Source organism: Rana temporaria, chromosome 4 (assembly GCF_905171775.1).
Source record: "Rana temporaria chromosome 4, aRanTem1.1, whole genome shotgun sequence".
Lineage (NCBI taxonomy): Eukaryota > Metazoa > Chordata > Amphibia > Anura > Ranidae > Rana > Rana temporaria.
This window is the reverse complement of record NC_053492.1, coordinates 477236927-477381105: the sequence shown is the minus strand read 5'-3', so window position 1 is coordinate 477381105 and position 144179 is coordinate 477236927.

Here is a 144179-nt window from a genome sequence, read left to right as displayed (position 1 = left end):
TGAATCTGGCCCCTAGAATTTACGCGGCGTATCAATAGATACGCCGACGTAAATTCTTTCTGAATCCGGGCCAGAATGTCTACCAATGAACGTTCGCCGGACTCACCATAACTCGTAATGCAGCTGAATACAGAAATACATTCTCTCCCATCCCCCTCAGCTGCTGGTAAATCACTTAATTCAATACATGTATTACTGCAAAAAAAAAAAATCCATTGAAATGTTCATGATGACAATAGTAGAGATCCCCTCCAGGTCCTAAGCAGTCGGCGTGAATGGCGCGGCGTGTTACATTGCGTCCGTTATCGTATGTGGCTGTAAGTGACACGACTGCAGTTATTATGAGTGAAAGTTTCCCCCCCCCTCCCCCGAGCTCCAGGGAAATAAATAAAACACAGAGAAATGTAAATATGACGATCGCTCTGTCATTTATTTAGATTAATATCTCCGCTCGGCGGCGAGAGCGCCGCGTCTCTTTGAACGCCGTTATCACTGACTGGCAATATGTTTTTCTTTTCAGCTCATTTTGTTCTGCGCTTTGATGTGACCTTTCTAGAGATTGGCTTATCACATCTCACTTACTGTACACATTATACCCGCCGATCGTTCTTCTGCGTGCTCTGATAATATATATATACAATATCTCACAAAAGTAAGTACACCCCGCACATTTCTGTAAATATTTTCATGTGACAACACTGAAGGAATGACACTTTGGGGCAGATTCACGTACAGAGGCGCATATTACCGCCGGGCGTAGCGTATCTAAGATACACTACGCCGCCGTAACTTACTGTTTTTTTTTCTAATCCTCAAAGAATTTGCGCCGTAAGTTACGGCGGCGTAGTGTATCTTTGGCGGCGTAAGGGCGCGGAATTCAAATGGATGCGATTGGGGCGTGTTTTATGTAAATACGTTGTGACCCGACGTAAACAACGTTTTTTTTTAACTGCGCATGCGCCGTCCGTGGGGGTATCCCAGTGCGCATGCTCGAAAATTAACCTGGAACAAGCCAATGGTTAAGACGGTGACGTCATTCTACGCAAATCCCTATTCGCGAACGACTTACGCAAACAACGTAAAAAATTCAAAATGCGAGGCGGGAACGACGGCCATACTTAACATTGAGTACGCCTCATAATAGCAGCTTTAACTATACGCCGGAAAAAGCCGAGCGCAAACGACGTAAAAAAAATGCGTTGGCCGGACGTACGTTTCGTGGATCGCCGTAAATAGCTAATTTGCATACTCGACGCGGAAATCGACTGAAACGCCACCTAGCGGCCGCCGAAAAATTGCATCTAAGATCCGACGGCGTACGAAGACGTACTCCTGTCGGATCTAGCCGAGATGCCGTTGTATCTTGTTTTGTAGATACAAAACAAAGATACGACACGCAAAATTCGAGATTTTCCTAGCTTGTGACGGAAAATATTAATTATATGAAGACAGGAGGCGAGTATCTTATGCATTATCTTTCTTTAATAATGCCCATAGCAGAAATACAGTAAACATTTATTGTAACTTGAAAAATTCAAAGAACTACCCTTCCCAGCAGTCCCTGGGCCAGTGTAGCCCCTCCCAGACCGTAGCCTATATAAGGGACTGTCTGAGGTAACCTATTCCTCTTTCTTCATGCGAATTAGTGTAAACAGGAACCGAAAGTCCAATTAGACATCTCCGCGGCTGCCAGGAACCTTCCGACCGGAACACAACATCCGAATCTGGAGGAAACGAAAGGACAAGGCCAACACGGACCAACTTCATCCGGACCAGCTTCATCCCAACGGGGACTATAGGAAACCCAAACCATTCGGAGCCGACCGGTCAGTTGTCCTCAGGAACATGGACCAACGGATTCAGTCAACGGCATCCCGACTCAGGATCTGGAACGCAGTAGGAACCTTCATCTGCGGTGAACTAAACCCATGGATCGAAACGGACAGCAATCCCAACGGGGATAGTGAAAACGAACTCCCGGGGCGTACCAGCCTCCGACTTGCAGGGTGCGTGGTTCATCAGTCTAGAACGAGAGAGAGACAACCTCGTGACAGGGTTGGGTTGGGAGGGAAGATACTTGCCTCCTGTCTTCATATAATTAATATTTTCCGTCACAAGCTAGGAAAATCTCGAATTATACATCAGACAGGAGGCTCATATCTTATGCAAGTTCAAAGCTATAACAATGCATATGACCAATAACAATCAAAATAATCCACAACACTGACATAGATATGTGTACCTCCTGTTCAAAGTGGGATTGGCGGAAAAGCGGTCGCTGACAACAGTCCGCCGCTATAGTAAGTCACAGAGGAAACCCGGAAGAGAGGATTAACGTAGGAAACGAGGAGTTGAAAGACTTGCGAAGATCGCAGCGAGGCTGTCAAGGACATATAAGTCTGTAGACAGCGGACCACATACAGTTGTGGATGTGCGGGGAAGAACAGGTAGAAAACCGATCGAAGTACCGTCTGGTCCAACGCACGACGGAAAAAGACTTGAGTCTCTGAGGCGAGGAATGATGCCTGGATATGTCCAAAGCCTTGACGTCTGACCCACGATGATGGAAATCAGACACAAGAAGACAGTAAGCTCGAAAGACAGTAACCTCAAAACAGAGTGTCAACGTCCCCTAGCCCGAGAACATGATCATGACCTTGGAAAAATCCCAAGTGTGCTGGTACATTGGGCGATTTAAACTTAACGCCTTCAAAATTGACACACCAACGGATCCAAAGAGTCCGCCCGATAATTGGCTATTACAGACCCTGGCGCTTGAACGGGGTCGACCCGTCGTTGATCACACCAAGTAACCCAGAGTCCCCAGGTAGATCGAGATGCCGATCTAGTCCCGGGGCCCAGTCCAAGGCAGGGAATCCCTAGCTGTTCCCGAAAGGTCGTAGTCTGCGACCGGAACCCCGATACTTACCATGTGAGGAGAGGTAGGATGTGCTTCGTGAGTAGAGGGTGCAGATCCCCGTTCGGACCAGCGAGGAGGTGGGGGGAATGAGGAAACAACCTGGGGAGTTCCACCGTCATCCTCAGAAGGAGGGGAAACCATGGCTGCGTCGGCCACCACGGAGTGAACCGCACGACTGATGCCCTCCGGCTCGCTAAGTGAAGGAGGACCCTGAGGGTCACCGGGAACAGGGGAACGCGTAATGTGTCCCCTGTGACCACGTTTGGTGGAGGGCGTCCACATGGTGCGCCTCCGGATCCGGCCTCCGGTTGTAAGAGCGCGGAAACTGGTGGTTGATACGGGGAACGAACAGGTCCATAGAGAAGGATCCGCGAAGTGAGCGAGGATCAGGGACCCTGACCGGTGCAGTCGCCAATCGTTGGAATCGGTCAGGTAACGAGAATCCAATCTGCCACCCTATAGGGATAGTCTGTGGCATATCCCGCAATCGGGACGATGTTGCATTCCAGGCAGAAGTGCCCGAAGTCTTACTAGATCCGCTAGGATTCTGGATCAGGGGCCCACCAAGCGATCGACGTACCGGACTGCGGGTACGTTGTCCAAACGCAATAGCACACAGCAGATGGACGTGCGTGGCAACAGACTTCCGATGGCAAAAAAGGCCCTCAGGGGTGTACGTGTTGATGTGCAGCCGAGGGTTCTCTGCGGACCACGTCCTACCGGAGGACGAGGGACTGCACCGAGCACCCCAGCCGAGGCGGCTGGTATCCGACCCTATGATGAAATCCGGTGAGGAGTTGAAAATGTCTCGCCGTTCCGTTTGACAGCATGACGTAACCACTACCGTAGGTCCACCATGGCTTCACTTAGTTTGTATAGCGAAGCCCCTAGCGAAGATGTAGAGTCTCGAGTCTCTGGAGGGTTCGACAGTGAAGAGGGGTTGGAGAGTGGCCTGGATTGACACCGGGAACAGGCCGACTAAGCGAGTCAGTCCGCGTAAGGACACCCGCTGCTGCCCAGCATGATACTGATGTCTTTGCGGCTGGCGGCTAATTGGGTATGGGTAGCCGAAGGATCGCTCGGTTGGTGTCCACCAAGAACCCCAAAAACTCTATCTCCTGAAATGGGGAGATAATAGGTGTTCGTGATCTATGAGGAGTCCCAGATCGCGAAGCGATCCGACCATCCAGGAGGCGTGTTCGCTCGCTAGGCGAGGGGAACCAGCCATTAGAAGTAGGTCGTTCAAGTAGATGTTCAACCTCACCCTTGTTCCACAGGGCAGTAAGTTGGTGAGATTTCTTAAGCTCCCACCGGACGAAAAACCGCCTTTCTTCTTCCTGATCGGGAAGATGTTGTTGAGGAAGTTCAAAGAGAGCGGGTCCATCTCTACTATCGGCTGTTTGGTCCAAGGTCTAGCAACCTGTTGTCCATTAGGACGGTGTTTAGGTTTGAAAAACCGAATGGGATGGTGAACCAGGTATACGCCTGGTAATATAACTCCATTTGTCCTACCGTCTTAAAGATATCATCAATTAGCGTGATCCCATTGTGCTAGGTCAACCGGCTTACAGAGGCGGTAGCCTGCTCACTAAGGCATAGGGTTAGGTGATAGGTCCAGAGATCTAAGACCCAGTACTGTGAGGTCCCAAAGGCCCTCTCTATTCCCTTCCTGGAATACTGAATGATTATGGGATCCACCTCTGGAGTGAGCACCACCGTATTTGGTAATGGAAGGGTGAGTATTCCACCCTCAACTTGTCCGGTTAGTGTACCGATCGATCTCCGGGTCTAGCATTCGATCTATTGGATCACCTCAGGTAGAGGTGCCCAGTCACCGGAGTGTGGGTGGCCAATCACCTCCTGATCGAAAAATGGTACTCCACAAGAGTCCAATAAGGTTTTACCCTGGGACCTAGGGTTGGCGTCGTCATGGAGCGCCATGTGCCCACTGCTCACATAATCATCATCATTATCATCATCATTTTCATCCTCAGACTCAAAGGTGTTAGCCGCCTCGTACTCCGCGGACGACTCTGGAAGAGTCCACGAGGAGTCTGGCTCAGTCCGTCTAGCGGATCGCTGCCTCTGCATGTGCATCTCCCCGAGGCTCGGGGGTCGATTGGAGTCTGGGAAGGCAGTGGGTCGGCAGGCCCGGGAGGGTACTGCCTGGGGCATGTTATTTACTTCCCCTGCCGGGGAGTCCGTGGGTCGGCAGTCCTGGGAAGGTACTGCCTGGGGCATGTTATGTACTTCCCCTGCCGGGGAGTCAGAGGGTCGGCAGTCCTGGGAGGGTACTGCCTGGGGTATGTTATTTACTTCCCCTGTCGGGGAGTCAATGGGTCGGCAGTCCTGGGAGGGTACTGCCTGGGGCATGTTAATTACTTCCCCTGCCGGGGAGACGGAGGCCACATTAATGTGACGGCGCATACGGGACGCCATGCCCTACTCAGGGGCGTTATATCCTTGCCGGGAAATCCGGACATAGGGGTGCATGTGGGTTGGAACAACCGATGCCCTGGTAGTCTGGACGGACCTACCGACCAGCTCAGGAACCAGTGCAGCACTGAGGTAGGTAGGGCCTTCCAGGGCTGCGTCCACCACTTCAGTGGCACCAGTAGGGAGTAAAGGATCTGTCGCCAGCCACAGGAGAAGAGTCAGCTGTCTACCGGACAGCACGGCCGTGCAGCACAGGAAGATACGGAAGTTATGTACTATAACTTGTATAGTCATTTTTATAATTCAATAATTGTTATAATTTGTTTATTTATTTATATATATATATATATATATATATATATATATATATATATATATATATATATATATATATATATATATATGTATTTATTTATTCAATTATATATAAAGTATAGTTTAGTTTATATTTAAAAATTTGTTTATTATATATATTTATATATTTATTTATTTATTTATTCAATCATATAGATTGTATAAATTATTTATTTATAGACATTTATGTTCATTGATTTATTTATATTTATTTAATAAGTCAATAATGTATTCATTCGTATAATTATTTAAATTTATTATTTATTTACATGTATTAATATATTCATTATATGTAGAATAGACTACAGGGGAATAAATTCCCAGAACAAGAACTGATGTTTAATGTAACTGAAGGTGAAGGAGTGACAGAAGCAGGGGAGGGGAGGAATTCCCCACCAGCTAGGTGTGAGTGACAGAAGTTAGATGAGGGGAGATATTCCCCACCACAAGGGGAGCTAGACGTGAGGCTCGGGGCCGTAGTCTCGCGAGACTACGGCCTAACGTGATTCGCATAGATCAGTGAGATCTACACAGAGTTCCAACCATACAGCTGCCCGCACCCTGGCGTGGCGGCGATGAGGAGAGACGGTCTAGCACACGGAGGATGGGGTCCCCAGGACAGGTCCGCAGCAATGGCGCCGTCGATTCGCGACAATAGCGCGATTGGTGCAGGGAGATCCTCACCGCCACGCCCCCCTCAGAGATGAGACGCTCTGAGGAGAAGAAGGGAGGTAGGAAAAAAGGCGCCGAGATGTTAAAATGGCGCCGTCCTACCTCCAGTCAGAAAACGAGCAGTGTGCAGAGCGCACCGGGGGGAAACAAAAGAAGCAAAGCAGCGGTATATTGTAAAATAACAAATAAAGAAGCCCCATGACTGTAAGATGTACACATCAGAGGAAACCGCGTTCTCTACAAAACGGGTGGCACAGATAGCAAAGTGGGAAAAGCATACAGCAAAAACTAAACGTTTATCATTTTTTGAAATATCAGTTGTGCTTCATAAGACAGAAGGTTGATAGAACAACACACAGATGAAGGTCTGAGGGGATCAGAGGGTATATACAGATACAGGTGGAAGTTGAAGGGAATAGCGGAGGAGGGAAAAACCTCCGTAGCTGTAATAAAAGCCGGGGTGGGAGGGGGGGGATCCCCAGCACCCTGTGGAAAGACGATGTGACATTAGGATCTACACAAATTAAAAAGGCTGCTGATAACCAAATAACAAGCAAGCCTACATAAAAATTATAAACATAGAGTAATGTACTTATCTGAGTTCTGGCTATGAGCAGAAAGAAAGAGGAATACAGTAGGTGAACCCGATTTTGTGTCAATCTCGCTCTCTTTCTCAGCGAGATTGAGCACCTACGAGCCCCATCGCGGGAGCCAGCGCCGAGCTGGCTTGCCGCGATGGATACAGAGCCGTCATAGAAGCGACGGGAGATCCGACTTGGATTCCCGCCAATTCTACACGTGTGCGGCGTTTGTTATGAATCCTGAGGGGGAAGTCCCCGCCGGATTTTAAATAAAAATCCGGCATGGGTCCCCCCTCAGGAGCATACCGGGCCCTTAGGTCTGTTATGGGTTGTAAGGAGAGCCCCCCTACGCCGAAAAAAACGGCGTAGGGGGTCCCCCTACAATCCATACCAGGCCCGTATCCAAAGCACGCTACCCGGCCAGCCAGGAAGGGAGTGGGGACGAGCGAGCGCCCCCCCCCCCCTCCTGAGCCGTACCAGGCTGCATGCCCTCAACATGGGGGGGTTGGGTGCTCTGGGGCAGGGGGGCGCACTGCGGCCCCCCCCACCTCAGAGCACCCTGTCCCCATGTTGATGAGGACAGGGCCCCTTCCCGACAACCCTGGCCGTTGGTTGTCGGGGTATGCGGGCGGGAGGCTTATCGGAATCTGGGAGCCCCCTTTAATAAGGGGGCCCCCAGATACCGGCCCCCCACCCTAAGTGAATGAGTATGGGGTACATCGTACCCCTACCCATTCACCTGCAAGAAAAGTGGTAAAAACACAAATAAACCACACAGTGTATTAAAATATTTTATTTTTCTGCTCCGGAGGCCGCCCCCTGTCTTCTTTATTAGCTCTTTTACCAGGGGGAGCTTCTTCTTTGACGTCTTCGGGTGGGTGGGGGCCGCCGTCTGGTTCTCTTCCACCGCCGGGGGGGGGGGGGTGGCTTTTAAAAAAGCCCCCACCCCCCCGGCGGGTTTCCTCCGGCGTCTTCGGCGGGGCTCTTCTTCTTCCGCTATCCCGACGGGTCTTCTCAACTCTCCGGGGTTCTCCTTCTGTCTTCGCCGCTCTCCGTTGTTGACTCGGCGCACCCCGGTTCTTCGTCTCGCTGTCCGGTGTCTTCTTCCGTGATGTACGTCTTCTCCTTCCGTGCTGTGATGAGTTCTTCTTCCGTGCTGTGACGTCATGTTCTTCACTTCTCTCCTTCTCCCGATGTTGCCACGCCGGTCCTCCTCGCTGAAATGACGGATGCGCGCCTTGCATCGGACCTATATAGGCCTCACAGTCCCATCATGCTCTGTACCTACCCATGTGATACCTACCCAAGTGGGTAGGTATCACATGGGTAGGTACAGAGCATGATGGGACTGTGAGGCCTATATAGGTCCGATGCAAGGCGCGCATCCGTCATTTCAGCGAGGAGGACCGGCGTGGCAACATCGGGAGAAGGAGAGAAGTGAAGAACATGACGTCACAGCACGGAAGAAGAACTCATCACAGCACGGAAGGAGAAGACGTACATCACGGAAGAAGACACCGGACAGCGAGACGAAGAACCGGGGTGCGCCGAGTCAACAACGGAGAGCGGCGAAGACAGAAGGAGAACCCCGGAGAGTTGAGAAGACCCGTCGGGATAGCGGAAGAAGAAGAGCCCCGCCGAAGACGCCGGAGGAAACCCGCCGGGGGGGTGGGGGCTTTTTTAAAAGCCACCCCCCCCCGGCGGTGGAAGAGAACCAGACGGCGGCCCCCACCCACCCGAAGACGTCAAAGAAGAAGCTCCCCCTGGTAAAAGAGCTAATAAAGAAGACAGGGGGGGCCTCCGGAGCAGAAAAATAAAATATTTTAATACACTGTGTGGTTTATTTGTGTTTTTACCACTTTTCTTGCAGGTGAATGGGTAGGGGTACGATGTACCCCATACTCATTCACTTAGGGTGGGGGGGCGGTATCTGGGGGCCCCCTTATTAAAGGGGGCTCCCAGATTCCGATAAGCCTCCCGCCCACATACCCCGACAACCAACGGCCAGGGTTGTCGGGAAGGGGCCCTGTCCTCATCAACATGGGGACAGGGTGCTCTGAGGTGGGGGGGGCCGCAGTGCGCCCCCCTGCCCCAGAGCACCCAACCCCCCCATGTTGAGGGCATGCAGCCTGGTACGGCTCAGGAGGGGGGGGGGGCGCTCGCTCGTCCCCACTCCCTTCCTGGCTGGCCGGGTAGCGTGCTTTGGATACGGGTCTGGTATGGATTGTAGGGGGACCCCCTACGCCGTTTTTTTCGGCGTAGGGGGGCTCTCCTTACAACCCATAACAGACCTAAGGGCCCGGTATGCTCCTGAGGGGGGACCCATGCCGGATTTTTATTTAAAATCCGGCGGGGACTTCCCCCTCAGGATTCATAACAAACGCCGCACACGTGTAGAATTGGCGGGAATCCAAGTCGGATCTCCCGTCGCTTCTATGACGCGCTTGCTGGGATGTGCTGTCACTATTCCAGTGAGTGTGAGATGTCGGCGCGATCTCGGCACCCTGTCGCCGAGTATCAGCGCGACGCTGTCGTGCTAAAAGCACAATATCACAAACACCTACTGTAGGTTACCTCAGACAGTCCCTTATATAGGCTACGGTCTGGGAGGGGCTACACTGGCCCAGGGACTGCTGGGAAGGGTAGTTCTTTGAATTTTTTAAGTTACAATAAATGTTTACTGTATTTCTGCTATGGGCATTATTAAAGAAAGATAATGCATAAGATATGAGCCTCCTGTCTGATGTATAATTTGAAATTACGCGGCGTATCAAGAGATACGCCGGCGTAATCCTTTCGTGGATCTGGCCCTTTGTATCTACAATGTTGTGTAGTGAGTGTACAGCTTGTATAAGGGTGTACATTTACCGTCCCCTCAAAATAACTCAACACACAGCCATTAACCACTTCACCCCCGGACCATTATGCAGGTAAAGGACCTTGCCCCTTTTTTGCGATTCGGCACTGCGTCGCTTTGACTGACAATTGCGCGGTCGTGCGACGTGGCTCTCAAACAAAATTGGCGTCCTTTTTTTCCCCACAAATAGAGCTTTCTTTTGGTGGTATTTGATCACTTCTGCGGTTTTAATTTTTTTGCTATAAACATAAATAGAGCGACAATTTTGAAAAAAAAACAAACTATGGGCCAGATTCACAAAGAATTGCCCTGGTGCAGCGTATCAGAGATACGCTACGCCGCCTTATCTTACCTGGCGGAATTTCAAATTGGGCAGGTAGGGCGCGTGATTCATTTAAATGAATTTCCCGCCGTGCTTTGCGCGAAATGACGTCGCACCGACGTCATTTTTTGAACGTTGACGTGAGTTACGTCCTTTCCTATTCACGGACGACTTCCGCAAAAAAAAAAAGAATTTGACGCGGAAACGACGGCCATACTTTAACATGGCAGGTCTATCTATACGCCACGAAATAGCAGCTTTAACTATACGCTGGGAAAAGCCGGCTAGCGACGACGTAAGAGAATGCGACGGCTGCGCGTACCTTTGTGGATCGCCGGAAAAAGCTAATTAGCATACCCGAAGCGGAAAACGACGCAAACTCCACCCAGCGGGTGCCGAAGTATTGCATCTACGATCCGAAGGCGTACAAAGCCACACGCCTGTCGGATCGAAGTCAGAAGCCGTCGTATCTTGGTTTGAGGATTCAAACTAAAGATACGAGGCGGCAAATTTGAAAGTACGCCGGAGTATCAGTAGATACGCCAGCGTACTTGCTCTGAGAATCTGGCCCTATATTTTTTACTTTTTGCTATAATAAATATCCCCCAAAAATATATAAAAAAACATTTTTTCCCTCAGTTTAGGCCGATACGTATTCTTCTACATATTTTTGGTAAAAAAAATTGCAATAAGCCTTTAACGTTTGGTTTGCGCAAAATTTATAGCGTTTACAAAATAGGGGATAGTTTTATGGCATTTTTATTAATAATTTTTTTTTTTTTACTACTAATGGCGGCGATCAGCGATTTTTTTCGTGACTGCGACATTTATGGCGGACACATCGGACACTTTTGACATATTTTTGGGACAATTGTAATTTTCACAGCGAAAAGTGCTATAAAAATGCATTGATTACTGTGAACATGACAATTGCAGTTTGGGAGTTAACCACTAGGGGGCGCTGTAGGAGTTAAGTGTGACCTCATATGTGTTTCTAACTGTAGGGGGGCAGGACGGGGCTGGACGTGTGACGTCATTGATCGTCTTTCCCTATATCAGGGAACACACGATCAATGACAGCGCCACAGTGAAGAACGGGGAAGGTGTGTTTACACTCACCTCTTCCCGTTCTTCAGCTTCGGTGACTGATCGCGGGACACCCGGGACGATCCACGGGTCCCGCAGGCGCGGTCACGGAGCTTCGGATTGGGCGCCGGCGCGCTCGCGACCCCATGGCTGGGCCTTAAAGAGACATGTTTAGGTACGTGATTGTGCCCAGCCGTGCAATTCTGCCGACGTATATCGGCGTGAAGGGGTCCTTAAGTGGTTAATGTCTAAACCACTGGCAACAAAAGTCAGTACACCCGTGATGGGATTCCTGACAAGCTTGCCATGCATACAGACGGTCATTCAAAAGAACTGCCGTTCTTTTGAATTGCAAGAATGCGACTACGAGGAGCCGGCACTCGCCACATTCGTTGGCGTCGCCGCCATCTTGCTACACCCCACGCTAAACTTGTATGCTACCGTCAAACTTTTATCGAGCATGCGCGGGTTTACCTGGGTCAGGTAAGCATACAGACGACCGGTTTTCTCGGCAGGAAACGCTCTGCCGGGAAACCCGACGAGAAAATAGAGAGCAGGGTTCTTGCTCCGTAAATTGCGGCGGCGTAGTGTAATTCTGCCGGCGTAAGCGCGCCAAATTCAAATTCTGAAGAGGTGGGCGTGTTTTATGTAAATAAAACATGACCCCACGTAAATGACGTCTTTAAAGAATCCCAGTGCGCATGCTTGAAATTCCGCCGCAAATCGTCAATGCTTTCCACGTGGACGTAATTTACGCAAAGCCCTATTCGTGAATGACTTACGCAAACGACGTAAACGACGCAAAATTCGACGCTGGCCCGACGTCTATACTTAACATTGGTTGCTCCTCATATAGCAGGAGCAACGTTACGCCGGAAAAAGCCTTAAGCAAACGACGTAAAAAATTCCGCCGGGCGCACGTACGTTTCTGAATCGCGTATCCAGCTCATTTGCATATTCTACGCTGAAATCGACAGAAGCGCCACCTAGTGGCCAGCGTAAATATGCAACTAAGATACGACGGCGTAAGAGACTTACGCCAGTCGGATCTTAGGCAAATTTCGGTGTATCTTGCTTTCTGAATACAGAAAGAAGATACGCCGGTGCAGATTTGAATTTACGCGGCGTATCAATAGATACGCCGGCGTAGATTCTCTCTGAATCTAGCCCTATATGTACATATACTAGTCTAAAATTGAACATGAAAAAAGAAAAAATATCCACTGTGAGCCGCACTAAAGCGAGGAGCCGGCACTCGCCACATTCGATGGCGTCGCCGCCATCTTGCTACACCCCACGCTAAACTTGTATGCTACCGTCAAACTTTTATCGAGCATGCGCGGGTTTACCTGGGTCAGGTAAGCATACAGACGACCGGTTTTCTCAGCAGAAAACGCTCTGCCGGGAAACCCGACGAGAAAATAGAGAGCGGGGTTCTCTTTTTTCCCGTCGGGATTCTCGGCTGTTTTCCTGACGGGAGCAATACACACGTCCGGGATTCCCAGCCAAATGCTCTCCTTGCAGTTTTCCTGCCGAAAAAAAAACGGTAGTGTGTACGAGGCTACACTCCTAAACCTTGTGGACGGCCTTCCCAGAAGAGGTGAAGCTGTTACAGCTGCAAAGGGGCGGGGCCAACTCAATATGGAACCCTCCGGACTAAGACTGGGAGACGCGAGTGAGGAAGAGCCGATCAACGGCTCTTCCTGTTTACATCGTAATTGGACACGGCTGATCATGTGGTAAAGAGCCTCTGCCAGAGGCTCTTTACCAAAATCGGAGATGCAGGGTGTCAGACTGACCCCCCGCATCACCGATCGCCGCGCTGTGCGCCCCCACGGGCGCGCGCCGGCATGAAATCCTGCAGGACGTCAATAGACGTCCAGTCAGGATTTCACAACCACTTCCCGGACGTCAATTGACTATTGACCGGGCGGGAAGTGGTTAACCATAAGAAAAATTTAAAACAGGTTCTATTTTTTTTCACCGATGGGAAAAGAACCGATGGGGCCCACAGACGAACCGATCGTGTGTACAGGGCATTATTGAAATACCCACTGGGGACCTATGCTGAATGATGCAACACTGTATTATAAGTTTGTATACTTTTGTATATGTATTTCCTACAAATAAATATTTATAGATTTTTATATTGATTACGTGTCCATTTCTTCTAGTCTAGATTAGTTTCCATTTTCAGGGGGAGTGGTGTCTCCCCCCCAATTCTCTTTTAATCATGTTTTCTATTTAATACATTGTTATATTTTATCATATTCTCGCCTAAATCCTTGGGTACCGAGATAGTCCAATTTTCTCCAGCTCTACAAGGGGAATGTTTGGGGGCAGCCCCCGGTATTTCCTTCCTCCCTACAAATATTATGGGCTAGATTCAGGTATCCCTGCGTAATGTTGTGCGGGCGTAGCGTATGGTATTTACGCTACGCCGCCGCAATTTAGAGAGGCAAGTGCAGTATTCACAATGCACTTGCTCCGTAAGTTGCGGCGGCGGCGTAGCGTAATTCTGCCGGCGTAAGCGCGCCGAATTCAAATTCTGAAGAGGTGGGCGTGTTTTATGTAAATAAAACATGACCCCACGTCAATGACGTCTTTAAAGAATCCCAGTGCGCATGCTTGAAATTCCGCCGCAAATCGTCAATGCTTTCCACGTGGACGTAATTTACGCAAAGCCCTATTCGCGAATGACTTACGCAAACGACGCAAAATTCGACGCTGGCCCGACGTCCATACTTAACATTGGTTGCTCCTCATATAGCAGGAGCAACGTTACGCCGGAAAAAGCCTTACGCAAACGACGAAAAAAAATCCGCCGGGCGCACGTACGTTTCTGAATCGGCGTATGCAGCTCATTTGCATATTCTACGCTGAAATCGACGGAAGCGCCACCTAGCGGCCAGCGTAAATATGCAACTAAGATACGACGGCGTAAGAGACTTACGCCAGTCGGATTTTGGCGTATCTTGCTTTCTGAATACAGAAAGAAGATACGCCGGCGCAGATTTGAATTTACGCGGCGTATCGAAAGATACGCCGGCGTAGATTCTCTCTGAATCTAGCCCTATATGTACATATACCAGTCTAAAATTGAACGTGAAAAAAGAAAAAATATCCACCGTGAGCCGCACTAAAGCCTGAAGTCAATGCACGGCGCTCAATGGCGACTAGATTGAATATTCAGAGACTGTAATTTCCAGTTTTCAGAAGGACTGAAATAGAAGGAGTGAGAATGTCTCCCTCCTGATAAAGTGGATTTGCATTCAGTAGAATAAAAAATGATGTATAGGTATTATAAAAGATTGTTGGATATCGCCTGCGGATAATTGATAAAATCTCCATATTCCACAGCTGTGCTCACATCCATTGTGGATCCTTCCAAGTAATAAAGATAGACAGGGAGCAATTTTTAGATCTGGGAAACCACATGGCCCCCTGTAATGTACATCCAGGTAGGAATATTTCAGCTCCAACCACATCCAAACAATACGGGCACCGCGCATTAAGAGTGCAACCTGCACTATAGGTTTTGGATCCCGGGCCATTCCATTGCCTCGCCTATTGACAGAAATAATGGTATATCCCAATAAATTAATTGTGCTATTCACAAGTGATTAAATGCATCTTCATTGTGTGCCTGGTTGGGTACATTTCCTTTTTTTTTGTATCCTATCCCACTGAGGGGAGCACACAGGAAGTGACAACAAGTCTCCACAACAAATCCATAAAAACCTCTTTGTCCAGGGTGTCACCTGGAACAGAGGAGCGCATGCGCCAATACACAAGCTAGAAACTTCCGTCAGGATCCTGTGTTTCATCGGATATGGCGACCCGTCAGAATTAGTAACGGAAGCGTCGCCCCGTCGCCGCCATCTTGCTACACCCTGCACAGGGCCATCAGGGGGTACAGGCAGTACACCTGTAAGGGGCCTGGAGGTCCCCAGGGGCCCGGATGGCAACCTCTTTTTTTTTTTTTTTGCTTTTTTTTTTTTGTAAGGGGCCCGAAGGTCCCCAGGGCCCCGGATTTTTTTATTAACCACTTGCCTACTGTGCACATACACCCCCTTCCTGCCCAGACGAAATTTTAGCTTCCGGCACTGCGTCGCTTTAACTGACAATTGCGCGGTCGTGCGACGTGGCGCCCAAACAAAATTGGCGTCCTTTTTTCCCCACAAATAGAGCTTTCTTTTGGTGGTATTTGATCACCTCTACGGTTTTTATTTTTTGGGCTATAAACAAAAAAAACTGCGTAAATTTTGAAAAAAGAAACACAAATTTTTTACTTATTGCTATAATAAATATCCTATTTTTAAAAACAAAAAAAAAAAATTATCTCAGTTTAGGCCGATACGTATTCTTCGACATATTTTTGGTAAAAAAAAAAAAAATCGCAATAACCGTATAGTGACTGGTTTGCGCAAAAGTTATATTGCCTACAAAATAGGGGACATAATTATGATTTATTTTTTATTTATTTTTTACTAGCAATGGCGGCGATCTGCGATTTTTTTCGGGACTGCGACATTATAGCGGACACATCGGACACTTTTGACACATTTTTGGGACCATTCACATTTATACAGCGAACAGTGCTATAAATATGCATTGAATACTGTATACATGTGACTGGCAGGGAAGGGGGTTAACCACTAGGGGGCGGGGAAGGAGTTAAATGTGTAGCCTAGTGAGTGTTCTAACTGTAGCGGGCGGGGGGTGACTGGGGGAGGTGACCGATCTGTGTCCCTATGTACAAGGGACACAGCATCGGTCTCCTCTCCCTGACAGGACGTAATTCTCTGTGTAGATCCACGGTCCTGCACAGTTACTGGGCAATCATGGGTGCCCGGTGGCCATTGCGGCTGCCGGGCACGTGCATTGTGTTCCCATTGTGTTCCCAGTAACGGGACGGGTGCGCGTGCGCGCCCCCTATCGGCTTTAAATGACAGGATGTCATATGACGTCCTGTCAGAACAATGGAGCCTTTCGCCTGCCGTCGCCTGCCGTCATTTGACGGCGTGCGGTTGACAAGTGGTTAAAGGGCCCAGAGGTCCCCAGGGCCCCAGATGGCAACCCTCCTTTTTTTATTTCTTTTTTTTTATTTTTATTAAGGGGCCCAGAGGTACCCAGGGCCCCGGATGGCTACTCCCCTTTTTTTTTATATATTTGTATTTCTTTTTGTAAGGGGCCCGTAGGTCCCCAGGGCAACCCCCCTTTTTTTTCGTCAACACCCAAAGCCCCCCGACCTCAATTTGCACCCTCCTGCTTCTCAATACGTGGCACCCCCCCGCTTCTCAATTCACGCCCCCCCCCCCTCCCGGTTCTCTGCTCAAGCTGTGTAAGGGACCCCATAATTCCTGATGGCGGCCCTGATCCCGCACTCCTCCATAGTAAGGATACTCTGAGAAGGGGAAAGTGGACATCTTGTTACACCCATTGGACTTTTCCATTTTACACTTATATTTTAGGCCGGGTACACACGAACAAACATGTATGGTGAAAGCGGTCCGTCGGACCGTTTTCACCATACATGTCTGCCAGAGGGCTTCTGTACGATGGTTGTACACACCATCGTACAGAAGTCCGCGCGTAAACAATACGCGGGGCGTGTCCGCGGTGTCGCCGCGTCGATGACGCGGTGTCGCCGCGACAATGACGCAGCGACGTGGACGGCCCGCCTTTAAAATGCTTCCACGCATGCGTCGAAGTCATTCGACGCATGCGAGGGACGGCGGGCGCCTGGACATGTACGGTAGGTCTGTACTGACGACCGTACATGTCCGAGCGGGCAGGATTCCAGCGGACTGTTTTAAAACAAGTCCAGGAATATTTGTCTGCTGGGAAAAGGCCCGGCGGGCAAATGTTTGCTGGAATTCGGCCCGCTCGCGCCCACACACGACCGAACATGTCTGCTGAAACTGGCCTGCGGACCAGTTTCAGCAGACATGTTTGGTCGTGAGTACGGGGCCTAACAGTAAAGTGAGTTTATATTCTGTAATCCAGTACTTAGTAACTCCGTCTGACTGTTATGATGTTGAATTTTAAAAGCAGCGGCGAGCCCGCTCATCTCAGAGGTTTGCTAATCTGACAGAAGTTCGCTGCTTTTAAAATTCAATATCTAACCAGTCAGACGGACTTCTAAGCACTGGATTTCACTGTATAAACTCACTTTTCTGTTAAAAATAATCCGGTGGGTGTAACAAGATGTCTGCGTTCCCCCTTCTCGGAGTATCCTTACTATGGAGGAGTGCGGGGTGTAGCAAGATGGCGGCAACTAAACGTCACTTCTGCTACCAATTCTGACAGGTCGCCAAATCTGACGAAACACCTGCCAGGGTATGCTCCTTTGCACGAAAATGTTCAAAGGCACCTTGCATTGACATCTCCACCTGAAGTCGCATGGTCGTCAGGGCCGATCCTAGGGTCACAGGCGCCTGGGTGCAAATCACCCTGTGCACCCTGCCTAGGATCGGCCCTGATGGTCATGCACATCCAATTCCAGAATTGGTGCCAAATGCTCTATTTAAAGGAAGGAGTAGCGGCAGATGATTGCTGGATGATCTTCAGCTAGTCCTTGAAACCCGCTCCTGTGTATCTTGTTTTTCTGCTTATTCTGGTTTCCTATTACCAACTTGACCTTCTTTTGGATTCTTCTCTGGATGACTCCTTGTTGAGACCTTGGCTCTTTTCCCGTCGCAAAGTTAGTCGGTTTTTTTGGTGCCTTAACTTTACGCAGCAATCATATTGCTGTATAAAGTATGGCCGTCGTTCCCGCGTCGAAATTTAAAAAATAACGTCGTTTGCGTAAGCCATCCGGGAATACGGAATTACGCTACGCGCGTCGCCATTCAAAAAAATGACGTCACGGCGCGCAAAGCACGACGGGAATTACGAAATGGAGCATGCGCAGTAGGCGCCTAATTTAAATGGCACACGCCCATTTGAATTGGCCCGCCTTGCGCCCGGAGGCCGCCAGCGTAGGTTTTCATCGCAAGTGCTTGGTGAATCAGGCACTTGCGATGAAAACTTGCGGCGGTGTAACGTATCTATGATACGTTACGCCGCCGCGCCCCTACGTGAATCTGGCCCAAAGTGTAATTTCTTCAGTGTTGTTACATGACACCGGGGGAGGGGAAAATGGCTAATTGGGCCCAATTTGGACATTTTCACTTAGGGGTGTCCTCACTTTTGTTGCCAGCGGTTTAGACATGAATGGCTGTGTGTTGAGTTATTTTGAGGGGACGGCAAATTTACACCGTTATGCAAGCTGTACACTCACTACACAACATTGTAGATACAAAGGCCCGGATTCTCAGTGGAGATACGAAGGCGTATCTCCAGATACGCCTTCGTATCTCTGCGTTGTGCCGTCGTATCAATGCGACTGATTCTTAGAATCAGTTACGCATAGATATCTATTAGATCCGACAGGCGTAAGTCTCTTACGCCGTCGGATCGTAACTGCATATTTACTCTGGCCGCTAGGGGCGTGTACGCTGATTTACGCGTCAAAATATGTAAATCGCGAATTCCCAAACGTACGCCCGGCCGACGCAGTAAAGTTACGCCGTTTACGTTAGGCTTTTCCTTGCGTATAGTTACCCCTGCTATATGGTGGCGTAAGTGCGGCGTACCAATGTTAAGTATGGCCGTCGTTCCCGCGACGAAATTTGAAAATGTTACGTCGTTTGCGTAACTTGTCCGTGAATGGGGCTGGATGTAATTTACGTTCTCGTCAAAACCAATACGTCCTTGCGGCGTATTAGGAGCAATGCACACTGGGAGATTTCCACGGACGGCGCATGTGCCGTTCGTGAAAAACGTCAATCACGTCGGGTCACAGAACATTTACATAAAACACGCCCCCCCTGTTCCAAATTTGAATTAGGCGGGCTTACACCGGCCGATTTATGCTACGCCGCCGCAACTTATGGAGCAAGTGCTTTGAGAATACAGGACTTGCCTGTCTAAGTTGCAGAGGCGTAACGTAAATCGGATACGTTAAGCCGCCGCAAGGATACGCCGCTGGACGAGAATCTGGCCCAAAGTGTCATTTCTTCAGTGTTGTCACATGAAAAGATACAAGAAAAGATGTGCAAAAATGTGAGTGAGGGGTGTACTTACTTTTGTGAGATGCTGTATAGGTCTGGAGAAGGCCATTAGGTAGTCGCTATTTTAATGAAACGTATCGGCGAGTTCTTATTGGATACGCCGGCTGCTGCCGGAGCTGATTCCCCCGTCTTGGTTTCTTGTGGGCAAAGCCTTTTACTGGCCGTCATTTTACAGGTAATTAAACCCGTCTTCTTCATTTCATCCACACAATTAGGCGATAATTACAAGAATAAAGTCATACAAAAATGTACGGTATGTTCTAACGACCCCGGTGCAAATCAGTCTTCTCGTCTTGCGTTGGGAATTTTTTTTTTTCCTCCCTAATTACTGTCTACTAATTATCTCAAATGCAAAAAAAAAAAAAAAATGGCATGGAATTAATTTATAACGATCATATAGTCAGCCGTGATCCATTTAATTAAAGATGAACTCCGGGCAGATAGAAAAGTCACACATTATTGCGGCGCGGTAAACATTTTCACATCATTAAATGGAAGCACGCAGCGTGAGCACCTTCTATCGGCTTCTTGCAATCGAATGCGCAGCAGAGCTCAGCTTGGGAGATGGAGAAGTAGGGTAAAGAGTAGCGGCGGTGCGTCCATAGAGGGCGCAGGAGCGCCGCCCCCTCTCTCTCCTGCACCGCCACTGAAAATAATACATAAATTCATGCGTTGCATGAATCTATGTATTGTCGCCGCCCACTATTCAGATGGCCGGCCCCCTGGCGAGCGCCGGCCATCTGAATAACGGCAGCTGGTTGGCTTTGGAAGTGTCTATCGGGGCCAACGGCTCTGATAGGCTTTCCGATTACAGCCTGAGGGCTCTAATCGGCTTCCAAATAACCAGGGGACGCACGGGGGGTGCGTTCCTTGGTTAACACTGACACGCATCTCAGCCAATCAGATTCACCGGATCTGGTTACTGGTAACCCGATTGGCTGAAGCGACATCGAGGGCGGGAGAAGACAGTGAGGGATCGTGGAGGAGGATGGCTGACCGAGAAAGGTAAGTCCCGGGCGGGGCACTTTACTGGGCAAACTGGCGGCAATTGATGGGCACAGTGGCGACAATTGCATGGCACAGTGGCTGCGTTTGGCATGGCACAGTGGCGACAATGGCATGGCACAGTGGTGACATTGGCATGGCACAGTGGCTGTGTTTGGCATGGCACAGTGGCGACAATTGATGGGCACAGTGGCGACAGTTTCGTGGCACAGTGGCTGCGTTTGGCATGGCACAGTGGCGACAATTGATGGGCACAGTGGCGACAATGGCGTGGCACAGTGGCTGCGTTTGGCATGGGACAGTGGCGACAATTGATGGGTACAGTGGCGACAATGGCATGGCACAGTGGTGACAATTGATGGCACAGTGGTGACAATTGATGGCACAGTGGCAACAATGGCATGGCACAGTGGCTGCGTTTGGCATGGCACAGTGGCGACAATTGATGGGCACAGTGGCGACAATGGCATGGCACAGTGGTGACAATTGATGGGCACAGTGGCGACAATGGCATTGCACAGTAGCTGCATTTGGCATGGCACAGTGGCGACAATTGATGGGCACAGTGGCAACAATGGCATGGCACAGTGGTGACAATTGATGACACAGTGGCAACAATGGCATGGCACAGTGGCTGCGTTTGGCATGGCACAGTGGCGACAATTGATGGGCACAGTGGCGACAATGGCATGGCACAGTGGCGACAATTGATGGGCACAGTGGCGACAATGGCATTGCACAGTAGCTGCATTTGGCATGGCACAGTGGCTGCGTTTGGCATGGCACAGTGGCGACAATTGATGGGCACAGTGGCGACAATGGCATGGCACAGTGGTGACAATTGATGGCACAGTGGTGACAATTGATGGGCACAGTGGCGACAATGGCATGGCACAGTGACGACGATTGATGGCACAGTGGCGACAATTGATGGGCATAGTGGCAACAATTGATGGCACAGTGGCTGCGTTTGGCATGGCACAGTGGCACACAATTGCATGGCACAGTGGCGACAATTGATGGCACAGTGGCGACAATTGATGGGCACAGTGGCGACAATGGCATGGCACAGTGACGACGATTGATGGCACAGTGGCGACAATTGATGGGCATAGTGGCAACAATTGATGGCACAGTGGCTGCGTTTGGCATGGCACAGTGGCACACAATTGCATGGCACAGTGGCGACAATTGATGGCACAGTGGCGACAATTGATGGGCATAGTGGCAACAATTGATGGCACAGTGGCTGTGTTTGGCATGGCACAGTGGAGAAAATTGATGGGAACAGTGGCAACAATGGCATGGCACAGTGGCTGGGTTTGATGGCATGGCACAGTGGCTGGGTTTGATGGCATGGCACAGTGGTGCCAATATTATGGCACAGTGGCGCCAATATTATGGCACAGTGTCTGCGTTTGAAGGGCACAGTGAGGCTGCAATTGATGTTTTTTTTTTTTTGTTTCTTTGCGCCCCCCCAAAAATGTTGAGCACCAGCCGCCACTGGTAAATAGCCAATTAGGTGTGCTGCTGTGTAAAGGAACATGGTGAGGAGGGCAGAGTCTCAGAGATATGAGTTTAACGAAAGAAGAAGACCCTATAAAATGAAAGTGAAAAACTGCAGCAGAGAAGGATCAGGTTCCCTCCCCCTTTCCAGACAGGGTTGTGCTTTGTGGCAAGGCAGTGTAAATCTCAGGACTGGATGGACAAATCCGGGGGGAAATCAGCTCCTATATTTGTATTTTTTTTCGGCGGTTTGCCTGGAGTTCAGCTTTCAGTGGGGTAGATTCAGTAAGCAATTGCGTCTGCGTAACCATAGTTACGCAGCGCAATTGCTTAGTTGCGCCGGCGTAACGACTTCTCCTGATTCAGAAAGATCGATACGCCGACTGCAGCCTAAGATATGACTGGCATAAGGCTCTTATGCCATCGTATCTTAGGCTGCATTCTTACGCAGGCCGCTAGGTGGCGTTCCCGTAGTGGTCAGCGTAGAGTATGCAAATTGCATACTAACGCCGATTCACAACCGTACGCGCGCCCTGCGTACGCAGTTTACGTCGTTTGCGTTCGTCGTGTTCCGCGTAAGGCTGCCCATGCTATTAGCAGGCGCGGCCAATGCTAAGTATACCTGTCGTTCCCGCGTCGCGAAATTTGAAAAATACGTTGTTTGCGTAAGTGAATCGTGAATGGCGCTGGACGCCATTCACGTTCACTTTGAAGCAAATGACGTCCTTGCGACGTCATTTACCGCAATTCACGTCGGGAAAGTTTCCCGACGGAGCATGCGCACTACGTTTGGCGCCGGGAACGCGCCTAATTTAAATGATCCACGCCCCCTATGGGATCATTTAAATTACGCACGCTTACGCCGGGCATTTTTCAGTAGCGCCCACGCAAATTACGGAGCTTCTGCTCCGTGAATCAAGCGTAGCGCAGGAAATTTACGGAGGCGCAGTGTTAAAACGGTACACTGCGCCTCCGTAAGAAATGGGCAAGTCGTACCTGAATCTACCCCAGTGACTCTGGGACTTTGCGCTGACATCGTCGATGTATCTGATATTATCATTGTATGTCATTGGCAGCCGACACATGTAAGCGCTCATTCCTTATTTACCTTCCGTAAAGGATCTGTCATTCCAGAACGCGCTCCACTATATTAGCGCCATTTCCCGCTATGTATTTTTGTGTCATTATACTCGTAGAAAAGACGGGATGTTTGTCATTATATTCATTTTGATTGGCGTCCTAATCTTCTTTACAATTCTCCATATAGGACTTTACCGGCAACACTTGGCGATGACTCTTCCGTGTGATACGAGAAGATATCTGTGCGCAGAATAATATATCCCCCCCCCCCCTCCCCGCCCACACACAAACGATGCACTATGGTGAAATATGTAAAAGTACACATTTACATTTAGGGACACTATGGGCCAGATTCACATAGAGATACGACGGTGTATCTCCTGATACGCCGTCGTATCTCAGAGTTGCGTCAGTCGTATCTATGCGCCTGATTCATAGAATCAGTTATGCATAGATATGCCTAAGATCCGACAGGTGTAATTGTGTTACACCGTCGGATCTTAGCTGCAATTTTAAAATGGCCGCTGGGGGCGTTCTCGCTGATTTACGGCGAGAATATGTAAATCAGCGAGATACGCCAATTCACGAACGTACGTGGGCCCGACGCAGTCACTTTACGTAAGGGTTTTCCTGGCGTATAGTTACCCCTGCTTTTATGAGGCGCAGCCAATCTTAAGTATGGCCGTCGTTCCCGCGACGAAATTTTAATTTTTTACGTCGTTTTCCTAAGTCGTTCGCGAATAGGGATTTGCGGAAATGGCGCTCACGTCGGCTTCATTGACGTTTTCCCGACGTGAGTTGGAGCATGCGCACTGGGCTATTTTTTCGGCCAACGCATGCGCAGTTCGATCGGCGCGGGGGCGCGCTTAATTTAAATACAAGCCGCCCCCTTTGAATTACGCGACCTTACGCCGGGCCATTTACACTATGCCGCCGCAAATTACGGAGCAAGTGCTTTGCGAATACGGCACTTGCTCCAGTAAGTTGCGGCGGCGTAGTGTAAATGGCTTACGCTACGCCGCCACGGATTTTATGTGAATCTGGCCCTATATTACCAAAAGTATTGGGACGTCTGCCTTTACACACACATAGGGCCAGATTCACGTAGATCTGTGGCGGCGTAACTTATCGCATTTACATTATGCTGCCGCAAGTTTTACGGGCAAGTGCTTGATTCACAAAGCACTTGCCTGTAAAGTTGCGGCGGCGTATCGTAAATCCCCCGACGCAAGCCCGCGTAATTCAAATCAGCCGGGTAGGGGGCGTAGAACATTTAAATTAGGCGCGTTCCCGCGCCGAACCTAATGCGCATGCGCCGTCCCTAAAATTTCCCGACGTGCATTGCGCCAAATGACGTTGCAAGGACGTCATTGGTTTCGACCTAAACGTAATTGACGTCCAGCCCTATTCACGGATGAGTTACGCAAACGACGTAAAATGTTAAAATTTCGACGCGGGAACGATGGCCATACTAAACATTGGCTACGCCACCTAGGGGGCAGCTTTATCTTTACGCCGGCATACCTCTTACGGAAACGGCGTATCTTTACTGCGACGGGCAAACGTACGTTCGTGAATCAGCATATCTACTCATTTGCATATTCCACCTAGCGGCCAGCGTAAATATTGCGCCCTAAGATACGACGGTGCAGGCCGTCGTATCTTAGGCAGGTTTAAGTGTATCTCAGTTTGAGAATACACTTAAACTTACGATGGGCTTAGATTCCGAATTACGTCGGCGTAACTCTTTGTGAATCCGGCCCATAAACTTTAAGAGCATCCCAGAACTTCTCCCCCACAAAGTCTTCATTACCCCGGGATCCTTACATGATCTCTTAACAATGAACACAGTACAGGAAGAGAAGCAGAGAACTTTATTGGGACCTGGAGGGGGGGGGGGCACTCTGATGGACACAGAGAGAGCTTCTGTTAGAAAGACCCCCAGACATACTACAGACATGATACAGGAGACGGTCAGAGACTGAAGACATAGTACAGGAAATGGTCAGAGACTGCAGACATAGTACAGGATATGATCAGAGACTCCAGACATAATACAGGAGAGGGTCAGAGACTGAAGACATAGTACAGGAGACGGTCAGAGACTGAAGACATAGTACAGGAAATGGTCAAAGACTGCAGACATAGTACAGGATATGATCAGAGACTCCAGACATAATACAGGAGAGGGTCAGAGACTGAAGACATAGTACAGGAAATGGTCAGAGACTGCAGACACAGTACAGGAGATGGTCAAAGACTGCAGACATAGTACAGGAAATGGTCAGAGACTGCAGACATAGTACAGGATATGATCAGAGACTCCAGACATAATACAGGAGAGGGTCAGAGACTGAAGACATAGTACAGGAAATGGTCAGAGACTGCAGACACAGTACAGGAGATGGTCAAAGACTGCAGACATAGTACAGGAGATGGTCAGAGACTGCAGACATAGTACAGGAAATGGTCAGAGACTGCAGACACAGTACAGGAGATGGTCAAAGACTGCAGACATAGTACAGGAGATGGTCAGAGACTGAAGACATAGTACAGGAAATGGTCAGATACTGCAGACATAGTACAGGAGATGGTCAGAGACTCCAGACATAATACAGGAGATGGTCAAAGACTGCAGACATAGTACAGGAGATGGTCAGAGACTGAAGACATAGTACAGGAAATGGTCAGAGACTGCAGACATAGTACAGGATATGGTCAGAGACTGAAGACATAGTACAGGAAATGGTCAGAGACTGCAGACATAGTACAGGAGATGGTCAAAGACTGCAGACATAGTACAGGAGATGGTCAGAGACTGAAGACATAGTACAGGAAATGGTCAGAGACTGCAGACATAGTACAGGAGATGGTCAGAGACTGAAGACATAGTACAGGAAATGGTCAGAGACTGCAGACATAGTACAGGAGATGGTCAGAGACTGAAGACATAGTACAGGAAATGGTCAGAGACTGCAGACATAGTACAGGATATGGTCAGAGACTGAAGACATAGTACAGGAAATGGTCAGAGACTGCAGACATAGTACAGGAGATGGTCAGAGACTGAAGACATAGTACAGGAAATGGTCAGAGACTGAAGACATAGTACATGAGACGGTCAGAGACTGCAGACATGGTACAGGAGATCATCACAGACTGCAGACATGATATAAGAGATGGTCAGAGACTGTGTTTCTTCCAATGGCTACAAATGCAAGATGCATTTTTCCCACTGACCACCAATGTAAAGGGCATTTCTCCCACTGACCAATGAATTGGTTTCATCAGGGATACCCCAAGACCTGAAGATGATTTCAAGGGTTCATCTAGGGTAAAAAGATCCAGAAATGCTGACCTTGGTTGAGTTTAAATGAGCAATTTAGCTTCAAAGTTTTCTTTCCTGGAAGCTTAGTCAATAGGAACTCCTTTTTTTTCTTAAAGCGCGGGAGTTCACCCTAAAAAAAAAATTTAAGATTAGACTGAGGCTCATTTTGTGAAGGGGAATCGGGTAGTTTTTTTTAAAAAACTAAGCAGTACTTACCGTTTTAGAGATAGATCTTCTCCGCCGCTTCCGGGTATGGTCCCCGGGACTGGGCGTTCCTATTTGATTGACAGGCTTCCGACGGTCGCATCTATCGCGTCACGAGTAGCCGAAAGAAGCCGAACGTCGGTGCGGCTCTATACGGCGCCTGCGCACCGACGTTCGGCTACTTTCGGAAAATCGTGACGCGATATATGCGACCGTCGGAAGCCTGTCAATCAAGAAGGAACGCCCAGTCCCGCAGCCCATACCCGGAAGCGGCGGAGAAGATCGCTCTCTAAAACGGTAAGTACAGCTTCGATTTAAAAAAAAACTACCCGATTCCCCTTCACAAAATGAGCCTCAATCTCAGGGTTTGACAAATTTGCTTGGAATCTAGGAGCCAGCTAAAAAAGTTAGGAGCCAGAAAACGCACCCCGCCCTGACGAGCTCGCGCGCAGAAGCGCATATGTAGACGGTGTTCAAACCACACATGTGAGGTATCGCCGCGATTGGTAGAGCGAGAGCAATAATTCTAGCCCCTCTGTAACTCAAAACATGCAACCTGTAGATTTTTTTAAACGTCGCCTATGGAGATTTTAAAGGGTAAAAGTTTGTCGGCATTCCACGAGCGGACGCAATTTTGACGCGTGACATGTTGGGTATGAATTTACTCGGCGTAACATTATCTTTCATAATATTAAAAAAAAATGGGGATAACTTTACTGTTGTCTTATTTTTTAATTAAAAAAGGTGCAATTTTTTCCCAAAAAAGTGTGCTTGTAAGACCGCTGCGCAAATACGGCGTGACAGAAAGTATTGCAACGATCGCCATTTTATTCTTTAGGGTGTTAGGATAAAAAATATATATAATGTTTGGGGGTTCTAATTAGAGGGAAAAAGATGGCAGTGAAAATAGTGAAAAATGACATTAGAATTGCTGTTTTACTTGTAATTATTATTATTATTATTATATTATTATACAGGATTCATATAGCACCAACAGTTTGCGCAGCGCTTTACAACATCAGGGAAGACAGTACAGTCACAATACAATTCAATACAGGAGGGATCAAAGGGCCCTGCTCGTTAGAGCTTACAATCTAGAGGGAGGGTCAAGTGGAACAAAGGGTAGTAGATGTGGGGGGTGATCAACGGCCACCACCAGATGGCGCCAGCTCACACATCTGGTGTTAATAACTTGTAATACCAACGGCTCACCACCAGATGGCGCCCACCTTCCAAGCCAAGTCGCCAGGACACCATTTCTAGTCGCCTTTTCGACCTGGCGCCCGGGATTTGTCGAGCCCTGCTCAATCTAATCTTAAAAATTGTAATTTCCGTGTGAACCTCCACTTTAAATAATGACAAAATATTAAAGAAAAACAAAAAAAAACAGAAAGACGCAACCCTAAATTACCATGTGTAGGCGCTTTGCAGCCAGAATACAACATTTCAAGCTAGTTCCAATGGCAAATTGAATCCGGCTTCCCATTTTTCATCCGGGGACGGTGATATCGAGACTTTGAAGAGAGTTGGTTCGGTGTCGGAAGGTCCCCTTTGGCTGAAGCTAACCATATCAGACACAAAACAATATTTTCCCTGTCACGGACTCCCCTTTTTTTTTTGTCTAGTAAATGGCCGTCAACACGTGAAAGATGGATGGACCTGTCCAGGAACTCAACGCTTTGTCTACTGGCTGAGCTTCCCACGACAGCTGGGGGAAAAGCTATCAACTTTCACAATCCTATTCATCCCTTTGGCTCCTTCGTCTGCGCAGACCGCGTCCAATAGCGCGTTTTACAAAGTCCCCGTAAATCATCATTTTTTTTTTTGTTGCAAATGGCTTTACGAATGATTTCTGAACGCTGTTTTGATTCTTGCGGGGAAAACGCAGAAGTCATTTTTATTCATAGAGCTGCAAAAGCGATGAGATGGCGAGGCCCTCCGGAATGGCGAGCTTGACGGATTCCATCCGAGGGAAGATCAGGCTGATACACGGGAAGAATCGTCAATGAAAAGCCCCAACGCTCGTGATATTTATTTGTATTTTTTGTTCCTGGGTTGATGGATTGTATATTAGGCCGGGATGACTCCGTCCCTTTAACCACTTCCATACCGCGCCTATTCTGCCACTCCTCTCCTTCATGTAAAAATTACTCAGAACCCCCAAATATTATATATGGGGCAGATTCTCGTAGATCGCCGCATCTCTGCGGCGGCGTAACGTATCTCATTTACGTTACGCCGCCGCAAGTTTTACGGGCAAGTGCTTGATTCACAAAGCACTTGCCTGTAAAGTTGCGGCGGCGTAGCGTAAATCCCCCGGCGCAAGCGCGCCTAATTCAAATTAGGCGGGTATGGGCGTATATCATTTAAATTAGGCGCGTTCCCGCGCCGAACCTAATTCGCATGCGCCGTCCCTAAAATTTCCCTAAATGACATCGCAAGGACGTCATTGGTTTCGACGTGAACGTAAATGGCGTCAAGCCCTATTCACGGACGACTTACGCAAACAACGTACATTTTTAAATTTCAACGCGGGAACGACGGCCATACTTAACATTGGTTGCCCCTCATATAGCAGGAGCAACTTTACGTGTCGCAAATCTAATGTAAACGTCGTAACTTCACTGCGTCGACCGCGCGTACGTTCGGGAATTCGCGTATTTTGCTAATTTGCATACCCGACGGGGAAAACGACGGAGGCGACACCTGGCAGCGAAAAAAAATTTGCATTTAAGATCTGACAGCGTAAGAGCCTTACGCCTGTCGGATCTAATGGATATCTATGCGTAACTGATTCTAAGAATCAGTCTCATAAATACGACGGCCCAGATTAGGACTTACGACGGCGCACATTGCGTTGCGCCGTCGTAAGCCCTTTGAGAATCTGGGCCTATGTTTTTTTTTTAAGCAGACACCCTCGGGAATAATTGAAAAATAACAAAACAGTAAAGTTACCCCAATTTTTTTTTGTATAATGTGAAAGAGGATGTTACGCCAAGTAAACAGATACCTAACATGTCACGCTTTAAAATTGCGCGCACTCATGGAATGGCGCCAAACGTCACTACTTAAAGAATCTCCATAGGCGACGCTTTAATTTTTATTACAGGTTACCAGTTTAGAGTTACAGAGGAGGTCTAGCGCTAGAATTGTTGCTCTCGCTCTAACGCACGTGGTGATACCTCACATGTGTGGTTTGAACAGCGTTTACATATGTGGGCGGGACTTACGTGCGTGTTCGCTTCTGAGCGTGAGCTACCGGGGACAGGGGAGTTTTAATTTTTTTATTATAATTTTTTTATTATAATTTTTTTACACTTTTTTTGATTTTTTTTTATCACTTTTATTCCTATTACAAGGAATGTAAACATCCCTTGTAATAGGAATGGTATGTGACAGGTCCTCTTTATGGAAAGAGGCGGGGTCAATAAGACCTCACATCTCTCCTCCAGGTTGGAAAGCATGAGATCGGGAAAAAAAACTCACTGATCTAATGCTGACAACCGCGATTGGCTTTGTTTACTTCCGGGTACCCGGGCGTGACGTCATAATGTCACGCCCGGGCATCCGACGGTCATAGAGATGACTGGTGACCATGTGGTCACCGGAAACCTCTATTATCGCCATCCGGCGCCGTACGATTCTTTCTCCGGGCCCCCCGATGGCACGGGAGAGCCCAGAGAAGCACCGGATGGCGGCGGGGAGGGGGGGGGTTGTCCCCTCCAGCTGCCTATAAGAACGATCAAGCGGCGGAACTGCCGCTATGATCGTTCTTATGGTGTAGGGAATTGCCAGAAGAAAAGAAGGATATCTGAATGATGCCTGTATGGTTGCACCCATCCAGGGCCGCCATCAGGAATTATGGGGCTCCTTGCAGAGCTTCAGGCATGGGCCCTCCTGGAGCAGAGAACCGGGGGGGCTGCAGCGAAGCGGGGGGGGGGGCCCTTAACAAAAAAAAGATGAAATAAAGAAAAATATAAAAAAAGGGGGGTAGCCATCTGGGGCCCTGGGGACCTCTGGGCCCTTTAACCACTTCCCGCCCGGCCTATGGCCGATTTACGTCCGGGAAGTGGTTATGAAATCCTGACAGGACGTTCTAGAACGTCCTGCAGGATTTCATGCCGCGCGCGCCCGTGGGGGCGCGCATCGCGGCGATCGGTGATGCGGGGTGTCAGTCTGACACCCTGCATCTCCGATCTCGGTAAAGAGCCTCCAGCGGAGACTCTTTACCACATGATCAGCCGTGTCCAACCACGGCTGATCACGATGTAAACAGGAAGAGCCGTCGATGGCTCTTCCTCACTCGCGTCTGACAGACGCGAGTAGAGGATAGCCGATCGGCGGCTCTCCTGACAGGGGGGGTTAGCGCTGATTGTTTATCAGCGCAGCCCCCCCTCGGATCGCCACACTGGACCACCAGGGATGCCCACCCTGGAGCACCAGGGTGGGCAAAAAAAAAAAAAATGACAGAAAAAAAAAAAAAAAAAAAAGTCTAAAAAATAAATAAAAAAAAAGCATAAAGAAAAAAAAAAAGATGCCAGTCAGTGCCCACAAATGGGCACTGACTGGCAACCTGGCAAAAATCAGTGCTGCCACCCCAGTGTCCATCAGTGCCACCCCAGTGTCCATCAGCGCCACCCCAGTGTCCATCAGTGCCACCCCAGTGTCCATCAGTGCTTCACAGTGCCCATCCATGCCCAGTGCCCACCTATCAGTGCCCATCTGTGCCACCCATAAGTATCCATCAGTGCCGCCCATGAGTGCCCATCTGTGCCGCCTATGAGTGCCCAGTGCCGCCCATGAGTGCCCATCAGTGCCGCCTATGTGTGCCCATCAGTGCCGCCTATGTGTGCCCATCAGTGCCGCCTATGTGTGCCTATCAGTGCCGCCTATGTGTGCCCATCAGTGCCGCCTATGTGTCGCATACCAGTGCCGCCAATCAGTGCCACCTCATCTGTGCCCGTCAGTACTACCTCATCGATGTCCATCAGTGCCATCTCATCGGTGCCCATTAGTGCCGCCATATCAGTGCCCGTAATTGAAAGAGAAAACTTATTTACAAAAAAATTAACAGAAAAAAATAAAAACGTAATTTTTTTTCCAAATTTTCAGCCTTTTTTTAGTTGTTGCGCAAAAAAAAAAAAAATCGCAGAGGTGATCGAATACCACCAAAAGAAAGCTCTATTTGTGGGGAAAAAAGGACGCCAATTTTGTTTGGGTACAGTGTAGCATGACCGCGCAATTGCCATTCAAAGTGCGACAGTGCTGAAAGCTGAAAATTGGCTTGGGCGGGAAGCTGCGTAAGTACCTGGTATGGAAGTGGTTAATAATAATAATAAAAAAAAAAAAAATATATATATATATATATATATATATATATATATATATATATATATATATATATATATATATATATATACACAAATATTTTTTTTTATTTTTTTTTATAAAAAAAAATACAAAAAAAGGGGGGTTGCCATCCGGGACCTCTGGGCCCTTTAATTAAAAAAAAAGAAACCTCTGGACCCTTTAATAAAAAATAAATAAAAAAATTAAATAAACATGTATACAAAAAAAAAGGGGGGGTTGCCATCCATGCCATTTAATAAAAAATAAATAAAAAATAAATATATTAAGAAAAATAAAAAAATAAACATTTATAAAAAAATTAAAAAAGGGGGTTTGCCACATGGGGCCCTGGGGACCTCTGAGCCCTTTAATAATAATAATAATAATAATAATAATAATAATAATAATAATAATAATTATATATAAAAAATAAAAGAAATAAAAAAATATATAAAAAAAGTTTTTTTTTTATAAAAAAAGGAGGGTTGTCATCCGGGGTCCTGGGGACCTCCGGACCACTAAAAAAAAATTGACCCTTTAATAAAAAATAAAATAAAAAAATATATTAAAAAATATATATATTTTTTTATAAAAAATAAATAAAAAAAAAGGGGGGTTGCCATCTGGGGCCCTGTGGGCCTCCGGGCCCTTGGGAACCTCCGGACCCCTTACAGGTGTACTGCCTGTACCCCCCTGATGGCGGCCCTGCACCCATCATTCAGATTTCCCCACACAAAGTCAAAGGGAGGGCCGGACTTACCATTGGGCTTGACTGGGCTCAAGACCCCTGGGCCCAATCGCAGCTCATGGCAATCCCCTCCAGCAATTTCGCAGCAACGCCCTCCCACAATTTCCGGCTGCCCCCAGCCCCCACCTCTCAACAACTTTGATGCGTCACTGCAGCTGTGTAAGGGGCCCCAAAAATAATGAAGGCGGCCCCGGGAAGAGGTAAGAAGTCCATCCAGCGGCTTCCCCTCCCCCCGCTCAACAAGTATGATCGGTTGGCGCACTGCCCCCCCTCAACAACTTCGATATGTCGGTCGGCGGTATCCGTCCCCCCCTCAACAACTATGATCGGTCGGCGGTAACAACCCCCACACTTCTCTGCTCCAGGGGGCCCCTTTGATTATTAAGCCCAGGGGCCCTCACCACCCTAAGTCCTGCCCTGAACGACGTCATATGACGGCGTGCGGTAGGGAAGTGGTTAATAAACTCCAAACTCCGAACATGTGACACGCCAAGAATACGTTTTTTTTTTTCGTTTTTTTGCATAAACGTCTTCAGAAGTACCAATACACAGCAGACAAAGACGAATGCAATTGCACAGTCTGCTGCCGACACGTTCTTTTTGCTGCTTAGGAATAAAATTTATAAGCTCTCCCCGGCCGGTGAGAGGAGAATTTTACAACCGCTAAGAAATCAAACCTGGAAAGCGCTCGTCGCACTCCGAGTTTTTGCAGTATTTAATATTGACTTCATAAACAGGAGGATGCTGAGGATTGCCGTGATTTAATAATACCTGCGGCTGGCATCCGATAAAACTGGATATTTTTGGACAGGGTGATGCTTTGCTGCAACCAGATCTACGGCAACATTGTTCAGCTTCTAAAACGGAGAAAATAAAAATAATAATAATAATAATAATAATAAATTCCACGTTTGGAACCATCTTTACTGCGTTGACTTTGTTCTAGACATCTGCCGCTGTAAGTGGGAACCCAGAGCCATATCAAGGGCCGTATCAAGGGCAATATCAAGGGCTATATCAAGGGCCATATCAAGGGGCATATCAAGGGCCGTATCAAGGGCCATATCAAAGGCCATATCAAGGGCTATATCAAGGGCCATATCAAGGGGCATATCAAGGGCCGTATCAAGGGCCATATCAAAGGCCATATCAAGGGCTATATCAAGGGCCGTATCAAGGGCCATATCAAGGGCCGTATCAAGGGCTATATCAAGGGCCATATCAAGGGCCGTATCAAGAGCCATATCAAGAGCCATATCAAGGGCCGTATCAAGGGCCGTATCAAGGGCCGTATCAAGGGCCGTATCAAGGGCCATATCAAGGGCTATATCAAGGGCTATATCAAGGGCCGTATCAAGGGCCATATCAAGGGCCGTATCAAGGGCTATATCAAGGGCCATATCAAGGGCCGTATCAAGGGCCGTATCAAGAGCCATATCAAGAGCCATATCAAGGGCCGTATCAAGGGCCGTATCAAGGGCCGTATCAAGGGCCATATCAAGGGCCATATCAAGGGCTATATCAAGGGCCGTATCAAGAGCCATATCAAGGGCCATATCAAAGGCCGTATCAAGGGCCATATCAAGGGCCGTATCAAGGGCCATATCAAGGGCTATATTAAGGGCCATATCAAGGGCTATATCAAGGGACATATCAATGGCCATATCAAGGGCTATATCAAGGGCCGTATCAAGGGCCAATGTCTCAATGTCTCATGAGACTTGTAGTTTTTAAAACAGGTGGAGGGCCGAGGTTGCCTACCCCTGCTTAACGGGTAACTCCACTTCAGTGAAAACAACTAAAAATAATAATAACAATATGACTTATACAGTGCAATATACCGTATTTATCGGCGTATATCGCGCACTTTTTTGCCCTGAAAATCAGGGCAAAATCGTGGGTGCGCGATATACACCGATACCCGCTTTCCCGCGCCGAGTTTTGAATACTGCGCCGACATATACCAAACGCAGTACACTCGGGTATAGTCGGCCAGTCTCAGCTTCTTCCGCGGTCACGTCCTGGACGTACAGGGAGTGAGCGCGACAGTTGCCGAGCCTGCCCGAGTGTACTGCGCTCGGTATATGCTGGCGCAGTATTCAAAAGTCGGCGTGGGAAACGAGCGGGGAGGACGCGAGGACGCCGCAGAAGGACGCCGGACCCGCCGAAGAGGACACCGGACCCACCGAAGAGGACACCGGACCCACCGAAGAGGACACCGGACCCGCCGAAGAGGACACCCGAAGCCGCAGAAGGACGCCGAACCCGACAAGGCCGCCGATGGACCGATGGACGCCGCGCAAGACACCAAAACTGTAAGTACAAAAATAACTTTTTTTCCACAGGATTGGGGGTCACTTTAGGGGTGCGCGGTATACGCGGGAGCGTGTTATACCGCGATAAATACGGTACTGTATATATGACCGCAGGTGGAGAAAAGGTCCGATCGCCAAGAACGCGGTCCTGTACAACACGTACGACGGCACTATAAAAGGGAAGTTCAATACCAAGTGCGCCACCCTTTGGGCTCCTTCTGCTAACTTTGTGTTAGTAGAAGTTTGGTGAGAGACGATTTGCGCTTATCTGTCATCTGCTGCTGTTTCCGATCTCTCAGAGTCCTGGACTAGATTGCGCTCCCTATTATATGGACTCCTCAGGCTACCAATTTTGCCTGTCAAATAGTTGATGTGGTGCTCTGCGGTATAAAGGCTTCGCCATTTTCACCAGTTTATCCAGCGTTGCCTTCCTCTTTATTTTATTATGACCCCTAATAAATGTCTATATTTTTTTTCACAAATACTTGCCTATGTGTTTTTCTTCAAAAATGACAGTTTGCTTGTGAATAGGCAGGTGCATTTCAAAAATACAATGGGGCAGATTCAGGTACCTGCGCGCCTAGTTACGGCGGCGCAGCGTATTGTATTTACGCTACGCCGCCGCAACTTACAGGAGCAAGTGCAGTATTCACAAAGCACTTGCTCCGTAACTTGCGGCGGCTTGGCGTAAATGGGGCCGGCGTAAGCCCGCGTAATTCAAATGTGGAAGGGGGGGCGTGTTTTATGCTAATATGTGATGACCTGACATGATTGACGTGATTTACGAACGGCGCATGCGCCGTCCGTGTACATATCCCAGTGTGCATTGCTTCAAATGACGTTGCAAGGACGTCATTGGTTTGGACGTGAACGTAAATTACATCCGGCCCTATTCGCGAACGACGCAAACAATTCAAATTTCGAAGCGGGAACGACGTCCATACTTAACATTGGCTGCGCCACCTAATAGCAGGAGCAACGTTACACCAAAAACGACTTACGCAAACGACGTAAAAAACTACCGCCGGCGCACGGACGTTTGTGAATCGGCGTAACTAGGTAATTTGTATAATCTACGCCGAAAACGACGGGAGCGCCACCTAGCGGCCAGCGTGAGAATGCACCCTAAGATACGACGGCGTAAGAGACTTATGCCAGTCGTATCTTAGGCTAATGTCGGCGTATCTAGCTTTCTGAATACAGAAAGAAGATACGCCGGCGCAGATTTGAATTTACACGGCGTATCTATAGATACGCCGGCGTAAATTCTCTCTGAATCTACCCCAGTGTCAAATTAACAAGGGACACCAACCAACCTCCTTGAGGTGAAAAAATACAAGATAATAATAATAGTGCAAAACGAAAAGAAAAAAAAATATTATGGAGATCACTAAAATAATAATAAAAAAAAAACAGGAGATCTTGATTAACCACTTAAGACCCAGACCATTCTGCAGGTTAAGGACCTTGCCCCTTTTTGCAATTCGGCACTGCGTCGCTTTAACTGACAATTGCGCAGTCGTGCGACGTGGCTCCCAAACAAAATTGGCGTCCTTTTTTCCCCACAAATAGAGCTTTCTTTTGGTGGTATTTGATCACCTCTGCGGTTTTTATTTTTTGCGCTATAAACAAAAATAGAGCGACAATTTTGAAAAAAATTCAATATTTTTTACTTTTTGCTATAATAAATATCCCCTAAAAACATATATAACATTATTTTTTTTCCTCAGTTTAGGGCGATACGTATTCTTCTACCTATTTTTGGTAAAAAAAAATCGCAATAAGCGTTTATCGATTGGTTTGCGCAAAATTTACAGCGTTTACAAAATAGGGGATAGTTATCTTTTTTTTTTTACTACTAATGGCGGCGATCAGCGATTTTTTTCGTGACTGCGACATTATGGCGGACACTTCGGACAATTTTGACACATTTTTGGGACCATTGTCATTTTCACAGCAAAAAATGCATTTAAATTGCATTGTTTATTGTGAAAATGACAGTTGCAGTTTGGGAGTTAACCACAGGGGGCGCTGTAGGAGTTAGGGTTCACCTAGTGTGTGTTTACAACTGTAGGGGGGTGTGGCTGTAGGTCTGACGTCAGCGGTCGAGTCTCCCTATAAAAGGGATCACTCGATCGATGCAGCCGCCACAGTGAAGCACAGGGAAGCCGTGTTTACATACGGCTCTCCCCGTTCTCCAGCTCCGGGGAGCGATCGCGAGGGGGCGGCTATAAACGATTAGCCACGCCCTCGTCCCGGATCGCCCCCTGCGGGTTTCCAACTGCCGCATGTAGCGGGGGGGGGGTCCCGATCGGACCCCCGACCCGTGGAAAGGCGGGGACGTACCTCTACGCCCATATGCCTGTACGTGCCATTCTGTGGACGTACATATACATGCGGCGGTCGTTAAGCGGTTAAGTGGTTAAAAGAAAAAAAGATCACTATAAAAATAAATTATAAGCATTATTATGGAGATCTGGCTTAAAAAAATAAAAAGATTATTCAGGAGATCACGAGAAATAATAAAGAAATCAGTTTGGCCGAGTGCAGCCGATTCGGCCGAGTGCGGCTGGGGCCGAGTTTGGTCGAGTGCCATAGGTCCCGCCTTCTGGAGCCTGCAGCGCCAATCCAGGAGGACCATGGGACGTGTGACGTGGTGGTGCGTCGCCGTCCATCATAGCCTGCAGAGTCTCCAGAAGGCGGGAATATCAAAATGCAGCCGCCGAAGTTACAATATCCCTGCTGGGGCGGGCGGCTCTCCTCCCTCTGCTCCTCGGCTCGGCAGCTCCTCTCCTCCTCCTCGGCATGGCAGCTCCTCTGCTCCTCCTCGGCATGGCAGCTCCTCTCCTCCTCCTCGGCATGGCAGCTCCTCTGCTCCTCATGGCAGCTCCTCTCCTCCTCATGGCAGCTCCTCTCCTCCTCCTCGGCTCGGCAGCTCCTCTCCTCCTCCTCGGCATGGCAGCTCCTCTGCTCCTCATGGCAGCTCCTCTCCTCCTCAAGTGAGGCACGGAGCCCAACTGCAAGTCAGCGTAGGGCCGGCCATGACAGGGTTAACAGAACCCTGGTAGCTGGGGGGGAAGGAGGAGCAGGAGCTGTGGGAGGGGAGTTTACACATATCTCTCACCAGCCAGTTTCCCGGGCAGACAGGCGTGGGGGAGCAAAGTTGCAAGGTCTGTACAGCCTGCAGCTGGGATTTTTTCTGCACAGCAAGCGTTGGGACACAGGTAGGGGCGGCGAGATGGCAGGGATTGAAGCCCTGTTTGCACAGCTTAGGGCTGAGGCGGCGGTGCGGGGGGAGGACTGGCTGCAGCGTCAGCTGGGGACACTTCTCCCTCAGAACGGGGCAGCAAGCGGCGCGGCGCCGTCGGGGCCTAACCACACGGGCCGGGACATTATTCAGAGCGGTGGGGAAGCAGCGCTATCGGGGCCCAGTCACACCGGCCGGGGGACCGCGCGGTCGCGCTCGTCGCGCCCCCCCCGCAGATATTCACCCAGCCCATCCCCTGGTCAGCAGCGGTCGGAAGGCGGCAGGAACAGGGCCCCATCGGGCCCCCCCGCAAAGCGTGCGGCGGCGCCGGCTACGGGGGTCATTGAGGGCCCGGCAGGGGGGACCAGGAGCACCCAAGGACAGAGGGGGGGACGGCCGGGGGGCTCAGGTACGGCGGCCGTGCCCGCCCGACGTGTGGAGCAGGTGGAGACGGGCCCGGTCAGCAGGCCTCGGCGAGAGGGATCCCAGATTACGGTGGCTAGCCCCTCAGCTGCTACGGCTGGCCACTTGCAGGAAGACCGCAGCAGAGTTACGCCTGGCAGGAAAGCGCCGGCAAAATCCGCTCACGGGTCCAGGGCCCGCAGGGAGAGCGAATCCGGCCCTGGGCCTTCGGCCGCCGGGACCGAGCTGCCCGGGGGGTCATCATCGGGGGAAGAGGGGCTGTGCGAGGACCAGTCGGATGGGGAGCTGTCCGGTTCGGAGGAGGAGGTCGTGCCCAGGACGGTGCCTACAGCGAGGGATTCCAGACGATCGGCTGATGGGATTGCTTCCACGCAGCCCGGTAAGTCCTTTTCCACATATGTTTCAAATTTACGTTGTGATGATGTGGTTGTGGGGGGCCGGGTGGGGGGGGCCCGGGATAGGTTGGTGGTGCCCGCGGTGGCTGGGGGCAGTGCGACATCTTCCCAGGTTACGGACGCACAGGTGGGGAATCCTGGGGTGGATGCGGGGTTGCAGAGATTTTTGTCGGGGCTAGAGGCGTTGGTTAGCCAGCTTAAAGGGGGGGACAGACCCCCCGCGGGCCCGACCGCGGCTTGGGGGCCGGGAGGGGGGGCTGCGGCGGCTGCGGCAGCTGCCCCAACGGCGGTAGTGGTGACTGAGAAGGAGGCGAATGGGGGTGGCTTGGGGTCAGGACCGGCGGCACAGACGGCAGGGACTGCCGAGCCGGCAGGGGCCGCAGGCAAGAAGCGGGATTTGGTGCGGTTAGCGGATGAAGCAAAGGGGCAAGTGTATACTTGTTATGATGCGCCGCTGGGGGCACATTTGAAACAAGAGGTTCGGGAAAAAATCTGGAAGAGCGAATATGTGGAGATATTCGCTTTGTTACCGTTGGAGAAATTCAACTTGGATAGGGTGAAGCCCGAGGACTCCAAAAAGGAGGACGAGGAAAAGCGGAGGTATCGGCTCATACCTCGCACGTTTGCGAATTGGTCGCAGGCTTATTCTATTTTGGCCAGCGTGATTGGCGAGAAGAACCCCGAACACTGTTCGGCGCTCTTCAGCTACCAGGAGGCGATTAGCGAGGCCTATCGTTGTTATGGGGGCACGGGTTGGCTTCGTTATGACGAGCAATTTAGGCAACGTCGGGCGATTAGGCCGGACATTCGGTGGGACGCGAAGGACATTAGCCTTTGGATGCGGCTTATGACGGCTCCGAGGACGTCGGCGCCGTTTTTTCAGGGGGGGGCCGGCGGGGCCTCTTCCCTGGGACAGTCGGCCGGAAAGAAAAAGGGGGTTTGTTGGCAGTTCAACGAGGGAAACTGCAAATTCAGAGGGTCGTGCCGGTACAAGCATGAGTGCTCCGGGTGTGGGGGTAATCACCCCTCTTCCCGCTGCTTCAAGCAGGGCAAGGGCCGTTCCGGAGATCCTTCAGGCAAGAGGGAGCACGCCGGTGATGGTGAAAAGGATGCTGCCGTTTCTCGGTAGGTATCCGGACAGGGCGGCTGCCCAGCTCCTGGAGGAGGGGTTTACAGTTGGTTTTCGTATCCCTGCTAATTTGACCGTGATTCCGCCAATGTCCGAAAATTTACGTTCAGCTAGGCAACACTCGGAAGTGGTTTCCGAGAAGCTCCGTAAGGAGGTCGGGCTGGGCCGAATGGGTGGCCCGTTTGAGTCCCCTCCGTTAGCAGGCCTGGTGGTTTCACCGTTGGGGGTGGTACCGAAGAAAGAACCAAACAAGTTCAGGCTCATACACCACCTCTCCTTCCCAAAAGGGGGGTCGGTGAACGACGCGATTAATGCGGAGGATTGTTCAGTGTGCTACACTTCGTTCGACGCGGCGGTGAGTTGGGTTAGGCGGTACGGCCGGGGGGCGTTGATGGCCAAGTCGGACATCGAGGCGGCTTTCCGGCTGTTGCCGGTGCACCCGGACAGCTTTCGGTTGTTGGGGTGTCACTGGGAGGGCAAATTCTATGTGGACAAGTGCCTGCCCATGGGTTGCTCAGTGTCCTGCGCATTATTCGAACAGTTCAGTTCTTTCTTGGAGTGGGTGGTACGAGACGTGGCGGGGGTGGATTCGGTTATCCATTATCTGGATGATGGACTCCTCTCCTCCTCGTGGCAGCTCCTCTCCTCTCTGACAGTGACGAGTGACTGACACCACGGCAGGTAAGTCAGTGTGTGTGTATCTATGCCATTGTCAGTAGGTCAGTGTGTGTTGGGTCATGCAGTGCAGGTAGGTCAGTGTAGGTAGGTCAGTGGTCAGCATTGATGGGCACTGGTAAGTCACACAACCCCACCGCCCAGCCCCAAAAAACGCTACTCCACATACAACACCTCTAATTCCTCCACCCCCCATCACCTCAGCCCCCCCCCCCACCGGTTCCGGCTTTGGACTTTGGCTGCCACGCCCTAAAACACAGTTTGAAGTGGTGCAACTCATTGGGAAAAAATCACAGACCACATGAGAATAATCACCCAACACCACAAAACATATAGAACCGCACAGGGCTGGTGCAAAATGTTTGACACCCTGGGCGAAATCAAAATTTTCCGCCCTCCTCCATGGCTCCACCCCTGGCTCCACCCCCTTTGCCCTGCCCATGTATACCCCCACATTTTTAATGATGCGCCCATCAAATGCAGCCTCACCAGCGCCTATCAATGCAGCCTACCAGCACCCATCAATGCAGCCTACCAGCACCCATCAATGCAGCCTACCAGCGCCTATCAATGCAGCCCACCAGTGCCCATCAATGCAGCCTACCAGCACCCATCAATGCAGCCTACCAGCACCCATCAAATGCAGCCCACCAGTGCCTATCAATGCAGCCTACCAGTGCCTATTAATGCAGCCTACCAGCGCCCATCAAGGCAGCCTACCAGTGCCCATTAATGCAGCCTACCAGTGCCCCCCAATGCAGTCTACCAGTGCCCATCAATGAATATTTGCTTGCTTCCATTCATTTGGGTGTCAGGGGACACAGTCTTTCGCCTGCTGATGACTTAGGGCTAGATTCAGGTAGGGGCGCGCAAAGTTACGGCGGCGCATTGTATCATATTTACGCTACGCCGCCGCAACTTACAGGAGCAAGTGCAGTATTCACAAAGCACTTGCTCCGTATGTTGCGGCGGCGTAGCGTAAATGGGGCCGGCGTAAGCGTGCGTAATTCAAATGTGGAAGGGGGGCGTGTTTTATGTAAATCTATGATGACCTGACGTGATTGACGTTTTGTACGGACGGCGCATGCGCTGTCCGTGTACATATCCTAGTGTGCATTGCTCCCAAGTACGCCACAACGACGTATTGGTTTCGACGTGAATGTAAATTACGTCCAGCCCTATTCGCGAACGACTTACGCAAACGACGTAAAAAATTCAAAAATCGAAAGCGGGAACGACGTCCATACTTAACATTGCGTGCGCCTCATAAAAGCAGGAGCAACGTTACGCCGAAAAAGCCTCACGCAAACGACGTAAAAAACTACCGCCGGGCGCACGTACGTTTGTGAATCGGCGTATCTAGGCAATTTGCATACTCTACGCCGAAAACGACGGAAGCGCCACCTAGCGGCCAGCGTGAAAATGCACCCTAAGATACGACGGCGTAAGAGAATTACGCCAGACGGATCTTAGGCTAATGTCGGCGTATCTAGCTTTCTGAATTACAGAAAGAAGATACGCCGGCGCAGCTTTGAATTTACGCAGCGTATCTACGGATACGCCGCCGTAATTCTTTGCTGAATCTGGCCCTTAGTTGCTTGCTACAGAAAGAAGAGAGTGGGGACACCAGGTGGCCCGGGCGCCCTAGGCGGCTGCCCAGCTTGCCTAGTGGTAACAACATGTCATTTTCACTGCACCGTTCAATCCCAACATTTTTGTAATTTTTTTTTTTCTTTTGCTTTTCTGAACCCGTTCCAGATGGCCACCAAATTAAATAACCTTTGAAAACGATCCACCTGCAAGCCACGGAGAGGAAAATCATATTATTTACTGACACGGAAGCCCCGCGTCCTCCATAATTATTGTGTCTGCCGTCGTGAGAACAGATGTTGCGCATATTTTGCCACTGTACCGGAATCAGGAAGGGCCTCCAGCTAATGATCGGCAACATATGGATTTTCCTAAGATCCTGACTCGTGAAAATAAATGATATCAATAACCCATCTGACTGTATTTTGTGTTTTTAACAAAGATCTATCCAGAGGCTAATTAAAAAGAAAAAAAAAAAGAGGAGAGAACATTTGTCTCTCGGGTGTTTTCAAGGATGCTTCAAATAAAGCAAATTTGCGATCTGTTGTGAGAACTGGAACTTGGCGCGGCGGCGTTCTCACTGCCGGGGTCTCAGATTACGTGCAAAGATGGAGGAGGCTTCTTGGGGTGCAGGGCTGATCCTAGGCAGGTGCGTGGGGTGCAGTGCACCCAGGTGCTGCAGAGGTGGGGGCACTTTCCTGGCCAACCCCGTCCCCAGGGCTGTTCCTAGGCAGGTGCGTGGGGTGCAGTGCACCCAGGCGCCGCAGAGGTGGGGGCACTTTCCTGGCCAAGCCCGTCCCCAGGGCCGATCCTAGGCAGGGTGCACGGGGTGCTCAGCACCCAGGTGCTGCAGAGGTGGGGGCGCCGAAGCTCCAAAGTGCTCCCCTCCCTCCTCCTTGTCTGTGTCCAGAGGCGGAGCGCATGTAGCGGGTGCTGTGGTTCCCCATCCCGCTTGCTCTCTCCGCTGGCAACTGACAAGAGCGCACACTTTCCGCTGTCCCCAGAATCCGGACTGGGTACCACAGCGGAGCCTAGAACTGGAACACGTTCCGCCACTAGGCTCCACTAATTAATTCTGTCCAGTGTGCATGGAGCAGTCTCCTGTCTGCCCCGCCCCCTATGCGTGTGTCGGCTTTTCTCCCATAGGCGGTGTGATGAGCGGCTTCTGGGTTGGCCGGAGCTGCTGCCAATCATCCCGTGCGCTCCCAGAAATGCTCTCCGAATGCCACCCCCAAGTAACCAAAGATGCCACGTATGCCCCGCCCCCTGTAAAGTGCTTCTGCTCCCAGCGAGCCCGAGCTACAGGGATCTATTGGACAAGTACTAATCTATAAGGAAACACCTTCTGTGGGGGCTCTGATGGGGGGCAACTGCTGGGGGGGCACTGATGGGGGACACCTGCTGGGGGGGGACTCTGATTGGGGACACTAATGAAGACTTCTTAGGGGAGCATCTCTGTGTTTGAGTCATTGCCAGAAACATGTGTAAAGGGGAGGAGTTGGTAAGATGACTACGCCCAGGTTCACTGATTCTGGTTATCAGTAACCTGATTGGCTGAAGCGTCATCGAGGGCGGCAGAAGACATCCAGGGACCGTGGAAGGAGGATGGCGAACCCCAGAAAGGTAAGTGCCGTGCGGGGGGGGGGGCAATCTGACTGGCAGGGCACAGTGGGGACAATTGATGTGGGGACAATTGATGTGGGCACAGTGGGGACAATTGATATGGGCACAGTGGGGACAATTGATGTGGGCACAGTGGGGACAATTGATGTGGGCACAGTGGGGACAATTGATGTGGGCACAGTGGGGACAATTGATATGGGCACAGTGGGGACAATTGATGTGGGCACAGTGGGGACAATTGATGGCATGGCACAGTGGCTGCGTTTGATGGCACAGTGGCTGTGTTTGGCATGGCACAGTGGTGACAATTGATGGGCACAGTGGTGACAATTGATGTGGGGACAATTGATGTGGGCACAGTGGGGACAATTGATGTGGGCACAGTGGGGACAATTGATGTGGGCACAGTGGGGACAATTGATGTGGGCACAGTGGGGAGAATTGATGTGGGCACAGTGGGGACAATTGATGTGGGCACAGTGGGGACAATTGATGGCATGGCACAGTGGCTGCGTTTGATGGCACAGTGGCTGTGTTTGGCATGGCACAGTGGTGACAATTGATAGGCACAGTGGTGACAATTGATGTGGGGACAATTGATGTGGGCACAGTGGGGACAATTGATGTGGGCTCAGTGGGGACAATTGATGTGGGCACAGTGGGGACAATTGATGTGGGCACAGTGGGGACAATTGATGGCATGGCACAGTGGCTGCGTTTGATGGCACAGTGGCTGTGTTTGGCATGGCACAGTGGTGACAATTGATGGGCACAGTGGTGACAATTGATGTGGGCACAGTGGTGACAATTGATGTGGGCACAGTGGTCTACAATTGATGGCATGGCACAGTGGCTGTGTTTGGCATGGCACAGTGGTGACAATGAATGGGCACAGTGGTGACAATTAATGGCACAGTGGTGACAATTAATGGCACAGTGGTGACAATTGATGGCACAGTGGTGACAATTGATGGCACAGTGGCGACAATTGATGGCATGGCACAGTGGCGACAATTGATGGCATGGCACAGTGGCTGCATTTGATGGGCACAGTGGCTGCCTTTGATGGGCACAGTGAGGCTGCAATTGTCTTTTTTTTTCCATTTGTTTGCACCCCTCTAAAAATTTTGAGCACCAGCCGCCACTGGTAGGCATAGGACACGCCCCCTGCCACACCCCCTTAAAGGAGAATTAACCCCAAAAAATATTGATTTTGTTGGCCCTGGGCAGGGAAAAAATCAGCAACTCAAAAACTCAGATTCATTCAGGGCCGGTGCTACCACTAGGCAAACTAGGCAGCTGCCTAGGGCGCCCGGCCACTGGTGTTCCTGCTTTCTTCTCTCTGCAGCAAGCAATTAAGTCTCAGCATCAGAAGGCAGCCGCCGCTCCGTTCGCACATATGGTGTTATTTATGAAAGGCAAATCCACTTTGCACTACAAGTGCAAACTACAAGTGCAAAGTGCACTTGAAATTGCACTGAAAGTGCACTTGGATGTGCAGTCACTGTAGATCTGAGAGGTAGATCTGAAATGAGGGGAAGCTCTGCTGATTTTATCATTCAATAATGTGCAAGCTAAAATGTTTTTTTTTTTTTTTCCTTGCATGTCCCCCTCGGATCTACAGCGACTGTACTTCCAAGTGCACTTTCAGTGCAATTTCAAGTGCACTTTGCACCTGTAGTTTGCACTTGTAGTGCAAAGTGGATTTGCCTTTCGTAAATAACCCCCATAGTGTCAGAGGCGCAGCGGAGGACTGTTTCTGTGTCCCGACTCCCGAATGAATGGAAGCAAGAAAACATTCATTGATAGGCACTGGTGAGGCTGCATTTGATGGGCGCTAGTAAGGCTGCATTTGATGGGCACTGGTGAGGCTGCATTTGATGGGCATCGGTGAGGCTGCATTTGATGGGCGCTGGTGAGGCTGCATTTGATGGGCGCTGGTGAGGCAGCATTTGATAGGCGCTGGTGAGGCTGCATTTGATGGGCGCTGGTGAGGCTGCATTTGATGGGCACTGGTGAGGTTGCATTTGATGGGCACTGGTGAGGTTGCATTTGATGGGCACTGGTGAGGCTGCATTTGATGGGCGCTGGTGAGGCTGCATTTGATGGGCGCTGGTGAGGCTGCATTTGATGGGAGCTGTTGAGGCTGCATTTGATGGGCGCTGGTGAGGCTGCATTTGATGGGCGCTGGTGAGGCTGCATTTGATGAGCACTGGTGAGGCTGCATTTGATGGGCGCTGGTGAGGCTGCATTTGATGGGTGCTGGTGAGGCTGCATTTGATGGGCGCTGGTGAGGCTGTATTTGATGGGCGCTGGTGAGGCTGCATTTGATGGGCGCTGGTGAGGCTGCATTTGATGGGCGCTTCATTAAAAAGGTGGGGCATGGCAAAGGGGGTGGAGTCAGGGGTGGGGCCAAGGGGGGGCGGCAAAATTAGGTTTCGCCCAGGGTGTCAAAAATCCTTAGAATTGAACACAAAGCTGAATGGAGCTTACATCCGGCATGCCAAGAAGTCACGTTATGACCGAATGGCAGATTAGAAAATGATGCCCATTAGCTGCCAGTTCCCAATTCAGTACAAATAGTTCTGTGTGATGCTTTGAAGCTGAAAGGCCTTTGCCACACTGTAGCATAAAACACAAGTTAAAAAGAGTTCAATAGCGTTCACTTGTAGAAGCCGTCTGTTCCGTGGAAACCGCGGGAAGCCGTCTGTTCTGTGGAAACCGCGCGGGGGGGGGGGCGAAAATTAAGCAAATTGCCTTAAAGTGCTCCAGTTTACATCCTGAAAATGATTTTGTGAATTTTTTTATTTTTTTACTTTGTGCGCATCCTGTTTAGCTGTAAGATATAATCTCAGAGAGAACCATCTGCTCATTAAAGGAAGGCAAGGCGGGGGGGAAGAGCAGCAGAAAGTTCACCATAAAATGTAAATGAAAGGCGCTTTAGAAGAACGCCAACAAACTCGTATTTCTAGGCAAAACCCCGACAAGCTCTCTTCTCCCATCAACTGTGACTGCCGACAAAACAGCGATCGTTTCTATCTGTGAAGGACGGGTCCGCGTTCATCCGGGTCCCCGTTCATCCGGGTCCCCATTCCTCCGGGTCCCCCATTCCTCCGGGTCCCCATTCCTCCGGGTCCCCATTCCTCCGGGTCCCCCATTCCTCCGGGTCCCCATTCCTCCGGGTCCCCATTCCTCCGGGTCCCCATTCCTCCGGGTCCCCATTCATCTGGGTCCCCATTCCTCCGGGTCCCCCATTCCTCCGGGTCCCCATTCATCCGGGTCCCCATTCCTCCGGGTCCCCATTCCTCCGGGTCCCCATTCCTCCGGGTCCCCCATTCCTCCGGGTCCCCATTCCTCCGGGTCCCCATTCCTCCAGGTCCCCATTCATCTGGGTCCCCGTTCCTCCGGGTCGTGGTAAATCTGGCGGCAGTTGGTCACATCTAACCGGGCTTGTTTGGTAATGAAGACATTTCATAGCTTATTTAACCCCTTCCATACCGGGGGGCACTTACGCACCTTCCTGCCCAAACCAATTTTCAGCTTTCAGCGCTGTCGCACTTTGAATGACAATTGCGCGGTCGTGCTACACTGTACCCAAATGAAATTTTTATAATTTTGTTCCCACAAATAGTTTTATTTTGGTGGTATTTGATCACCTCTGCGATTTTTATTTTTTGCGCAACAACTAAAAAAAGACTGAAATTTTTGAAAAAAATTAAGGCCCAGATTCACAAAGCACCAGGGCCGTCTTTAATATGGTTTGGGCCCTGGGCAAACATTTTTTTTGGGCCCCCTCCAGCTTATTTTGGGCCTGGCTGGTTCACATGTATGTTTTGGCGGTCCTCATTTGTGCAGGCACAGCAGCCCATTGATTTGAATGGGCTGCCATGCCATCGTTTCCTGCAGAAAAAAGGTGCATTCAGCATTTTAAAAATACAGTTGCCTTGAAATCCATTCTGCTTTTGCACCATGCTACTTCCCTGCAGTTCTTGCACCATGCTACTTACCTGCAGTTCTTGCACCATGCTACTTACCTGCAGTTCTTGCACCATGCTACTTACCTGCAGTTCTTGCACACACACAAACGCACTGTGTTTTTAAAAGCGTGACCTAAACGTCTAAAAATGCAGCAAGTTTGACAGTGCGGGAACTGCAGATAAGTCACAGCAGACAGCAGAATGGACAGACAGTGCTGTATTTCAGTGCTTGATGGGCATAGGCGTGCCGTGTGCGCAGCCTATTACATGAGGCATGCGCTTTTCTTTGCAATGTGGAAGCCTCTAGGGTTGGGATTATGTGGGCAACGAAAAGAATATATATTCAAAAAATTATAAAAATATATTTTAATACATATACGTAGAAAAATTACAAAAATTACATGAAATACAAAATTGGTTAAAAAGAACAAAACATTTACATTGAAAACATATAAATAGACAGATTGACACTATGCCATGTTACAACATGAAATTCACCCCAAAGAGGTGAATTTGTGAAAGATGGACTGATCCGACGCGTTTCCGAAAAAACTTTTAAAGTTTGATCTTCATCAGGGATGTAAAGTGTCTTTACTGTCTAAATAGAGAAAATGTTGATTGAAAAATATATACAATTTGCGCTTTTCTTTGCAGGAAACGCAGGCATGGCGGCCCATTCAAATGAATGGGCTGCTGTGCCTGCGCAAATGTGGGCCGCAAAAACACATACATGTGAACCAGCCAGGCCCAAAATAAGCCCATCAAGCAGTTAAATACAGACAGTAATGCCATGTGCTCTGAGGCCTTACTCAGCCTGGACTGCAGGTCTGGTCTGTGATTTAAAGAGTTCCTCTATTTTACACATGGAATGGCATGGCATGGGGTCCCATGGTGCTAAAGCAGAATGGACAGACGGTGCTGTGACCCCATGCCATGCCATGTGTAAAATAGAGGAACTTTTTAAAACTCTGACCAGACCTGCAGTGAATCATCAAATATTATAAAGACTTTGTGCACACTCTACAGAAAACTTCTATTTACAATATAGATTAGCAAACAGTGACATACCTTGAGGAGCAGGACATGAAGAAGTCAGCCTCGGGAAGAGCAAACTGGGGATGTTATAAAATCACATTCTAATTCACTTTTATATACAAGCAGCACCCAGTGGCAGGAAGGGAGAAGTGGGAAGGGAAGCCAGGGGTGCTGTACATTTTAAAACACTGGGAAGGGAAGCAGTACTGTCACTGGCTGCGTGCCGCTGATGATTTTCAGCCTAATTTGTGGGCAGCACAGGGGCTTAATGGGCGGCAGGGATCAGGAATTATGGGGCCCCTTACACAGCTTCAGGCATGGGCCCCCTGGAGCAGAGAACCGAGGGGGGGATGCTGCTGCCTGAAATTGAGAAGCGGGGAAAAATATATATAAAAAAGGGGTGTAGCCATCCGGGCCCTTTAATAAAAAGAAAAAAAGAAATAAAAAAAATATATATTTTTTTTTTAAAAAAGGGGGTTGTCATCTGGGGCCCTGGGGACCTCTGGGCCCTTTAATGTTTTTTTTTTTATAAAAATTAATTACAAAAAAAGGGGGGTTGACATCCGGGACCTCTGAGCCCTTTAATAAAAAATTAAATAAAAAAAATATATATAAAAAATAAACATTTATAAAAAAATAAAAAAAGGGGGGTTGCCATTCAGGGCCCTGGGGACCTCTGGGCCCTTTAATAAAAAAATAAAAATAAAATAAATATATAAACAAAAATAAAAAAATAAACATTTATAAAAATAACCTCTGAGCCCTTTAATAAAAAAAAATATATATATATATATATATATATATATATATATATATATATATATAAAGAAATAAAAAGAAAAGGGGGGTTGCCTGGGGACCTCTGGGTCCTTTAATAATAATAATAAAATGTATATTTTATATAAAGAAATAAAGAAATATATAAAAAAAAGGGGGGTTGTCATCTGGGGCCCTGGGGAACTACGGGCCCTTTAATAAAAAACAAAATAAAAATATATTTAAAAAAATAAAATTTTTATTTAAAAATAAATAAAAAAAGGGGGGTTGCTATCTGGGGCCCTGGGGGATTGCTTTGGGCCCCCCAAAAGTGACAGGGCCCTGGGCAGCTGCCCCTGTTTGTCCTATGGTAAAGACGGCCCTGCGTGGCTCTCTCTCTGGCACTGGGTAGCATGGCTCTCTCTGGTGGCGCTGGGTAGTGTGGCTCTCTCTGGTGGCGTTGGGTAGCGTGGCGCTCTCTTTGGTGCTGGGTAGCATGGCTCTCTCTTTAGCGCTGGATAGCGTGACTCTCTCTCTGGTGCTGGGTAGCATGGCTCTCTCTTTAGCGCTGGATAGCGTGGCTCTCTCTCTGGTGCTGGGTAGCATTGCTCTCTCTTTGGCGCTGGGTAGCGTGGCGCTGGGTAGCATGGCTCTCTCTGGTGGCATTGGGTAGCGTGGCTCTCTCTGGTGGAGCTGGGTAGCGTGGCTCTCTGGTGGCGCTGGGTAGCATGGCTCTCTCTGGTGGCGCTGGGTAGTGTGGCTCTCTCTGGTGGCGCTGGGTAGCATGGCTCTCTCTTTGGCACTGGGTAGCATGGCTCTCTCTTTAGCGCTACATAGCGTGGCTCTCTCTTTGGTGGTGCTGGGTAGCGTGGCTCTCTCTGGTGGCGCTGGGTAGCGTGGTTATCTCTCTGGTGGCGCTGGGTAGCGTGGCTCTCTGACTTCCGCCTAGCACACCCCTCTTTCTTTGTCCTGTAGCACTCACTCCCTCAGCTTTTTTTCCAGGCTGCAATCTCTCAATCTCTCTCTTGATCGAGCTGTAGCCTCCTTCCTGTGGACTACATGTCCCATGATGCTCGCCTCTCCTAGTCTCCTTTGATTGGCCCTCAGTTATGGCCAATGGGGAAGGAACGGAGTGGGCAGGAAGCTGGGCGGGGAACCTGGTGAGAGCCGCTGTCTCTTCTCCCTGACAGGAGAAAGGGGGGAGCGGGCGAAACCTCTGACAGCCTGCAGCTCACCTTTCTCCTGACACAGCCCTGCCGAGTTCTCTGCTGGACTGAGCAAGGAAAAGAGCCCGCAGTCACATTACACTGATGGGGGGCTTGACAGCACCTTGATGGTGTCACCCCGCTGGCCGCCCGCATCCCCATAGCGAGGCCAATGTACTGAATGTGCCGATCCCTGATTCCAGCTGGGGGCACTTGACCCCCCTTGCCCCTACCTGCGGACGCCCATGACTTCAAATTCCAGTAACAACTGTAGAAGATGTAATCATATCAAAGCTTTTTTTTAAGAGGGAGCCAACAAGAACTGTTATATTGTGAATCTGTGTTTCATAGTAAAACTTTGGAAATCAGAATCTTTCGCTTCCCTTGTGGATAATTCCTTTCTCATTTTCCACCCACCTGAATGACTTCTGGGCCATCCAGACTAGCTCCCTGTTGAGCAATTACTGTCAGTCGGCTCCAAGGGGCTCCGAGGAATCCGCAATAAAAGAGCTGAAAAATATGGAAAAAAGAAGACATCTTCAATCAAGTAGACTTTCCCCATGGCGCCTTGGCTGGAGGTCACCACCATCCAAAGACCTAAGAAGGACATCCCAACTAATAAAGAGACGAGTCAAAGTTCAGTCTCTTAAGAAGGCATTTTATTAAGAAAATACAGAAGAGCGATGTTGTGGGGTCCTTGAGGCTGATCCTCTCGCGGCTCGTGTGCTCCATGATGAGCCTACCCTGCAGGCATGTTTAATGTACAAACTACTGCATAGATCTCCACTGAGGTTCGGGAAGATCGAGAGAAGCTTTATTTTATTTTTTCTATGGTAACCCATATCTGCTTTAAATGCTACAACATTGAAAAATATTGGGCCAGATTCAGAGAGAATCGCCTATCTTTAGGCGGGCGTAGCGTATCTCAGATACACTACGCCGCCGTAACTTAGAGCGGCAGGTCCCGTATTCAGAAAGAACTTGCGCTCTAAGTTACGGCGGCGTAGTGTAAATGGGCTTGCGTAAGCCCGCCTAATTCAAACTAGGCTGGTAGTGGGCGTGTTGTATGTAAATGATTCGTGACCCCACGTAAATGACGCGCTTTACGAACGGTGCATGCGCGCGCATGCTCAGTATCACGTTGAATTTTCTCCGTAAATTACGCCCGCTCAATGCTTAGTCGACGTGAACATAACCTACGCCCAGCCCCATTCACGGACGACTTACGCAAACGTGTAAAATGTAAAATTTGACGCTGTTCCGACGTCCATACTTAACATTGGCTGCACCTCATATAGCAGGGGTAACTTTATGTCGGTCAGACGCCTTACGTAAACAACGTATATTGATACGCCGGGCGCAACTACGTTCGTGAATCGGCGTATCTTACTCATTTGCATATTTTTAAATGGAAACGCCGAATGCGTCCAGTGTAACTATGCGCCCACGATACGCCGGCGTAGGCATGTTACGTCGGACAGCTGAAGCCATGTTTTTTGGCGTATCTAGCTTTGTGAATCGGCGTAAAGATGCGACGGCGCACATTTGAAATTACGGCGCCGTATCTAGAGATACGCCACCGTATCTCCTTTCTGAATCTGGCCCATTGTGTTTTTTTTTTTAAATTGACGCTCTTTTTTTGTTTATAGCCAAAAAATAAAAACCACAGAGGTGATCAAATACCACCAAAAAAAAACTCTATTTGTGGGAAAAAAAGGACGCCGATTTTGTTTGGGAGGCACGTCGCACGACCGCGCAATTGTCAGTTATAGCGGCGCAGTGCCGGAAGCTGAAATTTCGCCTGGGAACTAAGGGCCAGATTCAGGTAGAAGTGCGGCGGCGTAACGTATCCTAGATACGTTACACCGCCGCAAGTTTTCATCGCAAGTGCCTGATTCACAGAGCACTTGCGATGAAAACCTACGCCGGCGGCCTCCGGCGCAAGGCGGGCCAATTCAAATGGGCGTGTGCCATTTAAATTAGGCACGCTCCCGCGCCGGACCTACTGCGCATGCTCCGTTTCGTAATTCCCGTCGTGCTTTGCGCACCGCGACGTCATTTTTTCGAACGGCGACGCGCGTAGCGTAATTCCGTATTCCCGGACGGCTTACGCAAACGACGTTCATTTTTAAATTTCGACGCGGGAACGACGGCCATACTTTATACAGCAATACGATTGCTGTGTAAAGTTAAGGCACTAAAAAAACCGACTAACTTTGCGACGGGAAACTAGACTAGCGGCGACGTAGCGAACACGAAAATCCGTCGTGAATCGCCGTAACTCCTAATTTGCATACCCGACGCTGGTTTACGACGCAACCTCCCCCCAGCGGCGGCCGCGGTACTGCATCCTAACATCCGACAGTGTAAAACAATTACACCTGTCGGATCTTCTGGATATCTATGCGTAACTGATTCTATGAGATACTCCGTCGTATCTCCACTGTGAATCTGGCCCTAAAAGTACTGATTGGGCCTTGAAGAAGGGGAGCACACCCCAAAAGATTGTCCTGAAAATTAGAATATTAGTGCAAATCAGGGCTTTTTTTTCTCAGAGAATATGTGCAGGAACTCCCCCTTTCCAATAGGGTGACCACATTTCCAAACTGCCATTCGGGGGGACACCCCCCTCCTTCACAAAAAATTGCCAATTTTGGGGGTTCCCTTAGTCTGCCTGTAAAGTGGCGCATCTGTACCATGTGTAGAACATGCTGCAGCAAAAGTGTAATTTCTAAAGAAAAAGAAATCACATATAAATTGACTCACGGTTGCAATTGCTGGCACCCGGCTATTTTTTGGGGGGATATTATAGCAAAAAGTAAAAAATATATATATTTTTTTCAAAATTGTCGCTCTATTTTTGTTTATAGCGCAAAAAAAAAACACAGAGGTGATAAAATACCACCAAAAGAAAGCTCTATTTGTGGGGAAAAAAGGACGCCAATTTTGTTTGGGAGCCACGTCGCACGACCGCGCAATTGTCAGTTAAAGCGACGCAGTGCCGAATCGCAAAAAGTGCTCTGGTCAGTTGGGGGCACAAATTCTTCCTTGTTAAGGTGAAAAACGACGAGACTTTACAACTCCTTTAAGTCTCAGATATGAGCCGCCATGAAAAACGCTCATTTGTCAAATTTTGTACGTTCGGCGAACGATTGCGTCCGTTCTTCTCAGGACTTGTCAGTATCTGAGCGATCGCCTCTTTAGATATCATCGTCGGTTGGCTGTCAAGCACACAATGGCGTCTCCTGTGAGCGGAACTCATCAGATAACCAGTGATCCTGAAGCATGGCGGCGGCGGCGGAGAGCGGCGAGGTTTAACCCTGTAATAACCAGAGGTCAAAGATTCCATAGATAGCTCCGTCCAAACTTGTCAGTTATCTTGACAATAACTCAATCAACTTGCCTCCTCAAATCATCTGCACGTTGTTTTTAAGGATGTGGAAGGCTTTTATTTTTGCTGTGTCGCGGTTGGAGAGTCAGAAAACAATGAAGGCGGGAAAAGACGGGGAGAGACGGGGGAGCCCCATATAGTGCAATTCTTTGGGGTTTCCATAGCAGTAAGCAGGCATACACAGAGCATTGACATTTGTTCTGCCTCCAGCAGGATCATCATTAAGGACATGAGCAAAACAGGGCACATGGGTCAGTTTTCCCTGTCGCAGGGCGGAGAGGAGGTTGGTGCCATTGTCGCAAACCACCATTCCTGGCTTAAGCTGGCGTGGCGTCAACCACCTCTGAGCCTGCCCCTGCAGAGCTGACAGAACCTCTGCCCCAGTGCGGCTCCTGTCCCCCAAGCACACCAGCTCTAGCACCGCATGGCATCTCTTTGCCTGCGTACCTGCGTAGCCCCTTGAACGCCTACGGAGCACCGCTGGTTCCGAGGACACATCAGCACAGGAAGAGGCCACAGAGGAAGAAGAAGAGGAGAGGGTGGAGGAGAGAGGTGTACCACGTCCACCGACACCCCTCTATCCAAGTATACCACGTCCACCGACACCCCTCTATCCAAGTATACCACGTCCACCGACACCCCTCTATCCAAGTATACCACGTCCACCGACACCCCTCTATCCAAGTATACCATGTCCACCGCCACCCCTCTATCCAAGTATACCACGTCCACCGACACCCCTCTATCCAAGTATACCATGTCCACCGCCACCCTGGCCTTCAGAAAAACCCATCTTTTCTGAGGGCAAAAGTACAGTAGGGAAAGGATACTAAGTGCCCAGAGGCGATTCAGTTTGCATGTGTTGCGCTATATAAGTTTCTCACTCACTCACCCCTCTGTCCAAGTATACCACGTCCACCGACACCCCTCTGTCCAAGTATACCACGTCCACCGACACCCCTCTGTCCAAGTATACCACGTCCACAGCCACCCCTCTTTCCAAGTATACCACGTCCACAGCCCCCCTCTGTCCAAGTATACCACGTCCACAGCCACCCCTCTTTCCAAGTATACCACGTCCACAGCCACCCCTCTGTCTAAGTATACTACATCCACTGCCACCCCTCTGTCCAAGTATACCACGTCCACCGACACCCCTCTGTCCAAGTATACCACGTCCATAGCCACCCCTCTGTCTAAGTATACCACGTCCACAGCCACCCCTCTTTCCAAGTATACCACGTCCACAGCCCCCCCTCTGTCCAAGTATACCACGTCCACAGCCACCCCTCTTTCCAAGTATACCACGTCCACATCCACCCCTCTGTCCAAGTATACCACGTCCACAGCCACCCCTCTTTCCAAGTATACCACGTCCACAGCCCCCCCTCTGTCCAAGTATACCACATCCACCACCACCCCTCTGTCCAAGTATACCACGTCCACAGCCCCCCCTCTGTCCAAGTATACCACGTCCACCGCCACGCATCTGTCAAATTATACCACGTCCACAGCCACCCTTCTGTCCAAGTATACCACGTCTAGCACCACCCCTCTGTCCAAGTATACCACGTCCAGCCCCTCAGTCCAAGTATACCACAGCCTCCCTCTGTCCAAGTATACCACGTCCACAGCCACCCCTCTTTCCAAGTATACCACGTCCACAGCCACCCCTCTTTCCAAGTATACCACGTCCACAGCCACCCCTCTTTCCAAGTATACCACGTCCACAGCCACCCCTCTTTCCAAGTATACCACGTCCACAGCCACCCCTCTGTCCAAGTATACCACGTCTACCACCACCCCTCCGTCCAAAGTTTTACTTACCTCTTCATAAAAATAAATCAGGTTTGTCTGACAACTTCTGTCTTTCATGAATCCATGCTGTCTGTTGCTTAACCACTTGACCACCGGGCCTATTCTGGCACTTCTCTCCTTCATGTAAAAATCACAATTTTTTTGCTAGAAAATAAATCAGAACCCCCAAACATTATGGCCCGGATTCACAAAGCACTTGCGCCGACGTATCTCCAGATACGCCGCGTAAGTGCAAATATGCGCCGTTGTATCCATGCGCCGGACTCAGAAACTAAGATACGCCTGAAAATAGGCTTCATCCGACCAACGTAACTTGCCTACGCCGGCGTAGAGTGGGCGCATATTTACGCTGGACGTATTTGGCGCTCCCATTGATTTTCAATTCACATATGCAAATGAGGGAGATACGCCGATTCACGAACGTCCGTCCGATGCAGTGCGCGTAAAGTCATACGTCCGGCGTAAATTTATGCCCCACAAAGGAGGTGTAACTCAACAGCATCCATGCAAAGGGCTGCACCAGGGAACACAAGCCGACGTATATTACGTAGGACGTGAATATGACTAGGCGTAGGTTACGTTCACTCCGTAGGCAGTGATCCGACGTATCTTAGGCAGTTGTTCCGACGTGATTGTGAGCATGCGCACTGAGACGCGCCCACGGGACGGCGCATGTGCAGTTGGTGATACGTATCTGTCTGGCGCTCGGCCCATCATTTGCATGGGGTCACGCCTCATTAGCATGGCTCACACCCACTTCCACTTACGCCGACCTACGCCTGAGAAACCCAGCGCAGATTTGGGAGGAAGTGCTTTGTGAATTCAGTGATTGCCTCTCTGCGCTGCGTCGGAGTAACGTAAAGCAGATACGCTACGGCGGCATAAATATGTGCCAGTGTCTTTGAATCCGGGCCTATATATATTTTTTTAGCAGACACCCTAAGGAATAAAATGGCGGTCATTGAAACTTTTTTTCTCGCACGGTATTTGCGCAATAATTTATCAAACGCCTTTTTTTGGGAAAAAAATACGGTTTCATGAATTTAAAAATAACAAAACAGTAAAGTTAGCCCAATTTTTTTGTATAATGTAAAAGATGATGTTACGCCGAGTAAATAGATACCAAACATGTCACGCTTTAAAATTGCGCACACTCATGGAATGGAGCCAAACTTCGGTACTTAAAAATCTCCATAGGCAACGCTTTAACATTTTTTACAGGTTACTATTTTCGAGTTACAGAGGAGGTCTAGTGCTAGAATTGTTGCACACGCTCAAACGCACGCGACGATACCTCACATGTGGGGTTTGAACGGCGTTTACATATGTGGGCGGGACTTGAATGCGTGTTCGCTTCTGCGCGCGAGATAACGGGGACAGGGGCGTTTAAAAAAAAAAATTATTTTACATAATTTTTTTATTTTTACACTTTTTTTTTATCAGTTTCATTCCTATTACAAGGAATGTAAACATCCCTTGTAATAAGAATCACTGTGACAGGTCCTCTTTATGGAGAGATGTGGAGTCAATAAGACCTCCCCCTCCCCCCACATCTCTCCTCCAGGCTTACAAGCATGAAATCGGTGAAAAAAAAATCACTGATTACATACCGACAGTGTTTACTTCCGGGTACCGGCCGTGACGTCATAACGTCGCGCCCGGGCCTATGACGGTCATAGAGATGACTGGTGACCATCTGGTCATCTCTATGCTTTCCAGGCAGCGCCAACCGGTTCGCTCTGCGGGCCCCCGATGGCACGGGAGATCCCAGAGAAGCACCGGATGGTGGCGGGAGGGGGGGGACTTCCCCTCCTGCTGCCTATAAGAACGATCGAGCGGCGGAACTGCCGCTTTGATAGTTCTTATCGTGCAGAGAATCAGGGGACGTCCCCCCCCTTCCTTCTCTCGCCCCCACCTCCCCCCTTCCCTCTCTCTCCCCCATTCCTTCTCTCTTTCACACCTCCACCCCTTCCTTCTCTCTCCCCCCTTCCTTCTCCCACCTCCCTCTTCCTTCTCCCTCGCCTTCCTTCTCTCCCCCCCTTCTCCCCCCTCCTCCTCTCTCTCCTCCCTCCTGCTCGCTCCTCTTTTTTTCCCGCTTTCATTCTCTCCTCCTCGTCCCCCCCCTTTCTTCTGCCTCCCCCCCCTTTCTTCTTCCTCTCCCCTTTCTTCTTCCTCCCCCCCTCCTTCTCGCTCCCCCTTCTCCCCACTCCCTTCTTCCCCCTTCCTTCTCTCCACTCTTCCTTCTACCTCGCCTTCCTTCTCTCCCCCATCCTTCTCCCCCATCCCCTTCCTTTTCCCTCCCCTTCCTTCTCCCTCGCCTTCCTTCTCTCTCCCCCTCCCTTCTCTACCCCACCTCTCCCCCTTCCTTCTCTCTCCCCCTTCCTTCTCCCTCGCCTTCCTTCTCTCCCCCATCCTTCTCTACCCCACCTCCACCCCTTCCTTCTCTCTCCCCCCGCTTCCTTCTCTCTCCCCCCTTCCTTCTCCCCACCTCCCTCTTCCTTCTCCCTCGCCTTCCTTCTCCCCCCCCCTCCTTCTCCCCCCTCCTCCTCTCTCTCCTCCCTCCTGCTCGCTCCTCTTTTTTTCCCACTGTCATTCTCTCCTCCTCGTCCCCCCCTTTCTTCTTCCTCCCCCCCCTTTCTTCTTCCTCTCCCCTTTCTTCTTCCTCCCCCCATCCTTCTCCCTCCCCCCTTCTCCCCACTCCCTTCTTCCCCCTTCCTTCTCTCCACTCTTCCTTCTCCCTCGCCTTCCTTCTCTCCCCCATCCCCTTCCTTTTCCCTCCCCTTCCTTCTCCCTCGCCTTCCTTCTCTCTCCCCCTTCCTTCTCTACCCCACCTCTCCCCCTTCCTTCTCTCTCCCCCTTCCTTCTCTCTCCCCCTTCCTTCTCCCTCACCTTCCTTCTCTCCCCCATCCTTCTCTACCCCACCTCACCCCCTTCCTTCTCTCTCCCCTTCCTTCTCTCCCCCTTCCTTCTCTCTCCCCCTTCCTTCTCTCTCCCCCTTCCTTCTCTCTCCCCTTCCTTCTCTCTCCCCTTCCTTCTCTCCCCCCCTTCCTTCTCTCTCCCCTTCCTTCTCTCTCCCCCTTCCTTCTCTCTCCCCTTCCTTCTCTCTCCCCCTTCCTTCTCTCTCCCCCTCCTTCTCTCTCCCCCTTCCTTCTCTCTCCCCCTTCCTTCTCTCTCCCCCTTCCTTCTCTCTCCCCTTCCTTCTCTCTCCCCCTTCCTTCTCTCTCCCCCTTCCTTCTCTCTCCCCCTTCCTTCTCTCTCCCCTTCCTTCTCTCTCCCCCTTCCTTCTCTCTCCCCCTTCCTTCTCTCTCCCCCTTCCTTCTCTCTCCCCATCCTTCTCTCTCCCCCTTCCTTCTCTCTCCCCCTTCCTTCTCTCTCCCCCTTCCTTCTCTCTCCCCTTCCTTCTCTCTCCCCCTTCCTTCTCTCTCCCCCTTACTTCTCTCTCCCCCTCCTTCTCTCTCCCCCTTCCTTCTCTCTCCCCCTTCCTTCTCTCTCCCCCTTCCTTCTCTCTCCCCTTCCTTCTCTCTCCCCCTTCCTTCTCTCTCCCCCTTCCTTCTCTCTCCCCTTCCTTCTCTCTCCCCCTTCCTTCTCTCTCCCCCTTCCTTCTCTCTCCCCTTCCTTCTCTCTCCCCTTCCTTCTCTCTCCCCCTTCCTTCTCTCTCCCCCTTCCTTCTCTCTCCCCTTCCTTCTCTCTCCCCTTCCTTCTCTCTCCCCCTTCCTTCTCTCTCCCCTTCCTTCTCTTTCCCCTTCCTTCTCTCCTCCCTCTTCCTTTTCTCCCCCCCTTCCACTCGGGTCCCCAAACACTTTTTATGACAATAACTTGCATATTAACCTTTAAAATTAGCACTTTTTTTTTTTTCACGTTCGCGTCCCATAGACTTTAACAATGTTCGCACAAATTTTTTGCCTGTTCGCATGTTCTGCTGCGAACCGAATCGGCGGGTGTTCTGCTCATCCCTACTGATGAGATATTGAGAAATATAATCTGAAGATCAGGTAATTTTCCAGCAAGGCCCGTTTGGTCGGAGAGGGTCTCCGGTGCGATATAAAATTGCGGAGACAAGTATGGACAGAATGAATCTCTGCTGTGAATGTTCCAGGAGCTCACACCGACCTAATGTCCTCTCCCGTTGTCTCATTCCCTCCAGCCCTCTGATGGATTGAGCGCCATCCCGAGGGGGACAATAAGAACCGAGACGAACTGTTTAGAACAAATTGAGTTTCTCTACGGGTTGGAGGACACCGAAAATAGCTTTAGCTCCAACACAAGTTCTTCCAATGACTGGCCGAGCTTCGTTACCGCTCACCGTTATTCTCCGAACGATAATGGATTGTAATTTAATTTCCTTTGATTAAAGCCGAATCCGGAACTTATATTTTAAAAAAAAGTACACCCCTGTAGTAATCCCCCCACCCATGCATTGCAAGGGTTGAAGCCTAAGTTTAGTTTAAAAAAAATATATATATTTTTAAATTAGCACAAGGAATGGTACTTACATTTATTGGGGTAGATTCAGGTACTGCTGCGCACTCTTACGGAGGCGCAGCGTTACGTTTTTACGCTACGCCTCCGTAAATTACTTGCGCTACGCTTGATTCAGGAAGCAGTAGCTCCGTAATTTGCGGAGGCGTTCCGTAAAAGTGGCCGGCGTAAGCGTGCGTAATTTAAATGATCCCGTAGGGGGCGTGGATCATTTAAATTAGGCGCGTTCCCGCGCCGAACGTAGTGCGCATGCTCCGTCGGGAAACCTTCCCGACGTGCATTGCGGTAAATGACGTCGCAAGGACGTCATTTGCTTCAACGTGAACGTAAATGGCGTCCAGCGCCATTCACGATTCACTTACGCAAACAACGTAATTTTTAAAAATCGCGACGCGGGAACGACGGGTATACGTAGCATTGGCTAATATGCTAATAGCATGGGCAGCCTTACGCAGAAACCGACGAACGCAAACGATGTAAAATGCGAACACCGGGAACGCGTACGGTTGTGAATCGGCGTGAGTATGCAATTTGCATACTCTACGCTGACCACTACGGGAACGCCACCTAGCGGCCTGCGTAAGAATGCAGCCTACGATATGACGGCATAAGAGCCTTATGCCAGTCATATCTTAGGCTGCAGTCGGCGTATCGAGCTTTCTGAATCAGGAGCAGTCGATACGCCGGCGTAACTAAGCAATTGCGCTGCATATCTATGGATACGCAGGCGCAATTGCTTACTGAATCTACCCCATTGAGAAGTGTCCCTTGTGCTGTTCTGTCCCAGTTGAGGTCTTCCCTCCACACCCCAGCAGTGGTGATCTTCCAATGATGCAGGGGTTAATAAAGCCACAGGCAGTACTCAACAAGAGTGACGACTATACCCATCCTTTTCCGTCCCCCTCCTCTATTCTTAGAAGCCGTACAATCTATGAATGAAGGATGGGGGGGGGGGATGAAAGAAATCCACCTCCTCCATTCATAGATCACTTTTCATTGATGGAATCCAGGCATGTACTGGCCATCGGGACTACCGGGAGTTTCCTGGTGGGCCGATGGCTCAGTGGGCTGATTTCAGTGCCAGCCTGCCAAAGTAATGGCTGTGTGGCTCATGCAGCCATTAATTTGAGCACTCTCTGGGGACCTTGATGTAAGGAGGGGTTCTCTCTGGGGACCTTGATGTAAGGAGGGGTTCTCTCTGGGGATCTTGGTGTATGGAGGGGTTCTCTCTGGGGACCTTGATGTAAGGAGGGGTTCTCTCTGGGGACCTTGATGTAAGGAGGGGTTCTCTCTGGGGACCTTGATGTAAGGAGGGGTTTTCTCTGGGGACCTTGATGTAAGGAGGGGTTCTCTCTGGGGACCTTGATGTAAGGAGGGGTTTTCTCTGGGGACCTTGATGTAAGAAGGGGTTCTCTCTGGGGACCTTGATGTAAGGAGGGGTTCTCTCTGGGGACCTTGATGTAAGGAGGGGTTCTCTCTGGGGACCTTGATGTAAGAAGGGGTTCTCTCTGGGGACCTTGATGTAAGGTGGGGTTCTCTCTGGGGACCTTGATGTAAGGAGGGGTTCTCTCTGGGGAACTTGATGTAAGGAGGGGTTCTCTCTGGGGACCTTGATGTAAGGAGGGGTTCTCTCTGGGGACCTTGATGTAAGGAGGGGTTCTATCTGGGAACCTTGATGTAAGGAGGGGTTCTCTCTGGGGACCTTGATGTAAGGAGGGGTTCTCTCTGGGGGACCTTGATGTAAGAAGGGGTTCTCTCTGGGGACCTTGATGTAAGGAGGGGTTCTCTCTGGGGACCTTGATGTAAGGAGGGGTTCTCTCTGGGGACCTTGATGTAAGGAGGGGTTCTCTCTGGGGACCTTGATGTAAGGAGGGGTTTTCTCTGGGGACCTTGATGTAAGGAGGGGTTCTCTCTGGGGACCTTGATGTAAGGAGGGGTTTTCTCTGGGGACCTTGATGTAAGGAGGGGTTCTCTCTGGGGACCTTGATGTAAGAAGGGGTTCTCTCTGGGGACCTTGATGTAAGGAGGGGTTCTCTCTGGGGACCTTGATGTAAGGAGGGGTTCTCTCTGGGGACCTTGATGTAAGAAGGGGTTCTCTCTGGGGACCTTGATGTAAGGTGGGGTTCTCTCTGGGGACCTTGATGTAAGGAGGGGTTCTCTCTGGGGAACTTGATGTAAGGAGGGGTTCTCTCTGGGGACCTTGATGTAAGGAGGGGTTCTCTCTGGGGACCTTGATGTAAGGAGGGGTTCTCTCTGGGGACCTTGATGTAAGGAGGGGTTCTATCTGGGAACCTTGATGTAAGGAGGGGTTCTCTCTGGGGACCTTGATGTAAGGAGGGGTTCTCTCTGGGGACCTTGATGTAAGGAGGGGTTCTCTCTGGGGACCTTGATGTAAGGAGGGGTTCTCTCTAGGGACCTTGATGTAAGGAGGTGTTCTCTCTGGGGACCTTGGTGTAAGGAGGGGTTCTCTCTGGGGACCTTCATGTAAGGAGGGGTTCTCTCTGGGGACCTTGGTGTAAGGAGGGGTTCTCTCTGGGGACCTTGATGTAAGGAGGGGTTCTCTCTAGGGACCTTGATGTAAGGAGGTGTTCTCTCTGGGGACCTTGGTGTAAGGAGGGGTTCTCTCTGGGGACCTTGATGTAAGGAGGGGTTCTCTCTGGGGACCTTGATGTAAGGAGGGGTTTTCTCTGGGGACCTTGGTGTAAGGTGGGGTTCTCTCTGGGGACCTTGATGTAAGGAGGGGTTCTCTCTGGGGAACTTGATGTAAGGAGGGGTTCTCTCTGGGGACCTTGATGTAAGGGGGGGTTCTCTCTGGGGACCTTGATGTAAGAAGGGGTTCTCTCTGGGGACCTTGATGTAAGGAGGGGTTCTCTCTGGGGACCTTGATGTAAGGAGGGGTTCTCTCTGGGGACCTTGATGTAAGAAGGGGTTCTCTCTGGGGACCTTGATGTAAGGAGGGATTCTCTCTGGGGACCTTGATGTAAGGAGGGGTTCTCTCTGGGGACCTTGATGTAAGAAGGGGTTCTCTCTGGGGACCTTGATGTAAGGAGGGGTTCTCTCTGGGGACCTTGATGTAAGGAGGGGTTCTCTCTGGGGACCTTGGTGTAAGGAGGGGTTCTCTCTGGGGACCTTGATGTAAGGAGGGGTTCTCTCTGGGGACCTTGATGTAAGGAGGGGTTCTCTTTGGGGACCTTGATGTAAGGAGGGGTTCTCTCTGGGGACCTTGATGTAAGGAGGGGTTCTCTCTGGGGACCTTGATGTAAGGAGGGGTTCTCTCTGGGGACCTTGGTGTAAGGAGGGGTTCTCTCTGGGGACCTTGGTGTAAGGAGGGGTTCTCTCTGGGGACCTTGGTGTAAGGAGGGGTTCTCTCTGGGGACCTTGATGTAAGGAGGGATTCTCTCTAGGGACCCCGATAGGGGGGCTCTCTGGGGACTTTGAGATAAGTAATTAATAAAATAAGTGACTGAGGACTTCTTGGGCCAGATTCAGAAAGATCAGCGGATCTTTCTGCTGGCGTAACGTAACTCATTTACGTTACACCGCCGCAAGTTTTTCAGGCAAGTGCTGTATTCACAAAGCACTTGCCTGTAAAGTTGCGGCGGGGGGAAAGCGTAAATCCACCCGGCGGAATTCAAATTCGGCAGGTAAGGGGCGTGTATCATTTAAATGATTTGCGTCCCCGTGCCGAACTAACTGCGCACGCATTGGCCGCGACTGAATCCCAGTGCGCATGCTCCAAATGACGTCGGCAACTCGTCATGCTTTCGTCGTGAACGTAAATTGCGTCCGGCCGTATTCTAAATTGACTTACGCAAACGACGTAAAAAATTCAAAACTCGGCGCGGGAACGACGGCCATACTTAACATAGGATACGCCGCACATACCCCTCATATAGCAGGGGTAACTATACGCCGGAAAAAGCCGAACGCAAACGACGTAAAAAAAAAAGCGCTGGGCGGTCGTTCGCTTCTGAATCGGCGTAACTCCTCATTTGCATATTCCTCGCGTAATAATACGGAAGCGCCACCTAGCGGCCGGCCTGGAATTGCAGCCTAAGATCCGACGGTGTAAAACACTTACACCTGTCGGATCTTAAGGATATCTATGCGTAACCTGATTCTATGAATCGGGCGCATAGATACAACGGCCGGACTCAGAGATACGACAGCGTATCAGGAGATCTCTTTTCTGAATCCGGCCCCTTATGTTTTTGTTTTTTTCCGCCATTGCGTATAGTTTATATACTGTTGTGCGTGCCTCCAAAATTAATGTGGGACGGTCTGGATGAAGTCTAGGGCCAAATCCTTGTCCCAGTGCAGCCCTGATGAAAGCTATAGTACAGCTGCTTTGAATGGAGATGGGTACATAAGGAGCAGGCACTATTATGAGTGCCTATGAGAGGTCTCTCAGCTCTATTAACCCCTGCAAAATTGGAAGATTACCACTGCAGGGGCATGGAGCTGACAGAGGAAGGAGGAACTCAACTAGGATAGCCGGCACCAGCACAGGGGACACTTCTCAGTGGGGTAGATTCAGGTAGGGGCGCGCACTACTACGGAGGCGCAGCGTACCGTTTTTACGCTACGCCTCCGTAAATTACGTGCGCTACGCTTGATTCAGGAAGCAGTAGCTCCGTAATTTGCGGGGGCGTTCCGTAAAAGTGGCCGGCGTAAGCGCGTAATTTAAATGATCCCGTAGGGGGCGTGGATCATTTAAATTAGGCGCGTTCCCGCGCCGAACGTAGTGCGCATGCTCCATCGGGAAACTTTCCCGACGTGCATTGCGGTAAATGACGTCGCAAGGACGTCATTTGCTTCAACGTGAACGTAAATGGCGTCCAGCGCCATTCACGATTCACATACACAAACAACATAATTTTCCGAAATCGCGACGCGGGAACGACGGGTATACGTAGCATTGGCTGCCCCTGCAAATAGCAGGAGCAGCCTTACGCAGAAACCGACGAACGCAAACGACGTAAAATTCGAACGCCGGGCGCGCGTACGGTTGTGAATCGGCGTGAGTATGCAATTTGCATACTCTACGCTGACCACTACGAGAACGCCACCTAGCGGCCAGCGTAAGAATGCACCCTACGATACGACGGCATAAGAGCCTTATGCCACGCATATCTTAGGCTGCAGTCGGCGTATCAAGCTTTTTGAATACAGAAAAGTCGATACGCCGGCGCTACTTAGCAATTACGCTGCGTATCTATGGATACGCAGGCGTAATTGCTACCTGAATCCACCCCATTGATTGTAAGTACTGCACCCAGTGCTGATTTTTTTAAAAAAAATAACGAAACTAGGCTTTACAAAGTTTACATGCTTGTTCTGTCTAGAGAAATACTTGCCTTATTCTGCTCTTCACCAGGATCCCTCAATAGTGCCACTGCTCCCTCTTCAACTTGTTCCTGTGTTCCCGAAACCTGATCTGTTGTACCTGCTTCCCCGTGTAGGACCCAGCTTACCTTTGGACTTTGCCCCTGCTGTTGCTCTAGCTCTGTTAACAACCTAACCCCAACCTCGGCTTGTTTACTAGTCCTGACCTGCCTGCTGACCCTGTGCTACTTCACCTGACCGTTGCTGACCTTGGCTTGCTTTCTGCCAGCGCCAGGCACACAGTCTCAGTCGCTCTCCCGGCTCAATGATCCGTCTAAGAATTATTCTTTTGTGATGCTTTATTGAAAACTTGAATTTGGATGGCAATAACCATGGAATACTCCGACAACCTTTAGTAGTAACTTAAGGAAATCTATCTTCTTCCTAAAGATTCTGAGCACAGTCCTTGCAGCAGCAAATGATGGGCTGAGCTACACAAGGACACCATGAACCATGTCCTCTTTTAAGCACACGCTGGCTCTGATGCAAGAGGGACAGCAGCAGCACACAGTCCCCGGGAACTCACATACTGGTCTGTACTAATGCCCTTGGATAGCTGGATGCCTCCATCCAATATCTTCTGGACATGTCTCCTGTAAACACTTCCGACCAGCTCCCCAAAAATAAGTCCCTCAGTCAGCTCCAGCAATGTTAAGCAGAATAGTCCGCCCCCCCCCCAGCTAGAATAGCTGAGACCTCGATGAGCAATAGAAACCCTTTCGGTTGGGATCCCCTCCTCCTGGAGAAGAACTCCAGGCTTCAGACTATTTACACTCACCGGCCATTCTATTTGGTCCCCCTTGCTAGTAGCGGGTGTGACCCCTTTATGAGGTCCCCCTTACTAGTAGCGTGTTGGACCCCCTTTATTAGGTCCCCCTTGCTAGTAGTGGGTTGGACCCCTTTATTAGGTCCCCCTTGCTAGTAGCGGGTTGGACCCCCTTTATTAGGTCCCCCTTACTAGTAGCGGGTTGGACCCCCTTTATTAGGTCCCCCTTGCTAGTAGCGGGTTGGACTCCCTTTATTAGGTCCCCCTTGCTAGTAGCGTGTTGGACCCCCTTTATTAGGTCCCCCTTGCTAGTAGTGGGTTGGACCCCTTTATTAGGTCCCCCTTGCTAGTAGCGGGTTGGACTCCCTTTATTGTTCCATCTTTCTAGTAGCGGGTTGGACCCCCTTTATGAGGTCCACCTTGCTAGTAGTGGGTTGGACCCCTTTATTAGGTCCCCCTTGCTAGTAGCGGGTTGGACCCCCTTTATTAGGTCCCCCTTACTAGTAGCGGGTTGGACCCCCTTTATTAGGTCCCCCTTGCTAGTAGCGGGTTGGACCCCTTTATTAGGTCCTCCTTGCTAGTAGCGGGTTGGACCCCCTTTTATTAGGTCCCTCTTACTAGTAGCTGGTTGGACCCCCTTTATTAGGTCGCCCTTGCTAGTAGCGGGTTGGACTCCCTTTATTAGGTCCCCCTTGCTAGTAGCGGGTTGGACTCCCTTTATTAGGTCCATCTTTCTAGTAGCGGGTTGGACCCCCTTTATTAGGTCCTCCTTGCTAGTAGCGGGTTGGACCCCCTTTATTAGGTCCTCCTTGCTAGTAGCGGGTTGGACCCCCTTTATTAGGTCCATCTTTCTAGTAGCGGGTTGGACCCCCTTTATTAGGTCCACCTTGCTAGTCCCGGGTTGGACCCCCTTTTTGCTTCATTCTTGGTGGTATAGATACAACAAGGTGTTGGAAAAGTTCCTCAGAGATTTTGCTCCATAGTGACATGATAACACAGTTGCTGCAGATTTGTCGGCTGCACATCACTGGATATTTTCTCTTTTTTCCCACCATTCTCTGTAATTCCAAGAGATGGTCGTGTGTGAAAATCCCAGAAATGCTCAGACCGGCCCGTCTGCCACCAACAACCATGGCACGTCCAAAGTCACTTAAATCCCCGTTCTTCCCCCATTCTGATGCTCGGTTTGAACTTCACCACGTCTAGATCCCTAAATGCATTGGGCCGGTTTCAGATACATTGCAGTATCTGCCGGCGCGGCGTAACGTAGCGCACATACGGTACGCCGCCGTAACTTAGGGCGCAAGTTCCGTGTGCAGAAAGAACTTGCGCCCTTAGTTACGGCGGCGTCACGTATGTGTGTCGGCGTAAGCCCGCCTAATTCAAATGGGGATGATGTGGGCGTGTTTTATGTAAATACACTTGGCTAGATTCACATAGATTAGCGGATCTTTAGATCCGCGTAATCTATGTGATTTACGATCCGCCGGTGCACTTTTGCGAGGCTAGTGCAGTATTCACAAAGCACTTACCTCGAAACTTGCACCGGCGGATCGTAACTCCCCCGGCGGAATGCAAATTCCGTGGCTAGGGGGAGTGTACAATTTAAATCAGGCGCGCTCCCGCGCCGATTTGACTGCGCATGCGCCGCCGGCGAAATTTCCCAGTGCTCATGCTCCAAATGACGTCGCTAGGACGTCATTGTTTTCGGCGGCTACGTAAAATCCGGCCATCCGTATTCCCGATCGACTTACGCAAACAACGTAAAAATTTGAATCTCGGCGCGGGAACGACGGCCATACTTAACATTAGCTACCCCTCATATAGCAGGGGCAACTATCCGCCGGAAAAAGCCGAACGCAAACGACGTAAAAAAAAAAGCGACGTGCGGGCGTTCTGACTTGAATCGGCGGTTCTGCTCATTTGCATATCCGACGCGTAAAAAACCGCAACGACACCTAGCGGCCGGCGTGAGATTGCAGCCTAAGATCCGACTGGTGTAAGTCACTTACACCAGTCGGATCTAAGGGAGATCTATGCGGAACTGATTCTTATGAATCAGTCGCATAGATCCGACCGTCGGATCTCAGAGATACGACGGCGGACCAGGAGATACGCCGTCGTATCTCTTTGTGAATCTGGCCCACTGTGACCCCACGTATATGACGTTTTTTCCGAACGGCGCATGCGCCGTTCGTGGAAAAATCCCAGAGCACATGCTCGAAATTACGCCGCAATTGGTTTCGACGTGAACGTAACTTACGTGAACGTAACTTACGCAAAGCCCTATTCGCGAACGACTTACGCAAACAACGTAAAAGTTTCAAAACTCGGCGCGGGAACGACGTCCATACTTAACATTAGCTACGCCCCATATAGCAGGGGTAACTTTACGCCTGAAAAAGCCTAACGTAAACGACGTAAAAAAATGCGCCGCCGGACGTACGTTTCTGAATCGGCGTAAATACCTAATTAGCATATTCCTTGCGTAACTATACGGAAGCGCCACCTAGCGGCCAGCGTAAATATGCAGCCTAAGATACGACGGTGTAAGACACTTACGCCGGTCGGATCTTAGGGAAATCTATGCGTAACCTGATTCTCTGAATCAGGCGCATAGATATGACGGCCCGCATTCAGAGATACGACTGCGTATGAGGAGATACGCCGCCGTATCTCGTATCTGAATCCGGGCCATTGAGTTTCTGCCATGTGATTGGCTGATTAGTAATTTGTGTTACCAAGCAATTAGACAGGTGTACCCGATTAAGTGTCCGGGGGAATGTATACTCACTCGCAGCCACCATCTGGGGCTCCCCCCTCATTTCCCAAATTGTTGGTCGTCATCTAAATTTTGGAGGTAAAAAACATCAAGAAACAATCCGAGTCTTTGTGGTGCTGTAGAACGCTGCAGGTAACGGAGACTGGGAAGCGCCGGCAGCTCAGAAATATTGACGCGGCGAAGCCGAAGAGAACCAATGAAACACCTTTCACAGCGTGCCCCTCGGCGCGGCTCGCAGAGAAATCATTACCGATATGGATTTCAGTCCAAAACCCTGAGAGACAGCTGCAGTTCAGTCACCCGTTCCCGGCGCACATCGACGACACGACGGTGCAAGGATACAAACACATACATAGACAGCTTCATCCCGCCATTACTACACAGGAACTGCTGAACCCGCCGTTCTCTTATAATAGGAAATTAACCCTTCGGGGGACAGGTTTTTTTTTTCTCTTTTGAAGCAGAGATGCCCAAAACTAATATCAGTAGCAGAATACATCAATACGGGCCCAGTGGATCCAACATTATCCTGTTACAATCCATCGTTTGTCTGCCATCGGGGGGCGCTGTCCCCTCCGAGGTGCTCATACCATGGTGCGTCCTCAGGGGTCCGGCCACAAGAGCCAAGAACGGCCAGCTGGTGTAACAGCTCTGGTGAACGGGAGTGAACCACAACTGCGGTTAGCAAAGATTTCAATGCACTTCTCTATGTAAGAATTCAGTATTGGGCCCCAGGCGTCACTCCACACAAACAGGAGTTTGGGGGGTTCTCTACATCATCTCTCTCATACGTAAAGGATTGCGTTGAGCTACTAGGGGTGGACGCATTACAACATGCGACCAAAGCCTAGCGTTAAAAAGATACAATTTAGGAGAACGTTCCAATGCACAACTGTATGCAAGTGATTATCAGTATTGGACCCCAGGCGTCACTCCAATCAGAGAACAGGAGTTTGGGGGTTCGCTACATCATATCACTTAAACATACAGCAGTGCATTAGGCCACTAAGGGAGTAAGCATGAATTATCTTCAACCCTTAGCATAGAAAAGTTAGAGCGAACATGTTCAGTAACTTAGGGCATTCGCCCTTCAACAAGTAAGAACTTATGTCAAGCACGTAGTAAATATGAGGATTGTAGCAAGTAGTATTTGCATACAAGAGGCATATGTAGCTCAGCTTATTTGGAAGTATATGTTCTCTTTAAGATGTTCCACAGCAAACCCGCCGGTAGGTGAATGCGGGTTCCTTCGTCACAAAGGAACCCAGTGTAGGATCGATGGAAAGAAGGTGCCAGAACTTTTTTTATAATGCCCTTAACCACTTTGTGCTGGCTATGGTATTTGGTAATGATTCTCACCATATCCATACCATCACCTTGCTTTTTCTTGATGTCAAATAGTAATTTTCGTCTCATTTGTCCATCTGCTCGCCTGAATGCTTTTTTTTAGGCATTTCCGGGAATAGCCTCTTTGTAGCAGCCTATCTCTTAGCTTCCAAGAGGAACACATCCTGGTAAGAACAGTTACGTTTTAAATGAAGATACTGGGCCGGATTCAGATACCTGAGTGTATCTGTCCGGCCCGCGTAACGTATCTCCGATACGTTACGCCGCTCTAACTTTGAGCGCAAGTTCTTTATTCAGAAAGAACTTCCGCCCTTAGTTACGGCGGCCTAACTTATGTGTTGCGGCGTAAGGCCGCGTAATTCAAATGGGGATGTAGGGGGCGTGTTTTATTTAAATTTGTGTTGACCCCGCATTTTTTACGTTTTATTTGAACGGCGCATTGTGCATTGCTCTAAATGACGTCGCAAGGACGTCATTGGTTTAGACGTGAACGTAAATTACGTCCAGTCGTATTCGCGAACGACTAACGCAAACGACGTAAAAAAAAATCAAAACTCGGCGTGGGAACGACGGCCATACTTAACATTAGCTACCCCTCATATAGCAGGGGTAACTATACGCCGGAAAAAGCCGAACGCAAACGACGTAAAAAAAAAGCGCCGGGCGGTCGTTCGTTTCTGAATCGGCGTAAATACTCATTTGCATATTCCTTGCGTAAAAATACGGAAGCGCCACCTAGCGGCCAGCCTGAAATTGCAGCCTAAGATCCGACTGTGTAAGACACTTACACCTGTCGGATCTTAGGGAGATCTATGCGTAACTGATTCTCTGAATCAGGCGCATAGATCCGACGGGCTGGACTCAGAGATACGACGGCGTATCAGGAGATAAACCGTCGTATCTCTTTCTGAATCCGGCCCACTGACTATATGGGATGGAATTGATGAGCGCTACGGGGTGAGCACTAGTTGCGTGGAGTACGGTATTCCCAGCAGTGGGTTTCCTGTACAATCCACTCGATAGGCTTACATATGTAATCTATAATGCAATTATGCATTATTTTAAAACATGTTAATTTGTGTTATATACAGTCTGACTCCACACGGACATTGGCCCCTGATGAAGGGACAAGGTCTCGAAACACGCAGGGAATCGATTGAACCATTGTGGACAAGTCACGCACCAATCCATTCATTTTGATTTTAACATTAATAGTTTTGTATTTATTGTCTAATAACCTTTTACTATTACTACTTCTCTTGTATTTGAGTTGTTACCGCTAAAGCCCCCACCCTGGGGGGATTCTCTCCTTTTCCATTCCATACAGGGGTGTTGGTAACGCATATAGGTCTCTTTTTTTAATGTTATTTCGCAGTGTATGTCAGGTAGGTCAGTGTATGCCAGGTAGGTCAGTCACAGTGTATGTCAGGTAGGTCAGTGTATGTCAGGTCAATGTATGCCAGGTAGGTCAGTGAATGTCAGGTAGGTCAGTGTATGTCAGGTCAGTGTATGCCAGGTAGGTCAGTGTATGTCAGGTAGGTCAGTGTATGTCAGGTCAGTGTATGCCAGGTAGGTCAGTGTATGTATGCCAGGTAGGTCAGTGTATGCCAGGTAGGTCAGTGTATGTCAGGTAGGTCAGTGTATGTCAGGTCAGTGTATGCCAGATAGGTCAGTGTATGTCAGGTAGGTCAGTGTATGTCAGGTCAGTGTATGCCAGGTAGGTCAGTGTATGTCAGGTCAGTGTATGTCAGGTAGGTCAGTGTATGTCAGGTAGGTCAGTGTATGTCAGGTCAGTGTATGCCAGGTAGGTCAGTGTATGTATGTCAGGTAGGTCAGTGTATGCCAGGTAGGTCAGTGTATGTCAGGTAGGTCAGTGTATGTCAAGTAGGTCAGTGTGCATCAGGTAGGTAACACCCCCCCCCCCCCCGTGCCAGGCCTGGACTTCGGGCTTAAGCCCCTGGTCTTCTTTTAGCCACCTAGCAACACACTGTGCATCCATCCATCCATCTAGCATCTATCTATCTATTCATCCGCCCATCCATCATCTATCAATCCATCCAATTATCAATCCACCCATTATCTATCTATCTATTCATCCATCCATTTATCAATCTATCCACCCAACCATTATCTATCTATCTATCTATTCACCCATCCAATTATCAATCCACCCATTATCTAACTATCTATCTTATCCCTAATCCATCCATCCACCCATCTATTATATATCTATCTATATATTCATCTGTTCATCCATTATCCACTCATTATCTATCTATCTAACTATCTATCTTATCCCTAATCCATCCATCCACCCATCTATTATATATCTATCTATATATTCATCTGTTCATCCATTATCCACTCATTATCTATCTATCTATCCAGTGCCGGCCCAAGACATTGTGCTGCCTGGTACCAAGAATGAAATGCTGCCCCCCCCCCCCCAAAAAAATTACGTTCACCAAAATGCCCCCACATCCATTATTTTATATCATGATAGCTAAAATGGACCTATCATGACTCTATACATGTATATAGGAGTATAAAAAGGACCTGTTATGGCTCTATTCATGCAATTAACCCCACAGTGGAGCGGAGAGCTGAACGGGAGGAGCGGTCGGGCGGCAATTAGCCCCACAGTGGAGTGGAGAGTGGAGTTGGCCGAATGGGATGGCGTGCAGGCAGGAAATTTGCTGCCACCCTGAAAGTGCTGCCTGGTACAATGGTACCATCGGGTCCCATGGTAGGGCCGGCCCTGTATCTATCTATCTATCTATCTATCTATCTATCTATCTATCTATCTATCTATCTATCTATCCTCTTATTTGGGTACAGACGTTGACCCCGGCGCTCCGCTCCGCCTACACACAGCACCCTGCAGACGGCTCTCTGTATGGAATGTTCCGGCATCCGTGACATTGAAACTTTTAATTACACGATGTAACTTGCTGGTTTGGACTAATGAGTCCTCCAGAACGCTTTCTATGAGATCAATCCACTTTTTGAGGGGAAAAAAAAAATCCTGTTGGCTCTCTAATTGCATGTTTGTAGAAAGTTATTTCATCTGAATTGAATTTTTAAAGAATCTTTTCTTCAGTGACTCATGTACGGCACACGTGGCGTCTCGGGTCACACGAGGTGAGAACCGGGCATTTCGGGTCTCTGGAAGTCACAGGATTCCATGTTCGGGACATCGTCCTCACAATATATACGGCCTTAAAGAGATATTAAACCAAAAAGCAATCATTTATTATATTGCAGATTGCTAATTCGTTTTCTTCACGGGTAACTTGTGCTTCACCCACCCTAACTCGCTGGGTGCCTGGCTTGGCTTTCCTACTTCTCACCCTCCCCGGCTCGTGAAAAGTCTGCTCTGGTACTTCTCCAGATTTCCATACACTGGCCTCTGATAACAAGAATGGTTGTCCCTTGCTGGCGACTATTCCTCCCTTCGCTTGCCCCTGGCGACAGGAGTGGTCTTCCCTTGTGGCAACTGCTTCTCCCTCACCGCTGGCAACAATCCAGTTCCCCCATCCAAAGGAACCTCTGCAACTTGGTTGGGCTTCCAGCCTAAAGCCCCAACCCCGCACTGCCTTTCTTAAACCTGGATAGACCTCAGACAGCCTAGTAGCCAGGTGCGCCTCAGACTTCTGGCCTAGAAGCCCAGAGCCTTGTGATACATGTCCACCCAGACAGCTGCCCAGGTGGCACAGAACCCTGATCACCTGACTCCTCCCAGATAAATAGGCGCTCCCAGCAGGTCAAGGGACTAAAGAAACCCCCGCCAATTGGCTGAGACAACCCATCCACTCGTAGTCTGAATTTACTATGCCCTTGTCATTCTAATGCCACTGGAAACAATGCCATCTAGTGACAGAAGAGAGAGGTGTATCAAATCCAGAGTTAGGGAAAAGCCATATAATCAATCAGCCAAGCTAGTTACCACCTAGCAAGCTAAATTTGTTAACAAACCTGCCTATTACCGGGGGGCTGCACTTTCTTTCTTCTGTTTTCAGCAAATTTTTCAAAAGCACAAGCTCTCCGGCAGAATGTATCAGTTTACATGGATGAGACAAACCACTTATCACTGGCAGGGGATCTTACAATGAGTAAGGCAGGTGTCCCAATACTTTTGGTAAAACTGTGGATATATATATATATATATATATATATATATATAGATAGATATATACATACCTCCCAACCCGCACGGATTCTGCGGGAACTTCCAGCTCAGACTGCATCTTCCTGCAGTCCCGTGAAGGGGTTAACTTTCCCGCACAGGAAGGAGAAGAAAAAGGTCTAAGGGGAGACATGCTGACCGGAGCGGTGTGCGGACTGCGGCAGCTAAAGGGTAGAGGAGAACCGACAGGCTGTGCACAGATGAGAGGCAACAACTTCATCAATCCGCGGCAACAACTTTGATCCGCGGCAAGTACCCCCCCCCCCCCCCCCGCTCAACAACTTTGATCCGACTTCGATTCCCCGCTCTACAACTTTGATCCGCGGCAAGTAAAGCTCAACAACTTCGATCCGACTTCGATCCCCCCCCCGCCCGCTCACTCAACAGGAACGTCCCGCAGTGGATTTTTGAAAGGTATGTATATATATATATATATATATATATATATAAATAGTAATAACGTAAGGATCAATTAGATGCCAAGTATCCCTATATTAGGAGGTGTAGAGGGTGGATGAAACAAGGGATCCAATCTATTGAAGTTATACATAAAATGATTATCGTATTTAATGTCTATGAAATCATGATTTCATAATGTACAGCACTGCGTTATACACTGACACCACAGACTGGGGGGACACTGACACCACAGACTGAGGGGACACCGACACCACAGACTGAGGGGACACCGACACCACAGACCGGGGGGACACTGACACCACCGGCCTGGGGGGACACTGACACCACAGACTGGGGAGACACTGACACCAGAGACCGGGGGGACACTGACACCACAGACCAGGGGGACACTGAAACCACAGACTGGGGGGACACTGACACCACAGACTGAGGGGACACCGACACCACAGACTGAGGGGACACCGACACCACAGACCGGGGAGACACTGACACCACCGGCCTGGGGGGACACTGACACCACAGACTGGGGAGACACTGACACCAGAGACCGGGGGGACACTGACACCACAGACCAGGGGGACACTGAAACCACAGACTGGGGGGGACACTGACACCACGGACTGGGAGCACACTGACACCACAGACTGGGGGGACACTGACACCACAGACTGGGGGGACACTGACACCACAGACGGCCTCACAGACACAGATTCTGACGGGACAGAGACACTAGGATCCCCTGGTACAACCTCCGGCAACCAAGACTCTTCTCTATCCAGACGAAAGAATTCCTCCATCAACTCAGGCTTATTGTGCAAAGCCTCAGGTCTCCGGCTATAAGGGTGACCAACCTTGTCACAAAGGTTACATTTAACCACTTAAGACCAGGACCTTTAGGCAGCTAAAGGACCTGGCCAGTTTTTGCGATTCGGCACTGCGTCGCTTTAACTGACAATTGCGCGGTCGTGCGACGTGGCTCCCAAACAAAATTTGTGTCCTTTTTTTCCCACAAATAGAGCTTTCTTTTTGTGGTATTTGATCACCTCTGCGGTTTTTATTTTTTGCGCTATAAACAAAAATAGAGCGACAATTTTGAAAAAAAATGCAATATTTTTTACTTTTTCCTATAATAAATATCCCCAAAAATATATAAAAAAAAAAATTTTTCCTCAGTTTAGGCTGATACGTATTCTTCTACATATTTTTGGTAAACAAAATCGCAATAAGCATTTATCGATTGGTTTGCGCAAAATTTATAGCGTTTACAAAATAGGGGATAGTTTTATTGCATTTTTATTAATTATTTATTTTTTACTACTAATGGCGGCGATTTCCTGGTGAAAAAGCACTCCTGGTGCAGAGACTGATGTGACTGGCTCAGCGTTCTCTGTACAGCACTGTGGTATATGTCAGAGCTATATAAATGTATAATAATAAAAGTGTGTGACATTCAGGCCCTGTACATACGATCAGTCCAAACTGATGAAAACGGACTGAAGTTTTCTCACTGCTTTGCTTCAGAGAGACAACCAACTTCTCCTGCTTTCTCAATGCCTCCTCCAGAGGCTTCAGCTTGGATTCTTCCCTCTTACTGTTTGCAGACTTACTATGCAGGGATTTCTTTTTCCTGAGATCTTCTTTCATGACAGCAAGTTTCTGTTCCTCCCTGATAATACGGCAAAGTCTATTCAGAACTCTATACTTGAAAGATGGTAAGGACTCCCCTTGCATAGGGACAAGCCAGGATCCACTGCAGCTTGAGCACATGGTGTAGGCCTCAGTGCCTCTGGAGAGCCTCCACCAATCGCTGCATGGTGGTTGGGGGTGAAGCCTGCAGGACAGGCTCAGGTTTGATGTTTCCTCCAGCTGAGACCAAAACAGAATGAGCCAACAGCACCTTGCAAAACAGCATGTCATAGATATGCAATAGTCTTGCAGCTTACCTGTTTCCATCTGTCCATTAAGAGGCATGACTCTGTTCTGGTTACCTTCTCATTTCCTCTCCTTCCTGTATGGCCCCCACCCAGGCCATCCCAGGAAGTCTATATTAACTGTTGCACTACAGGCCTGCAGTGCTGTTCAACAGTGTTGTTTGCTTTAGTTCCTGTCTGCAGTGTGCTATGATTCTCTTCCTGTGTACCGTTTTTGGCTCGTCCCTGACTTCTCCTGTTTGCCTGTGGTCTTCACCTTTTGCCTGTCCCTCAGTTACCCCTGTCTGCTTGTTGCCCCGACCTCGGCTTACCCATCACTACCGCTTGTCTGCTTGCTGCTTCCCCTCTCTCCCTGCGGAGCGTGACCTAGGGGATCCCAGGGGTCGCGACCTGGATCCAGCTGCGGCGAAGGCCATCCTCACCACTAGAGGCTCTGGTGAACACAAAGCTGGATCTTAGACTCCGCGCCCTGGGCGATCTTGGGTTCACACTTCCTCTCTTATCGCAGCAGTCGGTCATAGGTTTCACTACCCTGTGGTGCATTCCTGACCCTAACGGGGTGCACTTGTCACCTGGCCACAGGTGACCTGACACAGCACCACCTGGTGGAAAAGCTTCCCTGGTGCAGAAACTGACGTGACTGGCTCAGCGTTCTCTGTACAGCACTGTGGTATATGTCAGAGCTATATAAATGTATAATAATAAAAGTGTGTGACATTCAGAATGCCAATCAAATTACAAGTCATGCAAAAGAAGCCTTTTGTTGTATCCGGTGCCATCGTCGCCCGTCCATTTTTTAACAAAGATGCATTTTATCTTGAAAGACTCATACGGTGAAAATCCCACTAAAAACCTGACGCGGCGTTCCCGCCAAGCTGGAAAATTGAAGTCTTCTCACTGTTGATCCTCCAAACAATTAAAGCCATGAATTATGAAGTCATTTAGCTAAGTGACAAAAAAAAAAGCGCGCCGCCGTCTCCTCCGCAAAGGTCCTTAAAAAAGAATTTGATTTGCATCGAAGGGAACAGTTGCGAGTCAATTACGCTGGAATAATATTGAGGCTCCTAATTAAGATTTAGTCCATTTATGCAATAAAATGTATTTGTCATGTGAAGATCTAATTGCAACAAGATCATTCTACATATTTAATTACATTCTTATTAACGAATGGCGGTAGCGCCGGCTTTGCGGTGGATTTGGCAGCCTCCTGCTTGGATTTTAAATGACATGTTCTACAAATTAGTTGGATCACAATTAAGCTTTATCACCTTAATAAAAACGCCCTCGCCCACTGCGATGGCGGAGAGTTGTTTCAGGTTGAGCAGCAGGCACGGGCCGCTGACACCAAAATATTTTCCTTTCAACCTCTAATTTATTTTGGAAGGTTGCGGTAAGATCGCTCCGTGGGTTTCCAGTGCGGCGGGAGACAAGTTCTCTTAAAGCTGGAGTTTAATCTGCTCAAACTTTGCCTTCCGTGGTTTCTGGTGAAGAAGATAGGTCCTAAGAGCCTCAGCCCTGATGGAAGCAGTGGGAGGAGTTATGCAAATAGTCTGGAGGAAGGACACTCCTAGGTCCTAAAAGCCTCAGCCCTAATGTAGGCAGTGGGAGGGGTTATGCAAATAGTCTGGAGGAGTGGACGCTCCCAGGTCCTAAGAGCCTCAGTCCTGATGCAGGCAGTGGGAGGAGTTATACAAATAGTCGGGAGGAACGGACACGCCTAGGTCCTAAAAACCTCAGCCCTGATGCAGGCAGTGGGAGGATTTATGCAAATAGCCTGGAGGAGTGAGCGCTCCTAGGTCCTAAGGGCTTCAGCCCTGATGCAAGCAGTGGGAGGAGTTATGCAAATAGTCTGGAGAAGTGGACACTCCCAGGTCCTAAAAGCCTCAGCCCTTATACAAGCAGTGGGAGGAGTTATGCAAATAGTCTGGAAGAGTGGACACTCCTATGTCCTAAGCCCTTATACAAGCAGTGGGAGGAGTTATGCAAATAGTCTAGAGGAGTTAGAAGCTCCTAGGTCCTAAGAGCCTCAGCCCCGAAGCAAGCAGTTGGAGGAGTTATGCAAATAGTCTGGAGGAGTGGACGCTCCTAGGTCCTAAGAGCCTCAGCCCTGATGCAAGCAGTGGGAGGAGTTATGCAAATAGTCTGGAAGAGTGGGCACTCCTAGATCCTAAGAACATCAGCCCTTATACAAGCAGTAGGAGGAGTTATGCAAATAGTCTAGAGGAGTTAGAAGCTCTTAGGTCCTAAGAGCCTTAGCCCTGAAGCAAGCAGTGGGAGGAGTTATGCAAATAGTCTGGAGGAGTGGACACTCCTAGGTCCTAAGAGCCTCAGCCCTGATGCAAGAAGTGGGAGGAGTTATGCAAATAGTCTAGAGGAGTTGGAAGCTCCTAGGTCCTAAGAGCCCTAGCCCTGAAGCAAGCAGTGGGAGGAATTATGAAAATAGTCTGGAAGAGTGGGCACTCCTAGATCCTAAGAACCTCAGCCCTTATACAAGCAGTGGGAGGAGTTATGCAAATAGTCTGGAAGAGTGGACACTCCTAGATCCTAAGAACCTCAGCCCTTATACAAGCAGTGGGAAGAGTTTTGCAAATACTCTGGAAGAGTTGACGATCCTAGGTCCTAAGAGCTTCACCCCCGTTGCAAGCAGTGGGCGGAGTTATGCAAATAGTCTGGAGGAGTGGACACTCCTAGGTCCTAAGAGCCTCAGCCCTGATGAAAGCAGTAGGAGGAGTTATGCAAATAGTAAATCTCTGCGTCTAGGTCGGACCTTTTGTAAAGTTTATAGATGAATCCAGAGAGACGGATTCCTTTATCTTCGAAAAGCTCTGATCCCTCCAATCCCTGACAAAGTCTTCCCCGTCAAACGTTCCCCTATGGAGAAAGCCGGAGGACTTTACAAACGTTGTCAGTGAGCCGTATTGGCAGAAGGTTAATGAAAGCTCATTGATCGGAAAACAAAACAAGAGGTCGGCCATATTGTGCTGCCTTATGGCCCCGGCGAGGTCCCCGATCTCCATCCAGACGTTCATCCGTCGTGATAAATACACTTCCGCGGGACGGGATCAATACTTTTAATTATTTGCGAGGGAATGAAGAGTAAGGGACTATCAGATGATCGTATTCTGCCATTAGACGGAGACGCCGCCGATCGCCGGGCGCTTCCTTCGTTTTGTTTTCGGGGGTGAAGGAATAGAAATTGAAAAGGAGAAACCTATTAACGTGCTAATGATGCTAATCGGAGAGCCGAGGATCGATCGGTTTGTAGAGTAAAGTGTCTTTCTTAGTGGAGTGATTGGCGATGGTGGATTATTGTCAATTTGCATTGTTGTGTGCGCGCCGGGGGGTCAAAAACCGAAATCTCTCCAGACCACACACAACGGAACAATTCTAGGGAACGCCAACAGCCTCATGCACGCTGGATGGTATTTTTTCTTCCCCTTGAAGCCTTGCAGATCCCCTGCTCAGTAGTACCCCCAGCTTTGCTGATCCCCCACTCAGTAGTACCATAGCTCTGATGATCTATCACTCAGTAGTAACCCACAGTTCTGCTGATCCTCTACTCAATAGTACCCCCAGCTCTGCGGATCCTCCACTCAGTAGTACCCCCAGCTCTGTAGATCTTCCACTATGTAGGACTCCCCAGTCCTGCTGACCCTCCACTCAGTAGTACCCCCAGCTCTGCAGATCTTCCACTCAGTAGTAATCCCCAACTCTGCTTATCGTCCACTCAGTAGTATCCCCCAGCTTTGTTGATCCCCTACTCAGTAGTACCCCAGCTCTGCTGATCTTTCACTGAGTAGTAATCCCCAGCTCTGATGATCCATAACTCAGTAGTAACCCACAGTTCTGCTGATCCTCTACTCAAAAGTGCCCCCAGATCTACAGATCCTCCACTCAATATAAAAACCCCAAGCTCTGCGGATCCTACACTCAGTAGTACCCCCAGCTCTGCAGACCCTCCACACAGTAGTACCCACATCTCTGCTGATCCTATACTCAATAGTACTTCCAGCTCTGCAGATCCCCCACTCAGTAGTACCCAAGCTCAGCGGATCCTCCACTCAGTAGTACCCCCAGCTCTGCGGATCCCTCACTCAGTAGTACCCCCAGCTCTGTAGATCTTCCACTCAGTAGTAATCCCCAGCTCTGCTGATCCTCCACTCAGTATTACCCCAGCTCCGATGGTCCTCCACTCACTAGTGACCCCCAGCTCTGCTGATCCTCCACTCACTAGTAACCCCCAGCTTTGCTGATCCTCCACTCATTGGTAACCCCCAGCTCTGCTGATCCTCCACTCAGTAGTAACCCCCAGTTCTGCTGATCCCCTGGTTTGCTGTTCCTCCTCTCTCTCTCTCTCTGGTCCCCAATCACCTCCTGCTATATTGTCCCACACTGCACACCATGTGTGACATTTACTAGTTTCTCCTGCTCTGGTCTTCCAGCTCTGCCACTAAGTCCTCTCTCTCCAGTCCCTGCTCAGCTCCCGCTATATTGCTTCCACACTGCTCACCATGTGTGACATCTGCTAGTTTTTGCTGCTCTGGTCCCCCAGCACTGCTGATTCTCTGATGCTTAGTCCTCTCTCGCCAGTACCCGCTCACCTTCCACTATAATGTTCCCACACGGCTCATTAAAAAAAACAAAAAAACTGCTGGCAATTAAAAAGGGGAAAACAAATGGTGTGCCCCCCAGTCCATTCCAGGTCCTTATTTGACCATGCAACCTGGCAGACCAGGAAAAAGGGGGGACGAGTGAGAGCCCCCCCCCTCCTGAACCATACTAGGCCACATGCCCTCAATATGATTCCAATAAGCCCTTTACCCGCGGACCCCCACAACCACAGCCCAGGGTTGTGGGGATGAGGCCCTTGTCCCTATCAACATGGGAAACTTTTTTTAGGGTGCAGGATAGGGGGAAGAGCACCTTGTCCCGATGTTGATGGGGACAAGGGCCTCATCCCCAAAACCCTGGGCTGTGGCTGTGGGAGTCTAGGGGTAGAGGGCTTAACAAAATCAGAAATCCCCTTTGAAAAGGGGGCCCCCAGTCCCTACAACATGGGAAATAGCTGCTTTGGGGGGGCGCAGAGCACTTTGTCCGCATGTTGATGGGGACAAGGACCTCATGCCCACAACCCTGGGCTGTGGTTGTGGGGGTCTGCTTGCAGAGGGCTTATCGAAATCTGGAAGCCTCCTTTAAGAAGGGGGCCCACAGATCCAGAAACATGGGGACAAGGTGCTTTGGGAGGCAGAGCACCTTGTCCCCATGTTGATGGAGACAAGGTCTTCATCCCCACAACCCTGGGCTGTGGGGGTCTAGATCCTGCAACATGGGGACAAGGTACTTTGGGGGGGGGCAGAGCACCTTGTCTTCATGTTGATGGAGACAAGGGCTGGGCTGTGGTTGTGGGGGTCTAGATCCTGCAACATGGGGACAAGGTACTTTGGGGGGGGGGCAGAGCACCTTGTCTTCATGTTGATGGGGACAAGGGCCTCATCCCCACAACCATGGGCTGTGGTTGTGGGGGTCTGCTTGCAGAGGGCTTATCGAAATCTGGAAGCCTCCTTTAAGAAGGGGGCCCACAGATCCAGAAACATGGGGACAAGGTGCTTTGGGGGCAGAGCACCTTGTCCCCATGTTGATGGAGACAAGGGGGCAGATTCACGTACAGCCGCGCAAAATTGTGCGGGCGCGTAACGTATCTGATTTACCTTACGCCTCCACAACTTACAGGGGCAAGTGCTGTATTCTCAAAGCACTTGCTCCGTAAGTTGCGGCGGCGTAGCGTAAATCACCCGGCGGAATTCAAATTCGGCGGGTAGGGGGCGTGTATCATTTAAATCATAGAGGAGTTTATCTCCCATGGTTGAGACCCAGGTTCTTTCATTCTATTACTAGGGTAGGACCCACTAATTCGGGGTACTTTGTCGCAGTAAGTGGGCTTAGCACTATATGACTATATAGTGTGACCAAACCCCCGTATTTTTGAATATGTTCAGGTGTTTTTAACTAGCCTTGCAGGATAAATGTCATTTTTGCATGTGTGCGCTATAATCTGTTTTGTATCATTTAAATCAAGCGCGTCCCCGCGCCGAACGAACTGCGCATGCGCCGTCCGTAAAATATCCCAGTGTGCATTGCTCCAAATGACGTCGCAAGGACGTCATTGGTTTCGACGTGAACGTAAATGACGTCCAGCCCCATTAACGGACGACTTACGCAAACGACGTAACTTTTTAAAATTTTGACGCGGGAACGACGGCCATACTTAACACTGTTGCGCCGCACTTATGCCACCATATAGCAGGGGCAACATTACGCCGGGAAAAGCCTAACGTCGTAACTTTACTGCGTTGGCCGCGCGTACGTTCGGGAATTCGCGTATCTAGCTAATTTGCATACTCAACGCGGAATTCGAGGGAAGCGCCACCTAGCGGGCAAAAAAAAAAATTTGCAGTTTAGATCCGACGGCGTAAGAGACTTACACCTGTCGGATTTAATGGATATCTATGCGTAAGAATCAGTCGCATAGATACGACGGGTCAGATTAGGACTTACGACGGGCATACATGGCGCTGCGCCGCCGTAAGTCCTTTGAGAATCTGGGCCAAGGTCTTCATCCCCGCAAACCCTGAGCAGTGGTTGTGGGGGTCTAGATCCTGCAACATGGGGACAAGGTACTTTGGGGGGGGGGGGCAGAGCACCTTGTCTTCATGTTGATGGGGACAAGGGCCTCATCCCCACAACCCTGGGCTGTGGTTGTGGGGGTCTGAGGGTAGAGGGCCTATCAAAATCTGGAAGCCCCCTTTAAGAAGGGGGCCCACAGATCCAGAAACATGGGGACAAGGTGCTTTGGGGGCAGAGCACCTTGTCCCCATGTTGATGGAGACAAGGTCTTCATCCCCGCAACCCTGGGCAGTGGTTGTGGGGGTCTAGATCCTGCAACATGGGGACAAGGTACTTTGGGGGGGGGCAGAGCACCTTGTCTTCATGTTGATGGGGACAAGGGTCCTCATCCTCACAACCCTGGGCTGTGGTTGTGGGGGTCTGCGGGTAGAGGGCCTATCAAAATCTGGAAGCTCCCTTTAGGAAGGGGGCCCCTAGATCCTGCAACGTGGGGACAAGGTACTTTGGGGGGGGGGGGCAGAGCACCTTGTCTTCATTATGATGGGGACAAGGGCCTCATCCCCACAACCCTGGGCTGTGGTTGTGGGGGTCTGCGGGTAGAGGGCCTATCAAAATCTGGAAGCCCCCTTTAGGAAGGGGACCCCTAGATCCTGCAACGTGGGGACAAGGTTCTTTGGGGGGGGGGGGGCAGAGCACCTTGTCTTCATGTTGATGGGGACAAGGGCCTCATCCCCACAACCCTGGGCTGTGGTTGTGGGGGTCTGAGGGTAGAGGGCCTATCAAAATCTGAAAGCCCCTAGATCCTGCAACATGGGGACAAGGTTCTTTGGGGGGGGGGGGGCAGAGCGCCTTGCCCCCATGTTGTTGCATGGGTGCATTCACCACTGACACTTGCACCAAGTATGCGGGGAAAACATTGATAAATAGACCCCTAAATGTCATTCCATTAGCAGTGAATGGTGTATATGGTACATAATATAGATAATAAGATCTATAATGGAAGACTTCTCTCTGAAGAAGGTGACGCGGCGGTGCGATAATAAGGACGGTGATATTTGCCGTCGCCCGGCGGGAAACTAGACAGATAAGGATGTTATTTAGTCTAAGAGCTCATGAAGGCGTCTAATGGCGCAGAGAAATATCGAGCTTAAAAACAAAACAAGAAAAAAAAATATCTAAAACGTAAAACGGGCGCATTAGGTAGATAATGGTACGGAAAATAATTCCGGGAGAGAAAATGGTTCACTTATCGATGCTTCTCTCTCTCTCTCTCCCCTCCCTGTAATCATTCTTCACCAGCCGAGATGGAGAAAATATTCAGCCTCTGAAATTGCCGGTTCTGCATGAAAAGGGAATGATAGGATTGGATTTTTTAACCAGGTCCCCGTTACGGAGGACGGCGGCGGTGATCCGCCTGTTTTTTTCTTTAGCATTCTGTATGACCCACCAGCTTCATGGCTCGGAGATCACATAAACTCAGGGGGGGGGGGGCAACTAGTGGTCAACCACTCGCCCTTTGCAGGGCCGATCCTGGGCAGGTGCGCTGAGTGCACCACATACCCAGGCGCCGCAGAGGTGGGGGCGCTGAAGCGCCAGAGTGCTCCCCTCCCTCCTCCTCACCTTGGCCTTGTCTGTGTCATGCACACAGTGGGCCGGATTCAAAGAGATTTGCGCATTTATTACGGAGGCGCAGGGCAACGATTTTGCCCTGCGCCCCTGCAATTTTTTTGTGCTGCCCTCGATTCACAGAGCATAAGCTCCGTAAATTGCGCGGGCGCCGCCGGCCGGGCATTTTGCCGGCGCAAGAGCATGCAATTTAAATGATCCCGTAGGCGGCGGGAATCATTTAAATTAGGCGCGTTCCCGCGCCGAGCGTAGGGCGCATGCTCCTTCGGGAAAGTTCCCGACGTGCATTGCGGCAAATGACGTCGCAAGGACGTCGTTTGCTTCAAAGTGAACGTGAATGGCGTCCAGCGGCATTCACGATTCACTTACGCAAACTACGTAAAATTCAAATTTCGTGACGCGGGAACGACGGGTATACGTAACATGGGCTGCCCTTGCTGATAGCAGGGGCAGCCTTACGCGAAAACCGCCGTACGTAAACGACGTAAATTGCGTACGCAGGGCACGCGCACCGTTGTGAATCCGTGTTAGTATGCAATTTGCATACTATACACTGAGCACAACGGGAACGCCACCTAGCGGCCATCGCAAGAATGCAGCCTAAGATATGCGGGCATAAGAGCCTTATGCCGCGCAGATCTTAGTCTGCAGTCGGCGTAACGAGGTTCCTGAATCAGGAGCACTCGTTACGCCGGGGCAAGTAAGCAATTGTGCTGTGTAACCTATGGTTACACAGGCGCAATTGCTTCTTGAATCCACCCCAGTGGCATTGCAAGGGGAGAGCAAGTTTTTTTTCCACTGGGGGCCAGGGGGTCACATGCAGCAGCACCAAGGCTGTCCTAATGAGAGGGCACACCTGGGCACTGCCCAGGGGCCCCAGCTGCATGAGGGGCCCCTGCACTTTCCCCAAAAGCAGCTGGTCTTTGAGCCCACGCTGCCCCAAAATTGGGGGCCCCATGATGACACTGAGAGTGATAGATACACAGGGGAGGCAGTCTGCCTCCTACCTACTTGATGTCTGTTTACCTTCACTGTCATCATTGTAGGGGCCCCAGAGCAATACTTTGCCCAGGGGCCCATGATGCTATTACAGTAAGACGGCCCTGAGCAGCACGCAGCAGCTGGGAGCTTTCTCTGTCTGTCGCAAAGCACAGGAGAGTATAGAGAGAACCGAGCGGAGGGAGGATCTGCCCATCGCCCCGCCCAACTAGGTACTGAGCTCCCTCGGAGGCTGTGCCCAGCCACGTTGCCATAGAAACAGTTGTAATGGGGATGAGTTAGTAAGATGACCACTCCCACGCGGGGGGCGGCGCCAGAAATATTTCTGCACCCAGGCGTCTGTGACACGAGGATCGGCCCTGTCCCTTTGGCTAAAGAGCCAGCGGATGGGGGATGTACACAAGAATTATACCCCTCCTGCTGGTTGTGGCACGCTAGCGCGGGGTTCAAAGGGTAAAACGTAGGCGGTAAGGAGGCGATAGAAACACCTGTAATGAGTTGGAGACCAATGGCCGACAACGTCAGGCAAGCTCAGTTCTCAGGTCAAGATTGGAAAGTCTGAATTGCTAGACCAAACAAAGTCCGGCCCACGGGCTATTTGCGGCCCGCCTTCCGGTTTGATGTGGCCCCCCCACTTGGAATTTGCATATATATATAAATCTGTATCCCGCCAAGTATATCCATCTGTGATCCTCTACTCAATAGTACCCCCAGCTCTGCAGATCCTCCAATCAGTAGTACCCCCATCTCTGCGAATCCTCCACTAAGTAGTACCCCCAGCTCTGCTGATCTTCCACTCAGTAGTAATCCCCAGCTCTGATGATCCATCACTCAGTAGTAACCCACAGTTCTGCTGATCCTCTACTCAGTAGAAAAACCCCAAGCTCTGCGGATCCTCCACTCAGTAGTACCCCAGCTAAAATATTTAAAATTCGACGCGGGAACGACGGCCATACTTTAACATGGCTGGTGTAAAGTTAAGCCATGAAAAAGATGGCTTAACTTTGCGACGGGAAAAAAACGACGTAACGCACGCGAGTAGCTTCGTGGATCGCCTTAAAAGCTAATTTGCATACCCGACGCAGGAAAACGACGCAAACTCTACCCAGCGGCGGCCGAAGTATTGCAGCCTAAGATCCGAAGGCGTACGAAGCCATACACCTGTTGGATCTTAGCCAAATGCCGTCGTATCTTGGTTTGTGAATCACAAATTAAGATACGACGCGGCAAATTTGAAAATATCAGTAGATACTCCGGCGTATTTCTTCTGTGAATCTGGCCCATAGATAGATAGACAGACAGACAGATGGATTTCTCGCCATAAAACTTGCGGAGCGCCGGGTAGCGGGATGCGATATTAGCCGGCGGTCACATCGCTCGTTGTCGCCGCCTCGCTCCTCCTTCTCTCAATCCTAAAATCCCAAAATCCGCAGATCAATTCTGCAATCTCAGGAGGTAATAAAAGCGTTTGAAGGAGGATTTGTATTTATTAAAAGCCGCCATTTGTTCCCCACTTTGCCGCGAGAAGACGAGGCAATAAAAGCGCCGAGTTCCGAGGCGCCGCGACAGATTGCTAAAACTTCTCCCACCCAGAGACGGCGCCTTCTGCATTCATATCGTGGATTTGATTCATAAATGATGGCGGAATATTTTACATTGATGCACCGGAAAGAGCGACATTCTTTATTTAAATCTGACCTCGCCCCTCTTCAGTCAGACACAGGTGTACCGGCTCCGGCCCCCCCCCCCTCCCCCTGGACTGAAATGGCTTCCTTTGAATTCACTGCACACTGTGAGCTTCTCACAATGTGCAAAAAAAAAAAAGAAGCAGATAGACCTTGCCTTATTTCCTGACTGGAGGACGTCCAGCATCATCTAGCTCTTTTCTCCTAAATTTACTGCAACTTCTCTCCACAAAGTAATATTACTCTCCGCCAGCTGCCCCCTGGTAACTTGTCCTCTGTGCTACAAACACCCTCCTCTTACCTGTCACATGGACTGACATAGGAGGAGGGATGCTGTGACTGACCCCCCCCCCCACCAGCATTGCCACTGATACCACTGTCATATACTACCCCAGCCTGTCCATATACTACCCTAGCCTGTCTGTATACTACCCTAGCCTGTCTGTATACTACCCTAGCCTGTCCATATACTACCCTAGCCTGTCCGTATACTGCCCTAGCCTGTCCATATACTACCTTAGCCTGTCCATATACTACCTTAGCCTGTCCATATACTACACCAGCCTGCCCATATACTACCCTAGCCTGTCTATATACTACCCTAGCCTGCCCATATACTACACCAGCCTGTCCATATACTACCCTAGCCTGTCTGTATACTACCCTAGCCTGTCTGTATACTACCCTAGCCTGTCCATATACTACCCTAGACTGTCTGTATACTACCCTAGACTGTCTGTATACTACCCTAGCCTGTCTATATACTACACCAGCCTGCCCATATACTACCCTAGCCTGTCTATATACTACCCTAGCCTGCCCATATACTACACCAGCCTGTCCATATACTACCCTAGACTGTCTGTATACTACCCTAGACTGTCTGTATACTACCCTAGCCTGTCTATATACTACCCTAGCCTGCCCATATACTACACCAGCCTGCCCATATACTACCCTAGCCTGTCTATATACTACCCTAGCCTGCCCATATACTACACCAGCCTGTCCATATACTACCCTAGCCTGTCTGTATACTACCCTAGCCTGTCTGTATACTACCCTAGACTGTCTGTATACTACCCTAGCCTGTCTATATACTACCCTAGCCTGCCCATATACTACACCAGCCTGTCCATATACTACCCTAGCCTGTCCATATACTACCCTAGCCTGTCCGTATACTGCTCTAGCCTGTCTGTATACTGCCCTAGCCTGTCCGTATACTACCCTAGCCTATCCATATTTTACCCTAGCCTGTCCGTATACTACTCTAGCCTGTCTGTATACTGCCCTAGCCTGTCTGTATACTACCCTAGCCTGTCTGTATACTACCCTAGCCGGCCCCTATACAACCCTAGCCTGCCCATATATTACCCCAGCCTGCCCATATACTACCCTAGCCTGTCCATATACTACCCTAGCCTGTCTATATACTACCCTAGCCTGTCTATATACTACCCTAGCCTATCCATATACTACCCTAGCCTGTCTGTATACTACCCTAGCCTGTCTGTATACTACCCTAGCATGTCCATATACTACCCTAGCCTGTCTATATACTACCCTAGCCTGTCCATATACTACCCTAGCCTGTCTATATACTACCCTAGCCTGCCCCTATACTACCCTAGCCTGTCCATATACTACCCTAGCCTGTCCATATACTACCCTAGCCTGTCCATATACGACCCTAGCCTGTCCGTATACTACCCCAGCCTGCCCATATACAACCCCAGCCTGTCCATATACTACCCTAGCCTGTCTATATACTACCCTAGCCTGTCCATATACTACCCTAGCCTGTCCATATACTACCCTAGCCTGTCCATATACTACCCTAGCCTGTCTGTATACTACCCTAGCCTGTCCATATACTACCCCAGCCTGTCTGTATACTACCCTAGCCTGTCTATATACTACCCTAGCCTGTCTATATACTACCCTAGCCTGTCCATATACTACCCTATCCTGTCCATATACTACCCTAGCCTGTCTGTATACTACCCTATCCTGTCTATATACTACCCTATCCTGTCCATATACTACCCCAGCCTGTCTGTATACTATACTAATTTGTTCATTTAGATTTTCGTTTCAGTCACAAAGGTTCTCCAACAAACCTCAGAGGGCCGCATAGAACAGCTGTATTTACACTGAGATTAAGTTACACACAGGTGGACTCTATTTACTAATTAGGTGACTTCTGAAGGCAATTGGTCCCCCTAGATTTTAGTTAGGGGTATCAGAGTGAAGGGGGCTCAATACAAATGCCCCCCCACACACACTTTTCACATATTTATTTGTATCATTTTCCTTCCACTTCACAATTATGTGACACTTTGTGTCTCTCACATAAAATCCCAATAAAATACATTTACGTTTTTGGTTGTAACATGAGAGAATGTGGGAAATTTCCAAGGGGTATGAATACTTTTTCAAGGCGCTGTACCAGCTAAAGTGAAACGCAGTGATTAAACAAATCCTCCTTAAATAAGTTGTACCCATGTATCAGCGGCCCCCTCTCCTCTACAACCATTCAAAGTCCAGAATTTACACAGCATTTCCGAGCTCCATGGGGTGGGGAACTGATGTCACACAATATAGAGCAGGGAGCTGAGTGTAATTTGAGACCTGACTGGAGGTAATGGACACACCACCCTAATTCCTACAGTTCATCTTTAAAGTGGCTGTACCATATACCCAGTGAAGTGACTGGCGTCAGGTGCTACACAGCGATGGAAAAAAAATCATTCTTACATAAGTTGTACCTGTTTATCTGCAGCACTCTCTCCTCTACATCTGTTCCAAGTCCAGAATTTACACAGCATTTCTGAGCTCTGTAAGACAGGGGGTGGGGAACTGATGTCACACAATGCACAACATAGAGCCAGTGTTCAGTCGAGAAGTGCCCCCCTTCCCCCATCGAATAGTGCCTGAGACGAGCAGCGCATGCGCCATATGTCATAGAACAATTGCTGATTTGCCAATCAGCTGGGCTGACGTAACCATGGCGCATGCGCGCATCATAGGAGGTATCTCTTGATGGGAGCCACAATTGAAACCAGGGGAGGGCTGGCAGCCTTAGGCCTGGGGGGGCAAGTCCAGTCAAGTTGCCCATTGAATTGCCGAATGAGCTCACCATCCATGGCCCACCTGGTTTTTCAATGCAGCCTCACCAGTGCCCATCAGTGCAGCCTGGGGCAGGTTACATGGGGTGTATGGGGGTCCGGGTCTCTCACCTCAGTGATCTCAGCTCAGCAGGTTCTTGCACGCCACGGCCTCCTAGGGGGGGGTAATGCTCCTGGTCCTGGGGTAAAGTTGCAGCCAGCGCCCAGCCCTGCGTCCCGACTCCCTGGCACACACTGCCTCTGCCTGCTTCCAAGAATCCGGTCTCAGGGAGTTGCAGTTTCCTCTGCACTGCTCTGTTTTCCACCCACCGGGAGCTTGAGCATGGACTACAACTCCCAGAATGCAACAGCTAGTGGTCAGCCGCTGTGGCCGCGGCCCGACTTCCTAGTGCAGAATAAAAAAAGAAAATGGTAGAGGGCAGAGGCTGCCGACCATTTTGAACATAAGTTAGAGTGGCCTGGGAGGCAATTGCCACCCTGCCCCCTGGCCCAGCCCTCCCCTGATTGAAACCTGTACAAACAGCGGGGAAACCGGACCATCAGCACACTGTAAAGCCGCCCCGCAACAGTGAGGCACAATGTGAGAAATACCCCCCCCCATCCCCCCGTCCCCCCCCCGCTGTTTGTATAGGTTTCAGTTGTGCCCGTGAAATGGTATCTCCCATCGAGAGATACCTCCTACGATGTGCACTTGCGCCCCCGGTTCAAGTCACTCCCGCTGATCGGCAACCCAGCTGGAGTGCAGGGCTGTCCTGCGCATGTGCGGGCACTATTCGATAGGGGGTTACTTCTCGACAGAACACCGGGAGCTGGGTGTAATTTGAGACTTGAGTGGAGGTAATGTACACCCCCCCCTCTACACAGATCCCATGTGGAAACACAGGGCCGATCCTAGGGTCACAGACGCCTGGGTGCAGAAATATTTCTGGTGCCCCCCCCACATGGGAGTGGTCATCTTACCAACTCCTCCCCTTTAAAATGTTTCTATGGCAACAACTCAAACACAGAGATGCTCCCCTAACACCGACAAGGAGAACACGTCAGGCATGGACCGCCCCCCCAGTGACGTCACTGCACTGCTGGTCTCTCTCCACACAGAGACAGCCGCTGCTTCGCTCTTCTCCTCTGACAGGAGGAGGGAGGGGGGACGGGCTTGGGCAGGAAACACAGAGGTGGCGGCGGAGGAGGGACCGGAGCACTCTGACGCTCCAGTGCCCCCACCTCTGTGGCACCTGGGTGCACTGCACCCCAGACACCTGCCAAGGATCAGCCCTGTGGAAACATCCCTGATGTGTGGGATTCCCTGGTATTGGCATAACCTGGCAGACAGAGATCACACTATGGGCCAGATTCACAGAAAAAGTAACTCCGGCGTACTTTCAAATTTGCCGCGTCGTATCTTTATTTGTAATTCACAAACCAAGATACGACGGCATTTGGCTAAGATCCGACAGGCGTACGCCTTCGGATCTTAGGATGCAATACTTCGGCGACCGATGGGTGGAGTTTGCGTCGTTTTCCGCGTCGGGTATGCAAATTAGCTGTTTACGGCGATCCACGAAGGTACGCGCGTTCATCGCATTCTCTTACGTCGTCGCTAGTCGGTTTTTCCCGTCGCAAACTTAAGCCTGCTATTTCATGGCTTAGATTTAGACCAGCCATGTTAAAGTATGGCCGTTGTTCCCGCGTCGAATTTCAATTTTTTTTTTTGCGTAAGACGTCCGGGAATACGAAAGGACGTAACGCACATCGCCGTTCAAAAAACACATCGGGGCTCCGTAATTTCGCGCAAAGCACGGCGGGAAATTTCCTAACGGAGCATGCGCAGAACGTTCGGCGCGGTAACGCGCCTAATTTAAATGGTACACGCCCTATTTGAATTAGGCCGGCTTGCGCCGGATGGCTTTACGCTACGCCGCCGCAAGTTTACACGCAAGTGCTTTGTGAAGCACTTACGATGAAAACTTGCGGCGGAGTAACGTAAAGGGGATACGTTACGCCGCCGTAATTGTTCGTGAATCTGGCCCTCTGTGCTTTGGATTGAGGCAAGCACACACTATAGAGAGATATGCTTCGTTCATTTTTCATTTCAGAGGTTTACAACCACTTTAATTTCGCCTTCCACCGTTGACTTCAATGCATGTCACCAAAATTGCAGATCTTCTAATTTTCTCAGAATATTTGGGGGAAATGAAAGCTCTGAATGTCAGCCCCCCCACCTGGTAGCTGGGTCTCCGTTGTATCTGCTGAGCTTTTATAAATCAGAACCCTAAATTTCCATGACAACCCCCCGGGACTGATACCCCTCTTTAGTGAATAATAACATCCCCCTCCGAAGCGTGACACGCTAATTGTCGGCTCCCTTGTCCGCGTCCGTCATATCTTGGCACGGGTTATTAATTCCCCCCCCCCCCGCGAGCGCAAATATTTATCCACAACGCCTCCCCGCGCCCCTTTCCTCCCCCCGGCTTTGTGCTCCGCATCCGCCAGTTGACAGCTTCAATAACCACCTTTTAATTAACGTAATTGTTGGCCCGGGTTTTCTCCACCTATTCTGTGTGTAATTACACGCGGTGGGGAATCTTCCGAGACTCAAAAGACGTTTTAATTTATTCCACACAAAAAAAAAATATCAAAAACAACTTTCCTGAAAAAAAAAAAGTAAGAAAAAAAAAAGAAAAGACGGCTTTATAAAGCGTGTTGAATCAGCACGCTACTGCGATCCGACTAGAGGGGTTCAGAGTTCTGCCTACGTTTCAGGGACTCTTCCATTGTACGGCGTCTATAGAGAAGACGTTTCAAATATTTAATTGTTCCTTTTTCTTCCTTAGGTAATTAACTCAGTTTAGGGAGCATTTCCTTTGCAAAGCTACTACAAAGCCCTCGGCGCAACTTGGCGGCGAGGAGAGGAGGGTAATTGAGTGTTCATTACCAAATTGTAGCTGACTTTCCTCTTCATTTAGACTTCGCTTACACACAAAATAGATGTGTTGTCTCTGCTAATGAAAAGGATTTTACTTTCCTTACAACACACAGAGCGTTGCCAGGGGAGCCGCGAGACGCACTAGGGGCGGCTTCGAGGAAGTAGTCCTACCATGTCTGTCCTTGATAATTGTATTATTATTATTTTTTATTTTTTTGTAAGGGTGGTAGTAGTTATTATTACAAGTATTATTATTATTATTATTATTATTATTATTATCATTATCATTTGTTATTATTATTATTATTATTATTTTATTTTGTAATGATGGTAGTAGTTATTATTATTATTATTATTATTATTATTATTATTATTATTATAATTATTATTATTGTTAATAATAATAATAATAATAATAATAATAATAATAATACTATTATCTTATTAGTATTTAGTAGAAGACTATTACTATTATTAGTGTTATTAATCTTAGTAGTAGCAGTAGTAGTCATAGAAGTAGTAGACTATTGTTACTATTATTAGTAGTAGTAGTATAAGTAGTGGTAGTAGTATAGTATTTTATTAGTTGATTATTATTATTAGTGGTAGATTATTATTATTATTATTATTATTATTATTATTATTATTATTATTATTATTATTATTATTATTATTACTATTATCCTATTAGTAGTATTAGTATTTGGTAGTAGACTAATATTATTATTAGTGTTATTAATCTTAGTAGTAGTAGTAGCAGTAGTAGTCATAGTAGTAGTAGACTATTGTTATTATTATTATTATTATTATTATTATTATTATTATTATTATTATTATTATTAGTAGTAGTAGTAGTAGTAGTAGTAGTAGTGGTAGTAGTATAATATTTAGGATTATTATTATTATTATTATTATTATTATTATTATTATTATTATGATTATTATTAATAGTATTAGTGGTAGATCATTATTATTATTATTACTATTACTATTTTATTTTTATTATTATTATTATTATTATTAGTAGTAGTAGTAGTAGTAGTAGTAGATTATTATTATTTTATTAGTTGATTAATTTTATTATTATTATTATTATTATTATTATTATTATTATTATTATTATTATTATTATTATTAGTTATAGCAATATATTTGTTATTATTAGTAGTAGTCAACTACTACTAATAATAAAAAATATACTACTGCTACTATGACTACTACTACTAATAATAATCAACTAATAAAAAATAATAATCATATACTACTGCAACTAGTAGTAGTATATGATTATTATTATTTTATTAGTTGATTATTAGTAGTAGATTATTTGTATTTTGTATTATTATTATTATTATTTTTATTATTATTATTTTTTTATTTGTAGTAGTAATAGTAGTAGATTATTATTATTTTATTAGTTGATTATCATTATTATTTTAATAATAGTAGTAGTAGTAGTAGTAGTCGACTATTATTATTATCATTAGTAGCAGTAGTAGTCATAGTAGTAGTATACTATTGTTATTATTATTATTATTATTATTATTATTATTATTAGTAGTAGTAGTAGTAGTAGTAGTAGTAGTAGTAGTAGTGGTGGTAGTAGTATAGTATTTTATAAGTTGATTATTATTATTATTATTATTATTATGATTATTATTAATATTATTAGTGGTAAATCATTATTATTATTATTATTATTATTATTATTATTATTAGTTGTAGTAGTAGTTATAGTAGTAGTAGTAGATTATTATTATTTTATTCGTTGATTAATTTTATTATTATTATTATTATTATTATTATTATTATTATTAGTTATAGCAGTATAGTCAACTACTAGTAATAATAAAAAATATACTACTGCTACTATGACTACTACTACTAATAATAATCAACTAATAAAAAACAGTAATCATATACTACTGCAACTAGTAGTAGTATTGATATTATTATTTTATTAGTTGATTATTATTAGTAGTAGATTATTATTATTTTGTATTATTATTATTATTATTATTATTATTATTATTATTATTATTATTATTATTTTATTAGTTGATTATCGTTATTATTTTAATAATAGCAGTAGTAGTCGACTATTATTATTATCATTAGTAGTAGTAGTAGTAGCAGTAGTAGTCGACTATTATTATTATCATTGGTAGTAGTAGTAGTAGCAGTAGTAGTCGACTATTGTTATTATCATTAGTAGTAGTAGTCGACTATTACTAATGTTAAAAAAAATACTACTGCTACTACGACTACTAATAATAATATTAATAATAATCAACTAATACAAAATAATAATCATATACTACTGCAACTAGTAGTAGTATATTATTATTTTATTAGTTGATTATTATTATTATTATTATTAGTATTTCATCATTATTATTATTTTCCAACTCCAATTAAAAAAAAAGTTGGGAGGCTGTGAAAAATCTACAGTTCCTTGAAAAAAGTATTCGTACTCTCATGTTACAACAAAAAATGTAAATGTATTTTATTGGGATTTTATGTGAGAGACACAAAGTGTCACATAATTGTGAAGTGGAAGGAAAATTATACAAATAAATATGTGAAAAGTGTGTGTGGGGGGGGGGGGGAATTTGTATGGCACCCCCCCTTTACTCTGATACCCCCAACTAAAATCGGTGGAACCAATTGCCTTCAGAAGTCACCTAATTAGTAAATAGAGTCCACCTGTGTGTAATGTAATCTCAGTATAAATACAGCTGTTCTGTGAAGCCCTCAGAGGTTTGTTAGAGAACCTTAGTGAACAAATAGCATCATGAAGGCCAAGGAACACACCAGACAGGTCGGGGATAAAGTTGTGGAGAAGTATAAAACAGGGTTAGATCATAAAAAAATCTCCCAAGCTTTGAACATCTCACGGAGCTTCTGTTCAATCCATCATCTGAAAATGGAAAGAGTACGGCACAACTGCAAACTTACCAAGACATGGCCTTCCACCTAAACTGGGAAAGAGGACCTCTATAAAGTCGGCGGGGGAGAGGACTTCTATAAAGTCGGGTGGGGGAGAGGACTTCTATAAAGTTGGGTGGGGGAGAGGACTTCTATAAAGTCAGGTGGGGGAGAGGACTTCTATAAAGTTGGGTGGGGGAGAGGACTTCTATAACGTCAGGTGGGGGAGAGGACTTCTATAAAGTCAGGTGGGGGAGAGGACTTCTATAAAGTTGGGTGGGGGAGACTGGACCTCTATAAAGTTGGGTGGGGGAGACTGGACCTCTATAAAGTTGGGTGGGGGAACCTGGACCTCTATAAAGTTGGGTGGGGGAGAGGACTTCTATAAAGTTGGGTGGGGGAGACTGGACCTCTATAAAGTTGGGTGGGGGAGACTGGACCTCTATAAAGTTGGGTGGGGGAGACTGGACTTCTATAAAGTTGGGTGGGGGAGAGGACTTCTATAAAGTTGGGTGGGTGAGAGGATTTCTATAAAGTTGGGTGGGGGGAAGACTGGACCTCTATAAAGTTGGGTGGGAGAATCTTCCATAAAAAGGGGTAGAGGACTTCCATTAAGAGAATAGGAGAGGCTTTTCCTATAAACACAGGGGTAACAGGACTTCCATAAAGATGGTGAGGGGGGTAATAATCTTCCATAAGGAGTGGATAGAGGACTTCCATAAAGATGGGTGGGGGGTGAGGACTTCCATAAATAATGGGGGTAACAATACTTCCATAAATACTGGGGGGGGGGGGGGGGAACAGGACTTTCCTAAAGACTGGTGGGGTTAGGACTTCCATAAAAATGGGTGAGAAAGAGGACTTCCATAAACATGGGGTAGAGATTACTTCCATATAGGCAGGTGAGGGAGAGGCCTTTCATAGAGATGGGGGGACGTCCATAGAGACAGGTGGCAGGGAGGACGTCCATAGAGACAGGTGGCAGGGAGGACGTCCATAGAGACAGGTGGCAGGGAGGATGTCCATAGAGACAGGTGGAAGGGAGGACGTCCATAGAGACAGGTGGCAGGGAGGACGTCCATAGATACAGGTGGCAGGGAGGATGTCCATAGAGACAGGTGGCAGGGAGGACATCCATAGAGACAGGTGGCAGGGAGGACGTCCATAGAGACAGGTGGCAGGGAGGACGTCCATAGAGATGGATGGAGTGAGGACGTCCATAGAGACAGGTGGCAGGAAGGACAACCATAGAGATAGGTGGCAGGGAGGACGTCCATAGAGATAGGTGGCAGGGAGGACATCCATAGAGACAGGTGGCAGGGAGGACATCCATAGAGACAGGTGGCAGGAAGGACGTCCATAGAGACAGGTGGCAGGGAGGACGTCCATAGAGGCAGGTGGCAGGGAGGACGTCCATAGAGGCAGGTGGCAGGGAGGACGTCCATAGAGACAGGTGGCAGGGAGGATGTCCATAGAGACAGGTGGCAGGGAGGACGTCTATAGAGACAGGTGGCAGGGAGGACGTCCATAGAGACAGGTGGCAGGGAGGACGTCCATAGAGACAGGTGGCAGGGAGGATGTCCATAGAGACAGGTGGAAGGGAGGACGTCCATAGAGACAGGTGGCAGGGAGGACGTCCATAGATACAGGTGGAAGGGAGGACGTCCATAGAGACAGGTGGCAGGGAGGACGTCCATAGAGACGGATGGAGTGAGGACGTCCATAGAGACAGGTGGCAGGGAGGACGTCCATAGAGACAGGTGGCAGGGAGGACGTCCATAGAGACAGGTGGCAGGGAGGACGTCCATGGAGACAGGTGGCAGGGAGGACGTCCATGGAGACAGGTGGCAGGGAGGACGTCCATAGAGACAGGTGGCAGGGAGGACGTCCATAGAGACAGGTGGCAGGAGGACATCTATAGAGACAGGTGGCAGGGAGGACGTCCATAGAGACAGGTGGCAGGGAGGACATCCATAGAGATAGGTGGCAGGGAGGACGTCCATAGAGACAGGTGGAAGGGAGGACGTCCATAGAGACAGGTGGCAGGGAGGACGTCCATAGAGCTGGATGAAGTGAGGACGTCCATAGAGACAGGTGGCAGGGAGGATGTCCATAGAGACAGGTGGCAGGGACGACATCCATAGAGACAGGTGGCAGGGAGGACATCCATAGAGACAGGTGGCAGGGAGGACGTCCATAGAGACAGGTGGAAGGGAGGACATCCATAGAGGCAGGTGGTAGGGAGGACGTCCATAGAGACAGGTGGCAGGGAGGACGTCCATAGAGACAGGTGGAAGGAAGGACGTCCATAGAGACAGGTGGCAGGGAGGACGTCCATAGAGATGGATAGAGTGAGGACGTCCATAGAGACAGGTGGCAGGGAGGACGTCCATAGAGATGGATAGAGTGAGGACGTCCATAGAGACAGGTGGCAGGGAGGACGTCCATAGAGACAGGTGGCAGGGAAGACGTCCTTAGAGACAGGTGGCAGGGAGGACGTCCATAGAGACAGGTGGCAGGGAGGACGTCCATGGAGACAGGTGGCAGGGAGGATGTCCATAGAGACAGGTGGCAGGGAGGACATCCATAGAGACAGGTGGCAGGGAGGACGTCCATAGAGACAGGTGGCAGGGAGGACGTCCATAGAGATGGATGGAGTGAGGACGTCCATAGAGACAGGTGGCAGGAAGGACAACCATAGAGATAGGTGGCAGGGAGGACGTCCATAGAGATAGGTGGCAGGGAGGACATCCATAGAGACAGGTGGCAGGGAGGACATCCATAGAGACAGGTGGCAGGAAGGACGTCCATAGAGACAGGTGGCAGGGAGGACGTCCATAGAGGCAGGTGGCAGGGAGGACGTCCATAGAGACAGGTGGCAGGGAGGATGTCCATAGAGACAGGTGGCAGGGAGGACGTCTATAGAGACAGGTGGCAGGGAGGACGTCCATAGAGACAGGTGGCAGGGAGGACGTCCATAGAGACAGGTGGCAGGGAGGACGTCCATAGAGACAGGTGGCAGGGAGGTGGTCCATAGAGACAGGTGGCAGGGAGGTGGTCCATAGAGACAGGTGGCAGGGAGGACGTCCATAGAGACAGGTGGCAGGGAGGTGGTCCATAGAGACAGGTGGCAGGGAGGACAGGACAAATACTTTCATACCGGGGATTGCCCATTGAATTTTTTTCTCATTACATCTCCTTTAAGAGACAACAAATTCCGTCACAATAATTCAGACACACGTGCGAACTAATGATTGAACTTAGACGATGAAGAAATCAATTTGCAAATAAGCGCAAATGACACTTTATGGATTGTGTGCGCCGAGCTTAGACTGATATTTAGTATCTTCATCAGAATCTCAAATTACGGAGGTGGGAGAACATTTAACGCGTTTAGCAATTTCAGGGGGAGAAAAATGTGCCGTCAGAATGATTGCTAAACATTTTCTGTAAAAAGTGTGATTTTCTTTTTCTTTTTCTTTATTTATTTATTTTTTGTTTATGAACTAACGAGCTTCAAAGCTGAAGGAAGTCATCATTGTTGAATTGATGAGTAAAATTAACATCTCATTAGGCTTATCTCGCCGCATCGTATGTTTTCTTCACTTTCAGATGCGGAAAGCGTTTCAATCATTAGCACGTCTTTTGCTGCTAATACAATTCTACACCAGGAAAAATTCCTTTGTAGGCGAAAAATAAAAAATACGATCATATGGACACAATCCGCGCTTTATTATTTTGGATTCGTTGTCTTTTTCTCCGTTTATGCCGATAAATGTGCGGGTTAGAACTCGTAAAAAGATTTCGAACACCAACAATACATTTTGTAATAAAATCTTAATCATTTGTATTACTGTGGAACCTCGGTTTACGAGTAACGCAGAATTCAAGCTAATTGGGTGTGCAGTACCGCATGTGGTCTGAGGTGCGGGGGCGCTGGAGCAGAGTTGAGTGGAGCCAATCGGAGCCGATTGGAACCGGTCTGTAATACTTGGAAATATTCAAAAATACTCCGTTCCCGCGTGTTTCAGAGCCTTTCTGAGGGTTTCAGAGGTCAGGCCTATTTTTCAGACTTGGGGCCAGATTCACAGAGGGCAAGGCGCACATTACGCTGCTGTAGAGCAAACACTGTACGCTACGCCAACGCAGCGCAGAGAGTTAAGCATTGCATTCAGCAAGCCAGTGCTCCCAACACTGCGCCAGCGGGGCGTGGGTTTCGAAGGCGTATGTCGGCGTAGGTGGAAGTGGACGTGACCCCATGCAAATGAGGCGTGAGCGCCAGACAGGTATGTATCATGAACTGCGCATGCGCCGTGACGTGGACGCATGCACAGTACACCCCCCTGCGCCTGCTCACAACCACGCCGGCACAACTGCCTAGGTTACGCCGGATCACGCGTACGCCGTGAACATAACGTGCGCCCAGCCAGACACACGACCAACGCACTTGTGTTCCCTGGTGCAGACCTGTGCATGTCTGTTACCGGGTTGCACCTCATTTATGGGGAATAACTTTACGCCGGATGTACAACTTACGTGCATATCGCGTAGAATGCGCCAGGCACACGCGTATTTCCCTCATTTGCATGTTTAGCAGCAGCACCATGTAGCCCAGCCCATATTTGCGCCCACCCTACGCCGGCGTGTGCAAGCTATGGATGGACATTTTTACCGGATCTAATCTGATCCGGAGGTAGACGTGTTAGAAAAACGATGGATGCGAAAAAATATCAGTAGTCAGCAGATCTCACCACCTTCTCCGCCTACTGCGCAGACTCATCCCCTTCATCCCTGAAGAGGACACAGCGGTCGTAGTCGGAACAATCATCAATTCTCGACTCGACTACTCCCTCTACAGAAATACCAGATCTCACGCCTACAAGTCATTCAGAACACAGCAGCTAGGTTGGTAACAGGAAACCCTGGGAATCCATCACCCCGTCCCTGAGGGCCCTTCATTGGCTAACAGTAAAGGATCGGATCACATTCAAGACCCTCTGCCTCACCCACAAATGCACGCAAGGAAAGGCTCCTTAATACTTATGCGAGAAAATAAAACGCTACACCACCCATCGCACTCTCCGATCATCAAACCAAAACCTCCTCCACATCCCCAAATACAAATCAAAGGGAGAACGAAGATTTGCAGTCCAAGGACCACGGCTATGGAACGTTCTACCAATGGACATCCGCATGGAAGAAAACCATCGGGCCTTCAGGAAAAACTCAAGACCCGCCTCTTCTGAAGGATTAGGACCACGGTGGACAGGCGCGGACTGACAACTCATGGGGCCCCCGGGCAATAGGAGACTATGGGGCCCCCGGGCAATAGGAGATTATGGGGCCACACAGTATACACACACATACAGTATACATACACAGTATACATACACACACTGAAAAGGCACTGGAGAGGCGGGGCAGTTATAAACTTTTTATTTATTTTTTTAAACACAGATTTTTACATACTGTCCCTAGTTTTACTGAGACTGGCAACCCTGATGGGGCCCCCTAGTGGCATGGGGCCCTCAGGCAGTGCCCGAGTGACCAAATGGTCAGTCCGCCCCTGCATGTGTAGCGCTATACAAGTTATTCACTCACTCACTCCTTCTTTCTCATTCCTTCTCCTCTTCCCTTCTCCTCATTTTCCTTCTTACTTCTCTTCCTTCCTTCTCCCCCCCTTCTTCTTCCTTCTCCTCCTTCCCTCTCCTCCTTCCTTCTCCTTCTTTCTTCTCCTTCTTTCTTCGTTCTCTTGCTTCCTTCTCCTCTTCCCTTCTCCTAATTTTCCATCTTCCTTCTCCTTTTTTCTCCTTCCTTCTCATCTTCCCTTCTCCTCATTTTCCTTCTTACTTCTCTTCCTTCCTTCTCCTTCTTTCTTCGTTCTACTGCTTCCTTCTCCTCATTTTCCTCCTTCCTTCTCCTCCGTCCTTCTCCTTCCTTCTCTCCCTTTCTTCTTCTCCTTCCTTCTCCCTTCTTCTCCCTTCTCCTCATCCCTTCCCCTTCCTTCCTTCTTTCCTTCTCCTTTCTTCTCCTCATTCTACTTCCTTCCTTTTCCTTCTTTCTTTTACTCTTTCCTTCTTCTTCTTCCTTCTACTTCCTTCCTCTTCCGTCCTTCCTTCTCCTTCCCTTCCTTCCTTCTCCTTTTGCCTTCTCCTTCTTCCCCTTCTTTCTCTTCCTTCCTCTTCCTTCCTTCCTTCTCCTTCCCTTCCTTCCTTCCTTCTCCTTCTTCCTTCTGCTTTTGCCTTCTCCTTCCTTCTCCTTCTTCCCCTTCTTCCTTCTCCTTCTTTCTCTTCCTTCCTTCTCCTTCCTTCTCCTTTTGCCTTCTCCTTCCTTCTCTTTTTTTCTCCTTCCTTCTCATCTTCCCTTCTCCTCATTTTCCTTCTTACTTCTCTTCCTTCCTTCTCCTTCTTTCTTCGTTCTCCTGCTTCCTTCTCCTCATTTTCCTCCTTCCTTCTCCTCCGTCCTTCTCCTTCCTTCTCTCCCTTTCTTCTTCTCCTTCCTTCTTCCTTCTCCTTCCTTCCTTCTTCTCCCTTCTCCTCATCCCTTCCCCTTCCTTCCTTCCTTCTTTCCTTCTCCTTTCTTCTCCTCATTCTACTTCCTTCCTTTTCCTTCTTTCTTTTACTCTTTCCTTCTTCTTCTTCCTTCTACTTCCTTCCTCTTCCGTCCTTCCTTCTCCTTCCCTTCCTTCCTTCTCCTTTTGCCTTCTCCTTCTTCCCCTTCTTTCTCTTCCTTCCTCTTCCTTCCTTCTCCTTCCCTTCCTTCTTTCCTTCCTTCCTTCCTTCTCCTTCTTCCTTCTGCTTTTGCCTTCTCCTTCCTTCTCCTTCTTCCCCTTCTTCCTTCTCCTTCTTTCTCTTCCTTCCTTCTCCTTCCCTCTTCTCCTTCTTCCTTCTCCTTCTTCCACAATGCATTTCTCATTGTTGAGAGGAAATACATTTCTACCATTCATATTCAACAATTTGCAAACTCTCACCTGGGAGATGTAAGGACGCGGCAAATCCTGTCGCCGATAAAAAGCCATTTAAAAGCCTGTAAGTTATGTTAATGGATTCCATTGTGCACTTTGTAATTAGCCCAATATCTGTAATTACTGTAATAAAATTATTTCTAATTGTGAACATCTCAATCACACCGCGCCTGGAAATGTGTTATATTCCCGCGGAATAAAGGTCAGGAGCATTAGGGGGGGGGGGCGACTTCTGTAACCGGAGAAACCAACATGTGGAGATTAAAGGAAAAAGAATTCAGCAAAACACACTTTGTTGCAAAATGTGGCACAAATGATACAATTACGATGAAGCTGATTGGCTTACTGAAGTTGCTGCATTTCTTAGAAATGTCTATTTATAAAGAATTCCCCCTTCTGTGTCTTCTTCTCCAATGCCGGGAAAGGCTTTTCAGGTGTTCAGTTATCTGCTGTAGTCTATGGAATGTGGAACACGGCGTTCCGTCTGCAGGACGCCAGCGGCATACTTATTCTTAATTTATTTCATAAATGATAGCGGAATTATTTTACATCGAAAAGAGAGCCATTCCCCTGCAGTCCTGCCCAGGTGTACCAGCTCCGCCCCTTTAGTCTTGCACAGGTGTACCGGCTCCTCCCCCTTCAGTCTTGCACAGGTGTACCGGCTCCTCCCCCTTCAGTCTTGCACAGGTTTACTGGCTCCTCCACCTTCAGTCTTGCACAGGTGTACCGGCTCCTCCCCCCTTCAGTCTTGCACAGGTGTACCGGCTCCTCCCCCTTCAGTCCTGCACAGGTGTACCGGCTCCTCCCCCTTCAGTCTTGCACAGGTGTACCGGCTCCTCCCCCTTCAGTCCTGCACAGGTGTACCGGCTCCTCCACCTTTAGTCTTGCACAGGTGTACCGGCTCCTCCCCTTTCAGTCCTGCACAGGTGTACCGGCTCTGCCCCTTCAGTCTTGCACAGGTGTACCGGCTCCTCCCCTTCAGTCCCGCACAGGTGTACCGGCTCCGCCCCTTCAGTCTTGCACAGGTGTACCGGCTCCTCCCCCTTCAGTCCTGCACAGGTGTACCAGCTCCTCCCCCTTCAGTCCTGCACAGGTGTACCGGCTCCTCCCCCTTCAGTCCTGCACAGGTGTAACGGCTCCAACCCCTTCAGTCTTGCACAGGTGTACCGGCTCCTCCCCTTCAGTCTTGCACAGGTGTACCGGCTCCTCCCCTTCAGTCTTGCACAGGTGTACTGACTCCTCCCTACTGTCTCCTCCCCCTTCAGTCCTGCACAGGTGTACCGGCTCCTCCCCTTCAGTCTTGCACAGGTGTACTGACTCCTCCCTACCGGCTCCTCCCCCTTCAGTCTTGCACAGGTGTATCGGCTACGCCACTTCAGTGGACTAAAAACGGCTTCCTCTAAATTCACTGCACACTGTAAGCTTCTCACCATGTGCATTAGAAGCTGCAGCAAGCCAGATAGAGAAGTGGTTCTTAACCACTTAAGCCCCGGACCATTTTGTTGCTAAAGGACCAGGCCACTTTTTGCGATTCGGCACTGCGTCGCTTTAACTGACGATTGCGCGGTCGTGCGACGTGGCTCCCAAACAAAATTGGCGTCCTTTTTTCCCCACAAATAGAGCTTTCTTTTGGTGGTATTTGATCACCTCTGCGGTTTTTATTTTTTGCGCTATAAACAAAAATAGAGCGACAATTTTGAAAAAAAATTCAATATTTTTTACTTTTTGCTATAATAAATATCCCCCAAAAAATATATAAAAAAACAATTTTTTCTCCTCAGTTTAGGCCGATACGTATTCTTCTACCTATTTTTGGTTAACAAAATCGCAATAATTTATTGATTGGTTTGCGCAAAAGTTATAACGTCTACAATATAGGGGATAGTTTTATGGCATTTTTATTAATATATATATTTTTTTACTAGTAATGGCGGCGATCAGCGATTTTTATCGTGACTGCGACATTATGGCGGAACACATCGGACACTTTTGACACCATTTTGGGACCATTGTCATTTTCACAGCGATCGGTGCTATAAAAATGCACTGATTACTGTGAAAATGACACTGGCAGCGAAGGGGTTAACCACTAGGGGGCGCTGTAGGGGTTAAGTGTGCCCTGGTAAATGCTTATCCATGCTTATCTTTATTATGGAAACTACAGATATGGGGCCGGATTCAAGTACATTTGCGCATTTATTACGGAGGCGCAGGGCAACGATTTTGCCCTGCGCCCCCGCAATATTTTTGCGCTGCCCTCGATTCACGGAGCAGAAGCTCCGTAAATTGCGCGGGCGCGCCGGCAAAATGCCCGGCGCAAGCGCTGGCAATTTAAATGATCCCGTAGGGGGCGGGAATCATTTAAATTAGGCGCGTTCCCGCTCCGATCGTAGAGCGCATGCTCCGTCGGGAAACTTTCCCGACGTGCATTGCGGCAAATGACGTCGCAAGGACGTCATTTGCTTCAAAGTGAACGTGAATGGCGTCCAGCGCCATTCACGAATCACTTACGCAAACTACGTAAAATTCAAATTTCGCGACGCGGGAACGACGGGTATACGTAACATGGGCTGCCCCTGCTAATAGCAGGGGCAGCCTTTACGCAAAAAACGCCGTACGGAAACGACGTAAATTGCGTACGCAGGGCTCGCGCAATGTTGTGAATCGGTGTTAGTATGCAATTTGCATACTATACGCTGAGCACAACGGGAACGCCACCTAGCGGTCATCGCAAGAATGCAGCCTAAGATATGCAGGCATAAGAGCCTTATGCCGCGCATTTCTTAGGCTGCAGTCGGCGTAACGAGGTTCCTGAATCAGGAGCATTCGTAACGCCGGGGCAAGTAAGCAATTGCGCTGTGTAACCTTTGGTTACACAGGCGCAATTGCTTCTTGAATCCACCCCATGGAATTTAGCCGGAATTCTTAGGTTTGCTCGGCGGGAGACTTGGGCTTCTTTAGAAGATTATCTTCCATCCTGCGGCGTTGGGTAAGGTATTTCTCCCGGCGCGGTTCTGTATTTCAGGAAATCAATACTCCACTCCTATTCTCTCCGACTTCCATCAGCCGAGCGCCGTGATAATTAGCTCGGTGCGTCTGCGTCTGGTTCCGGGGGTCTACAGAAAACATTCCAGCCGGCCGACCCGGCGTCGGTCCAAAAGGCCCGTCGACCTCCGAGGGCAGGCGGACAATCAAATGCCTTCCAAACCCGCGGACTCGAGTTCGGCTGGAAATCGGGGATTCTTCTCATAGGTAGAAACGCTTCCGTAGGTTTTATTATTTTAACCGCTATTTAAAAGTTGTATTTATGAAGCCAGGAGGGAACGCCGCAGAAGGCCGCGCCGTAAATGCTGGCAGGAAAGTTTAATGATGAAGCGAAAGTTTACGGCAAACCACTTCGGGGAGAGAACAGGAAAGGCTTGCTGGAAAATATGAATTCAAAGGATAAATGTGGTATTAGGGAAGAACGTGATAGAAAATATAAATGTAAAGGAGAAATGTAATATAAAGCCAAAAATACAATTATCCTGCTGCCCCCCCCCCCCCCCCCCCCCGAGCGCTGCACCACACTCCTGGAAGCCAGAGCCACTTCTGTAAGCTTAAAATGGGGGGAGTCCTCCCTAACTTCAGTCACATGACCCAAATGAGGGAGGACCTAACTGCCCCGGTCTGGTAAGAGAGTTCTATGGGGGGGGGGAGTTGTATTGAAGAAGAACTGTACTAGGGGGGGGGAGTGGTACTGAGGAGGCAGAACTGTACTGGTGGGGAAAAAGTTGCACTGAGGAGGCAGAACTGTACCGGAGGAGGGGGGAGAGTTGTACTGAGGAGGCAGAACTGCACTGGAGGGAGAGATGTACTGAGGAGGCAGAACTGTACTGGGGGGGAAGTTGTACTGAGGAGGCAGAACTGTACTGGGGGGAGTTGTAATGAGGAGACAGAACTGTACTGGGGGGATTTGTATTGAGGGGGCAGAACTGTACTGGGGGGGAGAGATGTACTGAGGAGGCAGAACTGTGCTGGGGGAGAAGAGTTGTACTGAGGGGGCAGAACTGTACTGGGGGGGGAAGTTGTACTGAGGAGGCAGAACTGTACTGGGGGGAAGTTGTACTGAAGAGGCAGAACTGTACTGGGGGGGAAGTTGTACTGAAGAGGCAGAACTGTACTGGGAGGGGGGAGTTGTACTGAGGAGGAAGAACTGTACTGGGGGGGAAGTTGTACTGAGGAGGCAGAACTGTACTGGGGGGGAAGTTGTACTGAAGAGGCAGAACTGTACTGGGGGGGAAGTTGTACTGAGGAGGCAGAACTGTACTGGGGGGGAAGTTGTACTGAAGAGGCAGAACTGTACTGGGGGGGAAGTTGTACTGAAGAGGCAGAACTGTACTGGGAGGGGGGAGTTGTACTGAGGAGGAAGAACTGTACTGGGGGGTTGTAATGAGGTGTAAGAGTTATACCGAGGAGGCAGAACTGTACTGGGGGGGGGAAGTGGTACTGAGGAGGCAGAACTGTACTGGGGGGGGAAGTGGTACTGAGCATGGGCGTCCGCTGAAATATTTTCTGGGGAGGGCGCTTCGGCAGCAGCGATACACAGTCGCATTTAACCCTTTCTTCAAATGCTAGCGGGGGTTAATAGCGCAGCTAAAACGATGGTAAAGCGCCGCTTTTTAGCTGGCGCCTTTCTGATAACGTGGCCAGCTGGCAGTGTGAAAAAGATCCTGAGATAATTCTGTGTGGCGTCACCTCGCACCAGACCACCCCTTGCAACACCATGGCCAACAGCTCGCCTCTCTCTCCCTGTTCTAACCAGCCTGTCACCGCGGCGCTGTCACTGCTTCAGTCGCGGAGGGGTGTCATTAGTCTTCAACACCTTCTCGATTTTCCAGGGGGGGTCAATTGCCCCCCCTTGCCCTATGGAGCGGACGCCCATGGTACTGAGGAGGCAGAACTGTACTGGGGGGAAGTTGTACTGAGAAGGCAGAACTGTACTGGGGGGGGGGGAGTTGTACTGAGAAGGCAGAACTGTACTGGGGGGGGGGGGGCTGTACTGAGAAGGCAGAACTGTACTGGGGGGGGGGGCTGTACTGAGAAGGCAGAACTGTACTGGGTGGGGGAGTTGTACTGAGGAGGAAGAACTGTACTGGGTGGGGGAGTTGTACTGAGGAGGAAGAACTGTAATGAGGGGTTGTACTGAGGTGAAAGAGTTGTACCGAGGAGGCAGAACTGTACTGGGGGGAGTTGTACTGAGGTGGAGGGGTTGTACTGAGGGGGGAAAACTGTACTGGGGAGGCAGAACTGTACTGGGTGGGGGAGTTGTACTGAGGAGGCAGAACTGTACTGGGGGGGAAGTTGTACTGAGAAGGCAGAACTGTACTGGGGGGGGGGGTTGTACTGAGGAGGCAGAACTGTACTGGGGGGGGGGGTTGTACTGAGGAGGCAGAACTGTACTGGGTGGGGGAGTTGTACTGAGGAGGCAGAACTGTACTGGGGGGGAAGTTGTACTGAGAAAGCAGAACTGTACTGGGGGGGGGGGAGTTGTACTGAGGAGGAAGAACTGTACCGAGGGGTTGTACTGAGGTGAAAGAGTTGTACCGAGGAGGCAGAACTGTACTGCTATACTTGGGGGGGGGGGGGCTGTACTGAGGTGGAAGAGGTGTACTGAGGGGGCAGAACTGTACTGGGGGAAAGGACTGTACTAGGAAGGAGGAACTGTTCTGAGGGTGGAGACTTGTAATGGGGCGGGGGCTGAAGTGGGGGGGGAGAAAGCTGTACTGGGGGGAAGGAACTCTACTGGGGAGCTGTTTTGTAGGAGAGTTGAACTGGGTGGAAGGGACTGTACAGGGGAGCTGGAGCTGTACTGAGGGGGGAGAGTTGTACTGAGGGGGAGAGGTTGTACTGAGGGGGCAGAGCTGTACTGGGGAGGGGACTATACAGGGGAGCTGGAGCTGTACTGAGGGGGGAGAGTTGTACTGAGGGGGAGGGGTTGTACTGAGGGGGGGGGGGCTATACAGGGGAGCTGGAGCTGTACTGAAGGGGGAGAGTTGTACTGAGGGGGAAGGGTTGTACTGAGGGGGAGGGGTTGTACTGAGGGGGCAGAGCTGTACTGGGGGAAAGGGGACTGTACAGGGGAGCTGGAGCTGTACTGAGGGGGGAGAGTTGTACTGAGGGGGAGGGGTTGTACTGAGGGGGCAGAGCTGTACTGGGGGAAAGGGGACTGTACAGGGGAGCTGGAGCTGTACTGAGGGGGGAGAGTTGTACTGAGGGGGAGGGGTTGTACTGAGGGGACAGAGCTGTACTGGGGGGGGACTATACAGGGGAGCTGGAGCTGTACTGAGGGGGAAGAGTTATACTGAGGGGGAAGGGTTGTACTGAGGGGACAAAGCTGTACTGGGGGGGGGGACTATACAGGGGAGCTGGAGCTGTACTGAGGGGGAAGAGTTGTACTGAGGGGGGAGAGTTGTACTGAGGGGGGAGAGTTGTACTGAGGGGGGAGAGTTGTACTGAGGGGGGAGAGTTGTACTGAGGGGGAGGGGTTGTACTGAGGGGACAGAGCTGTACTGGGGGGGGGGGACTATACAGGGGAGCTGGAGTTGTACTGAGGGGTGTGGATAAGGGACTGTACTGAGGGGAGGGGAGTTGCACTGAGGGGGGGATCTGTACTTGACGGGAAAGCTGTACTGGGGGGAAAAGCTGTGCTTTGGGAGGGGCATGGGGGGGGGGTCTGTACTGGGGGCCCCACTCCATTAGCGGTGCAGAGAAGTGGTGAGGGAGCCCTGCAGACAACGTTTCCGAATCTTTCTAGAACAATAAAATATATTACCTACCATTCCGTCCTCTTCACAGATAATAACATTTCAGGAAGGAGAGAGTAAAATCTCCTTTGATCTCTTTTTTATTATTTCATGTCAAATAAAATGCATTTTAATGGGATTTTTATTGGAAACATTCTACTCGGTCTTTCTATAAGGTATCTCATTCTATAATGCTCTTGGAAATATCTCTAGTAACACATACCCCGGGAACGTATATAAACCATTCCAGTTACCCCTCCCTTATAGAATTCCCCCCTTGTAGGAAGAATTGTGATTTAGCCTGGATCTCGAAATCGTAATTTTTCTCAGTAGTCAGTGGAAATCGACTTATTTATAGCATCCGAGTTCTTCTATTATCTTCAGAAAAAGTAGAACAACCTCCCCGAATATATCAGAGGATGGATCTGCTATTAATATCCGAGACTCCTAGTAGAAAAGATCGTTCTCAATGTCAATTTTAGGTAAAGTGTGCTCCAATTTGTTTCAACCAATGGCAGCAGTTGTTTTTTTTTCACTGGGGGGGGCGGCAAACAACCAACCCCCCGGTCAGTCGGTCGGTCAGCAGCAAACCCCCCATCCCCCCACCAGGTGGACGGTTGGGACATCAATGCCTCATACTTGCCCCATCTAGGAAACGGGGGGCGGGCAGCGTGCCCGGCGGCCGGCAGCATTTTTCTTGCCTCCTCCTGTGGATCATGGCGGCTTCTGCTGTACATCTCCCTCCTCCTCGTCCTAGGTGTCCAATAGGATCATCTGTCCTTTCGGGCAATGATACCTCCCACACCCCTCTCCTGTACATACTGCCCACTGTCATACCCCCCACACTCCTCTCCTGTACATAATGCTCACTGTCATACCCTCCACACTCCTCTCCTGTACATACTGCCCACTCTCATACCCTCCACACTCCTCTCCTGTACATACTGCCCACTGTCATACCCCCCACACTCCTCTCCTGTACATAATGCTCACTGTCATACCCTCCACACCCCTCTCCTGTACATACTGCCCACTCTCATACCCTCCACACTCCTCTCCTGTACATACTGCCCACTGTCATACCCTCCACACTCCTCTCCTGTACATACTGCCCACTGTCATACCCTCCACACTCCTCTCCTGTACATACTGCCCACTGTCACACCCTCCACACTCCTCTCCTGTACATACTGCCCACTGTCATACCCTCCATACTGCCCACTCTCATACCCTCCACACTCCTCTCCTGTACATACTTCCCACTGTCATACCCTCCATACTGCCCACTCTCATACCCTCCACACTCCTCTCCTGTACATACCGCCCACTGTCATATCCTACACACTCTTCTCCTGTACATACTGCCCACTGTCATACCCTCCACAATCCTCTCCTGTACATACCGCCCACTGTCATACCCTCCGCACTCCTCTCCTGTACATACTGCCCACTGTCATATCCTCCACACTCCTCTCCTATACATACTGCCCACTGTCATACCCTCCACACTCCTCTCCTGTACATACTGCCCACTGTCATACCCTCCACAATCCTCTCCTGTACATACTGCCCACTGTCATATCCTCCACACTCCTCTCCTATACATACTGCCCACTGTCATACACCCCACACTCCTCTCCTGTACATACTGCCCACTGTCATACCCCCACACTCCTCTCCTGTACATACTGCCCACTGTCATACCCTCCACACTCCTCTTTTGTACATTCTGCCCACTGGCATACCCCTCACACTCCTCTCCTATACATACTGCCCACTGTCATACACCCCACACTCCTCTCCTGTACATACTGCCCACTGTCATACCCTCCGCACTCCTCTCCTGTACATACTGCCCACTGTCATACCTTCCACACTTCATACATAACGACATGGGCACACTAGTGCTAATACATCCTTAAAAAATGCTAAAAGTTTTTTTATTTATTAAAAAAAAATATACCAAATTTTACCACAAAAAAATGGGAAAAACGTATTGACTCGAGTATAAGCCTAGGGTGTCCATCTGCATGCCTGTTCTGGGTCCAGAGGACCTATGACCATCCGAAACCAGGTCCCCAAATTCACCAGAGAAATGACCGTTTAACATGGGAGTCTATGGAAGGGGTGCCCGGCTTTCAAAAATCGGCGCTCCCTGGCCGTAGGTCTTTGCACACTTGTAATAGAAGAGGGGGCTACATGTTTGCCAAGTTTGGGGTCCAGGGATCCCCAAAATCCGGGAGATCAGGCGCAAAAAGGTGACTCGACTATAAGCCGAGGGGGGCATTTTCAGCACAAAAAATAGTGCTGAAAAGCTTGGCTTATACTTGAGTATATACCAGGAGTTGACAAATTTGCTTGGAATCTAGGAGCCAGCTAAAAAAGTTAGGAGCCAGAAAACGTGCCCCGTCGCGACGAGCTTGCGCGCAGAAGCGAACACATACGTGAGCAGCGACCGCATATGTAAACGGTGTTCAAACCACACATGTAAGGTATCGCCGCGATTGGTAGAGCGAGAGCAATAATTCTAGCCCTAGACCTCCTCTAACTCAAAACATGCAACCTGTAGAATTTTTTAAACGTCGCCTATGGAGATTTTAAAGGGTAAAAGTTTGACGCCATTCCACGAGCGGACGTAATTTTGAAGCGTGACATGTTGGGTATCAATTTACTCGGCGTAACATTATCTTTCATAATATTAAAAAAAATGGGGATAATTTTACTGTTGTCTTATTTTTTAATTAAAAAAAGTGTAATTTTTTCCCAAAAAAAGTGCGCTTGCAAGACCGCTGCGCAAATACGGCATGACAGAAAGTATTGCAAAGATCGCCATTTTATTCTCTAGGGTGTTAGGATAAAAAATATATATAATGTTTGGGGGTTCTAGTTAGAGGGAAGAAGATGGCAGTGAAAATAGTGAAAAATTACATTAAAATTGCTGTTTAACTTGTATAGCTTAACTTGTAATACCAACGGCCACCACCAGATGGCGCCAGCTTACGCATCTGGTGGTAATAACTTGTAATACCAACAGCTCACCACCAGATGGTGCCAGCTCACAAATAAAAATAAATTAAAAAAAAATCTTTTTTTTTTTGCCCCCCCTTCCAAGCCAAGTCACCAGGACCCTATTTCTAGTCGCCATGGCGACCTGGCGCCCGGGATTTGTCGACCCCTGGTATATACGGTATATATATATACATAATGAAGCATGAGAACAACATGGGGACCATCCTTCAGATTCTAATACCTGGCTGCCATGCCGTCCCTCTGACTTTAATGAATTTAATGACACAGATGAATAATTCTCACATTCTTCTGCGTTTCCGTAATCTGCCTCGTTGTTGCGGGTCGGCGTTGAATCCGGAGGGTCGTCATTACCGCCAGGATGAAGAAGGAGGCCATCAACGGCGGTGCCTCATGACAAGTTTACCTTAAGATGCCCCCAGGCTTTCTGCGGAAAAAAATAAAATAAAAAATAAGAAGAATTCCGCTCAGCGTTGATGTGACTCATAAAACAGCCATAAGTGCCACTCGCATTTAATTAGACGCTCACTTGGAATCGGCAGATGCGAGCAATGAGAATCAACATCTATTTTTACTCGGATCGTTTCGCAGTGCGTTTACCCCGGTCGCCGGCTTCCATCCGAAGTTTAGCAGAACACGCGGGTCGTAACGAGTCGTGTTTTTCTGCTATTTGTTAAAATAAGCGGGAATAATTAGGATGTTGGCTGGGTGAGTCAGCGCTGGATAAGTACCAATGGCAGCTGCTTTGATCTGCTGGAAAATAACAAAAAAAAAGAAGGAAGGGGCGCCTGGGCGGGGCAATATCCAAAACGGGACAAAAGGGTCCTCCGCACAATAAGATCTAATCTGTTTCATCTACTCTGCTTAAAAGCGGAGGATTAGGTTGCATAAAATTCACGTACAGTCAGCGGCGGCTGGTGCTCAAAATTTTTGGGGGGGCGCAAACGAAAAAAAATGAAAAAAATTGCAGCCTCACTGTGCCCATAAAACGCAGCCACTGTGCCATCAATTGTCACCACTGTGCCATGCCATCAAATGCAGTCACTATGCCATCAATTATAACCACTGTGCCATGTCATCAAATGCAGCCACTGTGCCATGCCATCAAACGCAGCCACTGTGCCATGCCATCAAACACAGCCACTGTGCCATCAATTATCACCACTGTGCCATGCCATCAAATGCAGTCACTATGCCATCAATTCGCACCACTGTGCCATGCCATCAAACGCAGTCACTGTGCCATGCCATCAAACGCAGTCACTGTGCCATGCCATCAAACGCAGCCACTGTGCCATGCCATCAAACACAGCCACTGTGCCATCAATTGTCACCACTGTGCCATATGCCATCAAACGCAGCCACTGTGCCATCAATTATCACCACTGTGCCATGCCATCAAATGCAGTCACTGTGCCATGCCATCAAACGCAGCCACTGTGCCATGCCATCAAACACAGCCACTGTGCCAGCAATTGTCACCACTGTGCCATGCCATCAAACGCAGCCACTGTGCCCCTCAATTGGCGCCACTGTGCCAATTGTCGCCACTGTGCCAGTTGTCACCACTGTGCCCTTTAATTGTCGCCACTGTGCCCATTGTTGCCACTGTGCATGTCACTGTGCCCTTTCATTGTTGCCACTGTGCCCATTGTCACCACTGTGCCCATTGTCACCACTGTGCCCATTGATGCCACTGTGCCCTTTGTCACCACTGTGCCCATCATTGCCACTGTGCCCTTTGTCACCACTGTGCCCATTGATGCCACTGTGCCCTTTGTCGCCCTTTGCCGCTGGCTCTGATAGGCACTTCCGCACAGCCAATCAGCTGCCGTTATTCAGGTGGCCGGCGCTCAAGCTCCAGCCATCTCTGAATAGACCAGCGGCAGCGGCAACAATAACATACATTCGTGCAATGCATGACTGTATGTTATTAGACTCAGTGGCGGGCGAGAGCCAGAGGGGGCGGCGCTCCAGCGCCCTCTATGGACGAACCGCCACTGCGTACACTGCCACTGCCGCCCCCGCACTCCTCTGCACCCATCAATCAACAATACATAGCTTCCTGCATTGCATGAATCTATGTATTGTCGCCGCTGCCACCCCCTATTTAGGTGTCCGGCCCCCTGTTGAGCGCCGGCCCTCTGAATAACAGCGGTGGGGGTGTTTTGGAAGTGTCTGTCAGGGCCAGTGGCTCTGATAGGCTTCCCGATTACAGCCTGTGGGCTCTAATCGGCTTCCAAATAGTTAACCAGAGGGCGCACAGGGTGTACGTTCCCTGGTTAACACTGATTCGCGTCTCAGCCAATCAGGTTCACCGGGTCTGGTTACCGGTCACCTGATTGGCTGAAGCGACATCGAGGGCAGGAGAAGACATTGAGGGAGCGTGGAGGAGGATGGCTGACCGAGAAAGGTAAGTGCCGGGCGGGGGGCAAACTGGTGGTATTTAAGGGGTCAAACTGGCGGCAATTGATGGGCACAGTGGCTCCGTTTGTTGGCACAGTGGTGACAATTTATGGCACAGGGACGACAATTGATGGGCACAGTGGCTGCGTTTGATGGCACAGTGGCGACAATTGATGACACAGTGGCGACAATTGATGGGCACAGTGGCGACAATTGATGGCACAGTGGCGACAATTGATGGGCACAGTGGCTATGTTTGATGGGCACAGTGACTGTGTTTGATGCAACGTGGCGACAATTGATGGGCACAGTGGCAACAATTGATGGGCACAGTGGCTGCGCTTGATGGCACAGTGGCGACAATTGATGGCACAGTGGCGACAATTGATGGGCACAGTGGCTGCGTTTGATGGCACACTGGTGACAATTGATGGCACAGTGGCTGCAATTCATGGGCACAGTTGCTGCGTTTGATGGCACAGTGGCGACAATTGATGGGCACGGTTGCTGCATTTGATGGCACAGTGGCAACAATTGATGGGCACAGTGGCTGCGTTTGATGGCACAGTGGTGACAATTGATGGATCAGTGGCGACAATTGATGGGCACAGTGGCTGCTTTTGATGGCACAGTGGCGACAATTGATGGCACAGTGGTGACAATTGATTGGCACAGTGGCGACAATTGATGGGCACAGTGGCTGCGTTTGATGGGCATAGTGGCTGCGTTTGATGGCACACTGGTGACAATTGATGGGCACAGTGGCTGGGTTTGATGGCACAGTGGCTGGGTTTGATGGCACAGTGGCGACAATTGATGGCACAGTGGCGACAATTGATGGCACAGTGGCGACAATTGATGGCACAGTGGCTGTGTTTGATGGCACAGTGGCGACAATTGATGGGCACAGTGACTTTTTTTTTTTTTTTCGTTTGTTTGCACCCCCAAAAGATTTTGAGCACCAGCCGCCACTGCATACGGTGCCTTGAAAAAGTATTCATACCCCTTGAAATTCCCCACATCTTCTCACGTTACAACCAAAAACGTAAATGTATTTTTTTGGGATTTTATGCGACGGACCAACACAAAGTGATGTTTCGTATTCCCATCGCACACCTTCTTGATATAAGCTCTCAGAAATAGGTTGCTGTAGCAACAACCAGCTGGATACTGGGATCAAGTCACAAAGTAGACATTTGCCGGCACACCGAGGATCGGCGCAGAGCGAATGTGTTGTGATCGTGCAATGAACTACCCGTTTGGACGCCACTCTGCGCCGATCCTCGGCGTGCTGGCAAATATCTACCTTGAGACCAACACAAAGTGGCAAATAATTGTGAAGTGGAAGGAAAATTATAAATGGTTTTCCAAAGTTTTAACAAATAATTATGTGAAAAGTGTGTGTGGGGGAGGGGAGGGGCATTTGTATGGCGCCCCCCCCCCCCTTTACTCCGATACCCCTAACTAAAATCTAGAGGAACCAGTCGCTTTCAGAAGTCACCTAATTTAGTAAATAGAGTCCACCTGTGTGTCATTTAATCTCACTGGCCCAGATTCAAAGAGCAATTGCGCCTGCGTAACCATAGTTACGCAGCGCAATTGCTTACTTGCCCCGGCGTAACGAATGCTCCTGATTCAGGTACCTCGTTACGCCGACTGCAGCCTAAGATATGCGCGGCATAAGGCTCTTATGCCCTCATATCTTAGGCTGCATTCTTGCGATGGCCGCTAGGTGGCGTTCCCGTTGCGCTCAGCGTATAGTATGCAAATTGCATACTAACGCCGATTCACAACGTTACGCGAGCCCTGCGTACGCAATTTACGTCGTTTGCGTACGGCGGTTTTCGCGTAAGGCTGCCCCTGCTATTAGCAGGGGCAGCCAATGCTACGTATACCCGTCGTTCCCGCGTCGCGAAATTTAAAATTTACGTAGTTTGCGTAGTTTGGCCCTGGCAGCAACCCCTCGCTTCTCAATTCGTGGCAGCAGCACCCCCCCGCTTTTCAATTCGCGGCACTTCTTCTTAATTCGCAGCACCCCCTTCTCAATTCGTGGCACCCCCCGTTCTGAATTTGCGACCCCCCCTCTTCTCAATTCGTGGCAAGACCCCCCCATTCTGAATTCACGCCCCCCACTGGTTCTCTGCTCCAGCAGGGGGCCCATGTCTGAAGCTGTGTAAAGGGCCCCAAAATTCCTGATGGTGGCCCTGACCTCACGTCCTGGTACCTGCTCTGCCCCGGCTGTTGATGACCTCCTGGCTTACGTCTCGGCTACGCTTCCAGCTGCTGATTCAGCGACACGGAGCTCCTGTTCTCAGTTCCGGCCCAGCGTTCTCCGTGGTTCCTGCCAAGACCCAGCCAGAGCCAACTGCTACATCGGCCCTCGTGCCACTCTGTGTCCTCCACTCCCCGTCATCACTACCAGGAGGTGAAAAGAAGCCCCCTCTACACCTAGGGTGACCACATTTCCAAACTGCCATTCAGGGACCCCCCCCCCAAAAAAAATGGGGGGGTTCACATCTTCAGATCCAAAGGGCTTCATGCTCGGACCTGTAGCCCACCACTTTTTTTTGGGGGGGGGGGCGGTGGTTGTCACATCCCCCAAAAGTGAAGGACTACAAGTCCCAGCATGAACCCCTAGTATCTAAGGATGTGACCCCATAGATTTCACAGGTTCATTCTGGGACCTGTAGTTCTTCACTAGTTGTGGGGGCGGGGGTGTCACATCTTTAGCTATGAGGGGTACATGCTGGGACCTATAGTCCTTCACTTTGGGGGGGGGGGGTCACATGCCCCAAAATTTAAGGACTACATGTCCCAGCGTGAACCCCTGGGATTCAAGGGTGTGACCCCATAGATTTCACAGGTTCATGTTGGGACCTGTAGTTCTTCACTAGTTGGAGGAGCGGGGGTGTCACATCTTTAGCTATGAGTGGGAACATGCTGGGACCTATAGTCCTTTACTTTGGGGGGGTCACATGCCCCAAAATTTAAGGACTACAAGTCCCAGCGTGAACCCCTGAGATTCAAGGGTGTGACCCCATAGATTTCACAGGTTCATGCTGGGACCTGTAGTTCTTCACTAGTTGGGACAGTGGGGGGGGGGGGGTTCATATCTTCAGCTCTGAAGGGGTTTATGCTGAGACCTGTAGTCCTTCACTTTTGGGGGGGGGGGGCGTTATATACCCCAAAGTCAAGCACTGCAAGTTCCAGCATGAACCTCGGATGTGACTCTCCCCCAAAAAAGATGGGCCCAGATTCAAGAAGCAATTGCGCCTGTGTAACCATAGGTTACACAGCGCAATTGCTTACTTGCTCCGGGGTAGCGAATGCTCCTGATTCAGGAACCTCGTAACGCCGACTGCAGCCTAAAATCTGCGTGGCATAAGGCTCTTATGCCACGCATATCTTAGGCTGCATTCTTGCGATGACCGCTAGGGGTCGCTCCCATTGTGATCAGCCTATAGTATGCAAATTGCATACTAACACCGATTCACAATTGTTGCGCGGGCCCTGCGTACGCAAGTTACGTCGTTTCCGTACGGCGTGCTTAGCGTAAGGCTGCTCCTGCTAATAGCAGGCGCAGCCAATGCTAAGGATACCCGACGTTCCCCGCGTCGCGACGTTCGAATTTTACGTCGTTTGCGTAAGTGAATCGTGAATGGTGCTGGACGCCATTCACGTTCACTTTGAAGCAAATGACGTCCTTGCGACGTCATTTGCCGCAATGCACGTCGGGAAAGTTTCCCGACGGAGCATGCGCTTTACGATCGGCGCGGGAACGCGCCTAATTTAAATGATTCCCGCCCCCTGGCGGGATCATTTACATTGCGCGCGCTTACGCCGGGCAATTTTTCCAGGGGCGCCCACGCAATTTACGGAGCTACTGCTCCGTGAATCGAGGGCAGCGGCGCAAATTTGCGGGGGCGCAGGGCAAAATTGGTGCCCTGTGCCTCCGCAAAAAAAAAGAGCAAATCTCTTTGAATCTGGGCCATGGATTACAAGTCCCGGCATGAACCCCTAATATCTAAGGATGTGACCCCCCCCCCCCAAATTGAAGGATGAAAATTCCCAGCATGAACCCCTGAGATTTAAAGGTGTGACCCCCAGACATAGTTCTTCACTAGTTGGGGCAGTGGGGGGGTATCACATCTTCAGCTCTGAGAGGTTCATGCTGGGACCTGTAGTCCTTCACTTTTTGGGGGCACAGGGGGCGGCCCCTCAGCTTCATCTCCAGTGACAGCTCGGATCCCCACTGTATTCCGGGACACTATATTGTCCTGGAATGAAGGTACCCGGGACCTGGGACAGACCTGCAAAATGCGGGACATGTGGTCACCCTATCTACACCAGGTACGTGACAATAGGACTCACGTTCTCCCATTATTGGCCACCATGCTGTGATGTTTAGAGGATCACAGCCTTACGGGGGGGGGGGGGGGGGGGGGTTGGGCCTCCACCCCAGACTACAGATTGCTTTTAACCCCTTGCCGCCCGCCAATGACATATTGACGTCGGCATCGCGGCAATCGTTGTTGCGGGGTGTCAGTCTGACACCCCGCAACACCGATCTCGGTAAAGAGTCTCTCACGGAGACTCTTTACCACGTGATCAGCCATGTCCAATCACGGCTGATCACGATGTAAACAGGAAGAGCCGTTGATGGCTCTTCCTCACTTGCGTCTGACAGACACGAGTATAGGAGAGCCGATCGGCGGCTCTCCTGACAGGGGAGGCTCGCGCTGATTGTTTATCAGCGCAGCCCCCCCTCGGATCGCCACCCTGGACCACCAGGGAAGGGCAAACTGAAAAAAATGCCCCCCCCAAAAAAATGCTTAAAAAAAAAAAAAAAAGCTGAAAAAAAAAACATAAAAATAAATAAAAGATGCCAATCAGTGCCCACAAATGGGCACTGACTGGCAACATAGGTGCCGCCCCACAGTGTCCATCAGTGCCACCCCACAGTGTCCATCAGTGCCACCCCACAGTGCCCATCCATGCCCAGTGCCCACCTATCAGTGCCCATCTGTGCCACCCATAAGTATCCATCAGTGCCACCCATGAGTGCCCATCTGTGCCGCCTATGAGTGCCCAGTGCCGCCCATGAGTGCCCATCAGTGCTGCCCATGAGTGCCCATCAGTGCGGCACATGTGTGCCCATCAGTGCCGCCTATGTGTGCCCATCAGTGCCGCCTATGTGTGCCCATCAGTGCCGCCTATGTGTGCCCATCAGTGCCTCATACCAGCGCCGCCAATCAGTGCCACCTCATCTGTGCCCGTCAGTACTACCTCATCGATGTCCATCAGTGCCATCTCATCAGTGCCGCCATATCAGTGCCCGTAATTGAAAGAGAAAACGTACTTATTTACAAAGAAATTAACAGAAAAAGATAAAAACAAAATTTTTTATCAAAATTTTTAGTCATTTTTTAGTTGTAGCGCAAAAAAAAAAATCGCAGAGGTGATCAAATACCACCAAAAGAAATCTCTATTTGTGGGGAAAAAAGGACGCCAATTTTGTTTGGGTACAGTGTAGCATGACCGCGCAATTGTCATTCAAAGTGCGACAGTGCTGAAAGCTGAAAATTGGCTTGGGCGGGAAGCTGCGTAAGTGCCCCCCGGTATGTAAGTGGTTAAAGTTGGTCACTTCGGTTGGCTCGATACCGATTTCCTAATGATAAACAAATTGTGCAGCCGCCATGCTGGAGACACGTCTGCCATTAAGATAATAATCTTCTCCATAGAATGTTCCGGGAAATTTTCCTCTCCTTCTCTAAGTAAGTGATCGACTGTAACTGAAGGCAGTGTCTCCTGTTATGGACTCCCCTAATCCAATCACATCCCATCCTAATATAATATCCACACAGGTAACCCGATTATACTCCATAACAATGAATTTCCAGGCCCAATAATAAATCTATTCATCCCGAGTCATGAAGACTCCTCCCCCTCGCACGCTTTCTGACAATTTAATAACAGAGAAGGATTAAAATACCATTTATGACGGATGGAAAAAATAAAAACACACTTAGCTCTACAGCAAAGCTTCATACAAAGTCCCATCAACCTGTTCATTTAACCACTTAAGGACCGCAAGGATTTGCCCCATTAACCACTTAAGACCCGGACGTTTATGCAGGTAAAGGACCCGGACAGTTTTTGCGATTCGGCGCTGCGTCGCTTTAACTGACAATTGCGCGGTCGTGCGACGTGGCTCCCAAACAAAATGGGCGTCCTTTTTTTCCCCCACAAACAGAGATTTCTTTTGGTGGTATTTGATCACCTCCGCGGTTTTTATTTGTTGCGCTATAAACAAAAATAGAGCAACAATTTTGAAAGAAAATCTAAGGGGCAGATTCTTAAAAGGCTTACGACAGCGCAACGCCATTTGCGCCGTCGTAAGTCCTAATCTGGCCCGGCGTATCTATGTGCCTGATTCTTAGAATCAGTTACGCATAGATATCCATTAGATCTGACAGGCGTAAGGCTCTTACACTGTCAGATCTTAGATGCTTTTTTTTCCCCGCCGCTAGGTGTCGCAGACGTCGTTTTCCCCGTCGTCTATGCAAATTAGGTATTTACGCGAGATTCCTGAACGTACGCGCGGTCGACGCAGAGAATTTACGACGTTTCCATAGCTTTTGCGACGCGTAAAGTTGCCCCTGCTATATGAGGGGCAACCAACGTTAAGTATGGCCGTCGTTCCCGCGTCGAAATTTAAAAAAGTACGTCGTTTGCGTAAGTCGTCCATGAATGGCGCTGGACGCCATTTACGTTAACGTCGAAACCAATGACGTCCATGCGACGTCATTTGGCGCAATGCACGTCGGGAAATTTTAGGGACGGCGCATGCGCAGTACGATCGGCGCGGGAACGCGCCAAATTTAAATGATCCACGCCCCCTACCTGGATCATTTGAATAAGGCGGGCTTGCGCCGGAGAATTTACGATACGCCGCCGCAACTTTACAGGCAAGTGCTTTGTGAATCAAGCACTTGCCCGTAAAACTTGCAGCCGCGTAACGTAAACGAGATACGTTACGGCCGCATAGTTTTACGCCGATCTATGATAATCTGGCCCTATATTTTTTACTTTTTGCTATAATAAATATCCCCTAAAAAAGATATAGACCCGGATTCAGATACGAGTTACGACAGCGTATCTCCGGATACACCGTCGTGACTCTGAGTGTGCGGGGTCGTATCTATGCGACTGATTCGTAGAATCAGTTACGCATAGATTTCCCTAAGATCCGACCGGCGTAAGTGTCTTACACCGTTGTATCTTAGGCTGCATATTTACGCTGGCCGCTAGGTGGAGCTTCCGTAGATTTACGCAAGGAATATGCAAATTAGGTAGATACGCCGATTCAGAAACATACGTCCGCCCCGCGCATTTTTTTACGCCGTTTACGTAAGGCTTTTTCCGGCGTAAAGTTACGCCTCATAAAGCAGGGGTAAGTCATGTTAGGTATGGACGTCGGAAACACACGAACAACGTCGTATTTTACGTTGTTCACGTAAGTCATTCGCGAATAGGGCTGTACGTAATTTACGTTCACGTCGCAAGCATTGACAGTTTGCGCCGTAATTTGGAGCATGCGCACTTGGAAACGTTCAGGGACGGCGCATGCGCCGTTCGTAGGAAACGTCAATTACGTGGGGTCACAAGTAATTTAAAGAAAACACGCCCACATCATCCACATTTGAATTAGGCGGGCACATTTACACTACGCCGCCGTAACTTAAGGCGCAAGTTCTTTCTGAATACGTAACTTGCGCCCTAAGTTACGGCGGCGTAGTGTATCTGAGATACGCTACGTCCGCCGATAGATACGAAAATGTATCTGAATCCGGGCCATACATTTTTTTTTTGAGGGACTGCCCTGGATTTCGAGAGACTGACCCGGATTTGGAGCAATGTCCCTCTCTGTCCCCATTTCCTCCTCATTTGTCCCTCATTTCGGTCCGATCAATAGAGTTGTATATAAAATGCACTTGTTGTCTTTTAAAAAAATGTTTCCCAGAACCAAAAACTTTCATTCAATTTCCAAATTGCTACATTTGTAAGATTCAAAAGCCGGCGTAACGACATTCAACAAGAATTCTAACTTTTCTTTTGTTCTGTTGACTTTTTATGACTCCTTGTTTTGTATTCCATTCCAGGTATTATCATAGTTCTGATTGTGGAGAGAGATAAACACTGCTGGGTATTATTTTCTTTATGTTTGTCGGTTGGTTTCCTTTGTTTGTATTGTATTGTTGTATTTGTATTGTAGATCGTCACGCTCAGCCCTGATCCCCTATATGTCCCCCTGACAATCAAAGATCTTCCAGGACCATAAAAGCTTCACATCATCAAAGTCTTTATATAGGAATGATGGTACTTTGTATTGTGTGATCGGAGATGGCGAGCATGCGGCGGTCACGTGCCATCCTTTCCAGCCATATACCGTGTTTCCCCGAAAATAAGCCTGGGTCTTATATTAATTTTGGCACCCAAAAACACACTAGGGCTTATTTTCGGGGTAGGTCTTACCATTTAATCCTCAGCGTGAACAGAGTAAAAATGCTTACAAAATGCTAAAATCCTCACCACCACAGTACAATGTAATGTAAAAAGTATGTGTGTCTGCAATCTGTGCTGTGCCACATACCTTCCTATAGTGCAGTTCGGAGCTTCCATGACCCCCCTGATCGTCTTCCCTGGCACAAGCATTGCAGAGGTAGGGGGCCAAGATCCTCGCTGAGAAGAGGAGAGCTGTGGGGATCAACTGAGCGCGGCTCTGCGCTTTCCGATGGTCCTCCTGTGCTCTCTTACCCACTCCAAGCTTTACAGAGGGAGGGGGGCCAGAGATCCCTTGCTGACAGTTGGCAGAAAAAAAGAGCTGTGGGGATCAACTGAGCGTGGCTCAGCGCTTTTCGATGGCCCGCATTAAATCTCTTACCTGCTCCAAGCCTTGCAGAGGGGGGGCCGAATTCCCCCGCTGACAGCTGGGAGAAGAGGCGAGCTGCGGGAGGTCAGCTGAGCGGCATTCTACGGTAAGAAGGCATCTCACTCAACTATACCACAGAAAGACACCCTCCACACAAAACGCTACAATACAGAGGATTCCAGCAGTCCACAATCACTTCAAACTAGGGCTTATTTTCAGGGTAGGGCTTATATTGCAGCCCTTCTTGAAAATTGGGGTAGGTCTTATTTTCGGGGTAGGTCTTATTTTCAGGGAAACACGGTAGCTGCAGGTATTACGATTCGGTACGGTATGCCCAGACGGTATAAACCCCTTCAATCCCGGGCACTTTCACCCACTTGCTGCCTAGGCAGTGGCGGCTGGTGCCCAAATTTTTTTTAGTGGGGGGGGGGCGCAAAAAACCCCATCAATTGCAGCTTCACTGTGCCCATCAAACGCAGCCACTGTGCCATAAAATTTTTGCCACTCTGACATGCCATCAAACTCAGTCACTGTGCCATTAAGTGTCGCCACTGTGCCATGCCATTGTCGCCACTGTGCCCATCAGTTGTCGCCACTGTGCCATGCCATTGTCGCCACTATGCCCATCAATTGTCGCCACTGTGCCATGCCATTGTCGCCACTGTGCCCATCAATTGTCGCCACTGTGCCATGCCAAACGCAGCCACTGTGTCATCAATTGTCACCACTGTGCCATGCCAAACGCAGCCACTGTGCCCATCAATTGTCGCCATTGTGCCATGCCAAACGCAGCCACTGTGCCATGCCATTGTCGCCACTGTGCCCATCAATTTTCGCCACTGTGCCATGCCAAAAGCAGCCACTGTGCCATGCCATTGTGGCCATTGTGCCTATCAATTGTCGCCACTGTGCCATGCCAAACGCAGACACTGTGCCATGCCATTGTCGCCACTGTGCCATGCCAAACGCAGCCACTGTGCCCATCAATTGTCGCCACTGTGCCATGCCATTGCCGCCACTGTGCCCATCAATTGTCGCCACTGTGCCATGCCAAACGCAGCCACTGTGCCATGCCACTGTCGCCACTGTGCCCATCAATTGCCGCCAGTTTTCCCCTAAAATGCTGCCAGATTGCCCCGCCTGGCACTTACCTTTCTCGGTCAGCCATCCTCAGATCCTCCTCCACGATCCCTCGATGTCGCTTCAGCCAATCAGGTTACCGGTAACCAGATCCATGTCAGTGTTAACCAGGGAACGCACACCCCGTGCTATTTGGAAGCCGCTGGCTCCGATAGACGGTACGGTATGCCCAGACGGCATAAACCCCTTCAATACCGGGAACTTTCACCCCCTTCCTGCCAAGGCAGTGGTGGCTGGTGCTCCAATTTTTTTAGGGGGGGGCACAAACAAACGGAAAAAAAAACCACATCAATTGCAGCCTCACTGTGCCCATCAAACGCAGCCACTGTGCCATCAAATTGTTGCCACTCTGCCATGCCATCAAACGCAGTCACTGTGCCATCAATAGTTGCCACTGTGCCATGCCATCAATTGTCGCCACTGTGCCATGCTATTGTCGCCATAATGCCCATTAATTGTAGCCACTGTGTCATCAATTGTCACCACTGTGCCATGCCAAACGCAGCCACTGTGCCATGCCATTGTCGCCACTCTGCCCATCAATTGTCGACACTGTGCCATGCCAAACACATGCCACTGTGCCATGCCATTGTCGCCACTGTGGCCGGGAATGCCTGGAGGAGCAAATCCCGCCCCCTGCTTGTGATTGGAGAAATCAGAAATCCAGCCTCTTGTGTCCAATCACTGTGCTGTGATTCGTTACAGCACATGCTGATTTCTGGGATGGGAGGGTGTCCCTGAATGGTAGTTTGGAAATGTGGTCACCCTACTCGGGGCCCTGTACAGCGCACACCAGGGGCCCCCGAGCCCCGACAGTGACCTGGCTTGGCTGGCAGTCAGTACGCCTTTCACAACGCACACCAGGGCCCCCCGGCAGTGACCTGGCTCGGCTGGCGCTCAGTACGCCTTTCACAACGCACACCAGGGGCCCCAGGCAGTGACCTGGCTTGGCTGGCGCTCAGTACGCCTTTCACAACGCACACCAGGGGCCCTCGGCAGTGACCTGGCTTGGCTGGCGCTCAGAGCGCCTTTCACAACGCACACCAGGGGCCCCGGCAGTGACCTGGCTTGGCTGGTGCTCAGTACGCCTTTCACAAAGCACACCAGGGGCCCCCGGCAGTGACCTGGCTCGGCTGGCGCTCAGTACGCCATTCACAACACACACCAGGGGCCCCCGGCAGTGACCTGGCTTGGCTGGCGCTCAGTACACCTTTCACAACGCACACCAGGGGCCCCCGGCAGTGACCTGGCTCGGCTGGCGCTCAGTACGCCTTTCACAACGCACACCAGGGGCCCCCGGCAGTGACCTGGCTCGGCTGGCGCTCAGTACGCCTTTCACAACGCACACCAGGGGCCCCCGGCAGTGACCTGGCTCGGCTGGCGCTCAGTACGCCTTTCACAACGCACACCAGGGGCCCCCGGCACTGACCTGGCTTGGCTGGCGCTCAGTACGCCTTTCACAACGCACACCAGGGGCCCCCGGCAGTGACCTGGCTCGGCTGGCGCTCAGTACGCCTTTCACAACGCTCACCAGGGGCCCCCCGGCAGTGACCTGGCTCGGCTGGCGCTCAGTACGCCTTTCACAACGCACACCAGGGGCCCCCGGCAGTGACCTGGCTCAGTACGCCTTTCACAACGCACACCAGGGGCCCCCGGCAGTGACCTGGCTCGGCTGGCGCTCAGTACGCCATTCACAACGCACACCAGGGGCCCCCGGCAGTGACCTGGCTCGACTGGCGCTCAGTACGCCATTCACAACGCACACCAGGGGCCCCCGGCAGTGACCTGGCTCGACTGGCGCTCAGTACGCCATTCACAACGCACACCAGGGGCCCCCGGCAGTGACCTGGCTTGGCGCTCAGTACGCCATTCACAACGCACACCAGGGGCCCCAGGCAGTGACCTGGCTCGACTGGCGCTCAGTACGCCATTCACAACGCACACCAGGGGCCCCCGGCAGTGACCTGGCTCGGCTGGCGCTCAGTACTCCTTTCACAACGCACACCAGGGGCCCCAGGCAGTGACCTGGCTCGGCTGGCGCTCAGTACGCCTTTCACAACGCACACCAGGGGCCCCCGGCAGTGACCTGGCTCGGCTGGCGCTCAGTACGCCATTCACAACGCACACCAGGGGCCCCCGGCAGTGATCTGGCTCGGCTAGCGCTCAGTACGCCTTTCACAACGCACACCAGGGGCCCCCGGCAGTGACCTGGCTCGGCTGGCGCTCAGTACGCCATTCACAATGGATTAAAGTGCAGATACGGAGCCCGGCTCAGGATTGCACTCCACATATCAATGTGTAACCGAAGGGAAAACACGCCTAATTGGCTGATCTGGAGAATGAAGTGGAAGTGGAGTGCCATGGTTGCATTTAATATAAATTGAAGCCTAATCAGAACATCAGCAGGAATAAATTAAAACATAATTCACTCGGCTATCTGAGCATGATAAACAGGCAAAAAAAACCTTCAATTGCTCTCTCAGGATGACATTTATATCTGCGACTTCTTCCCGGAATCTCCTCCTCCTTCCAAAGGTTACACATCAGAATCTTAAAGGGAAAATCCACCCAAACGTGGTACTTCCATTGCGGCAGTGGGGGCTGGTGCTCAAAATTGGGGGGGGGGGGGGGGGGCAAACAAACTGAAAAAAAAAAAACATCAAGCGCAGCCACTGTGCCCATTAAACGCTGCCACTGTGCCATCAAATGCAGCCACTGTGCCCATCCAACGCAGCCACTGTGCCCATTAAGAGCAGCCACTGTGCCCATCAAATGCAGCCACTATGGCCCATCAAACACAGCCACTGTGGCCCATTAAACGCAGCCACTGTGCCCATCAAGAGCACCCACTGTGCCCATCAAACGCAGCCACTATGGCCCATCAAACGCAGCCACTGTGCCCATCAAGAGCAGCCACTGTGCCCATCAAACGCAGCCACTATGGCCCATCAAACACAGCCAATGTGCCCATCAAACACAGCCACTATGGCCCATCAAACACAGCCACTGTGCCCATCAAGAGCAGCCACTGTGCCCATCAAACGCAGCAACTGTGCCCATCAAACGCAGCCACTGTGCCCATCAAACGCAGCCACTATGGCCCTTTAAACACAGCCACTGTGCCCATCAAACACAGCCATTATGGCCCAACAAACGCAGCCACTGTGCCCATCATACACAGCCACTGTGCCTATCAAACGCAGCCACTGTGCCCATCAAGAGCAGCCACTGTGCCAACAAAGGCAGCCATTGTACCCATAAATTGCCGCCACTGTGCCAAACGCAGCTACTGTACCCATCAATTGCTGCAGTGTGCCCATCAATTGCTGCTACTGTGCCCATCAGTTGCTGCCACTGTGCCCCATCAATTGCTGCCAATGTGCCCCATAAATTGCTGCCAGTGTGCCCATAAATTGCTGCTACTGTGCCCCATAAATTGCTACCAATGTGCCCATCAATTGCCACTACTGAACCCCATCAATTGCTGCCAGTGTGCATCGCCCGCCCGGCACTTGCCTGTCACGGTGCTGTCCTCACGCTCCAAGTCCTCGATGTCTTCTCCTGTCCTCTGCTATGATTGGACGCCTGATAGGCATCCAATCACAGCACCTGTCGCTTCAGCCAATCAGGTGACAGGTTAACCAGACCCGAGCACCTGATTGGCTGAGAGAAAAGCGATTTATTTGCTTCCCTAACACAACACTAATAGCTGGATTCAGGTAGGTTTACGCCGGCGTATCAGTAGATACGCCGCCTTAACTCTGAATCTACGCCGTCGCAAATTTAAGCGTATTCTGGAAACCAGATAGGCTTAAATTAGGCTAATATACGAGCGGCGTAAGTCTCCTACGCCGTCGTATCTTAGGGTGCATATTTACGCTGGCCGCTAGGTAGCGCTTCCGTTCGAGTTCGGTGTAGAATATGCAAATGACTAGATACGCCGATTCACGAACGTACCTGCGCCCGTCGCAATTAGTTACGCCGTTTACGTTAGAGATACGCCGGCGTAAAGATAAAGCTGCTCCCTAGGTGGCGCATCCCATGCAAGGTATGGACGTCGGAACAAGCCTATCTTTTTACGTCGTTTGCGTGAGTCGTACGCAAATCGGGCTTGACGTAATTTACGTTCACGTCGAAACGGCGTACTTTTGAGCAATGCTCACTGGGACGTCAATCACGTCGGGTCACCAGTGATTTCGGGTCACCAGTGATTTACATAAAACTAAAAAAATAACATTAGGGGGCGGAGACTCAACCAGTCTCCCTGCACAAGGAGAGAGACTAGAGCTATAGCAGGAGTCCAGCAGGCTCCACCCACTACAGAAAACTACAGGAGGGGGTGGAGACAGACCAGTCCCCCCTGCACAAGGAGAGAAAGCAGAGCTGTGGGAGGGGCTCACAGACTCCACACACTGCAGAAACCTACAGGAGGGGGTGGAGACAGACCAGTCCCCCCTGCACAAGGAGAGAAAGCAGAGCTGTGGGAGGGGCTCACAGACTCCACACACTGCAGAAACCTACAGGAGGGGGCGGAGACAAGACCAGTCCCCCTGCACAAGGAGAGAGAGCAGAGCTGTGGGAGGGGCTCACAGGCTCCACCCCTACAGTCCAGCAAGCTCCACCCACTACAGGAAACGACAGGAGGAGGGCGGAGACAAGACCAGTCACCCTGCACAAGGAGAGAGAGAGCAGAGATGTGAGACAGGCTCACCGGCTCCACCCACTACAGAAACCTACAGGAGGGGGCGGAGACCAGACCAGTCCCCATGCACAAGGAGAGAGAGCAGAGCTGTGGGAGGGGCTCACAGGCTCCACCCAGCTGCAGAAACCTACAGGAGGGGGCGGAGACAAGACCAGTTCCCCTGCACAAGGAGAGAGAGCACAGCTGTGGGAGGGGCTCACAGGCTCCACCCCTACAGAAAAATACAGTAGAGGGCAGAGACAAGACCAGTCACCCTGCACAAGGAGAGAGAGCACAGCTGTGGGAGAGGCTCACAGGCTCCACCCACTGCAGAAACCTGCAGGAGGGGGCAGAGACCAGACCAGTCCTCATGCACAAGGAGAGAGAGCAGCAGTGAGCAGCAGTGAGCGGTCTTTGTTACAGGAACATTTTCAAATGAGGAGAAAAACCCCCTTCCTAACCAGACTTCTAGACCCGGCGAGCACGGACACTTCCGCGAGCGCGTCCCAGGGACGTCCTGTCAGGGTAACTCGACCGCGCTGTAGCAGTATTTTTGCTATAGCGCGGTCGGCAAGTGGTTAAAAAAAGTAGAATTTGTGCAGCCGCTTCTTACTCTACATGTTTCGCTCAGAGAGCTTCCTCAGGAGTTTTTGACACAGTGTTGCAAGAAGTTTTATGTGCTACAAAAGAAACATTTTTCTGTTAAATTTGCTGGAAATCTCTTCCTTCCTCCAGGATCTCGCCCCTTCTGTTCTATAATTTAGTATTTTCCCGCTTTTATTGGCTGCATCTTAATTCCGACGATCGCTCCGCTCTGCGAACTACAAAGGAATTATCTGTTTGAATTGCGAGGAAAGACTCGTATTAATTACAGAACGATGTTCCCGAGACCTCCTGAGCGGGGATACTATCAGCAAGGCGGCGGCTCCTAATAGTGACTCGTAATCTCGGCGAAGAACCGCGCCAGAGCCGACTTCCCCCGATAAGAAAGCCAATTAAATGCGGCCGAGCGGCGGAGGAGATAGGAGAGGTCGTGTTCTGCAGGGATCTAAAGGCGGAAGGCGGTAAAGGCATTTCCTTCCTTTTCAGAAAAAAATGGAATTGCAGTTGTGGCGGCGACGGCGGCGGCGTGTACTTTGTGACTTTTCAGGAGGAATGGCATCGATTTCATCACCAAACCGTTCAAAGCCAAGATTGGTGCCGAAGGATCGGCCCGATGTGATGAATGTCAGGTGGAGAGATGTCAGGACCCGGATCTGAACCTGCGACCTCTGCTTGTGTCTGGCGGCATCTCTTCTTCTCAGCTGACCGCAACATTCCTTGGGCAGTCTGGTCTTGAGTCCAGTCTATGGTGAACCTTCAGCTCTTTGCTCCTCCCGTGAACCGTGAGAATGAAGGGAAGAGTGAGAATAAAGGGAAGAGTGAGAATGAGGGGAAGAGTGAGAATGAAGGGAAGAGAGAGAATGAAGGGGCTGGGTGAGAATGAGGGGAAGAGTGAGAATGAGGGGAAGAGAGAGAATGAAGGGAAGAGTGAGAATGAAGGGGCGGGGTGAGAATGAGGGGAAGAGGGAGAATGAGGGGAAGAGTGAGTATGAAGGAAGAGTTAGAATTAAGGGAAGGGTGAGGAAGGATGGAAGAGTGAGAATGAAGGGAAGAGTGAGAATGAAGGGAAGAGTAGGAATGAAGAGAAGAGTGAGAATGAAGGGAAGAGTGAGAATGAAGGGAAGAGTAGGAATGAAGAGAAGAGTAGGAATGAAGAGAAGAGTGAGAATGAAGGGGGAGTGAGAATGAGGGGAAGAGTTGGAATGAAGGAAAGAGTGAGAATGAGGGGGAGAGGGAGAATGAGTGGAAGAGAGAGAATGAAGGGAAGAGTGAGAATGAAGGGAAGAGTGAGAATGAAGGGAAGAGTGAGAATGAAGGGAAGAGTGAGAATGAAGAGAAGAGTGAGAATGAAGGGAAGAGTGAGAATGAAGGGAAGAGTGAGAATGAAGAGAAGAGTGAGAATGAAGGGAAGAGTGAGAATGAAGGGAAGAGTTGGAATGAAGGGAAGAGTGAGAATAAAGGGAAGAGTGAGAATGAAGGGAAGAGAGAGAATGAAGGGAAGAGTGAGAATGAAGGGAAGAGTGAGAATGAAGGGAAGAGTGAGAATGAGGGGAAGAGTCAGAATGAGGGGAAGAGTCAGAATGAAGGGAAGGGTTGAAATGAAGGGAAGGGTTGAAATGAAGGGAAGAGAGAGAATGATGGGAAGAGTGAGAATGAAGGGAAGAGTGAGAATGAAGGGAAGAGAGAGAATGAAGGGAAGAGTGAGAATGAAGGGAAGAGTGAGAATGAAGGGAAGAGAGAGAATGAAGGGAAGAGTAGGAATGAAGGGAAGAGTGAGAATGAAGGGAAGAGTGAGAATGAAGGGAAGAGTGAGAATGAAGGGAAGAGTGAGAATGAAGGGAAGAAAGAGAATGAAGGGAAGAGTTGGAATGAGGGGAAGAGTGAGAATGAAGGGAAGAGTGAGAATGAAGGGAAGAGTGAGAATGAAGGGAAGAGTGAGAATGAAGGGAAGAGTGAGAATGAAGGGAAGAGTGAGAATGAAGGGAAGAGAGAGAATGAAGGGAAGAAAGAGAATGAAGGGAAGAAAGAGAATGAAGGGAAGAGTTGGAATGAGGGGAAGAGTGAGAATGAAGGGAAGAGAGAGAATGAAGGGAAGAGTGAGAATGAAGGGAAGAGTGAGAATGAAGGGAAGAGTGAGAATGAAGGGAAGAGAGAGAATGAAGGGAAGAAAGAGAATGAAGGGAAGAGTGAGAATGAAGGGAAGAGTGAGAATGAAGGGAAGAAAGAGAATGAAGGGAAGAGTGAGAATGAGGGGAAGAGTGAGAATGAAGGGAAGAGAGAGAATGAAGGGAAGAGTGAGAATGAAGGGAAGAAAGAGAATGAAGGGAAGAGTGAGAATGAGGGGAAGAGTGAGAATGAAGGGAAGAGAGAGAATGAAGGGAAGAGTGAGAATGAAGGGAAGAGTGAGAATGAAGGTTAGAGTGAGAATGAAGGGGAGAGTGAGAATGAAGGGAAGAGTGAGAATGAAGGGAAGAGTGAGAATGAAGGGAAGAGTGAGAATGAAGGGAAGAGTGAGAATGAAGGGAAGAGTGAGAATGAAGGTTAGAGTGAGAATGAAGGGGAGAGTGAGAATGAAGGGAAGAGTGAGAATGAAGGGAAGAGTGAGAATGAAGGGAAGAGTGAGAATGAAGGGAAGAGTGAGAATGAAGGTTAGAGTGAGAATGAAGGGGAGAGTGAGAATGAAGGGAAGAGTGAGAATGAAGGTTAGAGTGAGAATGAAGGGGAGAGTGAGAATGAAGGGAAGAGTGAGAATGAAGGGAAGAGTGAGAATGAAGGGAAGAGAGAGAATGAAGGGAAGAGAGAGAATGAAGGGAAGAGAGAGAATGAAGGGAAGAGAGAGAATGAAGGGAAGAGAGAGAATGAAGGGAAGAGTGAGAATGAAGGGAAGAGAGAGAATGAAGGGAAGAGAGAGAATGAAGGGAAGAGTGAGAATGAAGGGAATAGGCGTAAATCCCACTGCAATGAATTCCATGCGATGTGATCAGGAAGGCGGTGCGATTCCCGTCCCGAATCTCAAGCTGTTTCCCCCACAAATAAAGATTTATTTTGGTGTTATTCGGTCTCCTCGCGGTTTTTATTATATAAATGAAAAAAGACCGAGAAATTTGAAAAAATAAATAAATAGTTTTTTAATAGTTTGTTATAAAATCTTATACTAATATTGTAGGCACTGATGGGCACTGATGGGAGGGCACTTATGGGCACTGATGGGGCAGCACTGATGGGCACTGCTGAGGCAGCACTGATGGGCACTGATGAGGCGGCACTCAGGGGCACTGATGAGGCAGCACTGATAGGACAGCAATGATGAGGCAGCACTAATGGGCACAGCTGAGGCAGCACTGATGGGGTGGCACAGATGGGGCATCACCGATGAGGCAGCACTGATGAGGCAGCACTGATGGGCACTTATGAGGCGGCACTGATGGGGCGGCACTTATGGGCACTGCTGAGGCAGCACTGATGCAGATGACATCATCTCGGCCCAGGCAAAGATAAGTCAGATCACTGGGAGAGAGAGAACTGGGGAAATGCCACCTCTTACCTGCAGCAGACTGGTGACATCATCTCGGCCTAGGCAAAGTAAAAATGTTGCAGTCTCGTCATTAGAAGAGAGGAGACTGAGGAAATGCTTCCTCCTACCTGCAGCAGACTCATGGGTTTTTGTAAAAAGAAGATGTCACCCCTGCTGTACATAGTGACTTGTGTGGAATTTATTGACTTGTCGAGGCACTTAAAGGTGCGATTTGGGAGAGCGATGGCAAAGCCTCGCCGAGTTCTGATTTGTCGGAGAGTGATACCGGTGACATGCGGGTGACAGGTCCTCTTAGGGGACACACCGGCGGACCCCGGACTACAAGAGACGATTAGAGATAATGGCCTGGATTCAAGAAGCAATTGCGCCTGTGTAACCATAGTTACACAGCGCAATTGCTTACTTGCTCCGGCGTTACAAATGCTCCTGATTCAGGAACCTCGTTACGCCGACTGCAGCCTAAGATATGCGCGGCATAAGGCTCTTATGCCCGCATATCTTAGGCTGCATTCTTGCGATGGCCGCTAGGTGGCGTTCCCGTTGTGCTCAGCGTATAGTATGCAAATTGCATACTAACACCGATTCACAACGTTACGCGAGCCCTGCGTACGCAATTTACGTCGTTTACGTAAGGCGGTTTTCGCGTAAGGCTGCCCCTGCTATTAGCAAGGGCAGCCAATGTTACGTATACCCGTCGTTCCCGCGTCGCAAAATTAGAATTTTACGTAGTTTGCGTAAGTGATTCGTGAATGGCGCTGGACGCCATTCACGTTCACTTTGAAGCAAATGACGTCCTTGCGACGTCATTTGCCGCAATGGACGTCGGGAAAGTTTCCCGACGGAGCATGCGCTCTACGCTCGGCGCGGGAACGCGCCTAATTTAAATGATTCCCTCCCTCTACGGGATCATTTAAATTGCGCGCGCTTACGCCGGGCATTTTTCCGGCGCGCCCACGCAATTTACGGAGCTACTGCTCCGTGAATCAAGGGCAGCGCAGTAAATTTGCAGGGGCGCAGGGCAAAAACGTTGCCCTGCGCCTCCGTAAAAATAGCGCAATTCTACCTGAATCCAGCCCATTGAGCACAGCTGTCTCCTCAGGAAGCGTTTCTCCGAGGTCGCCGTATGTTCCATCCTGAGACGCTGCGCGGGATGGAAGAGCTGTGGGAGGCGCGATCGCACGCTGCGATGATTTAATTAGATTAGCTGTCTCAGGTTCTGATTATAAGAAATGAGAGCGATTCGTTGGGTGAAATTTCGTCTCTTTGCTCCGCACTCGGGATGAACTTCACTCTGTTCCCGGAATTCATTCCTCCGATGTCATCAGGAGAAAACTAAACAAATAATCGAGAAAAAGTTTACTTTGTGACCTCCCCCGATATCAGTGGGAGGAATAGTGTCCCATCATTGGTGTCAGTGGGAGGAATAGTGTCCCATCATTGGTATCAGTGGGAGGAATAGTGTCTTATCATTGGTGTCAGTGGGAGGAATAGTGTCCCATCATTGGTGTCAGTGGGAGGAATAGTGTCCTATCATTGGTGTCAGTGGGAGGAATAGCGTCTCATCATTGGTATCAGTGGGAGGAATAGTGTCCCATCATTGGTGTCAGTGGGAGGAATAGTGTCCCATCATTGGTGTCAGTGGGAGGAATAGTGTCCCATCATTGGTGTCAGTGGGAGGAATAGTGTCCCATCATTGGTGTCAGTGGGAGGAATAGTGTCCCACCATTGGTATCAGTGGGAGGAATAGTGTCCCATCATTGGTGTCAGTGGGAGGAATAGTGTCCCATCATTGGTATCAGTGGGAGGAATAGTGTCCCATCATTGGTATCAGTGGGAGGAATAGTGTCCCATCATTGGTGTCAGTGGGAGGAATAGTGTCCCATCATTGGTATCAGTGGGAGGAATAGTGTCCCATCATTGGTGTCAGTGGGAGGAATAGTGTCCCATCATTGGGGTCAGTGGGAGGAATAGTGTCCCATCATTGGTATCAGTGGGAGGAATAGTGTCCCATCATTGGTGTCAGTGGGAGGAATAGTGTCCCATCATTGGTGTCAGTGGGAGGAATAGTGTCCCATCATTGGTGTCAGTGGGAGGAATAGTGTCCCACCATTGGTATCAGTGGGAGGAATAGTGTCCCATCATTGGTGTCAGTGGGAGGAATAGTGTCCCATCATTGGTATCAGTGGGAGGAATAGTGTCCCATCATTGGTATCAGTGGGAGGAATAGTGTCCCATCATTGGTGTCAGTGGGAGGAATAGTGTCCCATCATTGGTATCAGTGGGAGGAATAGTGTCCCATCATTGGTGTCAGTGGGAGGAATAGTGTCCCATCATTGGGGTCAGTGGGAGGAATAGTGTCCCATCATTGGTGTCAGTGGGAGAAATAGTGTCCCATCATTGGTGTCAGTGGGAGGAATAGTGTCCTATCATTGGTGTCAGTGGGAGGAATAGTGCCCCATCATTGGTGTCAGTGGGAGGAATAGTGTCCCATCATTGGTATCAGTGGGGGGAATAGTGTCCCATCATTGGTGTCAGTGGGAGGAATAGTGTCCCATCATTGGTGTCAGTGGGATGAGAACATTTCTCTCTCGGTGTAGAAATTATTTTTTTCTTGCTTGTTGAAGCAGAAATACAAACTATCCGTTTCCCTGGTAATTTCCAACCCAGTTCACATTTCCGGAGAGCGACGCTTTCCTTTTCCAGGTGTGTGTGCCGAGCGGCGGCTGAGATCGGCTCTCCGGATTATAATCATAATAATTTCATTACTTTGGCTTCCCTCTCAGCAGAACATCGCCCACCGTCCGCCCGTCCGGCTCCGGGAACGAGGGGCTGCAGCAAAACTCTCATGAGCTGTTATGAGAATACAAAGTATCGATGTCACTCATCTGTGAACTTCCCAATATGAAGGTGTCCGCCGGACTCGGAGGATCAGAACAGCTCGGAGACTTCGTTGAAGAGAAGAGAGAGGCCTGGATTCAAGAAGCAATTGCGCCTGCGTAACCATAGTTACACAGCACAATTGCTTACTTGCCCCGGCGTAACGAGTGCTCCTGATTCAGGAACCTCGTTACGCCGACTGCAGCCTAAGATATGCGCGGCATAAGGCTCTTATGCCCGCATATCTTAGGCTGCATTCTTGCGATGACCGTTAGGTGGCGTTCCCGTTGTGCTCAGCGTATAGTATGCAAATTGCATACTAACGCCGATTCACAACGTTACGCGAGCCCTGCGTACACAATTTACGTCGTTTCCGTACGGTGTTTTTTGCGTAAGGCTGCCCCTGCTATCAGCAAGGGCAGCCAATGTTACCTATACCCGTCGTTCCCGCGTCGCGAAATTTGAAATTTACGTAGTTTGCGTAAGTGAATCGTGAATGGCGCTGGACACCATTCACGTTCACTTTGAAGCAAATGACGTCCTTGCGACGTCATTTGCCGCAATGCACGTCGGGAAAGTTTCCCAACGGAGCATGCGCTCTACGCTCGGCGCGGGAACGTGCCTAATTTAAATGATTCCCGCCCCCTACGGGATCATTTAAATTGCGCGCGCTTACGCCGGGCATTTTGCCGGAGCGCCCACGCAATTTACGGAGCTACTGCTCCGTGAATCAAGGGCAGCGCAGTAGATTTGCGGGGGCGCAGGGCAAAAACGTTGCCCTGCGCCTCCGTAAAAAATGCGCAAAACTACCTGAATCCAGCCCAGAGTTTATTTTTGTCTTTTCAGCTCCTGCTTAACCCCATCAGTGCCCAAACTAAAATCAACATACAGTGGAACCTCAGAGTACGAGGATAATCCGTTCCAGGAGAACGCTCGTAATCCAAACCACTCGCATATCAAAGTGACTTTACCCATAGAAGTCAATGGAAATGAAAATAATTTGTTCCACATTAACTTCTATGGCATGCAATACCGTATGCGGCCAGAGGCGGAGGGGGGGCGCCAGAGAGCCTCGGAAACAGCCGGAAAGGCCCGAGGACAGCCTTGGAAAGGCTCAGGAACTTATGGGTAGATTCAGGTAGGGGCGCGCTAATTTGCGGCGGCGTAGACTAGCGTGTTTACACTACGCCGCGTTAAGTAAGAGAGGCAAGTACATGATTCTCAAGGCACTTACCTCCTTACTTATGGCGGCGAAGTGTAAACGCGGCGGGCGTAAGGGCGCTTAATTCAAATGGGTTGGAGGGGGGCGTGTTGTATGGAAATGAGGCTTGACCTCACGTTTTTGACGTTTTTTGCTACTGCGCATGCGCCGGGCGCCTATATTTCCCAGTGCGCATTGCGGCTGAGTACGCCGTACGGGCCTATTGATTTCGACGCGGACGTAAACGACGTAACTCCCGATTCGCGGACAACTTACGCAAACGACATAAAAAATTCGAGCCTCGCGGCGGGAACAGCGGCCATACTTTAACATTGTTATTCCACCTAATAGGTGGAATAACTTTAGGCCGCCTAAGGCCTTACGGAAACGGCGTAAAGCGACTGCGGCGGCCGGGCATACACTCGTGAATCGGCGTACAAACTCATTTACATATTCTACGCCGGCCGCAATGGAAGCGCCACCTAGTGGCCATCCGAAAAATTGCAATCTAAGATAGGACGGCGCAAGCCGTCGTATCTTAGATATGTTTAAACGTATCTCTGTTTGAGAATACACTTAACATAAGTCGGCGCAGATTCTGAGTTAGGCCGACTTATCTGCTGATAAGCCGGCCTAACTCTTTGTGAATCTACCTACTTGTATTTCTGAGTCTGTCCGAACGGCGCCGTTCGGCGCTGCTCGGCTCCAGTGTCCCCCCAGCATTTGATGGCACAGTGAGGCTGCAATTGATGTTTTTTTTTTTTTCAATCTGTTTGCACCCCAAAGATTTTGAGCACCAGCCGCCACTGCAATTGGTTCCACTAGATTTTAGTTAGGGGTATCAGAGTAAAGGGGGCTGAATACAAATGCCCCTCCCCCCCACACACTTCTCACATATTTATTTGTATCATTTATCATTTTCCTTCCACTTCACACTTTGTGTCTCTCACATAAAATCCCAATAAATTACATTTACGTTGTTGGGTGAAACATGAGAGAATGTGGGGAGATTTCAAGGGGTATGAATACTTTTTCAAGGCACCGTAACTAGGTAATAAAAATGCCATACCTGGAATTTGGTTTTAACCGCTTCCGATCCACGCTATAGCCGAAAAGACGGGCGCAGCGCGGACCTGAATTGCTGGGAGGGCGTCCCTGGGTGTCCTCCCGTGCTCGAGCGGCCTGCGTGCCCCCGGGAGGGTGCGCTCTGTGATCAGCGAGTCAATGAGACGATCCCGACCCCCTTACCACGTGATCGGCTGTCAGCCAATGACGGCTGATCATGTGATGTAAACAGAGCCGGTAATCTGCTATTTTTTCTTCTTGCGCAAAAAAGCCGATCACCGGCGGCTGTTAGCTGGACATCGGTCCCGATGAAGGAGAGCAGGACAGATGCTCATCGGTGCCTTCTGCCAGTGAAATACAGTGTTGTCTATCAGACCCCACAGTGCCACTCATCAGAACCCACAGTGCCACCCATCAGTGCCCACAGTGCCACCCATCAGAGCCCACAGTGCCACCCATTAGTGTCCACTACCAGTGCTCATCAGTGTCACCTACCAGTGCCCACAGTGCCACCCATCAGAGCCCACAGTGCCACCCATCAGTGTCACCTACCAGTGCCACAAATCAGTGCCCACAGTGACACCCATCAGTGTCACCTACCAGTGCCACCCATTAGTGTCCACTACCAGTGCTCATCAGTGTCACCTACCAATGCCCATAAGTGCCACCTATCAGTGCCATTTTCACCCCCCATCAGTGCCACCCATCAGTGTCCACAGTGTGCACCCATCAGTTCCCACAGTGCCACCCATCAAAACCCACAGTGCCACCCATCAGTGTCACCTACCAGTGCCACCCATTAGTGTCCACTACCAGTGCTCATCAGTGTCACCTACCAGTGCCCATCAGTGCCACCTACCAGTGCCATCATTGCCCCCCATCAGTGCCACCCATCAGAGCCCACAGTGCCACCCATCAGTGTCACCTACCAGTGCCACCCATTAGTGTCCACTACCAGTGCTCATCAGTGTCACCTACCAGTGCCCATCATTGCCATCAGTGCCACCCATCAGTGTCACCTACCAGTGCCCATCAGTGCCACCTACCAGTGCCATCATTGCCCCCCATCAGTGCCACCCATCAGAGCCCACAGTGCCACCCATCAGTGTCACCTACCAGTGCCACCCATTAGTGTCCACTACCAGTGCTCATCAGTGTCACCTACCAGTGCCCATCATTGCCATCAGTGCCACCCATCAGTGCCCACAGTGCCACCCATCAGTGTCACCTACCAGCGCCACTCATCAGTGTCACCTATCAGTGCCATCAGTACCCCCCATCAGTGCCGCCCATCAGTGGCCATCAGTGCTGCCTTATCTGTGCCTATCAGTGCCGCCTTATCTGTGCCCATCAGTGCCGCCTTATCTGTGCCCATCAGTGCCACCTTATCTTTGCCTAACAGTACCCACCTGTGCCGCCTCATCAGCGCATACCAATGAAGGAGAAAAATTACCTGTTTGCAAAATTTTATAACAAACTATGAAACATGTTTTTTTTTTCTTTAAAACTTTCCATGTTTTTTTGTTTGTTTTGCAAAAAATAAAAACCGCAGAGGTGATCAAATCCCACCAAAAGAAAGTTCTATTTGTGGGGAAAAAATGAAAAAAATCTCCTATATGTACAGCGTTGCATGACCGCGTAATTGTCATTCAAAGTGCGTCAGCGCTGAAAGCTGAGAATTGGTCTGGGCAGGAGGGGGGTTTAGGTGCCCGGTAAGGAAGTGGTTAAAGGAGCCGGTCCGGTTGAAACGAAAATCTCTGCGTTTAGAAAGGACCTTCGTTGCCGTGTTTGGATTCCATCGCTTGTTTATTTGCACAGAAATGTTTTTTGTTGGATAAATATTAGACTTTCTTTTCTTGAGTCGGCTTTGATATCAGACATTATTCCGTATGATTATTATTCGGGGGAAACGCTGAAAAAATAAATACTTTTCTTCAATTACTCCGGAAACATTCTGCTAACGGTAAAGTGCGAACACAATGTAACATTTGTCCCGATTAGGGGGATGCCGATCGTGTATTGTAGTGATCGGCATGCTGAGTTCATTACCGGCTCTCTCCGAAATATCACCAACATTTCCATTTACAGGAAAATCTCCGCACTGCAATTCTGCTAAGTGATCTCCATTTACAACACCGGCGGAGAGCCAATCACATTCATCTGACATTTTGTTTCTTTTCTTTCTCAGTTGTTTGTAGAAATTCCCCCCTAAAATGTACACAATTCTGCTGCACGCAATGAGCCGACAGCGCGCGTTATTCCTGCTCCGTACATCTAAAGAGGTAGTAGAGCCCTGGGAGGCCAGACAGTAAAGGGGAGCTGATGAGCACAGGGGGGCCTGAGAGAACTGGGAGGGGCTTGAGAGCATTAGGGGGGCCGGAGAGTACAGGGGTTGATGAGCACAGGGGGGCCTGAGAGAACTGGGAGGGGCTTGAGAGCATTAGGGGGGCCGGAGAGTACAGGGGTTGATGAGCACAGGGGGGCCTGAGAGAACTGGGAGGGGCTTGAGAGCATTAGGGGGGCCGGAGAGTACAGGGGTTGATGAGCACAGGGGGGCCTGAGAGAACTGGGAGGGGCTTGAGAGCATTAGGGGGGCCGGAGAGTACAGGGGTTGATGAGCACAGGGGGGCCTGAGAGCCCCCCATGTTCCAGAAACATGCTTGTAATCCAAAGCGCTTGTATATCAAAGCATTTTTTTTACAGGGTATAAAAGAGAAGAGAGGCGCCTCTAAGTGTAGCAATAAGTTGCTAAATGTTGTCCCTTCATTAACCACTTAAGGACCGCCTAACGACGATATCCGTTGGCAGAATGGCACGGCTGGGCACAGGCATGTACAGGTACGTCGCCTTTAAGAGCCCAGCCGTGGGTCGCGCCAGCCCACGACCCGGTCTGAAGCTCTGTGACCACGCCCGCGGGACCCGATCGCCGCCGGTGTCCCGCGATCGGTCACAGGAGCTGAAGAACGGGGAGAGGTGAGTGTAAACACAGCTTCCCCGTTCTTTACAGTGGCAGGGTCACTGATCGTCTGTTCCCTGATATAGGGAAAGACGATTGTAACGGTCAGGGGTTAACGCCGTTTACGATCTTCCATTCCACCAACCACGACAGCTTAATCAACAATCCACAATCCAGCAGACAGGACCCATTCCATTCCCCAGAAGGACGAGACACACGCTCTGTCTCTGGTTCAAATGAATGAATGCTTTAATGGTAACTCAGCCTTGTTATATACAGTTACAAGCATGCTACAGTAGTCACAGGGACAGTGAAACTCTCCACCCAAAACATCACACAATGGGTGCTTAATGAGTTCCCCCTCAATCCACATCCCAGACAGACATTCGGGCACTGCATCTAGAGGAGTTAATTACTACAGCTGACAAGTCACATTCCACATCTATTATCAATAGTCTTTTCACACAAAACAGTGTCATTAGCATACACAATGAAATATCTTAGGAGCAGACCTAATTAGCACAATGGACAACAGAATGCAATCACAGTAAGCCCCATCACCACAGCCAGGTGGACTTAATTAGCATCTCAACAGTCTACGTTACACATTGAATGAGACACTCTATTGACCTGTTGTGGTCAGAATAAACA